General features: G+C 36.3%; 7 protein-coding genes, 2 long non-coding RNA genes, 5 other non-coding genes and 3 pseudogenes across 69 annotated transcripts in view; 4 read left to right on the forward strand and 13 right to left on the reverse strand.

The window, feature by feature from the left end:
• Nucleotides 1–2,456: 2,456 nt before the first annotated feature.
• On the reverse strand, nucleotides 2,457–8,121 carry LOC104760752 (uncharacterized). Of its 4 annotated transcripts, none has more exons than XR_015589342.1 (14): nucleotides 7,685–8,121; nucleotides 7,378–7,489; nucleotides 6,929–7,041; nucleotides 5,820–5,942; nucleotides 5,518–5,720; nucleotides 5,288–5,363; nucleotides 4,938–5,024; nucleotides 4,764–4,844; nucleotides 4,576–4,608; nucleotides 4,365–4,487; nucleotides 4,240–4,281; nucleotides 3,716–3,794; nucleotides 3,549–3,619; nucleotides 2,457–2,786 (listed from the first exon to the last, which is right to left on the reverse strand). XR_015589342.1 is itself a non-coding variant. In XM_087500033.1 (14 exons), exons 1-13 carry the CDS (start codon nucleotides 7,856–7,858, stop codon nucleotides 3,589–3,591), a joined length of 1,194 nt encoding a protein of 397 aa, XP_087356159.1. In that variant the 5' UTR covers nucleotides 7,859–8,009; the 3' UTR covers nucleotides 2,457–2,786; nucleotides 3,549–3,588. The 4 variants fall into 4 exon arrangements, 3 of the variants coding, with proteins under 3 accessions (XP_087356159.1, XP_010482012.1, XP_087356160.1); XM_087500033.1 differs by having other exon boundaries at nucleotides 4,365–4,404; nucleotides 7,685–8,009; XM_087500034.1 differs by having other exon boundaries at nucleotides 2,529–2,786; nucleotides 4,354–4,404; nucleotides 7,685–7,986.
• A 6,805-nt stretch (nucleotides 8,122–14,926) lies between these two features.
• Nucleotides 14,927–15,774, reverse strand: LOC104760754 (E3 ubiquitin-protein ligase ATL23). The gene has a single exon (XM_010483714.3). It carries the CDS (start codon nucleotides 15,631–15,633, stop codon nucleotides 15,139–15,141), a length of 495 nt encoding a protein of 164 aa, XP_010482016.1. The 5' UTR covers nucleotides 15,634–15,774; the 3' UTR covers nucleotides 14,927–15,138.
• A 14,489-nt stretch (nucleotides 15,775–30,263) lies between these two features.
• Nucleotides 30,264–30,335, reverse strand: TRNAD-GUC (transfer RNA aspartic acid (anticodon GUC)). Its single transcript has one exon. It is a non-coding gene; the product is annotated as a tRNA-Asp (tRNA).
• A 6,324-nt stretch (nucleotides 30,336–36,659) lies between these two features.
• On the reverse strand, nucleotides 36,660–36,766 carry LOC147921623 (small nucleolar RNA R71). Its single transcript, XR_015589847.1, has one exon. It is a non-coding gene; the product is annotated as a small nucleolar RNA R71 (small nucleolar RNA).
• Nucleotides 36,767–45,067: 8,301 nt separating this feature from the next.
• On the reverse strand, nucleotides 45,068–45,172 carry LOC147921624 (small nucleolar RNA R71). The gene has a single exon (XR_015589904.1). It is a non-coding gene; the product is annotated as a small nucleolar RNA R71 (small nucleolar RNA).
• Nucleotides 45,173–59,023: 13,851 nt separating this feature from the next.
• Nucleotides 59,024–59,955, reverse strand: LOC147921625 (uncharacterized). Its single transcript, XM_087497759.1, has 2 exons — nucleotides 59,862–59,955; nucleotides 59,024–59,544 (listed from the first exon to the last, which is right to left on the reverse strand). Exons 1-2 carry the CDS (start codon nucleotides 59,953–59,955, stop codon nucleotides 59,024–59,026), a joined length of 615 nt encoding a protein of 204 aa, XP_087353885.1.
• A 13,044-nt stretch (nucleotides 59,956–72,999) lies between these two features.
• Nucleotides 73,000–73,106, reverse strand: LOC147921626 (small nucleolar RNA R71). Its single transcript, XR_015589879.1, has one exon. It is a non-coding gene; the product is annotated as a small nucleolar RNA R71 (small nucleolar RNA).
• Nucleotides 73,107–81,054: 7,948 nt separating this feature from the next.
• Nucleotides 81,055–81,161, reverse strand: LOC147921627 (small nucleolar RNA R71). Its single transcript, XR_015589831.1, has one exon. It is a non-coding gene; the product is annotated as a small nucleolar RNA R71 (small nucleolar RNA).
• Nucleotides 81,162–85,573: 4,412 nt separating this feature from the next.
• On the reverse strand, nucleotides 85,574–86,441 carry LOC104763208 (uncharacterized). Its single transcript, XM_010486615.1, has 2 exons — nucleotides 85,677–86,441; nucleotides 85,574–85,591 (listed from the first exon to the last, which is right to left on the reverse strand). Exons 1-2 carry the CDS (start codon nucleotides 86,439–86,441, stop codon nucleotides 85,574–85,576), a joined length of 783 nt encoding a protein of 260 aa, XP_010484917.1.
• A 5,059-nt stretch (nucleotides 86,442–91,500) lies between these two features.
• LOC104760755 (uncharacterized) lies at nucleotides 91,501–93,561 on the reverse strand. Of its 2 annotated transcripts, none has more exons than XM_010483716.2 (6): nucleotides 93,073–93,561; nucleotides 92,754–92,888; nucleotides 92,600–92,678; nucleotides 92,428–92,522; nucleotides 92,130–92,297; nucleotides 91,501–92,048 (listed from the first exon to the last, which is right to left on the reverse strand). In XM_010483716.2, exons 1-6 carry the CDS (start codon nucleotides 93,380–93,382, stop codon nucleotides 91,888–91,890), a joined length of 948 nt encoding a protein of 315 aa, XP_010482018.1. In that variant the 5' UTR covers nucleotides 93,383–93,561; the 3' UTR covers nucleotides 91,501–91,887. The 2 variants fall into 2 exon arrangements, with proteins under 2 accessions (XP_010482018.1, XP_010482017.1); XM_010483715.2 differs by having other exon boundaries at nucleotides 91,501–92,051; nucleotides 93,073–93,540.
• A 3,346-nt stretch (nucleotides 93,562–96,907) lies between these two features.
• Nucleotides 96,908–99,247, reverse strand: LOC104760756 (uncharacterized). Of its 50 annotated transcripts, none has more exons than XR_015589135.1 (9): nucleotides 99,116–99,247; nucleotides 98,762–98,880; nucleotides 98,562–98,613; nucleotides 98,367–98,404; nucleotides 97,999–98,096; nucleotides 97,788–97,909; nucleotides 97,597–97,673; nucleotides 97,351–97,404; nucleotides 96,908–97,228 (listed from the first exon to the last, which is right to left on the reverse strand). It is a non-coding gene; the product is annotated as an uncharacterized LOC104760756 (long non-coding RNA). The 50 variants fall into 50 exon arrangements; XR_015589138.1 differs by having other exon boundaries at nucleotides 96,908–97,221; nucleotides 99,116–99,244; XR_015589139.1 differs by having other exon boundaries at nucleotides 96,908–97,221; nucleotides 97,351–97,428; nucleotides 99,116–99,244.
• A 1,688-nt stretch (nucleotides 99,248–100,935) lies between these two features.
• LOC104760758 (uncharacterized) lies at nucleotides 100,936–101,549 on the reverse strand (annotated as a pseudogene).
• Nucleotides 101,550–119,384: 17,835 nt separating this feature from the next.
• LOC104760760 (PH, RCC1 and FYVE domains-containing protein 1) lies at nucleotides 119,385–124,449 on the forward strand. The gene is made up of 9 exons (XM_010483719.3): nucleotides 119,385–119,961; nucleotides 120,167–120,253; nucleotides 120,459–120,548; nucleotides 120,669–120,755; nucleotides 120,839–120,955; nucleotides 121,086–123,176; nucleotides 123,278–123,424; nucleotides 123,600–124,024; nucleotides 124,105–124,449. Exons 1-9 carry the CDS (start codon nucleotides 119,914–119,916, stop codon nucleotides 124,244–124,246), a joined length of 3,234 nt encoding a protein of 1,077 aa, XP_010482021.2. The 5' UTR covers nucleotides 119,385–119,913; the 3' UTR covers nucleotides 124,247–124,449.
• Nucleotides 124,450–124,496: 47 nt separating this feature from the next.
• On the forward strand, nucleotides 124,497–126,064 carry LOC104760759 (protein MITOFERRINLIKE 1, chloroplastic pseudogene; annotated as a pseudogene). Its single transcript, XR_015588903.1, has one exon. The product of XR_015588903.1 is annotated as a protein MITOFERRINLIKE 1, chloroplastic pseudogene (transcript).
• Nucleotides 126,065–126,976: 912 nt separating this feature from the next.
• LOC104760763 (L-type lectin-domain containing receptor kinase S.6 pseudogene) lies at nucleotides 126,977–129,375 on the forward strand (annotated as a pseudogene). Its single transcript, XR_015589505.1, has one exon. The product of XR_015589505.1 is annotated as an L-type lectin-domain containing receptor kinase S.6 pseudogene (transcript).
• Nucleotides 129,376–130,911, reverse strand: LOC104760762 (uncharacterized). Its single transcript, XR_763008.3, has 3 exons — nucleotides 130,611–130,911; nucleotides 130,024–130,081; nucleotides 129,376–129,734 (listed from the first exon to the last, which is right to left on the reverse strand). It is a non-coding gene; the product is annotated as an uncharacterized LOC104760762 (long non-coding RNA).
• Nucleotides 130,912–143,571: 12,660 nt separating this feature from the next.
• LOC147921628 (uncharacterized) overlaps nucleotides 143,572–144,179 on the forward strand; it is a 2,853-nt gene continuing 2,245 nt past the window's right edge. Inside the window, exon 1 of the mRNA XM_087497760.1 lies at nucleotides 143,572–144,100. Within this exon, the coding sequence (XP_087353886.1) occupies nucleotides 143,572–144,100 (529 nt within the window). The remainder of the gene's footprint in view (nucleotides 144,101–144,179) is intronic.

The raw sequence follows: 144,179 nt of genomic DNA on the forward strand, positions 1-144,179 counted from the left end.
CCTCAAACATGAATCTAACAATGTTTACAGAGAACATTAACGAACATAGATTAAGAGCCAAATAGATGAGAAAAGACAGTGAAGAAATGAAATAAAAGGCATAAGACGCCGTTTATCTGGGAGTTAGGGGAGAGACTTGGAGTCATTCGCTATGAATCGAAGGGTCGGTGTCATGGGAGCAGTGGAAGAGAGTGAAGCCGCCTTGAGAGAAGGTTCATGGACTTCCGAGCAAACTCTTCCATTCCCAGATCTGTGATTTCGCGAGCATCGCTTCCACTCTCCAGCTCTCACAAACTGAAACAAATGAACTAAACACTCATCCGGCAGATCTCCAGTGAAACCTCGATCTCTAATCGCAACAAAAATTCCCAAAGCCATCGATTCTCCTCCCGCAACCATCACCGGAGACCATAACCTCAAAATCAATCTCTCGTTCGTTCGATTTCGCCGTAGATGACGGCGCTTGGCCCATCACCAGTGAAGGGATGAAGATGAGTTACATCTTCAAACCAAGACCTAAAAGGAAGTTGCAGAGGAGAGGATATATTTTTTTAATTATTTTTTTATTCTTTATTTGTGATAAAATGACTTAAGCGCAAAATGAAAAGATTTGGCTAAGTGTTGGCGCTATCTTGTTATTTTTGGGTTCCGACTTTTGGGTTTCTAAGTGAAATCATGTAAAACAAAGTAATTTTCGATTCCCGCTTATATAATTTTATTCTTAGCGTTTGTAAGATGCTATCATATTATTTAATTTCTAATAATTTATCTATTATAACAGTTATGAAAACTGCGCTATGCTTTTCTGCTATCAATACTCATATTTCTTGTAGTGTAGTGTGGGTACGTCCTAGTAACTCCTAATATTGTTACCAAATTATTGCACTAAATATTGTTTTTTCGAATATGTCTAAGGTTCTTCGTTATCGCTATGTCTTTAAATCCAGCGAAAACATTAGAAAAAAGAATATGTTTCACTTTTGATCGTAGATTTATATATTTACAGCTCTACAAAGAAAGAAAAAATTGTGATAGAGAGGAGAGGAGATGAAGTAATAAACGTATGAGGTAGAATTTTACCTTCGTATAAAGAATGGATATGGATGTGAAAAAGCTATGGAAAATCTATACTATGAAAGATGGCCAACTCTCTCCATCTCCTTAGTAGTGGAAAATATCATGAGCTTCTCGCCTCCTTTTCTACTTTTTAAAAGTCGAAAAGCTTAAACATTCGATTGAGACCCATCACCTAATCTCTGAAGATGATATAACTGCTCCAATGTTAATTGAATGGCTATGATTTTATCGCTCTCTTTTGTCCAACCCAATTCTCCCAAACTTCAATGTTCCTTGGCACCAATAACATCCAAATTATCTTTATTCATCCATTGAACCGAAGGCTTTATATCTAATTTCTCAATTTTTGGAGGAGAACGCGTGATGGATAAACAATGAAAATGGCCTTAACTCTGGCATTTAAAAAGTATATATTAAGTGCTAATTTCATTAGTTACATATGTTTTCTAGGGTAGTCTCATATCCATTTTCCGGTTGTGACTTTTGAGTCGATCACCGTCGTTCTATTTTTTTTTTAGTTCCCTCTTTTGGTGGTTTTGGACTATATTGGTTTTTGATTGGGCGTAACTTCATTTATCCTAAAGATTTTGTGATTGCTTCTAAAAGTAAAAGTGGCGGATTAGATGTGAGCTTTACGGAAAGTGGGGATATCTCGTGGATTTCTAGGTCTCTGACGAACCCTAGGTTGAAGTCAAATGGCCTAATATTAATTTCAGGTATTGTTACTTTTGGTGTTTTCGTTTTTAGGGTTTTAACTATTTTTCTAAGGTTTATAATTCTGACTTCTTACTGTACTTTTTCCTTGGCACCATGTGAACTAAGAGTTTGATGTTCAAGGTTTTGTCTGTCTTGTTATTTTAAGATTATTTTTAGTTAAGAGATTAGCTATGTGTTAGATTCTTATTTCAGTTTCCATGGTTTGTGTTAGATAGTTGGTCATGCAGAAGTTGTTCTCTGTCTTTCTTTTATTCCTGAAGACAAGCAATTAGCAAGTAGTTTAAGGAATACCACTGTTAAGGCTTTTGGATCTCAAAACTGAAACTCCATTCTTTACTTGCAATGTTAGAAAGTCCCATTGCCGTTATTATGCATTTTACTTCTCATACTATATGCTTGGGAAAGTTCTCAGAGTGCTTTCTCGATAAGCATCTGGCAATTTGGGGACTAAAAAAGTGTTTGAAAGAGGGCAGAATTAAAACAAATACCCACATCCGTTTGACCAAAATGAGTATCCCAAATAGCATGAGCAATGGGTCTTACATGTAAAGGGTCTTGTACTCATGTCTCAAATCGTCTGGGAGCGTATGCATGATTTTATATTTAATATATTAAATAAAAAACTATCAAATAATTAGATTATGTTAATAGATTATGATGTATAAAAGAAAATAAATGATACAAATATCAGAGTTATTTTTTTGCTTTAATCTAAACTTAAAAAAAACATCTAATTAATTAACAAGAACTGTCATTAACAAAAACATCTAATTAATTAACAAAAAAAACATCTAATTATTTAACGAGCCTAATAAACATGCCAATACAATATTGCTGGCTATCATAAGCATCAACGACTAATGTATTTAAAACCTATATATTTTGTTTCACTATGTAAGTCATATGGTTTTGAACTTACTGAACTATGGAGATCCAATCTCTGACATTGGAGTTGTTGCTCTGATCATGAGGCTTTGGATGAAGGCTATAGTCTACAAAACAAAATAACTAAGCAACATTACCATTCTTAGTAATCGAACAAACTAATGTAATATGATATTGAAAGATTAATTATTTTAAAAAATCGGTTTTACACCCAACGTAATTTTAACTATCATATTTGATTCAAGAAAACAGTAATTTACTTGGGAGACAATATTTTGTTATTTAATATATATATAATTATATATATATATATTGAAAAAAAATCCAACGACTTAGCTATTTTCATATATACATATTTTAAAGATTCTATTAAAAAAAATTTTGCTAGGGTTAATATAAATTAAACTCATATAATTAAATTTACCTAAGGTTAGTGTCCTTATTTACATATTACCCCCTAATAAATATATACTAACATGAATGGAAATATCATTAGATTTTGTATTTGACATTTGTATTTTATCATCACTTACAAGTTGAAATGAAGCATCATTTAGGAGTTTTGGTTTAAGAGAGGTAATGGAGATTTCAACTATGTTAACGTTTAGTGTAACTCTGAGTATTAAAATGAGCTAATTGTTTTGTTTGAGATTTATCAAAAATCTTAAAAGTGTGTATATTTATTGAAAAATAACTAGTTGATTGGTGATTTTTCATGGGATAAGATATAGTTTCCAATTAGTATAACCTCAAACAGCATATTTTGTGAAACATAAAATGCATTACTTGGTTACATGTTTTTGTATATTGACATATATGCTATATTTAGTGAATTTTAGTAGAGAATGCAAAACAGTGAAGTATTTTACCATGGTGAATCCAGCACACATTATACTGAAACCTGGGAAATTAAATGGAGCTCTTTCGGACAGAAACCAGTCTAAAAAAAAAAGGAAAAAATGTACATGTGTTAGTAGCAAGTGTTGCAATTTTATGTCATTAGTTTTGGCATATAGCATGACGAAAAGAAAAAAACCTGTTAGAGGTGAAAAGGCCAGGGGGAAAATGACATTTGCAAGGGAACAAATACTTGAAATGATCCCTTGGGCTTTCCCCTGAAAAAGTTACCAAAAGTTGGTGTTTGAATAGACTAATGTCAACACCAATCTCACATAAATGAAATAATAATTTTCAGTTTCATACAAATAGCAATTCTATAGGTTTGAGTACTACAATATATATTTATTAATAGTTCCATAAATCAATATTTTATTTGGTTCCAAATAATTTGTTGGCTCAATTTATATCTCAAAAAATTGATAATTCTATAAATTAATAAAATATCAAAGTCGCGATATTATTAATTTTTTTTGTCTCACGATATTTTTAATTTACTGAGATTTTTACAATATAATGCAATGTCCTACTCTCTTTTTCTATAACATCCTACTTTTTTTTCTTTTTTTTTCTTTGAAAGTATTTATCCATATTGTTATTGCTATCCAATTTATAGAGCAAGTACTTTTGGTTTTGACTATTGTATAACAAAATTTAAGTTACCTGTTCGTACGATGCTACTTGTTTCGAGACAATGCTCCGCATCTGTATAGTTAAATTACCAAATTACAATAATTATAACTAAATTCTAAACTCGATGAAAATCATAAATAATACATGAAACTTACATACAGAGGAAAGTGCAAATATGGCTGCAATATATGAAATCTGCATGTGACTTTTAATTTTTTTTAGCCAATAAGGATCTCACAAATCTACATATCTAAACTAAAGATGCAATTTTCATGAATCTGCAAAATGATATAGCAAAGATAATGAACCATCGAAAAATAAAAAATAAATTGTGAAGTATTTTCGTATAAAAGTTAGAATTAGTACCCATGAAGACCATGCCACACAGAGGAGGAACATCTGCGTAGTTGAAGATTAAAAACTTTAAAACATACGAGAAAGAGAAGATTACAGAGGATCTTGTTTTTTATATTTTTTTTTTAATTAGGCAACTAATCATATATTTAATATTAGCTTGAACAAATCGCCGAAAAGAATAAGGACAAACTGCTTACATGGGCAGAAGCAAAGAAAAGACCAATTGAAAGCAATCTCTCCTCTTTCAAAGCTGGAACTAAATTGGGCATGAAGATCAACTGTGAAATAACTTTGTTAGTAAGTTAAAAATGTGAATTAGATCAAGATCACATAATTCTCAGCAGAAAGTGAACATATTAGTTGTTATCCACCTGTGAAATAGACCCGGCTGCGCCACATATGATCATCAAGTCTGCAAACTGGTCTTTGTTAAAGTGAAACTTGGCCTTTAAATAGTACTGCGTGAAACAATTGACAAAAAATGTTTATTTTTCTAGAAATGTATAATTTCAAGGAATGCACAAAGTTATATAATTTCTTTTTTATTATTCACACTCTCTTTAGTTATATCACGCCATACAATAGTATCTTCAAATTAAGTCCCTTACTAGCATTTCAAATGATAAAATTAAAAGTATGTTTCACAGTTCGGTACTGATACATTTATGGCGTAGATCATACAATGGTTATTTACTCTTCGCATCACATAGTAAAAGCGTACCATAGACGAAGCATGTAGACCTGCCTCACCAAGACTACTGAAGAAGGATACCACCGCAACTTGAAAAAGTGGAACGCTGGAAAATGAAAAGCAAGTGTTAAGAAATCAATTTAAACCTGTTTTAATATAACTAATAAGATTAAGAAATGAGTTGACTTTTTGACTAATCATGAATCTTCTACCCTCTCAAATTAAGGAAAAAAAGAAAAAGTAAGAAATAAGTAACATACCTGCTTCTCATTAGAGATGTCATTTCACGTACCGAACGAAATGATCTGAATATTCTATTTCTATGTCCAGGACAGTCTTCAAGTAAAGGAGAACTCAACTTTTCGCTTGAAACAATGGGAGCCCCTAGACTGTTGTCTCGGATAGAATCCGGTAGGAAAAGCCTCATGTACACTGTTGATAAAATTGCCATTGTTGCTGCGACCTAATTTAACGAGCAGAAAAATCAAGGATTTAAATGAAATTATTCACTAATAGATAACTATACATATAAATGTATACATCTCTAACTAGCCAAAATTACTTGAAATGTAGTGGAAATAGCTAAAAATCGAGCGCAAAGAGTGGCGCAGACAAATGCACAAGATGCAATCCCGATAAGTATTCCAAATGCGGAGGCTCGTTGCCCTTCTGTTACGTTATCAGCCTGAAAATTTGTCCAAAAACTTATAAAATTTGTTGTAGTTTACTACAAATTTCACTTACTCAATACAAATATTTTGATAAATATTTTAAACATTATTCACTAATGAGTTAAAAATATTTCCTCACATGTCTTGTGAATATCAAATAATTTTAAACTAAATCTTTTTAACATTATTTTGATAATTTTTTTTTGAGAGGCTTATAAAGATTGTTGGATTTAACTAAAGATTTCACTTATTCACAAGAACGACCATACATATTTCATCATATGTCACTGTATGAGATAGTTTCAAATTTGAATCCTACCTTTCCTCTACTTTTCATCCTTTTATGGTTGACAATTTATTTTTCTTCCTTGTAGCTTTTTGCTTCTTTTTTTTTCTTTTTTTTTGCTCCTTAACAAATATTTTTTGTGTTCACCAAATATATACTCTCTCGGTTTGAAAATATATGATGTTTTAAGTAAAAACACTCATATTAAAAAATGACTACTTTAAAAAAATTCAACAAATAAGTATTAAACTAATCTTAAAGTTACATAGAAACATGAAAACATTATATATTATGAAACATTATGGGATTATATCTAATCTATAACCATAAGAAACATTATTAACGACCACAAAAAAAACAAGAAGGCAATTCTCATAAATATCATTAAAATGGAACTTTAAAAAAAAATACTACTTCAAAAAAAATACTACTAAAATAGAACTAATTTTTTTATATTAATAATTAATACCTAAATCTTAAACATTAAACACTACCTCTAAAAACTATATCCTAAATCTAAATTTGTTAACCTAAATCAGAAAGAAAAATTATATCCAGTAAAAAGTAATAACTTTTTTGTGTTTGTGGTATTTTTGGGAAAAAAACTTAATTGTGGTATTTTTGAACAAAAATAAATAAATTGTAGTATTTTGATAATTAAAAAAAAAAAAAAAAAAAAAAAAAAAAAAAAAAAAAAAAGAGGAAGGAGCATACCACGTAAGCAAGGGCAAGACAAAGAACACTTCCTTCGCAAATTATCGAAGTAAAAGTCTTCGGTACATAGTAGACGTAGAAGATGGTCGTCCCTCTACTATATGCTAATGTCGCTGTAATTACCAATCATTAATATCTTTTCAATAACATAATTTTTGTTACATTTGAAATGGAATGTTATGATATTTGAATTAAATTAAATAATTTACTTTGTAAGAAAATGAATTTGAACTATAACTATTTGAATAATATGTAAACTATTTTCAACACGTTTAGTTGCAATACCCCTTCAATTTTTTTTTTTTTAAACAAACAAATAATTTTTTTTTTTTTAAACAAACAAACAAACAAACAATACCCCTTCAATTTTGCTTTCAAGCAAGGAATAATAGACTAGATTTAAAGCTTAGGTAAGGGTCAAAGTAGGGACCATGAATGAGTAAACATACCAAGAGGCAAAATGTTGAGTGTCATTGGAAGAGTAAGTAAAGATTTTCTCCCATGCTTGTCCGACAAGCTTCCCACCAATGGCATCATCATCAACGATCCCATACCCGTGATCTAATAAACCGAATAAATATTATATATATATGATTTTGCCACAAATTCAGAAAATAAAGAAACGACAAATTTACATGAAAAATGCACTTATTTTGAGTTTTCTAAGACATAATTAATGCAAAAATGTTTGTATTTAATAAAACCGAAGGATTAAGAATAACGATACAAAGTTTTATTTGTAGATAATATACGTACAATTTGTTGAAAGCCGGATAGGTAAATGACGAGAGAACAGTCATCCTTTCCTGGACAAAGCGCCGCCATGCTGACGTCTGTAATCACCGGAGCCACGATGAACACTGAGAAGCAGTACAAGAATATCGTCATGAAGAGGTGTCCTAGTCCTTGAAATGTAGTCGTTTCATCCATTGTTAAGAGAGGTGCTGTAAGTAAGCAAGTGAAGAAAAAGTGTGAGAAGATTTTTGAAAAAATGCATGAGAATGATTAATCTAAAAGAATGAGTAAAGAAGTGTTGCTTCTTATGGCTTTCATATTCGCTTTCGACAATTACTTATTGTATGCTCTTACAGTCTTACTTCTCGTTGGAGTATAAGCAAAGGCAACGAATCACATCTTACTTAAAACAATATTAAAAAAAAAAACAATTATGGACTCAAGACTCAATTCAGTGTGAACGTTGTGTCCTCTCAACAGCTAGGACTTAAGGGCTTGACTGGTTTAACCGTAGCGTTTCCGGTTGTGGTTGCGGGAGATTGCGGAAACGCGGGTGGTTGCGGTTTCAAGCGTTATTAATCGTTTTGAATAATTGGTTTAGCATTTTAAAATGAGTGTGTTTGCGTGAGTTCACGACTGGTTGACCAGCGGGTGCAATACCGGTTAAAACATAATAAATGTAATATATAATTAGGTAAATATTTAAAAATACCAAAATTTTTATTAAATTTGATTTATGATTAAAATTCATTAAAAATACTAAAATAATTATTTAAAAAACAAATAAATTTCATATTGAAATACTTATTACTTTATGCATTTGGATTTTTACCAAAACTTTAATCAAATAATTTGATAAATGACAAAACATATGTTTTAGATCATAGATCTTCTTTCTTAAATATCACACACTCAATAAGTTCCGTGGGGCAGTATTTGCATCGGTAGTAATGATTAAACGAGAGTTGAGAAGAGTCACTCGTGATTTGTTTTTATATTTTTCACAAATAATCTTATTTTCTTAAATTTCTGATGAAATGTTACATTTATTTAGATTTTTTTGAACTTACGTGCGATGTGCCATTAAATTTACATCAAGTTTTCTGGGTTATTGTTAATTGAAATTTTATTTTCTTTCAATTGTTTATTTTTTAATATTCTCAATCGTATTCGTACTTCATTTTCTCCTATTTTTAATGAATAAAATAGTTAGTTAAAAGATATATAAAACAAATATTACAATATCATTGATTTGTTTCAAGTTTTTCTAAAAAAAAAAAAATCCAAACATAATCGTCCGCAACCGCAAACGCTTGCGGAAAACAGCTTTTGGAATTCAGTGGTTTGAAGCGGTTGGAAGCGATTGGAAGCGATTAGGAGTGGTTTGTGTGACTGATACCAATCGCTAGCAACCACTACTTCGCGCAAACGCTGCGTTTGCGGGAGGTAGCGGGAGAACCAATCAATACCTTAATTAATTTCATTCGAAAAATATGTTTCTGTATTTTTGTATGTTTTTTGTTGTAAGTAATATAGTTGAAAGTTAAAATTGTTGTTTGGTTGTTGTACATAGTAATGGGCTAAAGCCCAATCACATAACTAATCTCTCGAGAATAACTGAATAAGAGAAGTCATCTCTTGCTTTTTATATCACATGCACATATACATAACATTATGTCATTATCTATATATATTTTTTTAAAGTGTATTTTGGGTTATACACTTGCCAAAGCCTTCGCGCTGTTAACACTTTGGTGTCAACCGACACCCACATGTCAGTCTGTATCAACCCTGTAACCACGTTCTCCTCAAAACTGAAAGTATGATCTCTGCTTTTCACCACCTCCAATGCAGCTAAGGCTCTCCCAGAGGCCACCTAAAGCTGTAGGAACAACAAACCACAAACCACGCATAATAAGCAAGAAAACAATCTACAACTCATAGAGTCACACAAATCAGATATCTCAGTTTAGATAAATCATAGTTACGCACTCCCTTTTGCAAAATAGAGAGATTGACACCAGAAACGTCCAGAAATGACACCACAGTAAGTTCCCCTCATGTTCTTAGCCTTAGATCTCTAGCCACAAGCATAGATCTCTCAAGAAAAAACACAGACTCCACAAGAAAAACTCACAGAAAATTCTCTGAAACTTTTCTCACTTTTGCCCAAAGTAAAAGCGACTAAATTCGACCAAAGGCGTCAAAATAAACCTTTTATACTCGATCCCTAGGATTTCTAAATCCAAAAACGGAAAGAAAAAAAAGCTTTTGTTCAACTTAAGCCAGTTTGCTCTGGGAAATGTTAGTGCGACACCAGCTTAGTATAGAACGACACCCACTCCAGAATCCCAAAAATAGAACACGGTGTTATTTAATTTAGTTTGTTGCCATTTCAACTGTTATATTGTTCCAAATTTTAAAATACTGGCGAAACCATTATTATTTCAAATTTTCAAACATTAATAATCAAACTCAAATTTCAATTAGTATGAGTTTGACTATATATACAAATATAAATTTGTTTATAAACATAACTACGCACGTATGTGGAGGTCCGAACCTAGTTAGAAATTAAGTGAAAAGAAATAATTGTTAAAATCAATCACTATTATGAAAAAATTGTTACAAAATTATGTAACTATTTAACACAAAGTATTATGCTAGTCATACGTACCAATTTGTAACTACAGCTTCATCACTCTCTAATGGCACAAATTGTGACTCATATAGCCGTTATAAAATTGTAACTAATTTATGATTAAATATTAGTCACTGAATCATCACATTTGTTACAATCAATAATATCGTCACATTTTCCATGTTAATTGTGACATAATTTGGTTCTGACTTAAACTGTCACAAAATTGTGACAAAATAACTATGAATTTGTGACAAAAATAGTTATGTCGCTATAGCGTATCTAAAGTGTCACAAATTTGTGACATAAAATTTTCATCACAAACGTTCTCAGTAAGACCATTTTTTGTAGTGTTACATATGGTGTTGATAAGACAATAAAATGAGAATTGAAATCCAAGTTATAGCACCATGATATTTTAAACTTTTTCATGTCAATCAAAACTTGTCTCGTCTTATAGCCCGTTTCGTGATATTTTAAATATTTTTTTTAAGGTTTGAATATATGAAATGGTGTTATTGGTAATTTGTGAATTAAATAGAGTTTTAATAACTTTAAATATTATGTAAAATATGTTATTATTAATCAAAATTTTATTAAAATCTATTAAACTTTGATGTTATTAGTTTGTAATTTGTAAAAAGTCATTTAAAATCTTAATAAGTATGGGATTACTGGATCATAATTTTATAAAGTGAATAAAATTTTTGTGTTATTCAAGTAATACAAAAAAATCTAGGACTGTTAATAATTCAGTGTTATTAGTTTATGATTTTATAAACTTTTCTTCAAAGACATGAAAAATATCAATAAAATAGAAATATAGTTTGGGAGACTTTATAAGATTATATAAAACTAATCAACAAGATTATAAAAAACTCTCTAGCAATAATTAAAAAAATTTCACATATTCATTTTCTATGAGTTTATTGAAGTCGTCAAAATGTTTTATAAATTATAATCTAATAACACCCCCTAATAATAATATTTATAAGTAAAGTTTAAAATTTGTTATATCAGGAATCATTAAATGGTTCAGTTAAACTTGAATTCAACCTAATACAAACTTTTAAAATTGGATGCTTGTTAAGTTAAAGTTTCTGCTCATTCAAAATTGGATTCATTTTTGTCTGATTAGAAAAAACGTGTATTATAAGAAATGTTACTTTCATGTGTTATTCATATATATCTTTTTAGTTTAACTTCTTTTTTTTCTTCAAATTATAATGGATTTTTTTTGAAATATCTGAGTAAAATAATTTAATAAGTTAATATTATTTTATGAAATGTATTTCAAAAATGTTAACATAGATATTTTATGTGTTATATTCATTTTTCGTTGAAGTTGGATCCCAAAAATATTACTTTCATTTATGCACTGTTGGTACTTAAACACTATGTCCCCCCACGTATGATGATTGATGAAGTGATTGTGCTGAAGTGTAAGCTCGATGTTAAGCAACGGTTGCGGCTACTCCGTTTTGTAAATAAGTTGTCTTCTATAACCAGCAAAAGTGCAAACTAATAGAAGAAAGGTGATTCTCTCGGTTAATCCCATGCACTTAGTTCAAACAAAACAATTCTCTTTCTTCGTGAAAGCATAAAACCCCTCTCATCCTTGTAGTCTTTGAACTAATGTAGTCTTACCCTCTCCACTCTCAAATCCTGTCAAATATAGAACATTTAAACCTCAAAGCTACACTGGGTTTCAAAGACTCATCTCTTGCATTTATACGTTTGAAAGTCTCAAAACTAACAAGGATAAGAGTGGATTGCATTTATGTCGTTGTCAACTTTTTTTAGTGTGTTTTCTTATACTTTGTAAATTTATGTTTATATAGATAGTTGGATTCCCTAGATAGTTATAGTGTTTCAAGATTAGAACAAAAGAGATAAGGGGTCGTAAAGGATATTGGAGATAATTTTTGGAGCACTACATAAAGCCTTTATGATAAAGAAATGTATGAAGGAGGGCCTAACTAATTCACTGAAATTAAGTTTTCTCTTCCTTTTTTTTGATAAAGGCACTCAAATGAAGTCTAATTTAAGAGACAGATGTATCCCACTTGCTAGCTGGCGATTGCTCTTCCCCCAATCACACATTCTCCTTTAGTTTACATTATCAATGTAATATTTTTGTATTCATATGGGTTTAAAATTTATCTGATTTTATTTCAAGATAAAACAACATCTTTGGCACCTGATTTGTCAAGCCATAAAAAAGTGGCTTTTCCCTACTTCATTACCAATTGAGATATTTTCCACTTCCTTCACGCCAACAAACTCCCAAACCCACAGATATTGCCCAAAGACTGACACTATAGAACCTACCTACATTAATTACGGTATCAACTGCCGCAGATATTTTTCATTTATTTATATTTGAACAGTTTCAACCAAGGGAAATAACTAATACAATGGGTCTGATTGGTAATGTATAGAAAATTGTATTAAAAAAGTGTTAAACTAGATCTATAAGCTTTCAGAAATAGTGTAAAATTGTAAGAAAAAATGTACAAAAAGTTGAGAGTAAAGTTTTTAGTAAAATTTTTGTGATTGGTAAATATTAAAATTGTATATTTGTAAAGTTGTTACCTATTAAACCCACCAAAATTTTAGTTGGTGCAATGCCCATTAAACACTTATAGAAAAGAGAAAAAAGGTTGGAACTCTATGTTTGTTGAAATGTAGATTACAATATAACCTCTATAAATTAAAACTCTTTAAATTAATACTCGCTAAAAATTAATAAATTTTTTTGGTCCCGAATTGGGCCGGTGTAAAAAATGACACAATTCGATAAAATAATAAGATAATACCTTTTTTGAAATCCTATGTAAAAATATGGTCCCCATAAATATTATAAATTAATAATGATATAAACTAAATATATATATAAGAAAATTTAGTGAATATGACTCTATTGTTGTTTGTTTATTTTTTGAATTTGCATTCTTGTTTGAGCTTGTCTATAATCTTTCTGGTTGCATCAAAAACTTTTTGTGATATTTTCTCAAATTGCATTAAAAAAATTGTGGAGCGTCTTAGACGCGATAGTTACTTCGCTACATATAATTGGTTCTAAAGATACCACAATATCTTCTTGGACTTCATCATGAAGGATTGTAACAACGATTTATTCTAAACTCTGAACTTCTACACAATTATCATTTTCACCTGGATAATCTAGTAAACTATTGACATCCATTATATTATGATAGCCAAAATTTTAAATTAAGAAAACTTTATAAAAATGTAAATTATAACAAAGTATCTTATTTTTAATAAAAACTGTTCAAAATATGAAAATTGAAAAATCTCTTCATAAATTAACATTTTATTATTTTATCGATAAATTAATAATTATTTATTTATCGATAAATTAAAACCTCTATAAATTGATAAAATTTTGTGGTCCCGACCTTATTAATTTATAGAGGTTTTACTGTACTTGTTTCTCCAAATGTTACATAGGTTCCATTTTTATATTATATATAAATTGTATGTTTTAATTTATGTTTAGAGAAAATATGTGAAGTTTTATTATATTTGTTTAAAGAAATACTATGTAATATATTTCCTAGAAAAACTTCTAATTAGTACACTAAATTAACAAGGAACACAGCTGAAAAAATAAAAAGAACTCATCAAACTATGCAACCTAGATATATATTTTTTTTAATTAGGGTTTTGAAATGCTAGTTTATAGTTTCAGAAATAAAGTATGATTTACATGTTCTGACCAAATAAATTAGTAGTAAAAGTTACGTACATGTAAAAAAATCATTAAAACTAGACTTTCTCATAAATAAGATATTTTGTTGAATCAAATAAATGCGTTTTCAATCATTGGTATTGTAAAAAGATGGTGTTGACATTTTTTTTTTTTACAAGAATAAAAGGTTAAATGCATCCCATTACTTCTATTAGTAATTTTGATTTCGTCTACAACCGCGTGAATAAAACCAGCTGGACAGCTGATTTTCTTACCATATCAATCGACCTTCTAAATTGAGGCAGAGAATATATTTTGTTTTTGGTTTTGTTCAATGGTTTTTTGTAGTTCAAAATTTCAATTACATTTTTAAAAATAGCATTTCAATACTTAATTTGAAACCCTCAGGGCGTAAAAAAAAAGTAATTAACATAAAGTAGCAATTTAATACCCATATGAAATTCTCAGAGCTTTTTTTAAAAAAAGAGAGAGAAGCTACTTGTGAGTTTCCACCTTCCATATCGTATGTATTGATTTACTTTTTGTGTCTTTTGTGATAAAATTTACGTTTTGTGATTAAGAAAAAGTTAACATCTTAAATTCGAATTATTCTCCACATGTTCTAACAAATCTTATACTCTCTGTTGCCAGGTCAAAATATTTTGACCTCCATTATTAAATAAAATGTACACAAAGTATGTCTTTATATACTTATAATATTATTGATATCATAGAACTCTTGTGCCGAAGGAAAAAAAGAAAAGTAATCATTACATCAATATTAAAATTGTACTAATACCCATATATTTTTTGTTTTGTTGCGCCGAGTTTAAGTCTATCATTGCAAGTATTAGTAAAAGTGTAGAAAAAACAAATGAATATATTTAGGAAAGATGATTTCAAATTCGACAAAATTTTGTTGTAATTATAATAAAACTCGAACGTCTTGTAATTTACTCTAAATTATTTCATGTACATATTAAAACAAATAAAAAACAACTAATACCTGGAAACTTCTCTATGTAACGCTTACACAAAAGGCAATAATAAAAAACAAAGAAGGGAAATAAACGAAATGTGTAATAAAGAAGGAAAGAATATTTATGAAGATTCTGTGTTTCAACATGAACTTTGATCTTCACTGATTTGAGGAAGGTTCGGAGCCAGCTCGGCACGGCAAACAGGACAAACCGTGTGGTTAGATAGCCATGTATCAGCACATAACTGGTGAAAGCCATGGTTGCAACCAGGAACCAAACGAGCCGATTGACCACTTTCGATATTTTCAAGGCAAACGGCACACTCCGTCGACCTAGCCATTACGGCAATCTCTTTCCCGGTGACTTTTGGGATTTTTTCGAGCTCTAACACGGTAAGGCCTTTACCGGTGACTGGCTTAACGGGTTCCGCGAATCGAAGACGTTCAATACGACGACGTGTAGAACACCACAAGAGGAGTAGATAGATTATGAAGATGATGCACATACCGACGCAGGGGAGGAGGAGGACCATGAAAACTGTAGATACCATCGATCCGCCACCGTCAGAATCTGCGGCCGCAGGGGTTGGTGGCGGAGAAGGTACTAAAACTTGTGTCATGAGTGTGTAGCGCATCTCACACAGTCGCTTGCTTTTGCTTTTTTGTTTTTTTTGGTTGTGAAAAAAGCAAAAGAAGAAAAGGGAGAAAGAAAAAAAAAAGTTATATATATTCCACTGCTCGTTTTAGGTGTTGTTGCTTAGAAGTGAAAATATTGTGAAAAAGAGTAACGGCTATTTATACGGAGAGGAGAGGACACGGTAGAGCCAAAATATCAGAGTCTAGGTTAAGCTAACATTATTATTATGATTTTTTTTTAAGAGCCAAAATCACCTTTTTATTATTATTACGTTATTTTTGTTTGTTATATACTCTTTTGCCCCATTGAATTATTATAGAACGTCAGTTTTAAATGGCAGTGAAAACGATTTGATATATATGGCTTCCACTGACATATATATATATCCAAATTAAATCGGTTAGATTTTTATTATTCAATTTAAGTTACAACGAAAAAGATTTATAATTATTATTTCATTTCCAAATACTAATAGCTAATTAGTGAAATACTTAGCTTTGAAATTGGATGAGACTTAAAAAAAAAAGTTTGAGCAAACCTTAGGAAAGAAAATAGAACAAAACAGAGCAAATTTCCAAGAGGTTTAACATGAGATAAAATAAACCGGTTAGTACTCTTTTGTGTTGTCAATCAAAAGATGAATTCTGTGATCGAGCACGAGATAGCATATAGGATAAGGTTTTGTACGCTTATGTACGTGATGACATACTTCAGTCAACAAACATTGTATATGCTATGAAATGTTTGGTTTTGTACTCTTATCAGTAGTAATGCAGTTTGTTTGGTTTTAAAGTTAAAGTGACTGTAACTTTCGACTTGTTATGAGACTGAGTTGGTCTTTTTTTTTTTTGTTTGGCAAATAAAATATGTTATATCATAAAGAGTTTTACATTATACCTGAACAACTCATATACAACTAATAACACAAATAGAAAAAACTGAACACAATTTCGATGAAAAAGTGGAAGTAACCCAGTTTTCCAATAGAAAGCCTTATAGACTGATTTTCACATATTTTACCTTGTCTTACCTTAGTTTATTTACACATTTTGCATGTTTTACTAGCTTGTTAGGTCATCATTGAGTAGTTTTAGGGCTGTTTATGCATTAGGGTAGATTTGCATTGCATTGCATTGTTTCTTGCATAAACAGGTGATTCAGGATCCAATGGAGCATGGATAAGTGTTGAGGGAGAGTGAAGCCATCAAGAGAAGCAGACAAAGGAGCTAGAGCAGAAGAGAATCAAGGTCCGAGAATTCACTCGACCACCACACTCGACCAAACACTCGACCGTGTGCTGAGAGGGACTCGACCGACTGAAAGGAACAGAAGAAGACCTGACTTGACCATGCACTCGACCAAGCACCTGGTCAAGTCAACCGAGCCGCCTCTCTATTTTGTCCTGTAGCCATTTTAGGGCATCGCTACTTTTCTATACATACCCTTTGTACTCTATGGCCGCTGACAAGCCACTTTACAGAGGAAGAGTATCACAAAAACCTAGTTTTTACCCTTTTTGGGATTTTAGCTTTTAAGTTTACATCATCAACACTTATAAGCTTTTTCCTTAGATTTTTGTACCTTGTTGCTTCTGTAACTTTTTGGGTACTGAGAATCTAAGTTTATTTCCTTGAACAAAGTTGTATATCTTTATCTTATCTTTCTAATCATGCAAGTTTCATTGATTTCTGGGTTTATGATTTTGTTCATCATGTGTTGTTAATCTGAGTAGTGTGTTAGGATCTTAGGGATGAATTAGGCTGGATGAGAGTTATGTTAGTTTAGACTGACCAAGCTTGATTGTTTAAATATCTCTTCTCGATTAGGCATGCTCTATGCTGTTCTTATATCTGAGAGGGTAAGAACAAATCCAAGGTTGTTTAGCATCATACCAATGTTTAAGTATCTGGATAATACTAATGCTAGAGATTACTGCTCCTATCCCAAGAGATTGGTTGTGTAGGAAGGTTTTTGACATGTGATGATCTGGATCTTTATGCCTGCTTTTATATGCAATAGTTAGTGAGAACTAGATCTAGGAGTATCTAAGCTTGATTGTTATTGTCATGAGAATGGATTAACAAGTATTGAAAGATCATTGTCTAGAGATAGCTCACTGTTGATTGAGGTTTGGTGGTCAGTTTAGATTAGTATAGCTCAAGTCCAGCCCATGAATCTATCCCTAGGACCTTATGTGTTTATTGATTTCTCTAGTTGATTATTGTTACCCGCTTTCTGTTTGATTTACTTTCAACCAGCTCTGTTTGATTGTTAAGTTCTACTTTTGTTCTTCGTAGCTTCCCACTCGACCTAGTACTCGATCGAGCATACGATCGAGTGCCTCCTCGAGTCCGTTTCCCAGTTCTTGCTTTATGACCTGCATCCTTCTAGTTACATTCCTCTTTCATTGCATATCTTAGTGTCAGTTATTACCTTGCATTTAAACCGTCATCTTAGTAGTTTTACATTCTGCATTTACATTTTTGTCATCAAACAGTTACACCAGAATCATTTCATATTTGGCTTAACTTAGATAAGTGTCTACATATTGACTGCTTGCATCATACTCATTATGGATTGACATATCTTATACTGCAACTGCATAAGAGAAATTGAAACCTCTTCCATTTAACCTTATTATATATCTTTGGTTTTAGCTTGTGTCTGTTGTCTGATTGCATTATTCATACATTCATAAGTATTTCAAAACTACACAAAAAGATATGTATAACAGACTAACAAATAAATTTGTTACGTCCCTAATACTCGTAATTGGCTATCATCTTATAGATGAAACTCCAAAATGCTTTACATCATAGTTGGCTTTTTTTTGTTATTTACTTGAACGTCATAGTGTATTCGTAATAGCTTTGTATAATATCGTTTCAATGTTTTTCTAGCTGTCACGTGTGTGTTCATTACTTATACAAAATATTTCATATAGTTATTTAAAACAAATATGTTGTCACTATATTTACATTGTACACCTAATAAATCTGTTATCAAACACCAGATTTTTGGAAGTAAAAATAAATTCTGTCATAACGTAAATAAATTTGTCATAACATATGGTCTTCACGTAGGTCACTTTAGCAATTTTTTAAAAACGTTAATAATTCTGTTATCAAACGACATATTTTTGTTTAAATTAAAAAATCTGTCATAACCTAAAACAAATCTGTTAGCACTAGACATCAAACTAGTAATTATTTTTTGTAAAAAAATATGTCACTTTACGACAGATTTTTTATGAAGAATATTAACTCGAAACAATTGTAAAATATAAATCTGCTAGAAATTATATCAAATCTATCATATATTATGAAAGTCTGTCATGAATAATATATCTGCCAATAATTATAAATATGTCGTAATTATCGTTAAAAATTATGTCGTTCAAAATAAGTTTATCACAAAAAAAATATGTCATGCAAAAATAAATTTGTCATACACAAACAAATCTGTCACAACTAGTTTGACGTACTTTTGAAAATATATTTTTTTTTTTTTAATTGATGGAAAAGTAAATTTGACTTTTTTTCTAACAAAGCAAAAAGAAATATTTTAGATAATAAAATAATTCATCTAACTCTTGCATTTTATAAATTAATTTAGTAATTAAACTATTAATTAACGTCATTCTAGTTTTTCTCCTTTAGTTATTAATGAAAAGATATATGCTATCAGTCGTATGGCCATTTGTCTTTAACTAATGGACACAAACTGATTATATTATGTTTGCGGTTGTATGGCCATATGGATTTTGGGCCGGTAAAATAGAATTTCAAAGCTAAGGACGTTGATTTGCTTTTCTATGACTGGTGAAATGGAATGTCAAAATTTCACTTTACTTTGTTTTCCTCTTTTTCTGCTTGCCAAAAGTACTTTATCTCGAGAGCTAGTATAAAATATTTGTACTAACAAACTAATCATGTTCTAGGGAGTAGAGGTGCGGGAGAAGTCCAATCGATTAAAAAAAAAGTTAAAGAAGATAGCACACTTGACGAAGAGGTTATTTTTTCTAACAAAGAAATTTCAGTTAAATAAAGGGAGATTGCTAAAACTGATGCAAAGATATAGGCTAATGGATCGACAAAAAAAAAAGATATAGGCTAATGACTAAAATAATTTACAGTTTTTACAAAAAAAATTAACTGTTTCTTATACCAATAAAGCAGAGTGAACATGAAGACAAAGAATAATTACAAAAATTTCATTACATAATAACAGTTTAGTTAAATTTATTTTCCATTTTATTGATTAACGCTCTTTACAATTAGTGTCGGTTAGTACATCTGCTGCAGATGAGCAGTTGAGCACACAGTCGTAAGGCCCAAAACAATTGTTTACATGTTTAGATTTTTATTACCGATACTCCCCAATGTTTGAGGCAAGTTTGCCTACAACAGACTGATTTTTTAATCACTCTTAACTTTAATACCAACACGCGAAATTATCGTTTGTAAAGTTTGGAGAAAAAGAGATAAAGGGAGTTGAGGAGAGGAGGAAGATATGCAAATTTGTCAATAGAATTTGTTTTTGAATTGATTTTAGATATCTAACTATTTGTTTATTAAAGAATTTGATTATTATTAATATTGTATTTTCGCTTACTTTCATGATGTTATTTGTAAGCTCTTTTAGTAAAGATTTAAAACATTATAAGTATTTTCAAAAGCATTTTCGACTATTTATAGTTTCAAAATTCTTTACATAAATTTAGGAAGAAAATACACAATTAACAAAAATTTAGTTTTAAAACATTTTGTTGCATCACAAGTTTGACATCCATTGAAGAGCTTCTCGAACACCAATCGGACTTTCTTGCTTTCGTTGGAAAGCTAGAAAAACCATCTTTCACCTCAAAATATCATCAGATCAAGATTCAAAGCCAAACAAAATTTATGTCCGTTTAGAGGGGAATTTTTCCAGTCTCACCTGTAGTGAAGCAAGCTGCACTCAAACACTTCGACCGCGCCCATAAGCCTTCTTTTCTTGGCCAAGCTGTTCTCCAGCACGCCTTCATGTCCCGGTGCCGCAACCAGCCTTTCCTCTGCCGTCACTTACTCAAAACAATGTCCCTTCATCGTTTTCGACCTAAAAAGCCCTAAAACCTAGTTTTGAAGATCCGAGACCTTACAAAATACATAAGACTAACCCCCTAATCAAGAGAGACGTCTCTTAAAGCTTCTACAACAGTTTTTCACACTAAAGCCATCAGTTTGAAGGAGAGAGTTGTTCACTGTGAAGATCTTCACTTGTTCTTCATTGTTATTCCTATCTTTATCGTTTTTGGAGAGACGATTTCTTCCGTAACTTTGAGAGAAGTTTCTCTAAATGCCTTTTGCTATTTTGAATCTTTTTTTTTTTTGCATTATCTTATGATTTTATTCATAGTTTTGTTCCCATATGTGAGTAGTTTTATTTCTTCGGTTAAAAGAGGTTATTGACGAAACGAGCGTTTGGGTATCGTTCGGGTAAGGTACTTTAGGGTTTTGGTTTTTCGAATTTAGAAGTATAAGATCCATTAGAGCATTTCTAGATTTTGATAAGGTTTGGATAAACACCGGTTGGTTATATCCAAAACCCAAATAATATTTTCATTTCAAATTGGGTTTTGTTAGATCGATTTTGTTTTGATAAAAGTATTTTAGCCATTGTGAGATGGGAGAAAGTGCTCTTCTTTTTAGAGTGATTTTGAGACGGAAGAGCTTATCGCCGTCTTAGTTCCAAACTGTTCAACTCTATTATTTTTATTACAATGCGAGAAGTAGTAGAAAGTTCTTATTGCCCAAAAAAATTTCGATCCCCTTACAATCTTTTTATTTTTTTTACTTATACTACTACGAGTTTATTAATGCGAAATCAATTTACTCCGTCAATCATGCATGTTATATATGGCTGACAGGCCGACAAAATCTTTGACTACTTCTCCGAGCTCCAATGTGATTTAAGCATTATTTTCTAGTTCTACGTGGTTCCTACTCGCTTCCCTTACTTGGATCTTCTTGTTCTAATGGACCGGGCCATCTTTTCATTCTTGCCTGAACTGTTTACCTTGGGAACACTCCTCAAAACGAGGTGATTTACCGCAGAAGCAACAGTTACCCCCCAAGTCTCTCGAAAATGACAAGTTCGTTGGACTTTTGTTCTGCCTCTGCTTACATCGGGAAACTAAATATACTCCGAATCTTTTCAAATCCCATGATTTAATCGTGAGATTTGCCTTCCCGAACAAGTCAAGGGTCCCACCCGTCCGTCTAATCAACTATAAAAGGGGAAGGGGGGGGGGAACCTCAACCTTTTGTTTCTCTAGGTCATCATTGCTCTCCCCCACCTCTTCTCGGCTTATAAAGGTAGGATTTCCTCGGCCTTTTCTTCAGAACTCTGCTTTTTAATTTCTTTGCTATTGTCCGCTTCTTCTGTTATCGCCCGAGAAATAACCGGTTTTCTTAGTCGATTACTACCATTTCTATTAAAGAACCATGTCGCCTTCGAAGTCTACCCCTAGTAAAACTGCTAAACCGCTCATCCTTGGGGTTTTTGATCCTCACCCTCCGTCTACTCTCTTTGAGAAGGACGCGGCCGAGATCAGGGGATCCTGTGGGATTCCCCCCGAGATCGAAATCTGGTTCCCGGAGGCTCACAAGTCCCCGGAAAATCCTCCTCCGGGTTACTGCTATGACTTTGAGAAGTTTTTCTTAGCGTGTGGGTTATCCTTCCCACTCCCAGAACTCATCATGCGGATGATGTTTGAGCTCGGGTTCACACTTCCATAGATGTGTCAGAACTTTGTACGGACCACTCTTTGTCTTCAGACTTTGGCGAAGGAACAAGGTTACCTCATGTCTCTTGCGGACTTCCTTCACAGTTACACCGTGAAGGCTGAGCAAACTAAAGGCACACTTTCCGTCTGCCCTCTCTCAGGACTCAAGTTCTTTGACGACCTTCCCGAGAAGGTGAAAAGTGGTGCAATTATTTTCTTTTTTCCTGTTTACGAGCTCACCTTTAGAAATCTCAAGGGTTTATTCGTTCCGAAGTGGGCTTCAAAAATTGGTAGAGTAGAGCACCTCATTTAATATACGAGTTTGTCTTCTTTTTGTTTCAACCAATCTTTTCTTTCTGTTTCAGCTCACTTCGAGCGAGGTCAGCTCTCCCCTACCTCCGCGGAGTACTTCACGCGATATTGCAACGGTTAAATTGTATGGGACTCCTTTTCGTGTGAATGCATTAGGGAGTTTGGGGTGAGGCTCAGAAATCGTTCATACATTCGCTCTTCTCCCCCACGAGTTATGAAACTTCCTCCATGGGTTATAGGGAGGAAAGGGCTTTCAAGAAGGAGCTCGAGGTCGCTGAGAGGGAGGTGAAAATGTTGATGTTTGTTGTGCTTGCCGAGGGTAAAGCTCGCATTCCCCCAAAAGAAAAAATGTCGACTCTCCAGCTCCCGAGGTGAGCAAAATTCTTGCTCCCACCACTGAATCATCCTAATCTCCCTTAATTGTCATCACAGATTCAACTGACAAATCCAAGGAAAAAGAGGCTTCTGCCTCATCTGCTAGTAGTAAGCGAACTGAAAGTAGCTCGAGGCACCAAAAGAAATTTAAGAAAAGGAAGGAATCCAAGACTTCCTCCTCCTTTCGTGAGAAGGTCCGCGCTCGAACTAGTTCCTCAGGGGATGAGCGAGGTAAATCCAGTTCGACAGAAGGGGTACCTCCATCTGAGAACAAGTCTGGTGACTCTCTTACTAAGGAGTTGGGAGGCCTTCACTGATAAGTCCAAGATCAACAGTGTGAACTTCTCTCGGCCTTCACTGATAAGTCCAAGATCAACCGTGTGAACTTCTTCCGGTTCGCAGACAAAGTTGGTGAGGTCAGTATCAAAGTGATCCACGTTGCTGGTTTTTGTTTTGTTTTGTTTTTTTTAAACTTACTAAACTTTCATTTTTGCAGGATGATGATCGAATTTAACAACTCTGTGGCATCATACGAGGAACAACTGATCTGTGGCAGAGTATGCTCGGTTAGAATCAGTGAATGCCAAATATGTGGAAAAGACGATTCAAGTTCAGATGAAAAAAGCTGAGGCCAAACTGATCAACCTCTTTCCAATGAGGATCAAAGGGAAAAACTGAAGAGAGTGGGAGATCTCTACTACGAGGCGGTTGAAAACAAGAAGGCTGCACAGAACAAGCTGCGAGAAATTATGCTCTACAACCAGCTTCTGGAAGCCAGGAACAGCTGTGAGGTCGAGAGGGTCAGAAGAGAGGTGCGACAATCACTAAGGCGGATTCTCCGTGAAGACGCACTTCAAAGAACGAGAACGACTCGCTCCAGCAAAAAGCTGAGCTGCTGAGATTAAGGCTAACTCGATGCTGGTTGAGGAGATCTCAAGGGGGGAGATCGAGGACATTGAGGCTGAGATCGGGATCCTACGAACAGATGAAGAGAAAGGTGAGAATGAGGTCGCGAAGGTAAACCTTTGTGACTTTGATCTTTCAACATTTTCTAATCTCTAGGCGGACACTCCTCCAAAGCTGCTATGCAATAAGCCTCCACTGAGTATCACAATTGATAAATCTGGGACTAACCTTGAGCAAATGTCAAACCAAGAACTGGACATCTTCCAAGCTAACAACACCTCGGAGGTAGGAGCACCTGAAACGACTCAGCTTGATCCCTTTCTTCTGAAACCTCCGTAAATTACTGAAGGAGCAGTTGAGCCTGACCTCGTTCCGGACCAAACTATTTCGCAAGTTTAACCAGGGGTTGTTCTGTCCTAAAAGGACCCTCTTATTGTTTTCCATAGTTCATTCTAAGACTCGGTACGAGATTTTTGGTCGTGGTGACTGCCCCGAACTAAACGCTTTATTCTTATTTTCTTTTGTTTTTGCTTGAATCCACTGGGTTACCCTTTTGATTACTCTTCTCTATTCCACACTTCGAACTGCATGATTCATTCTCTCGGGAAATATACCTTTCAAATCGAACCTTTAAACTGAGACGTTAGTTTGAATATAACTTCGAAGTTAAACTAAAGAAATTACGAAATGGGACCTTATTCAAATGAATCCACGAATTTAGATTCACGAAGTCTTGTTTCGGTTTAATGATTCACGACGTGAGAAAAGGTTTCGAATTTTAAGGATAAATTTTGAAGCTAGTTTCACGAAGTCGAGATTCGGCTTAATGATTTACGAAGTGAAACTTTTTGGTTTAATAATTTATGAAGTGGGACTTTGGTTTAATAAGTTTACGAAGTAAGACTTCGGTTTATATAATTTACGAAGTGAAACTTTGGTTTAATAATTTACGAAGTGGGACTTTGGTTTAATAAGTTTACAAAGTAAGACTTTGGTTTAACGGGTTTACGAAATCGGGTTCCAGATTTAAAGAATAAATTAGACTCGCAAAGTAACACGTTGGTTATGAAGTTCGTAAAACCTTTTTGAGTTTTAAATATAAATAGCTGGACCCGAAGTGGGTTGCCTACCTACCATTTTCAGGATCAAGCCAGCTATAGTTTGGTACAACGTTAATCAAAGAAGCTAACTAATTGTAGAAACGCTTAAGGTGTAGAGAGTTCCATGATCTTTGGACTGGACTTCCGTCAGAGTCTTATAAACGATAAACCCGCTTTGTACTTTACAGATGATTTTGTACCTTCCCAATTGATCCCGAGCTTTCCCGTGTTTTCCTCCACGGTGTTCTCGTGAAATTTCAGAAAGACCAGGTCCCCCCCAACTAACAGCCTTCCCCGAACTTTGGAATTGTAGTAGAGAGCCACGACATTTTGGTAGTTTTGCATCAAAGCTTGAGCCTGATTGCGGCGCTCATTTATGAGGTCCAATGTGTACCGTAAAAACTCATCATTCTCCATAGCCCGGGCCGAGTTTAAAGTTGTAAGAACTCCTAGAACTTCTATATCAGCTGGGAACTTCTATAATAAGGCGTATCTTCCATTCTGCACATAAGCTCTCGAACTGCCAAGAGATAAACAGTGTACCGTTGTCCGTAACGATTTAATACGAAATGTCGTACCGGTAAATTATGTTTTTCAACACAAACTGCTTTAATTGTATGTGGATTATAGCTGCGTAAGCCGCTGCATGCACCTATTTGGAGAAGTAATGAATAAGTACCAATACATACTGAACCCCCCTGGTCCACTGTGCAAGGGTCCAATAATATCCATTGACCATCTCATAAAAGGGTATGGTGCTGATACCGAGGACAACAACACGATCTGCTGATGAATCAACAGGGCATGCTTCTGGCACTTCTCACAAGTTTATGCATGTTTCTCACAATCAGCGAGCATGGTGGACCAAAAATATCCTTGCTTTTTTTTATCTTGAAGGCCAGAGTGCGACCTCAGGAGTGATTACCATTAGCGCCGTTATGGACAGTTCGCATTAACGTGATGGATTCCTTGCCAGCCACGCACGTTAAATATGGGCCAGTTATGCTCCATTGCAGAAGTGCTCGTTATATATGCAATATTGCGCACTAACAGTATTAATTTTCTTGGCTAGCCACTTGTAGGCCGGAAGATCGCCTTTACCCAAGTAAGCCCAGATCGGGCTCCCCCAATCTCCTACTCCCCCCCCTCCAGTGTCAGTGGGCGTATGTCTTGGAACCATAGACAGATCCTCTCGGGAAGGAGTTGGTGCTTTGGGAAACTTGGGTGGCTGGTCAGGCGCTGTCTCAGAGTTCAGGATTTCCATATTGTTATCTTTCCCACCTTTACGGATATTTTCGATTTACATAGTTAGCGCATGGGTACCAAAGTCTCCATAGGTAAAAGGTTTCAAAACGTATGTTGGGATATTCAATGATTTCGACCGGGGTTATGCGTGTCATAGTGGGGTCCGAAGTGGATGCTAATGATGCTAATGCATCTACGGCAGAATTTTCACCTCGCAGAATTTTCGTGAGCTCAAAGTTATCAAAATTTTGCTGCCAGTTCGCTAGTCATTAATAATTATGCCTCCATACGGCAATCCTTAGTCTCATACTCCCCTGAAAACTGGTTCGCTATTAACTACGAATCACAAAAAGCGCGGAGTTTTTTTATGCCAATTCCTGCAGCGAGGTGGAGGCTCGCCAACAGTGATTCGTACTCAGCTTCGTTATTAGATGCGTCAAACCCGAGGCAAAATCATTGCTCGATTACTTCGTCCATGGGATAACAGAGGCAGACTCCAACTCCTGTCCCTAGCTTAGAAGATGCTCCATCCACATGCATGGTCCAAGGAATTTCAGCATCGTTGTCATCTGACCCATCGAGCGGTACTTCAATGAGGATATCTGATAATACTTGTGTCTTGGCACATGTTTGAGTTCTGAACTCAATATCATACTCGCTTAACTTAATAGGTCATTTTGATAATATGCCCAACTGGCTCGGACTGTGGAGGATAGTGCGAAGCGGTTGTGTTGTCAGTACTACAATTGAGGGGATTGAAAGTATGGACGCAACTTCCTCGCAGATGTGACTACGACTAATGCCAAATTTTCCATCATTGGATACCTAGACTCAGCTCGCATGAAGGATTTTCTTATGTAGATAATAGGCCACTGTTCGCCCATTTCCTCGCAAATTAAGACCCTGCTTATTGCGCTTCCCAAAACAGTCACAACAGGAAGAGAGGTTCTCCGAGGTCGGGCTTTGCCAACACTGGTCGGTGGGAGAAATACTCTTTTTGAGTACCAAAAGCGTCGTCACACTTCTTATCACCCGTGAAGTGCTTTCCTCCCTTCTTGAGTAGCTACTAAAAAGGGAGACACTTGTCTATCGATCGGGAGATGAAGCGATAAAGTGCCGCAATGCTTTCGTTCATGTTCACACGTGAAGTGCTTTCCAGCGAATCAAATTTGCCAAAGGTGTGCGTTTATGAGCCCATGCTAAAGTTTCAATCAATTCCTGCCAATAACCAAGCCAATAAATTAAGAACATAAATATTGTAGCCCAAACAAGATGCCCAAATAAGAACATCCATGCCCAGACTGATAAACTATTCATACCAAACGGGTTATATCCATTGATAAGTTGTGAAGAATTTAACCATATATAATCTTTTAACCATCCCATCAAATAAGTGGAAGATTCATTAAACTGTGAAACATTACCCTGCCATAATGTGATGTGTTTCCAATGCCAATAAAAAGTAACCCATCCAATAGTATTTAACATCCACAAAACTGCCAAATAAAATGCGTCCCAAGCAGATATATCAAAAGTACCACCTCGTCCTGGACCGTTGCAAGGAAAACTATACCCGAAATCCTTTTTATCTAGCATTAACTTGGAACCACGTGCATCTAAAGCACATTTTACTAAGATCAATGTAGTTGTATGTAAAACGCTACACCTCTCTTAGAGTCTTGGGCAAACTCATGGATTGGAATGCGTTAATTTGTCTCGGGTTCGCTTCGATCCCTCGCTCTGTAATGATGTATCCTAGGAATTCCCCTGACGGGACTGTGAAAGTACACTTTGTAAGGTTGAGCTTCATCCCTAACTAATTAAGGATTCCAAAGCAATCCTTTAAATCTGCAAGGTGCGAACTCGACTCTATAGATTTTACAAACATTTCATCGATATAAACTTCTATGGTATTCCCAAACTGTTTCTCGAACATTTTATTTACCAAGCGTTGGTATGTTGCTCCTGCATTTTTTAGCCCGAACGACATTACTTTATATCAATAAGTTCCACGGTCCGTAATGAATGTTGTTTTCTCCTGATCATCCGGATTCATGAGGATTTGGTTATAACCAGAAAAGGCATCCATGAAGGACATCAAATCGTGCATGAAGTCGATTCGACTAATCTATCTATGTGTGGGAGTGGGAAGCTATCTTTTGGGCATGCTTTGTTTAGATCTGTAAAGTCAACGCATACTTGATGTTCACATATTTTATCTTGTTTTACCTTAGTTTATTTACACATTTTGCATGATTCACTAGCTTGTTAGGTCATCATTGAGTAGTTTTAGGGCTTTTTATGCATTAGAGTAGATTTGCATTGCATTGCATTGTTTCTTGCATAAACAGGTGATTTAGGACCCAATGGAGCATGAATAAGTGCTGAGGGAGAGTGGAGCCATCAAGAGAAGCAGACAAAGGAGCTAGAGCAGAAGAGAATCAAGGTCTGAAAGTCCACTCGACTACCACACTCAACCATGTGCTGAGAGGGACTCGACCGACTGAAAGGAGCAGAAGAAGACCTAACTCAACCATGCACTCGACCGAGCACATGGTCGAGTTGACTGAGCTGCCTCTCTATTTTGTCTTGTAGCCATTTTAGGGCTTCCCTACTTTTCTATATAAACCCCTTGTACTCTATGGCCGCTGCGAAGCCACTTTACAGAGGAAAAATATCACAAAAACCTAGTTTTTACTCTTTTGGGATTTTAGCTTTTGTGTTTACATCATCAGCCACTTTTAAGCTTTTTCCTAGATTTTTGTACCTTGTTGCTTCTGTAACTTTTTGGGTATTGAGAATCTAAGTTTATTTCCTTGAACAAAGTTGTAGATCTTCATCTTATCTTTCTAATCATGCAAGTTTCATTGATTTCTGGGTTAATGATTTTGTTCATCATGTGTTGTTCATCTGAGTAGTGTGTTAGGATCTTAGGGATGGATTATGCTAGATGAGAGTTATGGTAGTTTAGACTGACCAAGCTTGATTGTTTAAATATCTCTTATGGATTAGGCATTATCTATGCTGTTCTTATATCTGAGAGGGTAATAACAGATCCAAGGTTGCTTAGCATCATACCAATGTTTAAGTATCTGGATAATAATAATGCTAGAGATTACTGTGCCTATCCCAAGAGATTGGTTGTATAGGGTGGTTTTTGACATGTGATGATCTGGATCTTTAGGCCTGCTTTTATATGCAATAGTTAGTGAGAAGTAGATCTAGGAGTATCTAAGCCTTATTGTTATTGTCATGAGAATGGATTAACAAGTATTAGAGGATCATTGTCTGGAGATAGCTCACTGTTGATTGAGGTTTGTTGATCAGTTTAGATTAGTATAGTCAAGTCCAACCAATGAACCCAGCCCTAGGACCTTCTGTGTTTATTGATTTCTCTATTTGATTACTGTCATCCGCTTTCTGTTTGATTTACTTTCAACCTGCTCTGTTTGATTATTAAGTTTGGGTTATGTTCTTCGTAGCTTCCCACTCGACACTGTACTCGATCGAGCATACGATCGAGTGCTTGCTCGAGTCCGCTTCCAAGTTCTTGCTTTATGTTCTGCATCTTTCTAGTTTCATTCCTGTTTCATTGCACATCTTAGTTTCAGTTATTATCTTGCATTTAGTCTGTTATCTTAGTAGTTTTACATTCTGCATTTAAATTTCTGTCATCAACTATTACATCAAAACCATTTTCATATTTGGCTTAACTTAGATAAGTGTTTTTCACATCCTGACTGCTTGCATCATACTCATTATGGATTGACATCTCTTATACTGCAACTGCATAAGAGTAACTGAAACCTCTTGCATTCCACCTGATCATATATCTTTGGTCTTAGCTTGTGTATGTTGTCTGATTGCATCATTCATACATTCATAAGTATTCAAAACCAAAGAAAAAGACATGTTTCAATTTGGCGCCATTGCCGGGGATCGAACCCGGGTCACCCGCGTGACAGGCGGAAATACTTACCACTATACTACAACGACAACAAGTGTGAACATCAACAAGTGTTTATGTGACCTTGGAGCCTCTGTGAGTGTTATGCCCTTCTCTATAGCACAAAAGCTGGGTTATGAAGAGTTCAAGCCAAGCAACCTCTACATTAGTCTTGCTGATGGCTCTAGAAGAGATGTGATTGGTAAACTGGAAAGCTTTCCAGTGAAGATAGCTAAAGCAAGGATACCAACTGACTTCATCATCCTTGATATGGAACAAGAGCTTGATGATCCTATTATCCTTGGAAGGCCATTCTAGGCCACAACTGGAGCAATGATAGATGTTAGAAAAGGTATAATCAGCCTGGAAATTGCTAATGGGTTGACTATGAGGTTTGACATCATGAATGCAACAAACCAACCCACCATTGGAGGCCAACCTTTTGCCATAGAGGATACAGATGATACTGAACCAGTAAAGGAAGACAAGGATTCTAAGATCAAGGTTCCAAACAATGAAGAAGCTGTTCAAGGACTAAAGACTTCAGTTCAAGAGTTGACTAGCTTGGTGCAGGATCTTCAAGTTCAGTTCAACAAGAGGTCTTTGAAGAAAGCAAGGCCAAGGTTCAAGCTTAAGTAGAAACAAGGTTCAAGTTTAAAGGGTGAAGTGATCAAGAATACGCTTCACAGTGATCAAGTTACAACAGGGAGGATCTCATCACCTCCTTGGTCTTCAAACCAAGCCTAAAAGGCATTAAAAGTCAAGCTTAGTGACTTTAAATAAGCTCACTAGGGAGGAAGTCCCTAAGGTATCATTGTACATAAGTTTGATTTTCCTTGTAGTTTTGATATTTTTCTTTCATGATTGTGTTGGACAGGCCTTTATTAGAGAGTATAGATAGGTTTGAGAAGGATTGGACTTAAGGAAATGGATTTTTGAGGATACTCTACCAGCCCACAAGAGGTACTCGATCGAGTGACTACAAGCCCACAAGAGGTACTCGATCGAGTGACTACAAGCCCAAGTACACTCGGTTCAAATTCTATTTGCTCGATCGATTGGAGGGAGAGATAACTTCAAAATTCAAATTTTGGCAAGGCACTCGACCAAGTGGGGTCGAGTGGTGGGGTCGAGCATGCGCCAAAGTGAGTCAAAGATTCCAATTTTAAAATCAAATGGTAAAAACGCTCCATCTTGTTCCCTTGTACCCTCCACTCCTTTATAAGAGCATGCATTCAAGCATAAGCACCACACAATCTCTCATTTGCATAAACATTTCAGATTCTTGATAGAAACCTCTTTTAAAAGCTCAAAGTTCAGTTCTTTCAATCCTTTTGGTTTACTAACTTATTAATTTGGGTTTTGAGTTTGTTCTTCCAAGTTTCTTTTGAAATGACTTCACAAGAGAGAGCTGCTGCTCGCCGAGAAGCTGCTAAGCTTGTAGCTGCCAGTTTCCCTGAGCTCCAAAAGGTGCCATATAATCCAAGAGAAACTGGGGAAGGCACTCGACCTAGAACTTGACCGGTGCACTCGAGAACCCACTCGACCGAGCACCTCCGATGTACTCGATCGAGTACCTGCCCAGACCTCCTTATGGCTTCCCAGCTCCAACAGGTTATCCACCCTATCCCTATGGTCAAGTTTACCCACCCTTTCCACCTCAGTACTTCATGGACCCAGTCCTTTTGCAACAATACTATGAGCAACAAGGTCAGCCATTCTTCCCACAATAGGCCACTTGACCAGCCAACTCGAATCAGCACTCGACCAAGCACTCGATCGAGTCACAATCGATGGCCATAGTCGAGTACCCTGCTTCACCATCTCCAAGTCAAAGTCAAGACCCCAACTACACCTATGACAGCATGAGTGATGCTGTAGAGAACTTCTTCCACAATCCATAAGGTACCACAATCACCATTTCATTGTAAATACCATTTCATTTGTTGTTTTGTTTTATTTTGAGTCTTGAATCCTCTTTCAAATTTTTCTTACATAAGGGACTGTGTAATTAAGTTTGGGGGAGAGTGTGAGATGACATTTGACATTGTTTTCTATTTTCTTAGTTCAAATTTTTAGAATTATCATGTTAATACTTGCATTTTATCTAAAGCATAGTTCATGTAGTTTGCATTGCATATTAGGATCTTATTTAGCATGTTTCATATAGGATTGTTTCATAATTTGCATTAGGGATCTATGATGAGTTTAGCCTTGTTAACTTGTTTGAATTCACTAAACTAGGATTAATGCCCAAGTTAATAGTACTTTGATGTTAGTTGAGTAGTTAGAAACATAAGATTGAACCATGTCTAGAATTCCTCTATTGCATTCTATTTGAATATTCATAAAACTAAAACAACAGCTCTCTTGATAGAAGAAAACTTTGCACGTTGTATAACGGGAAGATTGGATTCCGATCCAAAGGCCAACACCTTTCAGATCAAACCAGAAGGCTAAACATGCAGCTATGGGTGTCCCCGAGAGATAGAAAGCTCCTAATTTCACGTAAGCCCCTATATGATGCCATCCACATCCCTTTGCAATACCTGCAAACCATCACACTTTTATACATGCAGGACTAAAACACACAACAAGAATAGACATGAAGACTTTGATCTTTTTTGCAGCATGTTGAGGAGAAGAAACTAAAATCCGACAATAACTTGTGCTTGAGTAAAGAAAAAAGGAGAAGTCTCGGACCTGACAGAACCCCTTGTAGAGCGTCCATTATGAGAGAAATAGAGACCAATGGAGCCATATTCCCAGCACCTAACTCATTTGAGATTCATGTACTACACAAAATACCATCCGCTTATGAACATGAAACTATATGATACATAATTGCCATGAAGACCAAGTATGTACTGCATATTGGTGACTAAAGCTCTAACCTTGCTGCAGCCACGATCGCTAGTGGTATTGAATACATTGTCGAACCAGGGATAAGCCAGGCAGTTTATCTCCCGGCTTCATGTGTAATAGCAGGGTCTTGTCCAGGAACACAAGAAGCTTTTCCATGTTGAGCGAAACGAGAGAAAGAGGGATACACACCAAAGCAAGACAAAACATGGATGTGTAAGTCTGAACACCTAGTTTCCGATATAGCTTAGCTCCAAAAGCTTGACCGTTCAAAGTATCATAGGCACATGACAATCCTATCTAACAAAAACACAAGCAAAAAAAAGTAATTAACAAATCATTCCAAAATTAAACAGAGAGGCAAATTAAGTGTAATCAATTAAGAAGGAAGAGAGAAAACATACAAGGAAGCTGAAGCCAGTGACGTTGCAGAAGGAAGAAGCGAGAGAGGCGCTAGCGAGGTGATAACTCTCTAATTTAAATGTTTTAAGCATCCCTTTTTGTCAATATTTTGCATTGTTTTTACCCTAACCTTAGCCTTTTTAGGTCATTTCTTGTAGGAATCCACATTTAGGCCATTTAGGGTGTTGCATTCTTGCATTTGCATATTTTGGATGAAAACATGTGCTTAAGAGCCTAAAATGGGGAGAAACAAGGTCAAATCCAAGCATGTACCCGAAGGAGCTATTGAGCAGGAAGAACAGTCCGAACACCAACCCGATGGAAGAGGATCCAATAGCAGGAAGAACAATCCGAGGACCTATCCGAAGGACAACCCGAGCTCATCCTCGAGCACTTCATCAAGCAAACCCTCGGGCAGGACTGGGAAGCTAGGGTTAATGGGTTTCCATATATAAACCCCCCTCTTCTTCCTCTCGCCCAAGCATGCCGCAGACACTCAAACAAGAGAGCGAGAGCTTATGAGAGAGATCTTGAGCGTTTTCTTGATTTTACTCTCTTCTACTCTACTATATTTTAAATACAATGCAATTTTCATTTGTCTATGTTTTTGTGCTTCTTTCCATGAGATCTGAGTAGTGTAGTAAAGTTTCTAGGGATGGGATATACGATTTTTTCTTCTTGATCGGTTAATGCTATCAACAGACCGAGAGGTTTGAGATTAGATCTAGGGTGTTTTACCATCAAGAGGTGTAGATGAAATGCTTGAATCAATCAATGCTAGAGATTTACTCACTAAGCGTAAGAGATTAGATGAGTAAGGGGTTTATTGACAATAATGAATCGGTTTGTATTGCCTGCTTGGTCATGTGTCTCAAACAAGAGTTGGGAAGGGAAGTGATTAAGGTTGATTGTTTCTATCACGAGAGTGTTTTAACAAGATTTTAGAGATTCATTGCTTGAGGCATGTAGGACATCCATACTGGTTAGGAACACTTAGGAGTCGAGTACCCCATCCTTAGGAGCTTTCGTATTTAGATTGTTTACATTTTCATTCACAACTCGATCCCTTACCCGAACAGGTACACGATCACCTGCTTCGAGTACACCTTCGAGCTGTTCATACTCATCTTTCTTACTCAATCACCCCACCTGATCCTATACTCGAATGCTTGCATCAAGTACTTAGGTCGTGTGGTTCTTGTTTATTTTCTTTTAATCATTTTAGGATTGTTAGACCAAACCCATTGATTGCTTGGCTTGACTTGCATAGTTCTGAACATATCTCATCTGCTAGCATAACAACCATTTGGATTGATAACCCTTTGTACTACAACTGCATAGGGAATTGATACCATGGGTGAAAATCCTACTATCAGAGGGCAAGGTTGCCTAAGTTACCAACCATCATCATAGAAACCATCTATAACATGAACTGAACGATAACACAAGCTTCCTCTTAAAGCCCAACATCTACAGGACTAACTAAGTCTGCACACAAATAAGACCAAAAAACCAATCACACCTATGCTTATAAACTATCATCCAAGAGAACAAGATTGTATCTAGAAACTCTTCTCTAAGTAGAACATATAAAAACTTCAACTTTCAACCCCAATAAACCCTAAAATCACTGATCCTAATAGTCCAATTTACAATAAACGGATGCATCTCTTCTATAACCCGTAAATTTCACCATGTATACATAAAGTTACAACCTTTGCAACCCTGAATCTCTAACGACTTCAAATTGTGAATTTGCAAATGCCCAGATTTAGTGGAATTCACAAATCAAATGAGCTATTCAAGATAAATCTTCCATAGTTATTCATATCCAATAAAACCAACCTAAAACTCGTTTAACCAAATCTTTCTAAATCATTATAGTGAACAACTAATTCACTATAGCTACCAATATATCCATATCACTAATTCAATTAAAACCAGCAGAAACTGCACAAAAAAACCTATCCGGAATCCTAGAAAAACAAACAGAGATAGAAGAAGAAAGAGAAGAGAAGTACCCAAAACAGAACTTCGATGTTTTGATTTTGTAGTCTTTCTTGTACCACATATCGCAAATTGTAACCAAGTTTAAACGATACAACAATATTTATGAAATATCAAATAACCCAATCGAGAATCCCAAACACAAATGATACAACCCAATCGAGAATCCTAAACACAAACTGAATCGAAGACTTACGTGGAATCGATTTAGAAGATGACGAGGCAAGATCTCTTTCACCACTGTATTCATCAACCGATATCGATGAATACAGTTGCAGGAAGAAGAAGACGACGAGGCAAGAGCTATTCCGTCGAATCAATTTTGTGTTTCTCTCGTTTTGATTTTGTCGAGAGAGAGAGAAGAAAACGAAGAAAAGATGACATGTATCAGGTCTCCGTGGATCTAAAACGATCACCGCAGAGAGCTGTGTCTCACAAAAATTACAACTTGGAACTGACTTGTTTCCTTTCGTGTTTGTTTGTTTTACATTTCAGGTACAACCCGAGTACCCACCCGACCCGTCCCTCGATCACCTGAATTGAGTTGACCCTCGTGTACTCACTCGGTCAACTGTTTGTGCATGCAAACACGGTCCAAAGGTAGCAAAAAATTGAGTCATTTCATCGATAACATTGACAGACCTCGGCTGGTACGTCAACAACAAGTCCATCAACCGCAACCACCAACAATTGAGGAGGAAATGAATAATTAGAATGGTCCACCGGCTCCTCAATAGAGGACCAACATAGGAGCAGGAGATGCTCCATCTACTCACACTCAAAGACATGGAATTGTACCACCAGCAGTCCAGAACAACAACTTTGAGATCAAGAGTAGTCTCATCCAGATGATACAAAGCAATAAGTTTCATGGATTGCCAATGGAGGACCCATTGGACCATCTAGATGAGTTTGATAGGCTCTGTAGCCTAACTAAGATTAATGGAGTTAGTGAAGATGGATTCAAACTCCAGCTTTTTCCATTCTCTTTGGGAGACAAGGCACACATCTGGGAGAAATCACTCCCCAAGGAGTCCATCACCACCTGGGAAGCGTGCAAGAAGGCGTTTCTAGCTAAATTCTTCTCCAACTCCAGAACCGCAAGGCTGAGAAATGACATTTCCAGCTTTGTTCAGAAGAACAATGAAACGTTCAGTGAAGCTTGGGAACGTTTCAAGGGATACACAAGCAGATGCCCTCATCATGGATTCAGCAATGCTTCATTGCTAAGTACACTATACCGAGGTGTGTTCCCTAAGATACGGATGTTGCTGGACACCGCAAGCAATGGAAACTTCCTCAATAAGGATGTCAATGAAGGTTGGGATCTAGTGGAGAACTTAGCTCAATCTGATGGCCATTACAATGAGGAATATGATGGCTCTGTGCAATCTAGTAGCGAGGATGATGCCAAGTACAAGAGGGACATGAAAGCCCTCAATGACAAGCTGGATAAACTCCTTAATCAGCAGCAGCAGCAGATCCATGTCATCTCAGAGGAAGAGCAATTTCTGCAACAAGATGGGGAGAATGCTCAACTTGAGGATGTGAACTACATCAACAACCAAGGAGGTTACAACAAGGGGTACAACAACTACAAACCAAACCCAAATCTATCCTACCATAACCCCAACGTTGCTAACCCTCCAGACCAAGTTTACCCATCCACAGTACAAGGGAACCAAGGTCAGCAAAAGCCTTTTGTTCAATACAATCAAGGCTATGCTCCTAAGCAGCAGTAATCAGGCAACTACCACCAACCAATTGGACCACCTAGATTCCACCCACAACAAGGCCCGCAGAACCAATCCCAAGACGCTGATCTACGCAGACTCATTCAGCAAATGATACAGAGTCAAGCATCTGCTGCAATTGACAATGCCAAACGATTCGCGGAGAAGAGCAACAAGATCGATTCTGGGTAAATGACCTGACAGCTAAGTATGATTCTCTCAATACTATGCTGCAATAGCTAGAAGGCCACCACACCAATCAACCACCTCCAAAGATCAACCAGCTTCCAGGTAAAGCTGTTCAGAACCCAAAGGACTATGCAACCGCCTAAGCCATCTTTCTTGTTGATGACTACCTCACTGAGGACAGTGATGTTCAAGATGGTGAGGCTACAGATCATTATGGCATGAATGAGTACCAGTACTACATATCCGAGTACGAATCCGAGCCTTTACCCGATGGGACTGATCGAGTTGATGATCGAGCACTAGTTCGAGAATCACAAAACGAAGAACCACCCAAGGCTGTACCCGATGACACTCCCGAGCTCTTGCCACCACACGAACTTCGAGAGAAGATCATCAAAGAGACAACTTAGCTGGAGATTGAGGTTAAAGAAGCTGTCAAGGAGAATGGTAATGCAATTCTGAGGAGTGGGGTATGTTTTGATCCTGAACTATGAATTGAGGAAAAATTGGAGGATCCTGGTTCTTCCACTCTCCCATGTTCAATAGGCCTTAGGATTTTCAACAATTGCTTGTGCGATCTGGGAGCTTCAGTCAGCATCATGCCGCTATCAGTTGCTAACAAGATGGGGTTCAACAGTTTTAAACCCAGTAGTCTGTATTTGGTTCTAACTGATAAAACAATCAGACATCTGATTGGTATCCTGGAAAACTTGCCTCTCAGGGTTGGAAGAGTGGAAGTTCCTACTGATTTTATTATCCTTGATATGGATAAGGAACCAAACGATCCACTGATCCTAAGGAGACCATTCTTAGCAACAGTAGGAGCAGTGATTGATGTGAAACAAGGAAAGATCAGAATTGAGCATGGGGAGCATTTCAAGATGGAGTTTGGCGTCAAGAAAGGAATTAAAAGGCCAACTACTGATAGTCAAGTCTTTTCCACCAAGACAAAGCAAAGAAGAATCAAGCATCTTAAAGAAGTCTACACTACATTTGCTGTGGAACCAGGACAAGACCAGGAAGATTGGTTGAACCAGTCTATCCTAGTGGAAAGGATTCCAAAACCTCTCCCTCCTAAAACCCATACTTAAGGAGCATAAATATTCAAGCTTAGTGACTTAAAACAAGCTCACTTGGGAGAAAGTCCCAAAAGTATCTTTTATTTTGTTTTAATTCTTATTTATTCATTTTATCTTATTTTCTATTTTTGCATATTTACATTTATAAAGAAAAAAAAAGAAGAGAATAAAAGGAAAAAGGAAATTTTGGGGAACCCGAGGCTCTACCCGAATCCGTACTAGACGCGCCTGATCGTGTTCCCACTCGGGTGGCGTGTGGAGTCCGAATTCCATAGCCCAAGCCCACTCTCGGCGAAGCCCAAGTTGAAAACCTTAGAGGCAGCCACTTCTATTTAAAGAGTACTCTCTTTTCTCCAAGACAAAACCGATAAGTGTTAAAAACTTTTAAACTTCTTTCTTCTTACTTCTTCTCTCTCTCAAACTCGAGTGTTCTAAGATTTTCGGGAACTAACCCTATTGATCTCGAGTTTAGCTTTTCTTTCTCTTTAAGGATCCTGCCAATGGCACCTAAGATGAAGACTTACCAAAAGAAGGGAAGCAGATCAACCTCCGCCGCTGCTAGAACCGGAGGAGATGCCGCCAAAGTTTGCGATTCACAAGGAAGGGATAACGTTCCACATTCTCAACAGTTGGTTGGATGTTTCACATCCCCAACCCGATGCTCAACCCTATCAACCACCCGAGCAGATACTCGAGCATCCGATCGGGTAGATACCCGAGTTCTCTCTCTCGACCCAGTAGCTGTTGCAATCTGCTGATCTCCTTGACGTAGAGACCTGTCTACGTCCGAGCAAACTGTTACTGACCCAATGGAGGTCGATCCAGATGCAGAAGGAGGAGAATCGGAGGAGATCCAATCATCTAGGTTGAGAAGCAGATCTGCAGTTGCGAGGGGGAAGAGACCAGCTTCTGAAAAGGCTGAGAAGGTGGTTGAGAGAGCAGCAGAAGAGGAAGATCAAGACACGGAGGAAGAGAGCCGTGACCGAGAGGAGGAGCAGAGAGAATGCACACGCCTAGCTTCACGGAGACTGAAGCAGAAAGAGGTGGAGACTCCAGCCAAGCTCTTCAAGGTCCTCCGCATGATGAACTTTGTTGGTACCCGCTATCCCCACCAAGAAACAATGAAGCAATTGGGAATCGATAGAGATGTCGAGTTCTTGTTCGACATGTTCCACCTGGGCCAGATGATGCGAACCAACCTCGAGGCTTATGAGGAGGAGATGGTACACTTCCTATCGACACTGCGGTTACACTTCTTTGAGGACCACCCGACCCTACTACTCGATGGGGGATTGGGTTCATCACCTTCTCCGTGCGCAACAAGGAATACTGACTCACCTACAAGGAGATGGAGAAGCTGTATGGTTTCAAGACTGGGAGTGGAGAGAACATGGAGGTGAGAAAGGAGGAGATGAAGTCCCTATGGTTGACAATAGGAGACAAGCTTCCCTACAAGTCTACAAGCTCCAAATCTGCTCAAATAAGGATCCCTGTTTTGAGGTACTTTCACAAGTCTCTAGCTTGTACCTTATTCGCTAGGAAGGAGACTGGGAATGTGAACGATCATGAGCTCCAGCTGCTAGATATTGCCTTGTGTGGAGTCTTAGACAATGCTAGGGATGGTACACCACTAGGAGGAGATGTTGTAGATACTAGCATGGTCTTTGTGCTGCTCGATCAGTTCCTCTACCTTAAGTCTTGGGCAATGAAATCTGAGAGCCGAGATGGAGCTAGAGAGATCTCCATAGGAGGATTGGTCACACCAATTTTGTTAGCTTGCGATGTGCCCCTAAAGGGAGTGGTTCATGAGCGGAGATGGCTAGACATCGACTACCTCACATTGGCGAGGTTCCTGGCTTATGAAAAGCCAAATAACATGCTGCTCTTCAAGTTTGTCCATCCAACTGCCGGAGCCACCCAAATGATCTTGCCCAACGTCGTGTGCACCAAAATATGGCTAGGGGATAAAATAGATTTCACACCACCTTTGGAGGAGCTGCACAACCCGGAAGAGGAGTCCGAGGCAGGAGAGAGAGAGACGACTGGGCAAGGACAGGGAGACAACTTGGATGAGTATGATTTTGAGGAGTATGTGTGCTCTCAAAAGCAACTTGTTGGGGTGAGGGAAGCTCACAAGAGGATCGGCTGGCTAAAAAAGATGAACAAGTTCCTAGCCAAGAAGGTAAAAGACCTCACTGGCTCAGTGAAGGTAATGGGAGGATAGATCAAGGAGATGCAAGACAAGGCAAGTTGTGCCTCATCTCCCACTTCGGCATATGCACCCACATGGATGGGGAGAAGCAGACCGCTAGGAGGGATCCGAGGACTAGCACCTCCAGAACCTCACAGAGCATCATCTTATGAGCCGTAACCCGAGGAGGATGTCACCAGATCCGAAAGATCGCGGAGAAGCCACTCAGATGCTTATCCGACGCCTGAAACGATGGGGTACATGATGCCTTACCCGATGAACCCATCGAGCACCCATTCGAGTGAGTACTCAGGGCCTTACCCTCCGCCTTACCAGATGCCGTACACGATGTCGTACGCGATGCACCCTGCCAGTGGCTATACGGGTGATCATTCTGAACCTCTCCCACCATATCTGTCGTACTACTCGATGCCCTACCTGATGCGCTACGCGACGCGTTACCCGATCAACCCCTCGGATGTTGGTCCGAGTAGGTCGTCCGTGCGCATAACCGAGCTCTCTGATGAGCGAATACCGGCACCTGTTGAAGCCGGTGACGACCCTGGCTACCTGTTGGCGAGTATGGAGGCTGCTACAGCCTCCTTCTTCACCAACCCATGAGGTACCACATTCATCCAACCTTTGTAAATAACATTGCATTTAGTTTTATTTCATTTTGTGTGATTCGTGGATTCTTTTTCAGACTTTTATTTACACAGAGACTGTGTAATTTAAATTTGGGGGAGGGTCCTAGGATGTATATAACATTGTGTTTTATTTTCTTATTTCAAAATTTTGCATGCTAGTTTTGTCATTTGAGTCTGCATCTATTTGCATAAAAACCCTAAAAATTTGAAAAATTTGAAAAAAAAAAAGAGTGTTCCTGTAGTTGCATTTTCATATTAGGATTGTTGCATATGCATTTAGGGGACAATGATTAAAACCACCTTGTTTAATGCCAAACCTTAGGATTGAAGCTATAACCCTTAATCACAGTTCATTGTTGTTAGATCAATCTTTGGAAAAAAATGAAAAATCTTTGTTTAAAACCTTGTGTCTTTTGAAAGCTTCCTCCACTTGATTGAACATTGAATCATCTCTATATTATTGGACTTAAACTGACTTTAACTTGTCTTGCTTATGGGATCTGAATACTTGCTCATGGTAACTCTAAACTCGGGTTAACGTTCCATTTTTGTTAATATCTTCGTTTAACCCGATTTGGTTTTTCCCTACCCTTGAACCCAAACCATTCTTTCAAACCTTGTTGTGAATCGTTGAGTGAGGCCTTTTCATTATGCTATAGGTTGTGAAACCTTGAGAGTATTGAGAACGACAAAGAACTGGCTCTTGATTTAGCTAAGTTAGAATTTGAACTAGCTATTAGGATCGGTTTTGAAAGATAGATGGTTATCATGATTATTTGGGGTTGGGTTGAGTAATAAAAGAGAAATTAAAGAAGAAAGTCCCTAAGGTTCGATTCAATTAGCTCTAAGTCTCTAAGTAAAAAAAAACAAGAGAAAAAGATCTTGCTATAGTCTCCTAGAAAATAAAAAAATAAAATAAAAATAATATAGGATTATTATTAGGAGTTTAGCAAAGAAAGAAAAAGAGAAGAAGAAAGAGAGCTAGATGTCTAAAGTTTAGACCTTAGGGATTATAAAAAAAAAAAAAAAAAGGTTATAATCAAGGATGTGGGTAGTTTTATTCTAAGGGGTTTGATTAAAAAGAAAAAAAAAGGGGTTAATGAGAAAAGGGGTAGATTATCAAGAATTAAGATTTGGAGGCCCTAATTGTTCTTAATCTTAGATAGTTTCCACAACTGTCTAGCATTCTTTTTTTTGAGAGTAAGCCACCCAAAGAAATTGTTTAAAACCACCCTACAAAAAGCCTTACCCTTGAAACCGATTGATCTTGATTCACCTTCCTTTTGCAAGTATTCGCCAAACACTTTAATGAATGTGAAAGAGATGTTCTTTGGAATCGCAAGTCTTTACTTTTAGTTGGAGGATGAACTAGATCGATGCATGGTGATAAGCATAGGAAAATATTTGTAGGTATGTTGATTGATCTTAGCATCATTAAACTATCTTTAAGGACTATAGCTTGAATCCTTCGCTTAGCTCAAAAGGTCATGAGTCCCATTTTAGAACCGCACCACCCTACTTCCTTGCTAGAGGACTAGCAAGATTTAAGTTTGGGTGTCTGATAACTCTCTAATTTACATGTTTTAAGCATCTTTTTTGTCCATATTTTGCATTGTTTTTACCCTAACCTTAGCATTTTTAGGTCATTTAATGTAGGAATCGACATTTAGGCCATTTAGGGTGTTGCATTCTTGCATTTGCATATTTTGGATGAAAACATGTTCTTAAGAGCCTAAAATGGGGAGAAACAAGGTCAAATCCGAGCATGTACCCGAAGGAGCTATTGAGCAGGAAAAACAGTCCGAACACCAACCCGATCGAAAAGGATCCAATAGCAGGAAGAACAATCCGAGGACCTATCCGAAGAACAACCCGAACTTATCCTCGAGCACCTCATCGAGCAAACCCTCCGGCAGGACTGGGAAGCTAGGGTTAATGGGTTTCCATATATATACCCCCTCTTCTTCCTCTCGCCCAAGCACGCCAAAACACTCAAACCAGAGAGCGAGAGCTTCTAAGAAAGATCTTGAGCGACTCAAATACTTTTTTGACTTTGTTAGGATTCATTTTTATTTCTTTTTGCGTTTTCTTGATTCTACTCTCTTCTACTCTACTCTATTTTTAATACAATGCAATTCTCATTTGTCTATGTTTTTGTGCTTCTTTCCATGAGATCTGAGTAGTGTAGTAAAGTTTCTAGGGATGGGATAGAAGATTTTGTGTTCTTGATCGGTTAGGGTATCTTAGCTTTGATATTTGTTTTTATAAATTCCCTTCTAGATTGGTGTTGTTAATGTTGTCAACAGACCGAGAGGTTTGAGATTAGATCTAGGGTGTTTTACCATCGAGAGGTGTAGATGAAATGCTTGAATCAATCAGTGCTAGAGATTTACACACTTAGCCTAAGAGATTAGATGAGTAAGGGGTTTATTGACAATAATGAATCGGTTTGTATTGCCTGCTAGGTCATTTTCTCTAACGAGAGTTGGGTAGGGAAGTGATTAAGGTTGATTGTTTCTATCACGAGAGTGTTTTAATAATATTTTAGAGATTCATTGTCTAGGGAATATTTGCTTGAGGCATGTAGGACATCCATACTTGTTAGGAACACTTAGGAGTCGAGTACTCCATCCTTAGGAGCTTTCGTATTTAGATTGTTTACATTTTCAGTCACAACTCGATCCCTTACCCAAATAGGTACATGATCACCTGCTTCGAGCTGTTCATACTCATCTTCCATACTCGATCACCCCACCCAATCCTATACTCGAATGCTTGCATCGAGTATTTAGGTCGTGTGGTTCTTGTTTATTTTCTTTTAATCATTTTAGGATTGTTAGATCAACCCCATTGATTGCTTAGCTTGACTTGCATAGTTCTGAACATATCTCATCTGCTAGCATAACAACCATTTGGATTGATAACCCTTTGTACTACAACTGCATAGGGAATTGATACATTGGATGAAAATCCTACTATCAGAGGGCGAGGTTGCCTAAGTGACCAACCATCATCATAGAAACCATTTGTAACATGAACTGAACGATAACACAAGCTTCCTCTTGAAGCCCAACATTTGCAGGACTAACTAAGTCTGCGCACAAATAAGACCAAAACACCAATCACACCTATGCTTATAAACTATTATCCAACAGAACAAGATTGTATCTAGAAACTCTTGTCTAAGCAGAACATATAAAAACTTCAACTTTCACCCCCAATGAACTCTAAAATCACTTATCCTAATAGTCCAATTTACAATAGACTGATGCATCTCTTCTCTAACCCGTAAATTTCACCATGTATACATAAAAGTTACAGCCTTTGCAAGTCTGAATCTCTAACGACTTCAAATTGTGAATTTTCCTCCTACTGTCCACAACACAACCTTCACAATCAAGAGTAGTCTTATCTCAAGGGTTCAAAGCAACAGATTTCATGGACTGCCCACTGAAGACCCCCTTGCCCATCTTGATGAGTTTGATAAGATCTGTAGCCTCACCAATATAAATGGAGTTAGTGAGGATGCCTTGAAGCTGAGACTGTTCCCTTTTTCTCTAGGAGATAAAGCCCATCAGTGGGAGAAGACTCTACTTCCTGGAAAAATCACCTCTTGGGTTGATCGTAAGAAGGTCTTCCTTGCAAAATACTTCACTAGTTTAAGGACTGCACATTTGAGGAATGAAATTTCAGGATTTCAGTGAAGCATGGTGAATCTTTCAGTGAAGCATGGGAGCGCTTCAGAGGCTATCAGAGACAATGCCCACATCATGGATTCAGCAATGAATATTTGTTTGTATAGAGGTGTTCTTCCCAAGATCAAGATGCTCCTGGACACAACCTCCAATGGAAGCTTCATGAATAGAGATGTAGCTGGAGGTTTGGAATTAGTAGAGATGTAGATGGAGATTATAGTGAAGAATATGATAGCAGCTTAAGGGGAGGTGTTGATTCTGAGGAAGAGCATAGAAAAGATCTACAAGCCTTAAATGAGAAGCTTGAGAAGCTAGATAAGCTCTTTCTAACCCAGCAGAAGCAGGTACATGTTGTTTGTGAAGATGAGCAGTTTATGGTCTCATTCTATCCTCCACAACAACCCCAAAAAGCTTCTGCTATTGATCATGAGATGGAGGGTATGCTTCAACAACCCCTACAAGGCCAAGCTGATGGAGATATGGAAACTAGTAAGAAGCTCACAGAGATGAATAACAAGATGGACTGCACATACAATGACCTTAATATCAAGATTGAAGCTTTAGCTTGCAGACTGCTTCTCCTAGAGAGCAAGAGTGAATCTTCTTCTTTTAGACAACTGATTGGGACCTCAATTGACAATATCAAGGATTTTGCCACTGCCCAATCTATCTCTCTCAAAGAACTACCTTTAAAGCTCACTGAGGACAGTGAAAATTAAGTTGGGGAGGATTTTCTTCAACCAGAGGTGCAGAATGAGAAGAGAACTGAGCTTGAGACACCACTCGACCATTCACTCGACCATGCACATGGTCGAGTGCCTGATCGAGTCATTGCTCAAGAATCTAGCAAGCCGGTTCGGTTCATTCCTCCTCCCTATCAGCCACCTTTGCCATTTCCAGGACGGTATAAAGAGCAAATGCTGAAAATGTACAAGGCTTCTATTGATAAGCAAGCACTGATGGTCTTGAGTCATGAACCTTTGTTAAAAGATGTTGAAATGAAGGATAAGTCACAAGTTAAAGAGCTTGAGCAGAAGAAGCCAACTATTGATGGGCAGACCTTCAGGATGGAAGAGAAAGGTCATGAAACAGAGTCTGAAATCTTTGAGGGTGTGAATGGGGTAGAAACAGAGATTTTAGGTCACTCGACCTACCACTCGACCGAGCACCTTAAGTCACTTGACCGAGTGGTACCAAATCACCCAGAATGTCCAGACTTCATCCCCAAGCTTCATCAACAACAAGAGCCAAGAAATCCTTCCTCTGGTGGTATATCTGAGCTTCAAACTATCAACATTCTACATGATTCAGTGATGGAGTTAACAACTAAGGATGAGGAAATAAGTGGGCAAATCAAGCAGCTCCATGGTAAAGTCATAAGTCCCTCTCCAAAGAAAGCAAGGCAAGGTCTGAGCATTATTAGCAGACACATCTCTTTTAGCATTAACCCAGGAATAAGAGGAGCAATGAAATCTTTAAGAACTGAGGGGACTTCATCACCTCTCTATGACCCTTCCAAACCATAAGAAGTATGCAAAGTCAAGCTTAGAGACTTTAAACAAGCTCACTTGGGAGGAAGTCCCAAAGGTATCCTTGTACATATTGGTTTAAGTTTCTTGTTATTTTGATCATGTCTTCTTTAGTGTTATGGTTGGTCAGGTAATAGGAAGGGAGTTTAAGCACTTGGTGATATTCCAACAAATGAATCCCACCCTCAGCCCATCCCAAGTAATACTCCAACTCTATCTTTGTATATACACTTGCATTTTTTGTTTTTGTGTTGTTTCTTGATTCTTGAATCCTTTTCCAAATTTTTCTTACACAAGGGACTGTGTAATTTAAGTTTGGGGGAGGGTTTGAGATGACATTTGACATTGTTTTCTATTTTCTTATTTCAAATTTTTGGCATAAACATATTAGTATTTGCATTGCATCTATGGCATAGAAAAACCAAAAAAAAAATTGAAATTTTTTCACAAAAATCTTTAAAAAACAGAGTACTCATGTAGTTTGCATTGCATATTAGGATCTTGTTAGCATGTTTAATGTATTGCATTTGGGATCAATGATTAGTTCAGCCTTGTTAACTTGTTTGAATTCACTAAACTAGGATCAATGCCCAAGTTAATAGTACTTTGATGCTAGTTGAGTGGCTAGAAGCATAAGATTGAACCAAGTCTAGAATTCCTATATTGCATTCTGTCTAAACTGAAGCATGTTCTGATTTGAACTCATTTCCTATATATAAGAACCTAATATTGACTTTTAAATATCAGTTTGTGCAATATTTTAAACTCATGGATACTTTATACATATTTGGATCATCTTTCCCATTTTTACCACTCTTGTTGATCCAAGTAGCTGATTTCACCATTGAATCAGTTATCCCCACCCATAACCAACCTTTCTTTCAAGCCTTTTTTATTCTTGAGTGTGTGAGGCCTATTTTGGGATTGAGCTTGGTAGAAAGTGTTAGGTTTGAACTGAAAAGAATAAAACCTTGTATAGTTCTAGTTTGCATTTTTCAAACTAGATAGGACTAGGTGGTTTAAATTCTGGGTTTGGGACTTGGTGAGTTCAAAAAGAAAAGAAAAGAGTGAAAAGAGAAAGAAAAAGGGTAAAGTCCTTAGGAGGAAAGTGTTATAAAGTAAATTCAAGCTCTAAGTGAAAGAATGGGGTGTAGTAAAAGTTCTAAATAAGGTTCTGGTCAAAGAAAAGAAAGAAAGAAAAGATGAGTCTAGTAAAAAAGCTTTATGACTTGGGAAACAAGTAAGAAAGAGAACCTTAGCATTTAAGAAATAAACCCCCATTCCACTAGAGAAATCAGTAAGAAACCTCTCCTAAGACTTAAAAACAGAAAAGAGAAAAGGGCAAAAGAGAAAAGATGAAGCTTAAGGGTAGAATTAGGATATTATGGGACTAGAATGTTAGGAGCAAACACTTTGGGTACCTTTGGGTAGACAAGGTTCTATTATTGTATGAGTCTAAGTGATCTTACCTTTAACCTTCTTCTAAAGCTCAATCCATTTTTTGTGAGAGAACCCTTGTATTTGATAAGCCCCACTCAAAAGAGAGACCATTTTTGTCTCTAACCCTTATTACCAAGCCAAATGAGTTTAAATATTGCATAATCTGATTCATGTTCTTGCTTAATGAATGTTAAAGGAAATCACTGATTTGAATGCATGTGGAAGTCTAAGGCTTGAATCAGTTAAGGTTGTGAAAGGCTCGTCTAAAATCATTAAGTATAACTCATTCACCTTTTATCATAGTATTAGTAATTTGGACATTGATTCTAGCTAGTCTATTAACAGGTTTTAGGTTCTCATATCCCACTTTCAAACCTCTCTTCCTACTTATGTCTTGTTTGTTTGCTTGAGGGCAAGCAAAGACTAAGTTTGGGAGAGTTGATGAACATATATTTTACCATGTTTAAGCATAGTGTATACTTCTCTTTTGCATTGTTTAGTAGTAATTCCTTAGGTTTTATAGTCATTTCTATCCAAATATGCACTTAGAATGTTTAGAAGCATGCATTGCATACATTTGTGCATTTGGAGTATTATTAGGTGTTATGAAGCTCTAAAAGGCTATAAGGAAAGACTTGGTATTACTACTGGAGATAAACAAGATGATGGGAAGTATCAGGAATGGAAAACAAGGCACTCGACCAGACACACGGTCGAGCACACGGTCGGATTCATAACGAGCTCCTCAAGGATTGATTCGAATGAAGACCTTCCGTTTCAATTCAGCTTCCGCACCCTTCATCAAAGTTGTAGACAATCGAGTTATATTTCCAATTCCGGTGGTCTAAGGTCAATCCGAGGTGTATTGAAAGATTTATCCCTGTTTTAATGTACAGATATCGTCCGAGAGCGAAGACTATAGCTACTTGACGGACCAACCACTCGACCAATGCGCTCGAACCACCAATCGACCGTGTGCAACTCGTGGACTCGACCGTGTAATACTCAGGGATTCAGTCGTTTGTCACCAAGGGAATGGACCACTCGACCAAGCCACTCGACCACTTGTGGTCGAGTACAACGAGCCGCCTCTCTATTTTGTCACCTAGCCAAAACAGGGCTTCCTTCCCTCAAGATATATACCCCTTGTACCCTGTGGCCACAAAGAAGGCAGAAAATATCTTTTTAGGAGTGAGAGAGAGTCAGAAAATCTAGTTTTTCCCCTTTGGAGATTTATTTACTTTATTGCATTATTATCTAGTTTTGTTCTTGTTTTTTCCTGAATTTTCTTAGTTTGTAATCTTTATAACTTTCTGTGTGTTGAGAATATGGGTTTGATACTTTGTATTGATAATAATGAAGCTACCTTGTTAGAAGTAGAGGCTTAGGATTGAACCCACAACCTTCATTTATAGTTCATTGGTGCTTGTTTAATCTTTGGGAAAAAATGAAGAGTCTAAGCTTAAAGCATTGTGTCACTTGAAAGCATTTTCTTCTAGTGTAAAGCTTGCATGATCATTGCAGCATCTCTACATTATTTGGACTTTAATTTGATCTTTGAATTATCTTGCTTATGGACTATGAATGCCAGCTTATGGAACTTTCATATGGGTTAACAATCTCTATTTGCCACTCTATTTAATTTAACCCAATTTCTTGCCATACCTTTGAACCCCAACCTTTTCTTTCAAGCCTTGTGTTGATTTATTGAGTGAGGTCTCTTTGTTGATAATGCTATAGGTTGTGAAATCTTGAGAGTATTGAGAATGACAAAGAACTGGCTCTTGTTTTAGCTAGGTTTGGAATCTTTAGAACTAGCTAATAGGACTGGTTTTGAAAGAGATAGGTAGTTAAAATTTTGATTTGGGTAAAGGTTTGGAATCAAGAGAGATTAAGGGGCAAAAAGAAAGAATTACTTGGTCAAAAGAAAAGAAAAGATTTATCTCTATAGTTAAGTTTGGTTAAAAGCTCTAAGTCTCTTAAGAAGAAAAAGAGAAAGAAAAGTCTAGCTGATGTCTCCTAGAAAAGTTTTATAAAACAAGAATGCTAAAGCATAGTGTTGTAAGAATGGGAGTTCATCAAAAGAAGTTTCAAAGAAGTAAAAAAAAAGGAGCTTAGGTTTAAAGTGAAGCCTTATTCAAAAGTTTAGGACCATAAGTAAAGAAGAAAAGGGGTTTAAGTTGAGTCAAGTTGAGTTTTTGGGTTTAAAAGAAGGAAAAGCAGGATGAGGAAAAGGGTAGAAAAGCTTCTAGGTGGGTAGAATATCAAAAGCTAAGCTTTGTATGCCCAAATTTTTCTTAGTCATAGATACGTTTCACAACTGTCTAGTATTCCTTTTTTGTTTGAAATAAACCACCCAAAACATTTTTGCCAACCACCACTTTATAAAAAGCCTTTCCGTTAAACCAATTGAGCTTGATTTATTTTCTATTTGCAAGATCACACCAAACACTTTAATGATTGTGAAATAAACCACCCAAAAACATTTTTGCCAACCACCACTTTATAAAAAGCCTTTCCGTTAAACCAATTGAGCTTGGTTTATTTTCTATTTGCAAGATCACACCAAACACTTTAATGATTGTGATAAGCATAGAAAAATATTTGTAAGGACTTTGATTGATCTTAGCACCATTGAATTGCATCTAAGGACTGTGGTTTGAATCCTTTGTTAGTGCTTTTTGGCTCTGAATCCCTTTTCCAAACCTCTCTCTCTCACTTTTTGTTTGGTTCTTGCTTTAGGACTAGCAAGAGATAAGTTTGGGGGAGTTGATATCTTGTGTTTTTATGTAATTTTAGAGCTTAATTCTTCATTGTTTTGTGCATATTCATGAGCATTTAGGTTGTTTAGGTTGCATTTTGCATCAAGTTTGTTATCTCAGATGTTTGAGTAGAGATATACAAGGAAAATGTTCTTTGGAGCCAAATAATTCAATAATTAGCAATACAATGGAAGACACACATTTGGATGCACACAAGATGATTGATGATTCGGAACCAGTCTGCAGTCCCTCAAAGATCAACTCGTATGAAGACCTTTCCTTGGGATTTAGCTCAAGAATTCTTCATCTAAGTTATTGGAAATTGTGTAAGCTTTGCAATGGAGGTGATTTCAGGCCAATCGGATGTGCATGTAAAGAGGTATACTTGTTTAAGTGGACATATATACAGCCAGAGTGAAGACAGGAGCCACACGCGGCCACGACCAACGGCCAAACCATGGCCTAGTGAAGCAAGCGGTCATGACCATCAGCCAAGCCATGACCGATGGAGCTCCTAGACGTCAAGATCAGGGACTATAGACGGGCAAGTCCAGCGGCCAAACCATGTCCGAGTGAAGCAAGCGGTCTAGCCCAAGCGGCCAAACGATGGCCAATGGAGTTCAGTCGAATGGAGATCAGGGAGAGTAAGTGGCCACACCAAGCGGCCAAGCCATGGCCGATGGAGCCAAGGGGCGAAGCCATGGCCGATGGAGCCAAGCGGCCACACCAAGCGGCCAAGCCATGGCTGCTGGAGCCAACACCACACTTGTTTTAGTTTTGATCCGGGTTTGACCTAGTTTGTTTTGGGTTGATCCGGGTTCTCTTTTATTTTCCTATAAATACTCTAACCCTATTAAGGGGAGACTTATCTTTTGTGTATCTCTTGTTTAGCAGCCACTTAAGGTTCTTAAGCTCATCTACTCTTGGTTTGTTCAATGATTGAGTACTTCTAAGTTTTTAATAGCAATTTCTCTTTCAAATCTCTTAAGCTATAATCTCTTATCATGATTTAAAAAAGATCAAACTATTTCCTTTGTGTGATCATGATGATGAGTGAGTAGATCTTGTAGAACTTTGGGCTAGGTAGATTAGGGAGATAAATGATTGATCTTTGATGTCTAGGGCTTTATTTTTGTGTTTCCTATCTTGTTTGGTGGTTATAATGCTAGATCAGCCTTGATCATGTTCATTCTAGACTTTAGGAATTTCATGCCCAAAAAGTGTTTGATGAAATTCTTGAACCAAACTATTCAAGAGCTTGGCATTCCTAGCCAATGGAAATTGATGATTAGGGTGCTTAGTGGTATTGAGACTTGTTCTTAATGCATGCTTGCCTTGTGATTGCCTTTGGAAAAAGTTGATTATCACTTGATTAGCATAGGAATCTCTATCATAGAAATGGATTGATTTGCATTAGTGTTCTTAGCCATAGGATTGTTCTTGATTGTTGCTTTGACATCTAGGATTGATTAGCTATTTTCAAGTTAGTTACCTTGCTCAGGGTTCACTTGTTTAATTTTGATTTAAAGTTTGTTGCTGGTTGTGTTCTGTTTCTTTGAGTTTGCATTGTTTTGATTTGGCTTGTTTTTTTATTTTTGAATCAGTTAGTTAGTTAAGATTGTAACAAAGAACCAATTCCTGTTTAAGAATAGATTAAGCATCTTTGTGTAATCTTAGTGAGTTGATTAATGCAGATTGTGGATTGATAATTTAAGTAAAAGTACTACATCAATACATATTATAAAACTAAAATACAACATTGCTTATATTTTTAAAATAAAAAATAGTATATCTAATTCATCAAAGATTTGTTTGCGCTGCACATTGACGCAGAGACAATCTATTAAAATCTAAGCAATCAAAAATATTATATCTTATTTAATATAATATATAGCTAAAAAAATTAAAAAGTTAAATCGAGATTTCTAAACATTATCGCTTCAATACAGGTTTTGTTTTATTTTTAGGATTTTACCAAATTTATATGAATCACAGATTTGAACATTGTATCATGTAGTCAAAACGGATTTAAATCAGAGTATGAAACTAAGTAAATGAAATGTAGAAGATTATAAAATGTAAAGCACGGGAACTATCTATACATTTCCATGTGCTAACTATCTAGAATGAAATATTCTTCAGTCAAGATATACTTATTATAGTTGCTTTTTTTTTAAAAAATTCTTTTATTTTTCAACACATTGCTTATATAATATATTAAGAATTGTCTAACATTTAAATAATGAAGAGGCTTACATCATGATATCAACTGAATTTTTCCTTTTTTATTCAAAAATAATAATTCAGAATACATTTATTCATAATCAACTCAGAAAATCTCAATTTATAATAAACATATTTTAATCAACTAAAATTAAAAAAACTACTTTCGTCAATAGCATCAATAAAACAAATATTCATAACATTAATATTAGATTATAACATATGATATTTGAATAACTAGAAACCCAATCTTTCTTACATATAATTTTAACCATAATTTTTCAAAAACATCTACACAAATGTTTTTAATAGAGAATCGTAAATAATAATTATGGTCCATCATAATATTACTTTTCCTTAAATAATTATTTTGATCATTCGAAATAAAAAATAAAAATAATTATCCACAGAAAACTATTAAACTTCCACTATCTAAACAATGTTAGTTACAAAATCTGAGAGGATTTGATATATATAATTTAATATAATAATATGATCTACAAATCGACTAAACTTTCTATCTTAGGAGATAAGGGTGTCAATTGGGCCTAAGGCCCGCGGGCATGGCCCGTTAAGTATCATAGCGGATCGGGCATCGGCCCTTAATTTCATGCCCAAAAGTTGGCGGGTCTTGCGGACTCGACCCGTTTGGTTTGCGGGTCAAACGTATTTTGTCCGCTCACGACCGCGATCATGTGGGTGGTCCGAAATTGCCAACATCGCAGAGTTCTCGGCTAGCCTCTGTATGATAACCCTTCCCACGGACCCCACTAGCCCACCGCTAGCCGTCCCAACGGACCCCAAGCTGGCCCTGTAGGGCATCGATCCTAACCCCTCACTGTGGACATCCAAATCCACCAGTAGGTTATTGGTGCGCCAGACGTTCCTCAAACACTGGTCCCCACCCTTTAACAACCTTCCCACAGGACAAGTTGTCACCAATTGACTTGCACATTTTTATATCACAACCCGTCCCGTGGAACCCACTAGCCCACCGCTAGCAGCCCCAACGGACCCCAAGCTGGCCCTGTAGGGCATCGATCCTAACCCCTCACTGTTGACATCCAAATCCACCAGTAGGTTATTGGTGCACCAGGCGTTCCTCAAACACTGGTCCCCACCCTTTAACAACCTTCCCACAGGACAAACTTTCACCAATTGACCTGCACATTTTTATATGACAACCCGTCCCGTGGACCCCACTAGCCCGCCGCTAGCCGCCCCAACGGACCCCAAGCTGGCCCTGCACGACAACGATCCTAACCCCTTATTGTGGATATCCAAATCCACCAGTAGGTTATTGGTGCGCCAAACGTTCCTCGAACCCTGGTCCCCACCCTTTAACAACCTTCCCACAAGACAAGCTGTCACCAATTGATCTGCAGGTTAAAGGGTGGGGACCAGTGTTAGAGGAACGCCTGGTGCACAAATAACCTACTGGTGGATTTGGATATCCACAGTGAAGGGTTAGGACCGATGCCCTGTAGGGCCAGCTTGAGGTCCGTTGGGGCAGCTAGCTGTGGACTAGTGAGGTCCGCGGGACAGGTTGTCATACTTTGAGAGAGGAGTAAATTCACGGAGAATAGAGGAGATCCATGTCAGTTCACAAGCGGTGGTGACGAGAGCTCCGTCTCTGCTTCTGTTAAACTTAAATGGTAGCAATGTATCCTCACTTTAAAATTTGAGCTTTGAAACTTTGGGGTAACTTATGTGTTTGGTCTCCTCTAACGCTTCTTCAAGCAAACTGGTTTATGATTTTTTTATGGTATCCTTTGGGGTAACATATATATATATATGAACCTATGTGCTCTTGAACAGTTGAACTTGTTGTGTTTGTGGAGCTGGAACTGGAAGAGATGTTTTTTGCTTCTAAATCTGGAATTTGGTTTTAGAGTTTTGATTAGAAAGGGTAACCATTATGCAGAAGGTTGTCTCTTGTAGTCTAGTTTTGGTTTTTCCGTTCATATTGTTTGTTTCTTGTCTAATGAATTATTTTATGCTTTGGCAAGATCATTCTGGTAATTTTATATGATCTTTTTGTATTTAAAAAATGCAGAAATGTTAATGGGCTTTGAAGAAATAGATGGAGATGATGATTTCCAGGAGAGTTTGCTTGCCCTTTCTGTGTAGAATCGTTTGATAACATTGGTTTGTGTTGTCACATAGATGATGAACATACTTTAGAGTCAAAGAACGTTGTATTGCTCTCGATGTATTCTACCATGCAATTCTTTTACATCGATAATGTTTTAAACAATCAAATTTGTTGTTTTGCAGGTATGTCCTGTTTGCTCTCTAAAAGTGGAAGTTGATATCGTAGCACACATAACACTTCACCATGGGAGTTTATTTAGGATATCCTTTTTATTTAATTTATACACATATAACTTAAACAGATTCTCTTAGTTCTTACCACATTGCTCTATTGAATTCCTTAATGAGAGTTTTACTTGCAGCAAAAGAGGAAGTCACGAAAAAGTGGTACCAATTCAACACTTTCAATTCTTCGGAAAGATCTAAGAGAAGGAGATATACAGAGGTTGTTAAGATTTACTTCTCTTATTGGTTCTGTTCCTCCACCAAGTGGAACTCCTGATCCTCTAGTGTCGCCATTTATATCAACTACACGAACGCAGAGTTCTCATGTGACACGCCAAACCAAAAAAGTATCCGAGGAGAAACATATCGAGCGGTATAGTTTCTACATCAGCTTCTTTATTAGTTTCTTTTAGTGTTTTGAGAAGGTTTAGTCTCTGATTAGCATTTGGACTTGTTCAGCAAGAGACAAGTGTGCATCTCACATGTCTCATCAATAAAACCGAGAAGAGAGGAGGCATAAGTCAGAGTTTGCTCTTCCGAGAATCTCGTATATATATATATGAACCTCTGTGTTGTGCTTGCCCTTATAGTCTAACTATGTAGGCATGATAAAGATTTGAATTACCTCCTTGCTGGTGCCAATGTTATCTTCCTTGTCCATTATAGAGAAGGTATACAAAGCCTGTGACACAACTAGAAGTGGAAATATTGGGGAATTGATAAAAAGTGTTTTCCATCATGTTAGACAATGCTACTAACAATGACATAACACAAGTTATTATGAAATATCAGCTTATGGTGCGGAATGATTTGCTGTGTGGAGGAGACTATTTTCATGTGCGATGCGCAACACATATTCTCAACATCATTGTTCAGATTGGCCTGAAAGATATAGAGGATACATTGGAAAAGATCAGAGAGAGTATCAAATATGTTCAAGCTTCTGGAAAAAGTGAGGTATTGTTTGGAAAATATGTTGAAGCGGTTGGTCTACAGTTGAAAGCGGGCTTGATTATGGATGTGAAAACTAGATGGAATTCAACATACAAGATGCATGATAGGGCTCTCAAGTATCAAGCTGCCTTTGTTAATCTCAAAGTGATTTTTTGGAGCCTTTTGATGAAATCACTAATCTGATCTGAGGCTCAACATATCCAACTTCAAACTTGTATTTCATGCAAGTTTGAAAGATCAAGAATTGGTTTATATTGAATTCACAGAATCAAGATGAAGTCATCAGAAGTATGATTGTTCCAATGAGAGAAAGGTTTGATAAGTATTGAGAAGAGGTTAGTTATGTCTTTGCAATGACTATAGTGTTTGATCCAAGGTTGAAGCTAACACTGATCAATTATTGTTTTGAAAAGAACGACAAGGGTTCTGCTCAGATAAAGAGACACGTGTGAATAAGTCCATTTTTACATCATCTTCTACAGAGACACGTGAAACTAATCATCAAACTGATGAGAATGAAGGAAAAAAAGTAGTTTTGGCAATTATGATGTAAGTATTCAAATTCTCACTCTCTTATTCAAACGTTTGTATGTATTTGCAACTTTTTAACCTTCACCATTATGATTCACCTTTCTAATTATGGTTTTACGTAGGCTATGAAAACAATTATATTGCAAATTTAATTACGTAGGCTATGAAAACAATAACGTAGACTTTTTTGTGTGGTTCAGGTACAGTTTTGGTTTGTTTTAATTATGTCTTAAGTTGTTTGAGAAATGTGCATTTTTTTAGTGTTCATGTTTTGTTAATTTCTTTTGTTTAAATACTGAAATTAGTTTTATACATTTGCAGGATTTTATTAACTTCCGCAAACAAACTGTTGTTACTAATAGAAAGTCTTCTTTGGAAATGTATCTAGATGATCCGCCTATAGACATGATAGAGTATAAGAGTTTGGATATTTTAAAATATTAGAAAGATAACTCTCAACTGTTTGGAGAACTGGCGTCAATGGCTTGCGACCTCCTTAGTATACCAATCACAACAGTAGCATCTGAATCTTCTTTTAGTATTGGAACTCGAGTTTTGAACAAGTACAGAAACCGTCTTCTCCCAAAAAATGTTCAAACACTAATATGCTGCCGCAATTGGTTAAAAGGTTTTGAAGCATATGAAAATGGTAAGTTAACAATTTTCACAATTTGGTATTGTGTAACTTTTAAGTGATTTATATTTATCTTGACATTCTTCTATTACTTTGCCATATGTAGAGGAGGATGAAGAATTTGATGAAGATGAGACAATACCTTCTTTCCAATCAATTGTTGATGATGAAGCTTGATTTGGTTGAAAAGACATCCTGACCTTGAAATTTATGTTTTCAGCTTTCCATTTCAATATAATACTTTAGTTTAATGTTTCATTTTAATACTTTGGTTTATTGTTTCAGTTTACTATTTATTTGATTTAAATTCAGGTGAAACATCTTCATTTGTTGTTTATGGTTTTACTTGTTTTGCTATGTTGATGTTAATCCGCAGAGGGAGTCTCAATGTTCTGGGACATCACATTATTCAAACGCATAGTTGTTATATAGTTGCATTTTTGTTGTTCACGGCACAGGCACGGTCGTACGAAGCTTGGTGGAGGAGAAGAAGAAGATGCCCGCGGGCATGCCTGTTATTCCGCAAACCTAAGCGGAGCGGGCATGGGCACTGATATGTCGTCTATGGCAGACCTGTCCGCGACGGATCACTGAAAAGATGGGACCATCACGGTCAGTATATAGGACCATCACAGTCAGTATATATATATATATATATATATATTAACAAATTAACTTATTTGATACTTATAAATATTCAAATTTTATGATTTTGCACTCAGATCAGTGAGTTTTAGTAACAAAAATATTTTGTTATACTCAATTCTACCTTCCACTCATATAATTTTCTTGCACTTTAATTCATTTTTTACGTTGACTCAATACCGCTACAAATTGTAAATCGGATCACGAGTAAATAAGAGTTTTTTTTATTCTAGCAATTCTAAAAATTTAAGAAATGATACCCAAAACCTAATAATGGTTAGTCGTTAAGTTTATTGTACTGACTATATTCGAAACCGGAGTACGAAACTTAAATTTATAAATTATTAAATACGTATAATATATCAAATAAAGATAATAATATTATTTTCTAACTAATAAATCAAAATTTTCGTAAGTGCGGGTTATCATCTAGTTTGCAAATGACATGGCATCCATATCATTATGGATTCTTTTACTTTTCACCACCAATAACAAATTTAAAATCTTCCAAACATTCATGGACTTATAGTATTTAAGGGCATCCACAATGAGGGGATATATTTTTGGGTTCTAAAATTTTTTAATTAATATAATTTGTATTTTTGGTTGAATAATAACTTTGGGTATTCTAATTAAAATGTGCCCCTCCAATGGTGGGTTATAATATTGAGTCTCTTAATTTGATTTTTTTTTTGAAAATAAATAAATTAAAGTACAATATGAAATTATTGCACATTAAGATTGATGTTTATAAAACTATTGCATTTCATAAAATATTAAACATAGAAAACATTAAAACATCATAAAATAGAAGTACAAATCATAAAAAGTGAAAATGATTAATTGTATCCTCCAAATTTTGCCCAAATATTCTCAACAAAATCATCTTCAACTGTTTATGTTTTTTCTCGATCACAAACACTCAAACAAATGTTCATCATAGTGGAGACACATGAAGGCGTGGTTGTTGCTAAGCTGAAATCCACTTCTGAAGTTCGGTTGGACTCCATGTTTGTGAATTCGGATTGATCAAACTGAGTGTACGCACCCCATTCTTCTTCTACTATCATATTCTGCAGTATGATACACGCCCTCATAATATTTCCAATTTTTATCTTATTGCAAAGAAGAGCTGGATTTCTAACTATGGCAAATCGAGCCTGGAAAACTCCAAAAGCACGCTCGACATCTTTACGTACAGTTTCTTGATGTGAAGCAGATAAAGACTCATTTGGAGTTTGCAGAAGTGAAATAGATTGGATAAAAGTAGACCATTTTGGATAAATACCATCCATTAGATAGTAAGCCAACTTGTATTGGTGTCCGTTGACACTGTATTTAACTTTCAGAGCTTGGCCGTTTAAAGTATCATCAAAAATGGGAGAGCGCTCAAGAATATTTATATCGTTTAATGTACCTGGAGGTCCGAAAAATGCATGCCAGATTTAGAAATCATGTGATGCTACAACCTCTAAAACGATTGTTGGCTTGCCAGAACCACGTGTATATTGACCGTTCCATGCGGTTGAACAATTCTTCCACTCCCAATGCATACAATCGATTCTTTCTATCATCCCTGAAAATACGCCTATCTATCCAATATTGAGTAGTCGTTGAAGATCTTCTGGTGTGGTCTTCGTAAGTACTCATCTCCAAAACAATTTATGATTGCTTCAACAAATGTCCCAAGCATGAGAACGCTGTGGTTTCAGCAAGTCAGAGGTATTCGTCAACCGCATAAGCTGCTGAACCATATGCCATCATACGAATTGCTGCTGTACACTTTTGTAGTGCTGAAAGCTTCAACCGTCCTGTAGCATCTCTTCATTGTTGAAAGAATGGAATTACATTTCCTAGTCGCTCAACGATACACATGAACAATGGCTTGTTCATTCTAACTCGACGTCGGAAAATTTTGGGAGTGTATTTTGCATCTTCACTGAAATAATCGTTCCACAAGTGGGCATGGCCGACTTCACGATTTCTTTCAGTGTAAGTCCGCTTCATATTTGGTTTGGGTGGTTGTTGATGTTAAACAGGTGGAGTGAGAAGAGATTGCCAAACTTGATCAGAAACTTGGTTACAAACTTGATTAAAGCGTTCATCAATGGTGTCATCTAAATTATTGTGAGAAGAAGATGCTATTTTAGAAGAAAAGGGAAAGAAAATATAGAGAATGTTTGATAAGTTTGTGAATTTGTTGTGACAATTTTGTGAACCAAAATGGCATTTACGTTTCATAAGACTTGTACTTGTTATAATTTATGGTGTCGTTACAAATTTTGTGGTATGGTGAGTTAAAAAACAAAACATGTACTTATTAAAATATGTGATGTGTGTCACAAAAAAACAAAAGAAGTGTACTTCTAAAAAAAATGTGGTAGCAACTATGCTCTTGTTCCATTACTGCAAAAATATAAACAATACTTCATATAAAATATGTGGGATTCGACAAAAGCTGTTTGGTCACAGGAGAATATTGTGTGTGGTGAAGCTCATAGGTGACTCTTGTGTGTGGAGACTCCCGTGAATGGAGAGCATTGTTGTCCTTTATACTGAAACTGAAAACACAAGAGAGAAGCCGATTACATAACATATTCAAGTTAATATAACAAACTAAAACCGATTACATAAGTAAAACCAAATAACATAAAGAAAACGATTACATAAGACACAACAAAGTAATCATCAAAGAAACCTAATACATGTTAACCATCTACGTCACAACAAACCGATTACATAATACCGATTCAAACTGATGACAACATGTCATCAATAAGTTTGTTCTCTTGAAGCTTTTTCCGATTCACTAAGTGAATCTTTGTTTGCAATTAGATTTTCAAGCATCACATGCTTGCTATGCTTCTCTTTCATAGCAAACTCCAACTCTTTCAAAGCAAAATCCTTTTGCTTCATCTCATACATCCTCTCAACCTCTTGCATCTGAAACGCCAACAAAGCTTTAGCATCTCCCTCTACATCCGTTTGAGTGTTGATGTTCTTTTTAGTCTTTCCTCTCTACAACTTTGCAGCCTTAACACCAGTAGGACGAGGCAGTTCATCTTCGACATCAATCACCGGTTGGGAGCTTGAAGGGTGTGCGGAACAATCCTCACACACCCATGTCCTTTTCACTCCAGTCCCTTTAGGATATGTGGACGCACACCACTTCTGATCGTATCTAAGCCTCGTCAAGCATGCTCCAAGGTGAATTTAACGTTTTGGTCATTGTGTGCTAGCTTCATAACGCCATCTTCATTCTGCCCACTAGATTTCTCCCTTGTTGCAACTTCATAGCATTCAACGAACTTGCACACAATGTCGTTGATCTTACTCCAGCGCTGCTTATAATGCTTGACTCTCTCTTTGGTCGACCAACAACATTCGGACATTTTCCAACGTTATCCGCAATCCTTCCCTAAAATGCTCCACGTCTTTGCTCGTTTGAAGTTATAGGATCCCTGCTCGTGTTTAGCCAAGCGCTGACAAGTATCACATCATCTGCTGGTAACCATGTATGCCTTGATCTACGGTTACCAATAGGGGATGCAGCTGCATGTGGGACGTCGGAACATTGACTCTCATATGGAGAGTCAATGTGGTTAGGTGTATAGTGTTGAATTTGTAGGAGATCGAAGAAGCCAGCAGAGAAACGATATGGATTCATAGATTCCTCTGAATCCATAGCGTATTTCTATGTGTGTGTGTTAGAAGGATAAGGAAGGGTTAATGTTGTGTGTTTTGGTTCTATCCGATTAATGTTTTGTGTTTTGTGTTTTACTATCAAGTGTTACCCTTTTAATTACATTGTTTACCCTAGTGGGTTTAAGTTTTCAAATTTAAGTTTGTACCTAAACTACAACAGCCACACATTTATCACTGAAGAGTAACAACCAACAAACCCTAAACCATCACACAATAAGTATGATGTCGACTTCACTAGAACATAAGCAAAGCAAGAACCCTAAAAGTTCTTACAACCAACCCTCAACCCTAATTTGCGAACAAAATCCAAACGAACCTAATTCCTTAACTAATCGCGAATTCATACTACTAAAAAGAGAAACTTAGCCTCTGATTCCAACTGCATCAACCTTAACCGAATGAATCGACTACAAACTCAAATATCAAACCAATTAATCTAGGAGTCGATTCAATATCCTCTGATTGGCCTCTCCAGATTCAATCTCCTCCGCTTCGGATCTAATCCGACCCCAATCTTCCATGATTCTATAGCGTTTGATTCCTTCTCCTTCATTTAAAAATTCTGGACTTCGATCGAGATCGAAAGAGAGAGAGAAAGGAAGAAAATATTTGATCTCGTCAAAAACAATTTTCTACTTCTATTTCTTGCTTGGCCAACGAATATGTGACACGTATGGGCTCTTATTCCATAAACGAGTACACTAATTTAGAGACTCTCTTATATTTTTTTTGATTTTACTGTTTTTTTTTTCTTCTCCACTAGAACCTCTCTTAAAACCCCCCATTGGAGATAACCTAATACAATTCTAACATTTTTTTTTCGCAACCATGCATACTAACATTGATTACAAAAATGATATGTAATATGAGACACTGCAGCATTTGGATCTTGAACCACTAGATGGTTTTTACAAAGATAGTTTGCATGTGGCCGTCGGTTTCAATAATAGTAAACGATATTACGTCGTAAGATTAGCAGTTTTACATTTGTTTTTGCTCAGGGCAGCCCAATAATGATGTGTTTGTTTTTTTACAGGTGAAAAAATCAGAGCTACAAAAATATGACTGGTTACTTTATATTATAATCATTTATCATCTAACCTCTAGCTGCGTCAATGATACATATGGACTATATATATCCTCAAAACGTATGTTAATTGTTGCTATTCTTTTAAACATTCATTACGTATATAAATAAATAGTGTTGAATGTTTTTGTTTTTAAATGGGATGTAGACTTTGTACCAAACCCAATGGCCAACTTAATTATGTACCCATCCCTAGCAGTTTTCCACTTTCTAATTTTGTGTCAATGTACACATGGTACACATATGAGTATAAGATCCCATTCTTTGTGAAAAAAGAAAATGACAGTGTTATTATTATCAGAGCAGACTGTCTAATGAAGCGAATAATGTGACGTTGTCCTGGGTTCCTAAACTACTTATGGTTACAAAAAAATGTGTATTTTGTTTTAAAACAGGGATATAATGTAGATGTTTTATCTCACACACATTGTATTAATATTCTTCAGAATTTAGTGAACACACTGATTGACCACACTTGTCTACAAGCTAATTTTTTGAAAAGTTTCGATTAATTATTAATAATTAAATGTTCTATACTAGTAATATTAATTTGTTCTCTATAAATTTGTTGTGGTTTTGCTCCAAGTTACTCATAAAACCTTATAAAAATATTTATTTTTGGAGTTTTATCTAAAATATCTTGGTGAGGAATTATAAAGACTGGATAATTGCCCTTTTCATAATACATGAAGACTTGTCATCTTAAATGTGTTTTAAAACGTTGAATTTTTGGTGAAAACAACTAAATTAACAAAATAAAAAATAAGCTAAAAATAAGCAAAACATAAGTAAACTATAAGCAAAAAAAAAAAGAAAAAGGTTTTAAGTTTAAAACATGAAAAACATAAATGATTACTTATTACCAACTGCACATAAAAATGTACATAACAGTACAAACCACAATCATTCAATTGATTAAGAAGGGACAGTTGTGTTAGTGTAGAATTGGAGATCATCTAGCAAAATTGAACTGTCCACCTTTGTTGTATTTCTACCGTACATGGAGCCATTCTGCGAGCAACACGTGCGACATATCCTTGAAAGGTTGCACCTTCAAGTAACGATCTAGCGGCCATTGATGACGTGTGAATACCATTCCCTTCACTATCCCTGGATATTCAAATGTATCAGACTGGTCGATTGGACCCACAGAAGTTAACCTACTGAGAAGCCCCTTAGGGCATGGGCGTAAGTGTACATCATCGCAGCGGATTTTGAAATTGATTGAAGGTAAACTTCGTACCACTGAGTCTTTTCTTTGAATTTCGTTGGCATCTCTTGCGCCATATGAATGATGAAAGTCGTTCGTTCTGCATAACTAAGAGGAGATAACACAGTAAGAAACACAACCGCAGAGAGAAGCATGGAGAGATTTTTTTTGGTTGTTGTTTCAAAAATGTATTATTGTTTCTTAAAAACTTGTGTCTTGACGTTAACATCCATTATAAAGATGCATGTGAATTTGGGTTTTGTATTTCCAAAAAGTTTGTGGGTTTTGCTGATATTACACTATAGGCTTGATTGGCAAAGTTTATAATAGAGCATTAACATTACGCAGCATGAGCAGTAAGCTGCATAAGCTTTATGCTATTCATGCTGCAAGCTGCATAAGCTTTATGCTATTGTATATTAATATCATAATATCTGATTGGTATAACAATAAGCCTTTTAGACATAAAATTACAAAATTAAACGTTATTATACAATAGTAATTAGATTAGTAAGGATAAAATTATATTTTAACACTTTAAAAGCCTTAAGCTTATGAAAAGCTCCATTAAAGAGCATTGAGCTGTAGAGCATATAGGAGAATTTAAAATCTCTATATGCTCTCTTATATGCTCAATTAATAAAACATGATTCGATGTTAGAAGGCATTTTATGTAAACAAAATTAAATATAAAAGTATATGTATAATATGGTTTGAGACACAAGTATCTTGACCCCAGATTTCTAATACCGTTATTTGTAGCCGTACATGAAAAAGTATTTGCATGGAGCTTCGTAAGTCCACTATAAGACATATTATTATTTTTAGTCTAAATGTTAAGATTTCAAAACATCTTAAGTAAAGTATCTTAATACATATTATATTCGTAATTTTGAAAAAAATGAAATTAAGAACTTCTTAAGAAACTTTAATATTTCATAGGTCCATTGAAGGTTGTTAAATTTGAGGTTCTTAAAATTTGAGGTTCTTAAAAATATTTGGCTTCATCACAGGCTTTTTACCTTTGGCTTTTGTTGCCTTAATACCAATAGGACCGGTGGCTTAATGATGTTACGTGATGGCGCCATTGTAATGCTCTCGTTTTGACTCTGAAATCCAAACTAAAGAAGAGAACACAACTGGAATCAATCTCATACGACTATGAGAAAGATAGACAGGGAGAGACATACAATACAATGAACTCAATTATTTCTCAGTTATGATGAATTCAAGAAACATAAGTAAGAATCAGATATTTTCAAACAAACCATAATTTTTAGAAACTCTCTCATCGCCACAATAGCAGTACACATACACATTAAGCGTTTAGGAGAAACGATTTATGTCAATATAAATTCAAGAGGCCAGTTATATTAAAATCCATAAAATTAATGATTCATGTCGATCTACTAATTTAATCAAAGAGATTATTACCTAGAGAAACGATTAAACCAAACAATTCAAGAATTGACCACTTCAATCTCCGATTTGGTGAAGCAAAAACCCTCTCCAATTGATGAACATTCACCGTCGATAGCGTCGTAGTCAATCGAGATGATGATATCGCCGGTGAAAGACGCTTTCCCCACTGTTATACCTGTCAATTATACAATCTTCTCTCAAGCTTTTCCATTCTGATCTATCGATATTGAAGAGACCAGAGAGGAGAGACAGAGAAACGATTAAGGAGAGAGAGAGGAGAGCAAAATAAAATCGGGAAAGAAGAAAAAGAAAAAAAATATCTTTTTTTTTTACTCCAACCAATCACAAACCAACACACCCATGGTTCTTAATGTTCTTAAAACATCTAAGCTAACAATCGATTCTTAGCAAAATCAGATTATTTCCATTATAATTAATCTGCTTTTTTGCTAAGCAACTTGTAAGATATTCACTAAGATGCTTTGATGGAGATACTCTTATAACTTTTATTAATTATAGGACAGATTGAAACGCATAACATATCAAATTGGATATTTCGAATTATATTTTTTACAAGAACGAAATTAATTCATACAAAATCAAATTCTCAATCAAATTAGGAACGCCAGACAACTTGTAAGTATATATTATCTAATTAAGTTGATTGAATTAATCTATATTATTAATTGGGAAATACTCCAGCAGAAAAAAAAATTACAAATATTCCATATATTGCCCCTACACCCAAATAAAGGAAGAAGAGAAAAAAAATGTAAGGGCAAAGATGTAATACAATAGGTACAAAAGACGGGGATCTGATCTATTTGGGATTATGTCATTCAGATCGTAGATATATTAGACGTGTATCCAAACATCCTCTTCTAATAAATTGTAATCTTTTTCCGTATCATATTAATCAGCTAAATGAAATCAAATTATTAAATGCATATATTTTCTTCTGTTAATCATAAATATTCTCATTTCTAACAATCACAACAACCCTTTTCAATTCATTGCCTTTCGTTCTTCGTAATTAAATAGGCTATAAACTATACACGACAACAGTTGGATCGTATCCATAATCTTCTTACTATGCAGTTTTATATCAAACCCACAATTGAATCAAAAATATAATATCTTACATTGATCGCATCGAATATTCTACCTTTCACCCAAACCTAAGTTCAACTGCTATAAAAACCATAGAATACACTGTAAATCATAAAATCATCAACCATTCATACAAACAGAATAGAAATTCACCTTTTTAATCGCAATCATGGCGGCCACCGATGGTTTTACACATGTTTCCGAGCTCAAAGCCTTCAAAACAACCTGGAAGATAAGAGTCAAGATCTGAAACAATCCAACCCATTTTTTTAATAATAATAATATAATGAAATACCTCATAATATTTAATTATAACCCAAACAATAGATCAACAACAAATCAACATGCGAATCATAACCAATATAAACTAGCAACCTAGCATACTTCTAACATGGTTCCAACAACAAAATAACATAAAACCAACACAACAATCGAGACCCTAGATCATCTTTCTCCTCATCGCCATGATTTTCACGCTACATATGCATTACCTGCACCACAAACACAATGAGATGCGTGAATATTACCAGTAATACCCATTGAGGCGATCCTCCCATCTACGAGCTATACACACAAGCAAATCAAGAGTACAACCACAAATAAAACATAAAAAACCAATCATTGAACATGTCACCCAATAACACATTCACCACACCTACATCATTACACAAAAGAAGTCATACAACCCAATCGCTCAGATAAGCTCATGGTCACGGACTCACCTTATCAAAAGAAGTCATACAACCCAATCGCTCAGATAAGCTCCTTCTCTTTCTCCTTTACACCAAATAACCAAGAGTTATCTTTCTTTATCTCCCTCTCTCTGATAACAATGTCGACAAAAGCACAAAAGGAGAGAAGGTATTGAAATTGAGGATTTTTGGTTTAATTAAATTAAACTAGGATTTAATTAAACCGAAATTAATTAAAATCTACTCCTCTGGTTTAATCAACACAACCTAAAATATAATCTCGGAACACGGATGTTACAAGATCGTCCATAGATGGAAGCAATATACAACATACACTAGTGAGACAATAGAGATGATATTGTCTGATTCTGCAGTAAGTTTCTCTCCTTTCCTTAAAACTTATAACAATATTTACTTCAATCAAGAAAAAAGATTATAAGTTTTAATAACTATGTTTTATATTCCATGATAGGATTCTCTCATTCATGCCACGATTAAGAAGCATCAGTTGAACAAATTCCAAAGGCTTATTGTTTTTAATGAATGGAGAATAATTGAGAATTTTCAACTGTCTTGATCCTAAGTGTTTGAAAGATAAAAATGATCCTATTTTCTTTCAACAAAGAGCAATCTTATGTCCGACCAATGACGATATTGCCATAATCAATGACTTGATCAGCTTGAAGGTTAGTAATATTTATGTTTTCTAATACATGTTACGTTTTGAAAATATCTAATATATATTAAAAAATAATAAATGTTAAAATTGATTTGTAGGTGTAACAACCCGTCCCATGGATCCCACTAGCTTCACTGCTAGCCGCCCCAACGGACCCAAAGCTGGCCCTGCAGGGCATCGATCCCAACCCATCACTGTGGATATCCCAATCCACCAGTAGGTTATTGGTGCGCCAGGCGTTCCTCGAACCCTGGTCCCCAACCTTTAACAACCTTCCCACAGGACAAGCTGCCACCAATTGATCTGCAGGGTTCGAGGAACACCTGGCACACCAATAACCTACTGGTGGATTTGGATGAATAATTCTATTTCACGGTGAGGGGTTAGGATCGATGCCCTGCAGGGCCAGCTTCGGGCCTATGGGGGCAAGCTAGCGGTGGGATAGTGGGGTCAACAGGACGGGTTGTCACAATAGGTGAAGAAATGACATACTTAAGTTCAGATTCTATTGATCCAGCTGACAAACATTTTGAAAATAATCCAGTGCTAACACCTGATTGCTTAAATAGCCTAAAGGTATATGGAGTCCCAAATCATAAAATTATATTGAAGGTAGGTTGTCCAATAATGTCGTTAAGGAATATAGATCCCAGAGGAGGTTTAATGAATGGAACAAGGTTGCAGATCACACAATTGGCTGAGTTTGTTTTGGAAGCTATTGTGATTACAAGAGATTGAGTCGGCGACAAAGTCCTCATTCCAAGGATATTGCTCACTCCTTCAGATACTAAAATACCTTTAAAATACGGCAAAGACAGTTACCTTTAGTTGTTGCTTTTGCAATGACTATTAACAAAAATCAGGGATAGTCTTTGGATTATGTTGGATTATATTTGCCGAGGACATGTTTTTCACATGGTCAGCTTTATGTTGCAGTCTCAAGAGTGACTAATAAAAAAGGATCGAAGGATTTGAAGTAGATAAAGAAGGAAAACCTCAGAAGGAAACAAATAACATTGTATTTAAGGAAGTTTTTCAGAATTTGAAGTGACCGGTTTCATGTAGGACACATTTGTGAAGGTAACTATTATTGATTAACTCTTTTGTGTATTTTTTAAATCTACACTATTTTCTAAGCTCTGTTTCCGAAAACATAATTTGATTGTGTTATAAAAACAGGATGTTTTCAAATGATGTGAAGACTGTCGAGGATGGTGAAGTGGTGGAACTAAATGAGTGAAAGAGTTTCATGGATTGGTATGGTTCTAAGCAAACGTTTTGTTTTTAAAAATTAGGTTGTTGTTGTAATAATTTAGTATGGTTTTTTTATGTTTGAACTAAACCTACTGTCTCATCAGTAGGTTTATTCTCAAACTTTTTTCCATACTATTGATAAATTTTATTTAATATAATTTATAAATACAAACTTTGGTAAACTTTTATAAATTGTTAATATAAACTATTTAATTTATATAACTATTAAACATTTCTAGGAGAAAGTAAATTTTTTTTGTTGAATTAAAACTTGATAGTACTTACCAGGATAGTGTATAAAATTCCTCATTACTACACGTCCCATTTTGTAAGTTAGTTGAAACTTTGGCCAAAACCAGAATTACCCTGACAAGTAAACAAATTTCACATTAGTTTTGTTAAATGAAAATGAACACTATAGCTGGTGTTCAACCAAAATACAATTCTACAATTTTAAACACTAAACAAAACAAACAAATTAACAATCAAATATACCTTAAACTTGTTAAAATCTAGTATCTTACAATGAGACATAGGTATCTTTAAATCTACGCATCTGCTTTCTTATCATCTACGCATCTGCTTGTGTCGTTGATCTACGAACGTTAAACAATCCATTAGGCTTTCCCTCCCCGATCCGTTTAGATCGTATGCTTGAGATCTTCTCCATAAACTCATACCGTGAGGATCATCCACACCAGATAAACACAATGTTGTTTCCTGAATATAGAAGCAGATCAAATCATATGTATCCAACTACGTATTCTCTATAGAACAGAACAAATACAATTTGCACTTATTACAAAAAAACAGAAACTCACTTGGTAATTCTTTCTTCCTTATGAGACTGAAACGAATAGTTGATAGCGGCTTGTAGATTGCAATCTCCTAAGACGGAATTTCACCCCTACTATGGTGTAAGTAGCTTTAGTGGGTGTCTATAATACATGATACAACTATCGACTCTGTATTGACACCTTACAAAGACCCAAGCAAACCTACTATGAGATTTCCAGAAATTCATTTTAGAGAAGAAGAAGATTGAATCAAATTCAATCTTTGTTTCTCTTGTTTGTTGTTCTCTCTTATCGTTTCTCTCTCTTATGTTCTGTTCTCGACAAGTTGTTGTCTTTATATATTAAACCAAGGGATGCTTTAACCAAGAGATGCTTAACCAGTGGATGCATCTCTTCTACCAACCGGTGCTTACATAAAATTTAAAATATATGTTAACCATATTATGTTTATGTAAATAAATACCAACAATACCCCACATTTTCTTAGTCAAACTCAACAGTATCCCACATTTGAATAGAAAATAAGTTTCAACAATTTCTAAGAAAATAGAATCAATATGCTTTGGTAAAGGTGTCTTATGAGCTAAAACCTTTCTTAGCAACAACTTATCGGACTTACTTTGTGGGTAATGAACTCTAGTCTTGAATTAATCACATTTTATAGTAAACCGAGACAATAAGTGAAACACATATATCATCATCTCATTTCTAGTCTATACCGTTGATAACTCTCTAATTTACATGTTTTTAACATCCTTTTTTGTTCATATTTTGCATTGTTCATACCCTTAACTTAGCATTTTTAGGTCATTAACTGTAGGAATTCACTTTTAGGTCATTTAGGGTGTTGCATTTTTGCATTTGCATATTTTGGATGAAAACAGGTTCTTAAGAGCCTCAAATGGTAAAAAACAAGGACAAACCCGAGCATGTACCCGAAGGAGCCATCGAGCTGGAAGAAAAAGTCCAAACCCCAACACGATCGAGGAGGATCCAAGAGCATGAAGAACAACCCGAGGATCTACCCAAGGACGAACTCGACCACATCCTCGTGTACCACATCGTGTAGACCCTCGGGCAGGACTGGGAAGCTAGGTCAAAGGGGTATCCATATATAAATCCCTCCTCATCTTCCTCGCAAAGCAGCACACCGCAGACCCTCAAACCAAAGAGCGAGAGCTTCTGTGAGAGAAATGAGCGACTCAAACACTTTTCCCTTTTGTTTTGGATTTTATTTCATAACTTTTAATCATTTTCTTTAGATTTCTTTCTTGTACTCTTATCCCTCTACTTTATCGTTTAATATAATGCAATTTTCCTTCATATTTGTTGTTTTGTTTCTTGCTATGATTTCCGAGTAGTGAAGTAAAGTTTCTAGGGATGGGATAGATGATTTTGTGTTCTTGATCGGTTAGGATGTCTTAGTTGATTGAATATGTTTAATACATTTCCTTCTAGATTGGTGTTCTTAATGCTGTCAACAAACCGAAAGGGTGAGATTAGATCTAAGGTGTTTTACCACCAAGAGGTGTAGATGAGATGCTTGAATCAACCAATGCTAGAGGTTTACTCACTTAGCCTAAGAGATTAGATGAGTATGGGGTTTACTGACAATAATGAATCGAATCTTAATGCCTGCTTGGTCATGTTTCTCCAACGAGAGTTGGGTAGGGGAGTGATCAAGGTTGATTGTTTCTATCACGAGAGTGTTTTAACAAGATTTTAGAGATTCATTGTCTAGGAAATATTTGCTTGAGGCATGTAAGACATCTGTACTGGTTAGGAACACTTAGGATTCGATTACCCCATCCTTAGAAGCTTTCGTATTTTAATTGCTTGCATTTTCATTCATCACTCGATCCCTTACCCGATCAGGTACACGATACCCTGCATCGAGTAACCCCTCGAGTTGTTCATATTTCATTTGCTTAATCGATCACCCCCACCCGATCCTGTACTCGAATGCTTGCATCGAGTGCTTAGGTCGTGTGGTTCTTTGTTTATACTCTTCTTTTATTATTTTAGGATTGTTAGATAAAACCCATAATTGCTTGGCTTGACTTGCATTGTTCTGATTGCATCCTTCCTGCTAGCATAAATAACCATTTGGATTGAAAACCCTTTGTACTACAACTGCATAGGGAATTGATACCCTGGGTGAAAAACCTACTATCAATTTGGCGCAGTTGCCATTTGGTTGATTTTATTTTGCTACGTTTAGGATTTCAGCACTTGCTAGATCAAGTTCTTTTGTTTATATTGGTTCGGAGTCCGACTTGTTTGCTTTCGTTCTTGTTTGTTTTCAATCTCAAGTACAACCCGAGCACCCACTCGACCCGTCACTCGATCGCCTGGATTGAGTAGACCCTCGTGTACACACACATTTACTTTCTTGTGCATACAAACACGATCCAAAGGTAGCCAGAACCTGAGTCCTTTCATTGATAACATCGACAGACCAAGGCTACTCAGACAACAACAAGTTCAACCGCAACCAGCAATCATTGAGGAGACAATGAACAATCAAAACGGTACACCAGCTCCTCAAGCAAGGACCAACATAGGAGCAGGAGATGCTCCATCTACTCACACTCAAAGGAATGGCATTGTGCCACCTGCTGTCCAGAACAACAATTTTGAGATCAAGAGTAGTCTAGTCCAGATGATACAGAGTAATAAGTTTCATGGATAGCAGTGGAGGACCCATTGGATCATCTGGATGAATTTGATAGGCTCTATAGCCTCACAAAGATAAATGGAGTTAGTGAGGATGGATTCAAACTAAGGCTTTTCCCATTCTCTTTGGGAGACAAAGCACACATCTGGGAGAAATCACTGCCCAAGGAATCCATCACCACTTGGGAAGCGTGCAAGAAGGCATTCCTGGCTAAATTCTTCTCCAACTCCAGAACCGCAAGGCTGCGAAATGACATTTCCAGCTTTGTTCAGAAGAACAATGAAACGTTCAGTGAAGCTTGGGAACGTTTCAAGGGATGCACTACCAGATGTCCTCATCACGGTTTCAGGAATGCTTCATCGTTGAGTACACTTTACAGAGGAGTGGTCCCCAAGATACGGATGTTGTTGGACACCGCAAGCAATGGTAACTTCCTCAACAAGGATGTTGATGAAGGTTGGGACCTAGTGGAGAACTTGGTTCAATCTGATGGCAATTACAATGAGGAATATGATTGCTCTGTGCGATCTACGGGAGAGAAAGATGCCAAGTACAAGAGGGACATGAAAGCCCTCAATGACAAGCTCGACAAGCTCCTCAACCAACAGCAGCATGTTCATGCAATATCAGAGGAAGATGTTCATGCAATATCAGATAGAGGATGTTCACTACATCAACAATCGGGGAGGTTACAACAAAGGGTACAACAACTACAAGCCCAATCCTAATCTGTCTTATTGGAACCCAAATGTTGCTAATCCTCAGGACCAAACTTACCCATCTGCGGTTCAAGGGAACCAGGTACAACAGAAGCCTTTCGTCTAGTACAATAAAGGCTATGTACTTAAGCAGCAGTACTCTGGCAACTACAACCAACCACCTGGATTCCAACAACCTCAAGGTCCGCAAAACCAATCACAAGAAGCTGAGTTACGCGGCCTACTTCAGCAAATGATTCAGAATCAGGCTTCAGCATCTATGGACATCGCAAAACGGTTCGCAAAGATGAGCAACAAGATCGACTCAGGATACAATGATTTGAACGCAAAGTATGAATCGCTCAATACTAAGGTTAGATACCTAGAAGGCCACCACAACAACCAACAGGCTCCAAAAATCAACCAACTCCCAGGAAAAGCAGTTCAAAACCCTAAGGATTACACCACTGCCCAAGCCATCTTCCTTGATGATGACTATGAGGATTACCTCACTGAGGACAGTGATGTTTAAGATGGGGAGGATAGGGATCACTCAATGATAAATGAGGCCAAGTACTACATATCTGAGTATGAACCCGAGCCTTCACCCGAGGAGACTGATCGAGTTGATGATCGAGCACTGGTTGGGGGATCACAAATCGAAGAACCACCCGAAGCAGAACCCGATGACCTACCCAATGAGGGTGATCGGATGATTCATCGAGTAGATGTTGAAACGAGAGGTCAGCCTCAACCACCTGTAGCAGCAGAAGGGGAACTAGAGGAAAGGTTTAATGCTGTACTTGAAATCCAACTGGAGGCGCTTGCAGAGCGTATGGCCAAGCGTAGAACTCCACCTCCTAAGCTTCTGCCACCACACAAACTTCGAGAGGAATCCGCCAAGGAGGCAGCTCGGTTGGAGAATGAGGTTAAGGAGGCTGTCAAGGGGATTGGGTTTGAAATTCTCAGGAGTGGAGTGTGCTTAGATCCTGAGCTGCGAATCGATGAAAAATTAGAGGATCCTGGCTCCTTTACTTGGCCATGCTCGATAGGACTCCGAATTTTCAAGAATTGCTTTTGCGACCTTGGAGCTTCAGTTAGCATTATGCCACTGTCAGTTGCCAATAAGATGGGATACACCAGTTGTAAACCAAGTAGTCTGTATTTGGTTCTGGCTGATAGAACAGTCAGACATCCTATTGGGATCCTAGAAGACTTGCCACTCAGGATTGGAAGGGTGGAAGTTCTTACTGATTTCATGATCCTTGATATGGATAAAGAACCAGAAGATCCACTAATTCTAGGAAGGTCATTCTTGGCAAAAGTAGGCGCTGTGATTGAGGTGAAGCAAGAAAAGATCAGAATTGAGCATGGTGAGCATTTCAAGATGGAGTTTGATGTGAAAAAGGGGATTAAGAGGCCAACCATTGATGGTCAAGTTTTTTCTACTAAGACAAAGCAGACAAAAGTCAAACATCTTGAGGAAGTCAACACCGCATTTGCCATGGAACCTGGACAAACCCTGGAGAATCAGTTGAACCAGCCTGCTACAGTGGAGAGGATTCCATAACCTCTCCCTGAAAGAACCCATGCTTAAGGAGCATGAAGAGTCAAGCTTAGTGACTTTAAACAAGCTCACTTGGGAGGAAATCCCAAAGGTATCTTCTAATTCTAGTTTATTTGTTTTATTTATTTTTCTCTTTTTGAGAATTTAAAAAAAAATAAAAAAATAAAAAAAAATAGAAAAGTTAGAAAGGGAAATTGAGGAACTCGAGGGTCAACCCGACACTGTACTCGACGCGCCTGATCGTGTCCCTGCTCGGGTGGCGAGTGGAGTCTGAATTCCACAAGAAAGCCCACTCTCGGTGAAGCCCAACCACCAACCCTAGCTTATTTAAGGGTTTCGAAACGCTTCTCCCTCATTATCACCGATAAGTCTTCTCTCAACCCTAAAGCTTTAAGTTTCCATAGTTTCTACTCTCTCTCGATCTCAAGTCTCATTCGATTTCTTTGGGAACTAACCCTATTAACCTCGAGGCTTAGCTTTTCCTTCTCCAGGATTCAAACATGGAGTCAAACGCGAAAACCTACCAAAGGAAGGGGAGAAGATCAACCTCCGCCGCTGCTACAACCGGAGTTGATACCGCTGAACCTCGAGAGTCCCAAGGGAGAGGAAACATTCCGCATTCCCAACTGCAGGCTGGACGTTTTGCTTCCCTAACGTGATGCTCAACCCGATCCGTCACCCGATCCGGTGCTCGAGCAACCGATCGAGTAGACCACCAAGTTCGCTCACCGAGTCCAATGGCGAGTGCTGTTCGCCGATCTCCTCGGTGTAGGGACCTATCTACGTCCGAAAGAACCCTTACCGACCCCATGGAGGTCGATTCTGATGCTGGTGGAGAAGAGCAAGGGGAGATCCAAACCTCTCGATCAAGGAGCAGAGCTGCGGTTGCAAGAGGGAAGAGACCGGCTTCAGAGAAGGCTGAGAAGGTAGCTAAGAGAGCAGCTGAGGAAGAGGATCAACAAGAAGAGGAGGAGAACCGAGATAGAGAAGAGGAGCAGAGAGAGAGAACACGCCAAGCCTCGCGGAGGCTGAAGCAAAAGGAGGTGGAGACTCCGGCAAGACTCTTCAAAGTCTTCTGGAAGATGAGCTTCGTTCGTACCTGATACCCTCATCGTGAGACCATGAAGCAGTTGGGGATCGCTAGAGATGTTGAGTTCTTGTTTGACATGTGCCACCTGGGCCAAATGATGCGATCCCACCTTGAAGCCTATAAGGAGGAGACGGTCCACTTTCTCTCCACTTTGAAGCTGCACTACTTTGAGGACCACCCGACCCTGCTACCCGATGGGGGGATCGGGTTCATCACCTTCTCCGTGAGAAAGAAGGAGTATCGGCTCACTTTCAAGGAGATGGAGAAGTTTTATGGTTTCAACGCTGGTAATGGAGAAGGAATGGAGGTTAGCAAGGAGGAAATGAGGTCCCTATGGCTGACAATAGGATACAAGATCCCCTACAAGTCCACAAGCTCTGAATCCGCTCAAATAAGGAGCCCTGGCTTGAGGTATTTTCACAAGTCCCTCGCATGCACTCTTTTTGCTAGAAAGGAGACTGGGAATGTGAATGACCACGAGCTCCAGCTGCTGGATGTTACATTGTGTGAAGTTTTGGACAATGCTAGGGATGGTACACTGCTAGTTGGAGATGTTGCGGATACTAGCATGGTGTTTGTGCTGCTCGATCAGTTCCTCTAACTCAAGTCATGGGCCGTTAAGAGAAGAGAAGGAGGCGGAGAGATCTCCATTGGAGGATTGGTCACACCGATCTTGGTGGCATGCGATGTGCCCTTGAAAGGAGTGGTACACAATCCGAGATGGCTGGACGTAGACTACTTTGTGTTGGCGAGATTTTTGGCCTATGAGAGGCCTAACGACATGACGCTCTCCAAGTTCGTCCACCCAACCACCGGAGCCGCCCAAATGATCCTACCTAATGTAATATGCACCAAGGTTCGACTAGGAGACAATATCGACTTTGCACCGCCTTTGGAGGAGTTGTACAACCGGGAGGAGGAGTCCGAAGCTGAGAAGAGAGAGGAAACCGGTCAAGGACAGGGAGATACCTCGGAAGATTTCGATTTTGAGGAGTATGTGTGCTCTCAAGAGAATCGGATGGCTGAAGAGGATGAACAAGTATTTGGTGAGAAAGGTGAAGGATCTCACCGGTTCGGTGAAGACTATGGGAGGTCAGATCAAGAGCTGCAAGACAAGACAAGCTGTGCCTCAGCTCCTAACTCGGCATACGCACCAACTTGGATGGGGAAGAGCGGACCGCTAGGGCAAACTCGAGGACTGCCACCTCCAGAGCCCTACCGAGCATCATCATACGAACCCCAAGCAGAGGGAGATGTCACCCGACCAGAAGCATTGCGGGAAAGCCATTCAGACGCCTATCCGACGCCTAACCCGATGGGATACACGATGCACTACCCGATGCACCCATCGAGCACACAATCTGGTGATCACTCAGGATTTTTCCCTCCGCCTTACCAGATGCCATACATGATGCCTTATATGATGCACCCTGCGAGTGGCTATACGGGTGATCATTTTGGATCTCTTCCGCCATACCCATCATACTACCCGATGAGCTACGCGGTACCCCCCTCGATCAATCCCTCGGATGCTGGTCCGAGTAAGTCGTCCATGCATATCACCGAGCTCTTTGATGAGCAAACACCGGCACCTGCTGAAGCAGGAGACGACCCTGGCTACACGTTGGCGAGTATGGAGGCTGCTGCAACCTCCTTCTTCACCAACCCATGAGGTACCCAATTCATCTGATCTTTGTAAATAACATTGCATTTAGTTTCTTTCATTTTGTGTGATTTTTGGATTCTCTTTCCAACTTTTATTTACACAGAGACTGTGTAATTTAAGTTTGGGGGAGAGTCCTAGAATATTTTTAACATTATATTTTATTTTCTTAATTTTCTTATTTCAAATTTTTGCATGCTAGTTTTATTTATTTGAGTTTGCATCTATGTGCATCGAAAAACCCAAAACAAAATAATAATAAAAAAAAGGTGATCATGTAGTTGCATTTACATATTAGGATTGAGTCTAGTTTGCTTCATATAGGATTGTTGCATATGCATCTTAGGGGACAATGATTAAAATTACCTTGTTTAAAATCAAACCTTAGGATTGAAGCTATAGCCCTTAATCACAGTTCATTGTTGCTAGATCAATCTTTGGAAAAAAATGAAAAATCTTTACTTAGAATCTTGTGTCTTTTGAATGCTTCCTCCACTTGTTTGAACTTTGGAACATGTCTATATTATTGGATTTAATTTGAACTTTAATTGTCTTGCTTATGGAACTTGAATACTTGCTCATGGTAACTCTAAATTCGGGTTAGCACTCCATTTTACCAATATTTTTCGTTTAACTCGATTTATTTTTCCTACCCATGAACCCAAACCTTTATTTCAAACCTTGTTGTGAATTGTTGAGTGAGGCCTTTTTCATTGTGTTATATGTTGTGAAACCTTGAGAGTATTGAGAACGACAAAGAACTGCCTCTTGATTTAGCTAAGTTAGAATTTGAACTAGCTAATAGATTCGGTTTTGAAAGATAGGTGGTTAGTATGTTTATTTGGGGTTGGGTTGAGGAATATATATATATATATATAAAAGAGAAGTCCCTAAGGTTAGAATCAATTAGCTCTAAGTCTCTAAGTAAAAAACAATATAATAAGAGAAAAAATGTTTGCTATAATCTCCTAGAAAGAAAGAAAAAAAAAACATATATACATATTAGGAGTTTAGCAAAGGAAGAAAAGAAAAAAAAAAGGGAGAGAGAGAAGAGAGCTAGAAGTTTAAAGTTTAAACCTTAGAGAGTAAAAAAAAAAAAAGTTAAAATCAAGGATGTGGGTAGTATAATTCTAGGGGTTTGATATAAAAAAAAAAGAGAAAGAAAGTGAATGAGAAAAGAGTAGATTATCATGAGTTAAGCTTTGTATGCCCAAATTGTTCTCAATCTTAGATAGTTTTCACAATTGTCTAGCATTCCTTCTTTTGAGAGAAAACCACCCAAAGATTGTTTGAAACCACCTTACTAAAAAGCCTTACCCTTGAAACCGATTGAGCTTGATTCACCTTCCATTTGCAAGAATTCGCCAAACACTTAATTGAATGTGAAAGAGATGTTCTTTACTCTAATTTACATGTTTTTAGCATCATTTTTTGTCCATATTTTGCATTGTTCATACCCTTAACTTAGCATTTTTAGGTCATTAACTGTAGGAATTTACTTTTAGGCCATTTAGGGTGTTGCTCTATGATGTTCTTATATCTGAGAGGGTAAGAACAGATCCAAGGTTGCTTAGCATCATACCAATGTTTAAGCTTCTGGATAATACTAATGCTAGAGATTACTGCTCCTATCCCAAGAGATTGGTTGTGTAGGAAGGTTTTTGACATGTGATGATCTGGATCTTTATGCCTGCTTTTATATTCAATAGCTAGTGAGAACTAGATCTAGGAGTATCTAAGCTTGATTGTTATTGTCATGAAAATGGATTAACAAGTATTGGAAGATCATTTTCTAGAGATAGCTCACTGTTGATTGAGATTTGTTGGTCAGTTTAAATTAGTATAGCTCAAGTCCAGCCCATGAATCAATCCCTAGGACCTTCTGTGTTTATTGATTTCTCTAGTTGATTACTGTTACCTGCTTTCTGTTTGATTTACTTTCAACCAGCTCTGTTTGATTGTTAAGTTCTGTTTCTGTTCTTTGTAACTTCCCACTCGACCTAGTACTCGATCAAGCATACGATCGAGTGCCTGCTCGAGTCTGTTTCCCAGTTCTTGCTTTATGACCTGCATGCTTCTAGTTTCATTCATGTTTCATCGCATATCTTAGTGTCAGTTATTACCTTGCATTTTAACCGTCATCTTAGTAGTTTTACATTCTGCATTTACATTTTTGTCATCAAACAGTGACACCATAACCATTTCATATTTGGCTTAACTTAGATAAGTGTATACATCTTGACTGCTTGCATCATACTGATTATGGATTGACATCTCTTATACTGCAACTGCATAAGAGAAATTGAAACCTCTTGCATTCCACCTTATTATATATCTTTGGTTTTAGCTTGTGTTTGTTGTCTGATTGCATCATTCTTACATTCATAAGTATTTCAAAACCACACAAAAAGATATGTTTCAATTTGGCGTTGTTGCCAATTGAGTAGTTGTTTGTGACAGTCAGGATTTACAAAAGTTTAAGATTAAGTTATATTGTTACACTTGATCATTATTGATTTGAATCTTCATCTGCTTGGTTGTTTTGAGTTTCAGGTACCAACTCGACCCTGCACTCGACCGTCTGCACGTTCGAGTGATCGATCGAGTCACCAAGACAGATTCAATCAGTCCTCCAGTTTCAGTTAGTTCGATCCTCAACTCGAGCCGGTGCTCGACCAAGTTTCAGTTCGAGTGGTTGATCGAGTCACCAACAAAGCTTCACTCGAGCCAGTGCTCGACCGTCTGTCAGTTCGAGTAGTCACCAACATGCAAACCAGATTGAAAGGAAACAAGAACCTTGAAAGATACATTGAGCACATCAACCGTTTACTAAGAGATTTGAGGCAACAGAGAACCAGAATCCTTCAGGAACAAGAACACCAGCTGTTCATGGATCCACCCATGCAGAGACCAAGACAGATTGGAGCAGGTGATGCTCCAAACACTCACACACAAAGGGCAGGAATAGTTCCACCTGCAGTAGCAAATACTAATTTTGAGATAAAAAGTGGGCTGATTACTTTGATTCAGTCAAACAAGTTCCATGGTCTGCCTATGGAGGATCCCTTAGACCATCTTGATGATTTTGATAGGCTTTGTGGCCTGACCAAGATTAATGGAGTAAATGAAGACAATTTCAAGCTCAGACTCTTCCCATTTGCACTTGGAAATAAAGCTCACTTGTGGGAGAAGACTTTACCAACAGGAGCAATCACAACCTGGGATGGCTGCAAAAAGGCTTTCCTGGCCAAGTTCTTCTCTAATACAAGGACTGCTAGACTAAGGAATGAGATATCTGGTTTTGCACAGAAGAATAATGAGACTTTCTGTGAAGCATGGGAAAGATTCAAAGGCTACCAAACCCAATGTCCTCATCATGGGTTTAGTAATGAGTCCCTACTTAGCACACTGTACAGAGGAGTTCTACCAAAGATCAGAATGTTGCTGGACACTGCATCAAATGGGAACTTTCTCAACAAACATGTGGATGAAGGATGGGAACTGGTAGAAAACTTAGCTTAATCAGATGGGAAATACAATGAAGACTATGATAGGACTGTCAGATTTGTTGAACGTGCCCAGGATGAGAAGTACAAGAAAGATTTGAAAACTGTGCATGACAAATTAGACAAGATTCTGCTTAGTCAACAGACTACCATTCACTTTCTTGCTGATTAAGACACAACAGTCCAAGGTGGGGAGAATGAAATGGTTGAGTTGTGTTATGTTCAGAATCAAGGTGGTTTCAAGCCTTACAACCAGTTCAAGAACAACAATCTGTCTTACAGAAGTACTAATGTGGCAAACCCACAAGACCAGGTTAATCCAGCTCAACAGCCACAGCAACATAACAATTATGTACCCAAGCAGCAAAACCAAGGTTTCCAGGCTCCAATGTGTCCCCCACCAGGGTTTCAGACTAATCAAAGCCAGGAAACAGATTTTAAGAGCTATGATGCAGCAAATGCTACTTGGAAAAGCAAATGGGCAGCTTGTGACAGCAAAGAAGTTAGATGAGTTAAACCAGAGGCTAGATTCTTCTTACAATGATTTGAATATCAAGTTTGATAGTTTGAATTCTAAACTCAAGTTCATGGAGAGAAACATAGCTTCCACATCAGCTCCTAAGCCAAACCAACTCCCTGGTAAGGTTGTTCAAAACCCAAAGGAGCTCACAGCTAAAGCAATCCATTTCTATGAGGAAGCTGTCACTGAGGAGAGTGAAGTCCAATCTGGGGAGGATTTGTCACAGGACAAAGCTCAGAGTTAGGGTTTTACACAGCAAACAGAAAACGGAGTACCACTCGACCGTGTGCTCGAACACTCAGACGATCGAGTGTGTGATTGAGTGGCTAATCGAGCTGATCCCGTAGAAGTTGCTAAACCTGTTAGATACATCCCTCCTGCTTACAATCCTCCTCTACCATTCCCAAGGCGTTTCAAGGAACAAAGACATAAGGAACTCAGGGAAATAATTGAAAAAAAGAAATTGATGGCTTTGAAATGAGAGGTTATCATTCAGTACAAGGAAGAAGAGAGAGAATTTGGAACAGTATGCTTCATACCCTCTCTTCCAAAACATGCTATTGAGATATCACAGCAGAAGGCTCAAAATCAGAATAAGAAGGATCTTGAGGAGATTGAGGGAGCCATCATTCCAACCAAACTTGAAGACCTAGGTCCATTTGATCTACCTTTCTCATTCAGCTATTTGAATTTCAACAAATGCTTGTGTGACCTAGGAGCATCTATCAGTGTAATGCCCTACTCCATTGCACAGAAGCTTGGGTATACTGACTTCCAGCCTAGTAATATCTACTTGTGTCTAGCTGATGGATCACATAAGGATGTGGTTGGTAAGATGGAAAATTACCCAGTCAAGATAGGCAAGGCCAGAATTCCCACTGACTTCCTCATTATAGACATGGATAAAGAGTTGGAAGACCCTATCATCCTGGGAAGACCATTCCTAACCAATGTTGGAGCTGTAATTGATGTCAAGGAAGGGCTGATAACCTTGAACATAGCTGAGAAAACCCTAACCCTAAAACCCTAAGAGTTGACTAGCTTGGTGAAGGAACTTCAGGTTCAGATCAACAAGAGGTCTTTGAAGAAAGCAAGGCCAAAGTTCAAGCTTAAGCAGAAACAGGGTTCAAGTATAAAGGGTGAAGTGATTAAGAATCAGCTTCACAGTGATCAAGTTATACCAGGGAGGATCTCATCACCTCCTTGTTCTCCAAACCAAGCCTGAAAAGGCATCAAAAGTCAAGCTCAGTGACTTTAAACAAGCTCACTAGGGAGTTAGTCCCTAAGGTATCATTGTACATAAGTTTTATTTTCCTTGTAGTTTTGATATTTTTCTTTTGAATTTGTGTTGGACAGGCCTTTATTAGAGAGAATAGATGGGTTTAGGAAGGATTGAACTTGTAGAAAGGAGTTTTTGGAGCCACTCGACCAGCCCACGAGGGGTACTCGATCAAGTGACTATAGGCCCAAGCCCACTCGGTTAAATTTCTCTTTTGCTCGATCGAGTGGAGGGAGAAACAATTTCAAAAATTTGAATTTTGGTCAAGCACTCGACCACGTGGGGTCGAGTGGTGGGGTCGAGTGACATCAAAAGTGAGTCAAAGATTCCCAATTCAAATTTGAATGGTATGGACGCTCCACTCTTGTCTTCTTGTCCTCTCTAGCCTCTTTATAAGAAGCAAACTCGATTTTAGTCTCTCACACTCTCTCATTTGCTAAAAAAACACTAAAAATCTAACTAGAAATCTCTCTCAAGTTTTATCTTCTTGCTCAAGCTTAGTTCTTTTGGTTTTTGGGTTACTAACCTATTAACTTTGAGCTTTGAGTCTATCTCTTTCAGTTCTCTTTGCAAATGTCTTTAAGGTCTAGAGAGACATCACAACAAGCTGCCATTCGTGAAGCTGAAGGAAAGAAGGCTGTTGATCGATTCATGGATCGCCGTGATGCATCTTTGGAAACACAGAGAGAAACTGGTGAACGCACTCGACCGCGTACTCGAGGGGGCAAACGACCGAGTGCTAGCTCAAGTAGGGGGTCGAGTGGCTTTTCGAAGAAGAAAAACCAACCTGTTGAGGAAGATCCAGAGCGGACAGGGAGTGATGAGGAGATGGAGATTACTCTTGAGGAGCACATAAGAAGACATAGGGCAAAAGGGAAAAGGCTAGCTCAAGAACACCAAGAAGAAGGGAATGTAAGTGAAGAAGAAGAAGAGATGGAAGAAGAAACTGGTTCTCAAACCCCAAGCCAACTCTATGAAGCCTTCATGAAGATGAGTTTCCAAGGTTCAAGATATCCCCATAAAGAAACCATGGAGAAGCTGGGTATGGCTGAAGATACTTAGTTTCTGTTTGAGAAATGCAACCTAAGCAAATTCATGGGATTGTGCTTGGAGGGGTATAGGGAAGAGAGTTGTGAATTTCTATCCACCATCAAGCTTCATCTCTTCACAAGTATGGACCAAGACATGGGAGCTGGTTACATTGACTTCACCATCAAGGGCAAGAAGTATGAGCTGTCACTCAAGCAGCTAGCCACACTCTATGGGTTTGAAGTTGGAAGTGAAGAGAACATGGTCATACCCAAGGAGGAACTTTTTTCTGTTTGGGAAACAATTGGAGACAACAAGCTTTATTCTTCTTCCAAGACCAAGAGTTCAAAGATAAGGAGCCCAGTCCTAAGGTACTTCCACAAAGCTTTAGCAAACACATTCTTTGCTAGGAAGGAAACTGGAAACTTGAATGAGGGAGAGCTTAAGATGATTGATGTAGCACTCTATGGAATCATCACACAAGCAAGAGATGGGATTGTTATCCTTGGGAGCAGTGTGGATACAGATTTGGCTATGGTCCTCATTGACCAATTTATCTATTATAGAAGCTGGGTTAGCAAGCTGCACAAGAGAAACTCAACTGGAGTTCTAACCATTGGAGGCATCATCAATCCAATCCTTGTAGCTGCTCTTATATCTGAGAGGGTAAGAACAGATCCAAGGTTGCTTAGCATCATACCAATGTTTAAGCTTCTGGATAATACTAATGCTAGAGATTATTGCTCCTATCCCAAGAGATTGGTTGTGTAGGAAGGTTTTTGACATGTGATGATCTGGATCTTTATGCCTGCTTTTATATGCAATAGCTAGTGAGAACTAGATTTAGGAGTATTTAAGCTTGATTGTTATTGTCAAGAGAATGGATTAACAAGTATTGGAAGATCATTGTCTAGAGATAGCTCACTGTTGATTGAGGTTTGTTGGTCAGTTTAGATTAGTATAGCTCAAATCCAGCCCATGAATCCATCCCTAGGACTTTCTGTGTTTATTGATTTCTCTAGTTGATTACTGTTACCCACCTTTTGTTTGATTTACTTTCAACCAGCTCTGTCTGATTGTTAAGTTTTGTTTCTGTTCTTCGTAGCTTCCCACTCGACCTAGTACTCGATCGAGCATACGATCGAGTGCCTGCTCGAGTCCGTTTCACAGATCTTTCTTTATGACCTGCATCCTTCTAGTTTCATTCCTGTTTCATTGCATATCTCAGTGTCAGTTATTACCTTGCATTTAAACCGTCATCTTAGTATTTTTACATTTTGCATTTACATTTTTGTCATCAAACAGTTACAGCAGAACCATATCATATTTGGCTTAACTTAGATAAGTGTCTACATCTTGACTTCTTGCATCATACTCATTATGGATTGACATCTCTTATACTGCAACTGCATAAGAGAAATTGAAACCTCTTGCATTCCACCTTATTATATATCTTTGGTTTTAGCTTGTATCTGTTATCTGATTGCATCATTCTTACATTCATAAGTATTTCAAAACAAAACAAAAAGATATGTTTCACTCTATGACCAGGCTTTTCACACACCCAATAAGCACCTTGTAGTTTCTTTTTGAAGTTAGAACCTTTTGGTGGAATGAACGTTCTCTTAACGTTCTTCTTCTTCTTAAAGCCCTTGAATTTGGAAATGTTTCCCTCTACTACATTGGCCTTTGCTTCCATCAACGAGAACTCAAATTTCTCGTTCTTGCGATTTTCTTCTTGGACTCGAAGTTTCAGAATTAACTGCTCAAGACTCATATCTTCATGAATATGCTTCAGGTGGGTCTTGAAATATTTCCAACTTGGAGGCAATTTTTCAATAATGGATGCAACCAGGAAAGTTTCATTCAACCCCATACCCTCATCCTTCAATTCATGAGCAGTTACTTGAATCTCTTCAACTTGTTTCACCACTCGGAGGGTGTCACTCATCTTAAAATTCAGAAACTTTCCAACAATAAATTTCTTGGCACTTCCAACTTCAGACTTGTACTTCTTCTCCAATGATTCGCACAACTCTTTTGGGCTTTGGAAAATGTGATAAACATCATAGAGAGAATCATCCAAGGCATTAAGAATATAATTCTTGCACAAAAACTCATTTTGTGTCCATGCCTCTGATGCCTTGATGATTTCATCTGAAATGTCATCTTCAACGGGAAGTTCCGGTGCTTCCGAAGTCACATCTTGTGCCAGATTCAGTGTTGTTAGATAAAACAACATCTTTTGCTGCCATCTTTTGAAATCCACTCCTCGGAACACAAAAGGTTTTTCAATGTAATTCTTCACAACAGCAGCATATGGATCCATCTATCAATTCCAAAACAACAAAGAGAAAATTCTGTCTTAGATTGTTGTGTCCAGAATATAGAAGCAGTTCAAATCATACGTATCCAACTACGTCTTCTCTATAGAACAGAACAAATACAATTTGCACTTATTACAAAAAATAGAAACTCACTTGATGATTCTTTCTTCCTTACGAGACTGAAACGAATAGTTGATAGAGGCTTGCAGATTGCAATCTCCTAAGACAGAATTTCACCATTACTATAGTGTAAGTAGCTTTAGTGGGTGTCTATCTTTCAGGATACAACTATCGATTTCTGTATTGACACCTTACAAAGACCCAAGCAAACCTACTCGGAGATTTCCAGAAATTGATTTTAGAAAAGAAGAAGATTGAATAAAATTCAATCTCTGTTTCTCTTGCTTGTTGTTCTCTCGTATCGTTTCTCTCTATCTTATGTTCTGTTCTCGACAAGTTGTCGTCTTTATATATTAAACCAAGGGCTGCTTAAACCAAGAGATGCTTAACCAGTGGATGCATCTCTTCTATCAACCGGTGCTTAAATAAACTTTAAAATATATGTTAACCATATTATGTTTATGTGAATAAATACCAACACACAAAGCTCTAGTTGCATCACTAATACCATACTCAGCTTTCTTCAACGATAAGTAACATTGTGCTCTATTGCTAAACAGAACAACTCGATCTCGTATCATATCCAATGGACACAAATCTATCCCCACTTTCTAAATCTCCATCGCTTCTTTGACAAAATCCATCAGAAACTTCTTCTTCCCTTGTTTCTTCAATGATTTTACCATCTTTCTTCTTTCTTCAAAAGCTCAGATTCACTCATAAGCTTCACTTTCTTCTTCCTCTCTACTTTAATCGGGGGATTGATTCAGATAAATATATTACAAATATTTTTCAACAATATTTTAGAACAATAAAAATTCTTATAAAACGATTTTCTTTTTTTATATAGGTCAATATTTTTGAAATTATTTAATGAATTATTTTAACAGATTTCATTTATTGTTTCAGAAATCTTATTAAACAATAATCAACTATTTATAACAATTATAAAACTTAATTTTATTTATAAAACTAAGATTAAATATATAAATCCCTAAATAGTTTAATAATGACATACATATTATAAAACTAAGATACATCATTGCTTATATTTTTCAAATATAAAATATTATAACTAATTTATTAAATATTTGTTTGCACTGCATTCCGATGCAGACACATTTTATTAAAATCTAAGAAATCATAAATATAATATTTTATTTAATATAATATATATAACCTAAAAAATAAATCAAAAAGTTAAATCAAGATTTCTATACATGACCGCTTCAATACAGGTTTTGTTTTATTTTTAGGATTTTACCAAATTTATATGACTCACAGATTTGAACATTGTATCATGTAGCCAAAACGGGTTGAAATCAGTGTATGAAACAAAGTAAATGAAATGTAAAAGAATATAAAATGTATAGCACAAAAACTATCTATACATTTTCATGTGCTAACTATCTAGAATGAAATATTCTTCAGTCAAAATATACTCATTATAGTTGCTTCTTTAATTTTTTTCTTTTATTTTTCAACATATTACTTATATAATATATTAAGAATTTTTTAACATTTAAATAATGAAGAGGCTCAAATAATGATATCAACTTATTTTTTCCTATTTTTGATTACAAATTATCAAAATTATAACAAGATATCAAAAGTATAGTGTTTCCAATTTACATAAGTTAATGCTTTTTCTTTTGAACTTAATCCGTATCAATAGAATTTATACAAAGAAAAATAATTCAGAACACATTTTTCATAAATCAACTCAGAAAATCTCAATTTTATAAGAAAGATATATTCATCAATTAAAATAAAAAACCTACTTTCGTCAATAGTATCAATAAAACAATTATTCATGACATTAATATTAGATTATAACATATGATATTTGAATAACTAGAAATCCAATCTTTCTTAACCATAATTTTAACCTTAATTTTTCAAAAACATGTACACAAATGTTTTTACTAGAAAATGATAAATAATAATTATGATCAATCATAATATTAATTTTCCTTAAATAATTATTTTGATCATTCAAATAAAAATAAAAATAAGTATCCATAAAAACTATTAAACTTCAACTATCTAAACAGTGTGGGTTACAATTTTTTTTTAGCAAATTTTTTACAATTGCTGATCTTATTTTCTAAAAGATTTCGCTCATTCCCAAATTAATTCAAAATTTGAGAAGATTTGATATAGATAATTTAATATAATGAGATGATTAACAAATCGACTAAATTTTCTATCGTAGGAGAGGTAATATATTGTCCTGTTACACTAATCAAAACATATAAATATATATATGTATATATATATATATATATTTACGGGTTAACTTTTTTGATAGTTATAAATATTCAAATTTATGATTTTGCACTGAGATCGATGAGTTTTAGTAACAAAAATATTTTGAAGGATTTGTATGGAAATTTTTTTTATTATTAATACTACATTCTACCTCCCATTCTCCCACTCATATAATTTTCTTGCATTTTAATTCATTTTTACGTTAACTCAATACCGCTATAAATTATAAATCAGATCACGAGTAAATAAGGGTTTCTTGATTTTACCAATTCTAAAACATTTAAGCAATTATACCCAAAACCTAATAATGGTAAGTCGTTAAATTTATTGTACTGACTATAGTCGAAACCAGAGTATGAAACTAAGTAAATTAAATTTATAAATTATAAAATACGTAGAATAAATCAAATAAAGATAATACTATTATTTTGTAACTAATAAATCAAAATTTTCGAAAATATTTTCCCGCACAGTGCGGGTTATCATCTAATTGATATTAAAAAAAAAGATATATCACCACCCTAAATTATCACGACATATATCACAAATACAATGACCATCACTTGACTCGTTAAATAACAAAATGAAGCATTCTTTTTAATTAGAAACATGGCATTAGCAATATGTGACATTATAAAACGTCACAATTAAGAAAAATAAATATGCACTTTTAGTCCAAGATCATGAGTGAATTTTAGTTATTTGGTCAGTTTCACCAGTTCTACTTAATTATTGCAAAACATGTGTTTTTTCCGTAAATTTTTAAACAGACACAAAACTTATTAAATGGGGTTTTCCTGATGTGGCGTCCTAAGTCATCATACAGTTAACCGAGTAATAATAGCGTTTGTCAATTTGATGGTTTTTACCGGTTTAAAATGTTTTGTGTTAAAAAAAAAAAAAAATATTAGTAGAGTTTATATAGTAGTTATAGGTACAATTTAAAGGTATCTATAATTAAACGGAAACAATTATGTTTATGGAAGAATTAGCGGTTTTTCCTAATTTTCCCTTAAACTATTTGGATGTATGGGTTTTTAATTTCTACTTACCCGTATGAACATGTGATCACATATATTAAAGTTTATATAAATATAGTATATTTAGTTACCAGAATAATAAATAAATAAATGTTTTGAAGTACATTTGTTTATGTTTTTACTTTAAGAGTTCTTACATTTGCTTGTATTTTAGATTTGAGTTTTCAGCTTTGTTTTTAATATCTTATGTTTTTCTTCATTAGGCGTAGATTCCAGAAAATTCTCGTTTTCTACTGGCTACAACTCTGAGGGATATTTATATTGTTTGCCTTATTTTTCTGGGGAAAATTTCCTTTAAAAGATCTCATTTTATTTTTATTTAGACGTTTAATACCCAATACTTTTTGGTTAGAATAATAGTACCGATATATTAAATTGGTATCAAATAAAACCTTATCTTTTAAAGATTGGTTGAATCGAACACACGACTTAACAGACGTTAGCTTGTGTAACGGAATCGCTAAACTGGGTTTTAATTTCAGTCTCCTACAAACAAACCTGTTACCACTAGACTAATGATTGTGTAAACAGATTATATATATCCGCTTTAAACGTGTGACTGAAACTGAAATCCGTTTAGCGATTCCATCATGCAGGTTAACGTCTGTTAAGTCGTTTATTTGATTCAACCAATCTTTAAAACATAAAGTTTTACTTGATACTAATTTAATATATCTGGTATTTTTATTTCAACCAAAAAGTATTAGATATTAAAAGTCCAAATAAAAATAAACGAGGTTTTTATAGGAATTTTTCCATTTTGTATTTCATTTTGGTACTAAAACTAGTACATTAATAAATTTATGACAAAGAAAAACATAACATGTTATATTATGTTCATTTTTCAGGCTTTTTTGTTAGCAATTTAAATAATACTCTATGTTTTTTGCCATTTATTTTATTCAATTAAAAATAAGTGATTTGCAAAAAAAATAAAATGAAAGAATAATTACCCACGATATCAGATGTAAGTATGTAACACTTCACAAGGAAAGTTACATTTTAATGCTGTCCGGAGATTGTTATTGTTTTTTTTTTTTTTTTTTTTTTAAAGGATTTTAGAGATTGTTATGGTTTCTAGTTCCACTACCCACTATTGAGTCTCCAAATGTTATGACACCAGAAATAGGAACATTCGGGGTAGTTTTATTTTACCCACTTCATATGATGATCAATCCAGATATGCATATATAATAAAATTTCGTTAGATAGAGAGTGATCAATCCATATAATTTAATCCAAACCAAATAAAAAATACTCAAATCTAAAACTAAATCTAAATGTTAACCTAACAAAAACAAAATTGTTTTAGACCAAAATTTCTTTAAAGACTACAATATATTTGACAAAAACTTATATCCAAACCTAAACTGTACCAATCCATATATTTAATTTGGATACAGTTACTCAAAAATCAAAAATCCAAAATACCAGAAAAAATCGAATCAAAATGAACCGAAATGAAGGTTAAACATCCCTTGCAGCATGAACTTAATTTAGGGAAGAAAAAAAAATGAAACTAGTTTTCCGATTTGTTTTCTTACATAATTGTGTCTAACTGGTATGTAAGAATCAATTGTACCAATAACTCAAAATAAATTTTACAAATCAAATGTACCATTGAAACCCATTTTGTAAGAAAAGAATTGGAAAACTAAATTCATTCCAACGCTACAAAATTGTACGACCATATGGATAATTTACCAATATAACACATGAGTTTATTGTCCTTGTATAAACATGAAAATTCAATCGACATAAAAATAAAAGGAAACAAAGCAATCAATGAAATATGAAAGAAATCAAAGAACCCACTTTTACCAATAGCAACAGTGACCAAACAAAACATGTCACAGTTTATTCAAAATCCCCCATTATAATAAGAAGAGATGATTATTTCCTTTCGTTTCTTTTTTTTTTCCTTCTCTAGTCCTACAGTTTCAAATATTGTTACGCTGCGAAATCAGCCGTACGTTATGCAATTCATATTTTCACTAGAGATAAGAGCAACGATCCTTTATTCTTTGATCCTAGAAGGCTCTCCGACCGTGTTCTCCATTCGAGAATACCATTCGCCAATGCGTGTGTTGTCCACCATATCCTTACCCGATCGAAGGTATCTTATTGGCCTCAGAACACCAAATACAGCGAGATCAGCCAAGTTCGGTTTTGACCCACCTGCTAATCATAAACTACAATCATGGACCACTCAAGAAAGTGGAGACTAAATTTAGTATTTATATCGGAAGTTGTACATACCGAGGTATGGACGCTCTTTCAAGGCATCGACCCATGTCTCAGCAGCATCATAAAGAGCAGCACGTTCATCAGTAATGTTATATTTCTTCTTCAGTTTCTTTGACACAAAGTACATCGCCGTTGCTCCTGCATACTTTGCCACTAATCTTTCAGTGAAACTGAAATTTCCTGCACAGGGCACAACATTACAACTTAGACAAGAAGTAAATTCCTCCAAAAGCTTTCTGCAGTTGCAAATGACGAATAAATGTTCCCAAAACAAAGAAGAAACAAACTAGTCTGTAGTCTGTAACCATACCATGTGTGGTGATGTAATCAAAGGATTCCAGGGCCTCCGAAGTATTCCTGTATATGTTTGGTGACAAAAGATGCACAAGGTGATTGTCCACCCACCTATAACACAGAGATACATAATCAGCCTCAGGTCAGTAATGACACAAAACAGTAACTAAAGTACAAAATGACCATACTTGCGCCACTTAGTCTCTTCATCGTCTTCAGACTTGGAAATTTCAGGGTGCATCTTCTGGAATAAGCCATCGATTATCGCTGCACCAAACAACCGAAGATTACTCAACTAAACTAATTCGGAAAGGAGAACTCGAGACAGAACATGGAACAAACCTGAAGAATCAACCATTTGTTCACCATCTACCGTAAGAATAGGCACCTTCTTATAATCAGACCATTTGATTTCTTTCTTACTGATGGGATTCACTTCAACAATCTTGTATGGAATCTTGTTAAAATCCAAGAACGCTACAGAAGATTGAACAATCGTCAAACCAAGCAAAGTAATGACATATAAGTTAACCATCTCTATCTTACTAAATCAAAAACAACCACTGGCCATCTCTATGTTCTCAAAACAACCATGGTTAAAACTCTATCTTTAACCATGAAATTTCAATGTTCAAAAATCTGATCAGATCCAGAAATATACCTTTAACCTTGTTACAGAAAGGGCAAGCCTCGTACTGATACAGAACAACTTCTTTAGGATTAAACTTGTGAGCCATTTCCTTAGCGTGAACTTCCTGACCAAGAGACGATGCGGCGGCGGCAGAGAAGAACACAATCCCAGCGAATCCGCCGGCAAAAGAAGGAGTTGAAATCTCTGGAAGACCGCCGAATCTTCGGGTGATAGGTTCGGAGGACGAGATCGTTGTAATCGCCATGGATTGAGCGAGCCGTGGATGGATTGCGACGGAGGATGAGATTGTTCGCGCAGCAAGTCCGGTGACTCTCCTCATAGCTTATTGTGGATCTGTGTGATTGAGATCTGGATCTCGAGAGATTTTTGAAGGCGTTTTCTTTTGTTTATTCAACGAAAGGGTTCTTAGGGTTTAAGCTGTGTCCACGATTACTACTTCCACTTCCAGAGCCTTTTAAATTATTCGTAGGGCTCTTTACGGAAAAAAAACACATATATATTTTTATTTGACTTTGGAAAAACTCTTATACATGTATAAAAATATATTTTTACTATGGTAATTAGTAGCCCTAGTAATTAGATAGGGAAGTCTCCTGCAAAATACTAATTTTTTTTTGAATGAATGTAAAATTGAAAAGAAAAAAAACCTGTTTTACAAGAAGAAATGCTTCGTAGAGAGCTGAAATATTTTTGTTTAAATTCTATGAAAAATAAGCTAAAACTACTAAATTTTTATTATAGAAAGTTCCAGAAAAAAAAAATATAATTCGGTTTAGAGTTCGTAATTACAGAAAATAATCTAAATCTCTCTAGGTAAATTACCCAAAATGTATAATTAAATATCTAAATCTTTCTTAAAATCCAAAACTCTAAAATCTATTTACCCAAATCACTAGTTTTCCAAAGCAATCTATATCAAGCATCTATTTTGTTCATTAAATTGTCAAACTTATTTTTTTTATATAACATAAAATTGTCAAAATTTAAAAGATTAATAACAGTTTAGTTAAAATCAGCTAGGATTATGTTGTTGATTTAAATTTGTGTGCATGACTTAGTTTTATCTCAGTTGGAAGACTTTTTGCCCAACTAAACATGGTCATGCAATTTATTACTATGAAGTGTTGATTATTTTATATCAATGCTTATAAAGAAGCAATAATCAATTATACTCAAAATGTCTTATACACTAGGTAGTAACCCGTGCCGTAGAATGGGACAAAATATTTTCATATAAATTTTAAATTCGTAAATCGACTAAGAATTATATTAATTCAGGTGTTGTAATATAGATGCATTATTCTCATGTAATTTTTGAAAAAATAAATGTAGACGTATTTACTTTGGAACATGAAACACGTCCCGGTCCATCCCCTCACATCCCAACTCATCATCTCTCGTCTTGTCTCATCCCTTCTCGTCCTGTCTCGTCCCGTATCCATCATAATTTTTCATCTTATGTTCATTCTCTTTTAAATTATTACTCGTTACACAATGTTTACTAAAAGAGATTGGATAAAAAATAAAGATGGGATACCAGAGTTCTTCGCTGAATATTTTTTTATTTAGTTAGATGAAATTATCAAAAAAAAATATAATTTTCAAAAATTATATAATTGTTTTCAAAAATACCAAAATTTTAAAATTGACAGTTCCAAAATGGTTAGTTACATGTCGCATAGTCAATCCGTATCAAAATTAGTGAAAACTTGATATTTGAATTTATCTACTTATATTTTTTTAATTTCTTACTTTTATCTAAGATTTATGTCCCTTTAAAAAAAATTGATATATTGGTTCTCATTATTCGAATTACCCGTTTCAGTTTACATATTATTCCTCGTCTTAATACCATAAATAGACTGGACTTTTCTCAAAATTTAATTATTTTTTCTTAAATTATATGTACATAATTAGTCAATTAAATTACTTCAAAACACTGATAAAACATATATTCAGTCAAATAATAAACTCTTTTAGGTTGTAAAATTTTAATTGTATAATATTAAAATTTTCCATAAAAATTAGTTGGCCACTCTTTTATAGTGTTTTGTCAATATTTTAGTGTATATGTAAAATACCGCAACCTGTATCGAAAATAAACATGATCATCATCTTCTTCACCTCGAAAACATAAATAATTTTGCAATCCATCCATAATCATCAAGCACAGCGCAGGTTTGTTGAAAATGTTAAAATAATTTTTTTATGGGGTGTTAAATCTTGTCCTATCCCATCTCATCCCTTTAGAAATTTTATGTTCCATAAACCATTCTCTTTTAAATAATTACCCATATAATAATTTTCTTAATAAATTTTGGCTAAGAAATTTAGACAAAATAAATGTATTCTCCATTTAAATGTTTAATTTATATAGTTAGTAGAAACTATAATTCTCAAAAACTCTCAAAATATTTTCAAAAACACCCCATATTCTCAAAATACTCATCTCAAAGTAGTTCTTTACATGTCATATAGTCAACCTTTTTTAAAAAAAATTGTTTAATTACATTGTTTTCCATTATATGAATTACCCATTTTTGTCTCACTTTCTTGACATTTCTCATTGTAATACCATAAATAGACTTGAATTTTAATCATAATTTAGTTTACATGTTCAGATATGAAATTATTTGCATAAACATTAATATAAATTCGATGATATTAAGAGTATTTTTAAAAAAATTATATATAATATTATGATTAAAAATTTTCAATCCGTCTTTTGATTCGATTTCAGTTGAAATTATATATTGGTTTTTGAATCTTTGATTAATAAATAAAGCTTGTAAACACAAACCGATATATAATTTCGTTATAATTGTAAAATCTCAACCCTAACCCACCTCATTTGTAAATCCAACCAATATATAATTTTGGTTTAATTGTAAAATCTAAACTCTAACCATCTCATTTGTAAACCCAAACCGACATATAATTTCGTTATAATTGACAATGTAAACCCTAACCATCTCATTTTAAAACCCAAACTGACGTGTAATTTCGTTATAATTGTAAAATTTAAACCCTAACCACCACATTTGCAATGGCATGCCGACATATAATTTGGTTTTAATTGTAAAATCTAAATCTTAATCACCTCATTTTTAAACATAAATTGACACATAATTTCGTTCTAATTGTAAAATCTAAACCTTAATTCTCATTTATAAACTCATACCGATATATATCCTCTTTTAGTTGTAAAATCTAAAACAAAAAAAAATATTTAACTTTTTTTAATTAAAATTATACATAATTTGTTTTGCTTTTTAATTCAATTTTGATTTATTTTTTAAATAAATTATTATTTAGAAGATTCTTATTGAAAAGAATGAGGTGAATAGAAAGATATACCCCTACAGATGAACCTAAATATTTATCTTTTGAAAATTCCCCAATCTTAATTAGTGAGAATATCATTAATTAGAATTAGTTTTAATAATAGTTGCTTATGAACAAAGATAACAGGTTGCCAAAAAAAAAAAGAACAAAGCTAACAGACCACTAAACATTATCCATGTACGACATATTATTATAAAAATGTAATTTGGTTTTCTAAAAATTTTCTTCCTTTTTCAATTAGCGTTAAAAAAAAGTAAACTTTCTGGTTATAAATTGTCCTCCCCAGTGGTAATAAACTAATAATAGTGCAAGGTTGCTTTGTTGTATCAGATTAGTACTAATTAATATGGTTTGTTTTTTAACCACATTAATTTGTTTAACTTTCTGTGGTGAAAGAGAAACACATAGCAGAGATGTTATCTACCACACTTACAATTCTCTAAAATTCCATTAGTGTGCTGCAATTAAACAAATCTCAACTTATCCAACAACTAAGATCTTAATAGAAACAAATGATGTACTGATTCAGATTAGAAACATATTCCATCAAAACCTTGATTCTTGATACTGTTAGTTAGAAAAAGAATACAAAGAAAAAAAATCTGATGAAAGAGAATATACAAAAAAATGATTACTCAAATGAAGCATACCACCGATCACACATCTTTTATTGCCACTCATGGCTCTTATGACGCTTGTCCTCTATGTATGCGTAGAGCACAAACTCGTATAGTTTTCCCGTGATGTTTGAATAATTTCTTTAGATGTTGTGTTAAATCTCTTCAAAATCTCTTTCATGTACAATGACTTGACCTGCATTCTTTTTACACAGCACAAGCTGAAATGAGTGAGAACAATAGATCAAAGTGAAGATTATAAAATATGAATCATTGAAAGGATCACAGAAAACACATATTAAATAACAAAAAACTGAAAACTCACTCTTGGTTTCTTGTCAATCTTATTATGAGTCTTCCACTCTAAACACTCGACCAACTGTAACACTTTCATTAGTTTACCCTTGAAAACCCAAAAAGGCTTATATAAGAAAACAAAGGTTCATTGAACCGTTTTTAAAATTCCTTAAGTTATAAGCTTAAACACAAACAGATTTTCAGGAGGATGTACTTCAAATGGATAATATTATACATAAGTCATGTTTATGAGAATGAAGCGGTGGTGTCTTACCTTTTATGAGTTCATGAACAGTGACTTGAAGAGCTTGTTCTTCATGTTTCTTATGTTTATTCTCTTCTTTATTTCACCTGCTTTCACACCCAAAGTAGCTTCAGCTTCCCACCAATTATATTATCATATACCATATATACACAACACATTTTGTCTCGATATTAACTTAAACTTATATGGTGATTGTATACCATATATACACAACACAGTTTTTCTCTGTCGCCTCTCTCTATTTTTTTTTTCTGTTCCAGTTAATGCTTACAACGCCATTTTCCATGTCCTATGAAAGTCCTCTATCCAATAATTGTGGGATCTTTAGCATGAAAAAACAGTGCTTCAGAACCATACCCAAGATCTCAGTCTTATATAAAATGGATAATACAAAAATAAAAGATCTCTTACCCTAGTGATTTGTTATTTTTCTTTGGTGTGTTAGCCAAACACTTCGTAGGGGAAGATTTATTCAGTTTCTCACAGAGGGAGATGAAGAAATCTGCGACCTGCAAATTTAAGAAAGCAAAAGGATCGTAAAGATAAACATAAACAATTTGATTCTGCAAAAAATCATTGATCATATTAGATCGAGTGAGAAGGGTCATAGAAATTTTCAGAATTGGATAACTAAAAGCTCAAAAACTCAGTTGCTAGTATCTATGTCAAAAATTTAATCAGAATTACTCATCCATAACACAAACAGAATTTAGAAATTGTTTTAAAATTCAATCAATAAACATGGGAAAAGTTCAGACAATTAGAAAAGAAAACAATACCCATATCAGCAGTAAAATCACCAGCCACAACATTCTCTCTGCAACTTGTAGATAAATCAAAATGTCACAACATATGACATATACATGTGCCCCAACTACAAAATACGGAATTCTAAAAATGCATTTAACACAAACTCCCTTGATCCGTGGAAGAAATTAGCTTTCACATGAAAGTTCCATAAGTCGATTATTTACCGTTGTTGCTTCACTCAATCAGTCCCCAACGTTGAACTGGCTCAATGGCTCCCTGAGAAATCCAAACACATTTAGTTTAGATCCAATTATTCACTTTAGAAAAAGAAAAAAAAGTGACAGAGCCGGACCTTTGCTTATGGTTCCTAATATCGGAGAGTGTTTACAGATTTATATGCAGAAGATACAGACTTATAACTCACCTGTTGTGCCAATCATGTCGTCCACCATTACACTCTCTTGCAGCAAAACATTTAGTCTTGATTTTCCCAAGCTCCAGATCAAAATATCAAGAAATCTCCTTTATCATCATCATAAAAAACTACATCCAATGAACAACCGACAATATCACAAATCATATTCATCCTAATCGTTTCAAAATCAAAACATACAATATTTTAAAATTGAGAGAGAATCAAGCTCAAAAGATCTAATTTTGCCCAAACAATGACTTGAAATCAAAATAGATCTTACATATCTATTAGTGGACGTACAATAGAATAAGAAGCAATTAGGGAGAAAAAAAAAAGAGAGAGAGTGTCGATATCTTTACGTACTGCTTTGCTGCCTTTGCTTTCTCCTTGGTGAAGCTCAATCCCAAAACATCATCGTCCACTCTTCTGCTAAAAGAGAGAGAGGCGACAGAGAAAAAGAAGTTTCGGGTTAGGGTTTTGTTTCTTATTTTTAATATTGACAGAGTAATGGACGGCTAAGATTAAAAAGATCTCAAAATATACGGTCGGGATTTAAGAAAAATAGGCAATGAACGACTGAGATTATAACATAAAACCGGGTTAGATTACCGGGTTTATATGACCCGCGTGTTTATCCGTTTTTGTGAGAGATAAATAACGTTTTTGTCCTTTCTAAAAAATATTAAAATGGTCATAACTCCAATGATATTTCATTGTAATTTCTTAAAAAACAAATGTTAAAATGTTTTACGATTAATAGTAAGGATATATGTAGATTTTATTAAGGATTAGGTTAATACCTGCGCTACGCCGCGGGATTGTTTTTAGATTTTATTTGTTGATCAATTTGTCAAGTGAATTATTACCTTGCAGGTTATTTTAGCATTGAGTTTGTTAAGTTCTTTCTTGAATCAATGAATCCTTGTAAGTTTTATGTTTTCCTAAAAGCTTATTTAGTGAGAGGGGAGTAATGGGAAATAATAGCAACTTCGATGCATTCTAGTTTTTTTCCGGTTTAGTTTTTGCATGTCTTGTCACAATTCTATAATTCGATGGCGCCGTTGGCTGATTTTTTTAGCGATTTGTGTTTCGCAGAGAAAGAGGCGATGATCTCTTGTTTGATTAGCCGGAATTAGAATAGAGAGAGAAATGGAAGAGGAAAAAGACTGAAATCAGAACTTTGTGAACAAGAAACCAACAATCCAACAAACCTCACAATTCAGTTCCTTTTTTTTTCACAAGAAGAAATTTAACTTTAACTTTAAACCATATAAACCCATTAAGTTTAAACCCCATTTAGTTTTGCCCATTTAAATATGTCTTAAACCATAAACCCATTTAGTTTTGCCCATATAAACTCATATAAACTGAATATTATTTTCTTAAAAATCATTTTGAACCTGAAGTAATTAAAGACAAAATACTTTCATAACACCACCGGTCTAATACATCAGTAGCAGAAAACATATATCTCAATAACAAAGCAAAAAAAAAACAATTTTATAGCCATGAATAATGTTTTGCTATGAGTGACTCTTGAGTCTTGACCCTATGAACTCGTGTTTGAATCAGATGATTGCTTCTTCAATAAGATGAGTTTGTGGCTAAATCAAACCTATGTCAAACATATAGTTTGTGGCTATGTGATAGCTTCTTCACCAAAGAATGACCAAACTAACGGAGCAATAAACGCCAAAACCTAACTAAAAATCTCATCATTGTTCACTAATAACACAAAAAAATAAAGGGAATGCACAAGCAGAATCCCTAACAAACCATAGCAAGCTGAACAAGTTCCAACTTAGGAAAAAAGCCTAAAGGTAACACATTTATCAGAGGATCGTTAATCAAGTCAATATATACAAACTAATTAACACAACCCATCAACCAATTTTTCAAAACTCGCCTTCTTCGAGGATCATAGAAGACGACGATGACGATAACTTTCAGCAAAAGAAAATAAATAATAATAAACATAAAAGGGTACCCATTAATTAATGGGTAAACTCATTTATCGAACATGTTAATTGGACTACCCAATTTAAATCCATTCAATATTTTTAAATAAATGGGACTAAATGAGCAGAATTTTGTATAACCAGCCCGTTTATTTGAATGGGTTTCGAAACCCATATTAACATCACTACGAGGAATATATTGTATTAAACATATCAAGGCATATATAGGCTAAAGAAAACCCTTTCAAAGTGAAATATTACAGAATAGGTTCAGGCAATGATCTTGCTGAGGCAATGATCAATCTAAAGATTACATTTAAAGACAATAAATGAATGATTAATGGACGGTCATATAACTTACAAAGTCGGATACCATAAGGAGTGAAAGTAAGATTGTTTAGAAACTAAAACAAGTACAAGTATTAGCATAAGCGAAACTCCCCAGGGAAATTTTCCTTCTCCAAAAAGGTACTTAGCCTTGTTTGCTCAAACGGAGTAAGATGAATTGAAGAGAAGTCGATGGACGAAGCTTAGAGATACCAGGATGAAGACAAAGAGAATTGGGAGGAAAAGCATGAAGAGCTTGAGATTAGCCGCGGTTTTCTCAACCTCGTACTTGTAACGTGGGTATGAAGAGATGAATAGGAGTAAAGATATGATGCCGAAGAGAGCTAGTAGTCTAAGAGGAGGTGCTGATGAAGTCAGTAGTGTTTCCTCTAACCATCCTCGCTTCCATGAACCTCCTCGTCTTTCTTTGACAAACCACCCCATCTCCATTTTTCCAGTTCAAACTTTTTTTCTCTCTCAATGCCTTCTTTTTGGTTGTATTGAGCATATATAAGCGTATTTTATGAAGTGAAAGAGACCTTAAATGTTTATTTTCTTGCTAAAAAAAAAGATGCGTTTTTATTATAAAGTAGTGAATTTCAATATATATATAGATATATATGTATAATTTTTTCAAGTAATGTGAAGTCCGATTAATTAGTCTGGCATAACCGCATATGTTCTCTGGAAAAGAGTTGTTCTCGAACAATCTTTATACCAACCTTTTTTATTCCATATTCCATGGTCATATTGATTTGTTCTCTCCTCCATTTGAGAATTTCTATCATTAAGTTAACTAATTTATTCACTAAAACAATCAATTTGCTAGGAACATTTGCAAGGGAAATAATCTCTCGCAAATTTGAAATGGAATTGCGAGGCATTTGCTTTAACTTTTACATCCATAGCAAATTTGTCGCAAATTTGCAAGGAAAATTGTCCTCGCAAATCCGTTGCATATTTGCGAGGAATGTACAAAATATTTGCAACGGAATTCACATTCCTCGCAGATTTATCGCAATTTTGCGACGGCTTTACAAAAATAAAACCCATAGCAAATTTTGCGAGGGATATGCAATGGAATTACGAGTGCCATCGCAACTCTATTGCAAACTGAGAAAAAAAATTGAAATTCTACATATATTTAAACTTTTTATATGAAATTCTACTAATATTTTTTTCTGAACAAACAAAATTCGACTGATATTTAAAATAACAAAAAATTATGATAATTATTGGAATAATTCTTTTTTAAGAAAATAAAATGAAGTAATAATAATATTTAGAAAGAATTATATGGGTTTTATTAACTTTAAGAAATGAAAATTTCTCATTGGCTAATCCATAAAAACAAGGATTGCACTTATGATATATCCACCGTTGATAAGGTTAGATCCAACGGACCAAATCTACTCTTTCTATTTATCTTCTTCTTCTTCTCCATTGTCTCATGATCTGGTTTCTTCAAAAAAACAAAAGTTCCTTCCCCAGATCTCATTAATTTGGACACAAAATACCCAAATCAATTAACTCATTTCGCTATTATCCCTTCTCCTTCCCCAATCTCGAAGTTTCATCTCCAACCTTCCGCTGTTCAACACCACCACATCTCGAAGGTTCCGTCATTGTTCACCACCACCATAGTTAGAAGGTCTCGCCGTCGTTCACCATCACAACATCTCAAAGGTTCGGCCATCGTTCACCACCGTCGCATCGCATATCCTCCCCTGTCGCATCTCATATTCTCCACCGCTGCGTCTTCTCTCTCCCACCTCGTTCCCTATCTCCCTTGCCTCTCCTTCGCTGTTTTGTTGCCAGATAAACTTTGCAATCAAAGCTTCTGCCGCTGTTCACCCTCTTCTCCGCCGCTAGTCAACTTCTCCTCCGGCCAAGCTACATCACCGATACAAATACACATATATGTCTATGTATATCTACACATGTATTTTATTTTTTTTGTTATTAAGTTTTTAATAAAAAATTATTATTTATTCGATAAAGAAAATTCATTATTATTTACTTTGTTAAATTAATTAAATTTTAAATTCATTATATTGTTTTCTTAATAATTTTTAATTATAAATTTTTTTATGTTTCCTGGCAAATCCAATTCAATAATTGCGAGAAATTTACTAGATAAATATTGCGAAAGATATATTATGAAAACTTTTCCTCATAATTTTTGCAAGAGATTTACGAGTTTTTTAATTTGCGAGAAGCGAATTGTGAATGATTGTTGTTCCTCGTAAATCTCTCGCTACAGGCTATTTGCGAGGAAATTGCTAGGAATCCTTCTCTCGCAAATAGCTTATTTTCTTGTAGTGATTTTCAGCTAAATGCGATGATATTTAGTTAGTAAAATAGACAAATTTAAGAGAGAAAAAAAAGTACCTAAGAAATAGTTGAAAAAAACAAGAATCGTTAAGAACGTTACCATTACATTTGAGATTCGAAAAAAGAAATTAAAAGGAAAGGAAACCACCGAATTGTTTCCACCTTTGAATCCTGCTTTTGAAAAGATAACAAATGGGCATAAAGGATCATAGTAGAAGACTAAAGCGCAAGAATATATATTAGTGTGTATATATATGTACATCCTGTAACTAATATCATCTGGAAAGTACATTTGAACGAAATTCCCAAGTATATAAAGTTATCACATTATTTGCTTTTATAATAAAGAAAAATAAGAAGTTTATTGATGTTAAAGCATTTTAATCTTCATTTGTCTATCCAAATAAGTGTTACAAATCTATATCTCACTAAAACATCCACTTTACATATTCATTTTTTAGTTTTACTTCTACTATCTCCAAATAAAATCTTAACTAAATCCAATTGTTGTTATAACAGAACTAAATTACAATGTTTTGGAGGCAGTTAATATTAATTTTGGGGGAAAAATATCAACTAAAAACCATGAGACGTTATCTCTCTATAACTACAGCTTCAATATCATTTTCATCCTCACCACTTCTCTAAGAAAACAACTCTTTTGTTTCCGAACATTCTAACATATACGCTACTGCTGAAACCATTGCAAAGATCTTATTAGTTTATATGTTATTAACTTTTTCTTTTATTATTCTTACTAGAACTCAGACCCCCGACGATGTCGCGGAGAAAGTATTTTAAGAAAAAAAATTAAATTTAATTTAAAATTTAAAATTATACATTATATAATTATTTGAACGTAATATAATAGTTTGAATACATAAATATTAAACATAAACTGCTACTAAAAACACAATCATCAAAATGAAAACTTATAACAAAAAAATAATATGTAGAAATATATGCAACTTTACAAAAAGAAACATCGTTTAAAATATTATAAATATAAGATACTTTATGAAGAATTATGGTAAAGACCTACAATTAAAAAAATCATTATGACAAAGTGATCTTAACAGAGAATATTGAACTAATGGTTGTAATGATTAAATGTAATTTTCTATTAAAAATTTATTATAATTAAAAAAATTAATAATGAGTGAAACTGTATCAAAGAAAATTATATTACACAACTTTAAAAAACCAAACTAAAATAAATTTTAAATATTAAAATAGTTTTTAACGAAAAGTTACGATAAATAGACGCAAATGTAAATTCTATATTAAGTTTTATTAAATTTCTATATTGCTATAATCACACCTATTAGAACGAAAAGTGATGATGAAAAAATATGAATAAAATATAGTGAAAAACACAACTCCACAATGAACAAAATACAACTGTTTGAGTTTAAAAAAAACAAATAAAAACATTTTTTTTTCAAAAAGTTACTATGAAAATTCGCAACTGTTGTTCTCATTTTTTCAGATTGTTATTATTATTCAAAAATAAATATTTGTTTTAGCAAAAAGTTAAGATAAATAGACACAACTGTAAATTCTATATTAAGTTGTATTAAATTTCTCTAATGCTATAATCATTTCTAAAATTTTAGTTAGATTATAGAATAACGTTGAATATTAGATATTAATATTCAATTATTTAGATTCAACATAAAATGGAAAATTTGTTTCAACAAACTTGTTAGTTCATGATGAAAAGACAAATATAAAGAGAGTTCAAAAGATATGACTATTTAAACAGACACACCTATTAGAATGAAAAGTTGTGATGAAAAAATAGAAATAAAATATAGAAAAAGACATAACTCTATAATGTACAGATATAACCGTTCAAATTAAAAAAAAAAACAAATAAAAACAAAAAAATTACGAAAAGGTACTACAAAAAATCGCAAATGTTGTGTTTGCACTTGATTATAACTAATAACTCATGTAAACTACTTTTAAATAGAAGACATATTTATTACCATATTGAAAAGTCAAATCCAAAAACTCACTATATAATCCATAACTCTTGGAAAAAAAACTTTAGGTATTTTCATTAAATTTTTATATTTGAAATTAACTAAAAGTTGTAAATTAGATTCATTATTCCAAAAATCTTTTGTTAAATCAAGAATTGGAGGAATTTCTTTACTTTTAAAAGAATGAATGTTAGAGAACAGTTTAGAAAGTTATAAAAATCGTTTTATATTATTTTCTGTCATGGCAAAAAAATAAAAACAGTTCTAAAAGACAAATATATATAGCTTTCAAAAGCTACGAATATTCGAATAAACACAACTCCACAATGAACAGTTGCAACTTTACAAAAAAACCGTTACAATGAACAATCACAATTTTTTGTAAAACACATAATTTATTTTTTCTACTGATTTTTTTGGAAAATTATCCTAAGGGTACGATTGAAAAACCACAAATTTTGGTCGCATTTTTTCGGATAGCTATCATATATAGATTTAATAAAAAAACAACATTTTCTATCTATCAGGAACTATTATGCATTTTACAAAGTGTGAATTACTTTTTGTTTTATCTTTAGATTCTAGGTGTGTGTGTTGATTCACTTCCAATTTATTGAGTTGCAAATTAGGATTGTTTGAGTGATCAAAATCTCTTATTGCAATATTGATTGAGCGAGTCAATCTTCTATTTATCTTCATTTGTTCGGATTCAGAAAATCAACTCGATCGTCAATCCCCATATCATCAACTCCATCAAATAATAGATATATTTGCAAAAGAGTGTGAAAGCTAACTTGCTAATTTCAATCTCTATCTCGTAGAGTTCATGCCGAGGCTTACATGAAAAGGACCTAGCTCATCAGTGTTAGAATTGCAGAATAGAAGAGAATTACTTGATAGAGAAGAAATGATAAACCAAAAGACTTAAATTAGAATCTCTCAAATGTATGTTACAAGGGTTGATATAGAAAGACAATAGGCATATAGCCGTTAGTACAAAATTAATTGAGATAGTAACATAAGTAGGTTTTCACATGGGAGCTCCTAGGATTAAAACGACCTCTGATCTTTATTTGACTTCGCTGGGCTCGTCCACCAATGACTTCGCTGGGCTCGTCCACCAAGAGTCACATGTAACTTCTATCTCTTCTAGATCCTTCTTCTTATCAGTATCGATTCCCTTAAGGCCTCTGTTCCTCATGCTGCAACTTGGACTACGACCCACTTATCATTATTGATCAGATACTTGTACAGACGCTTGTACGGACAGACTTGATCTCATGTCCTATCTCCCTTGATCAATACTCCCCCTCAAGTTTAGCCATATCCCTCGGCTAAACTTGGAGTGCCGTGATGCATTACCTCGTTAAAAACCTCAATATAGAAAACCTCATGAGACAAAACTATATTGAGGGAAAGAGAGTGTAATGACCACAGCTTAGGGAACTTTGAGATCAAGGATGTGTCAAGTCCACAAGTCCAAGTTTTTTTTGGATATGAGCACAAACCTGACTACTTGTGGCCTTGGTAAAGATGTTTGCAAGTTGATCTTTACTTGGTGTGAAATATGGAATAGTGACACCTTCTTCAATCTTTTCTCGAACTTTGTGACAGTCCAATTCGATGTGCTTGGTTTTTTTATGAAACACTGAGTTGGTTGCAATGTGGATGGCTGCTTGATTGTCATAGTGCATAGGAATAGGTGTGGTTGTTTTGATGCCTAGATCTTCAAGTAACGCCTTGAGCCATGTAAGCTCGGTTGTACGCATTCTCATAGGACCCAACTCTAGCAACCTAACAATGCCAGACAACAACCAATCGAGTCCCTAGAACATTCTCCTCTTCATTGCCTTGATTTCATGATCACACTTTGCCTTTACCTGCACCACAAACACAAATTGAGATGCATGAGTATTTGATAAACACTCAGTGAGGCAATCCTCTCATCTACTGGGCTATACACACAAGCAACAATGATTCCAAAGTTCCAAACAATCAACAAACAAAACATACAAATCAGGAAAACAAACATCATCTCGCTCGAAGGGAGGTGTCGACCGACACTGGCATTGGTGTCGACCGACACTACCCCACATTGTCGATCGATGTCGTTTTGCTGGTGTCGACCGACACCAAGTGGTGTCGATCGACACTCCCTCTGCAACCACGATCCACTCGAAGCCGAGAGTCGAATCTCGCTCCCCAACCTCTTCCAAATCATCCAATACTCAAAACCCAAGCGAAATACATCCATAGGAACCTGTAGCAACCAATCCCAGCAAGAAAAACACACCAAAAACAGCAACAACAAGCAAGAACAAGGAATCAAAGGTTTAGATCAGCCATGTTCATGCACTCACCTCTTTGCAGGAAGTTTCTGACCAACAATGATGAATCTCACACTCCCAACAAACCTCCCACACGTTCCTAGCCTTGAATCCTCACTCCCTCAGCAAGATCTCACCCAGAAAGCCTTGAAATCTCACCAAAACTCACAAAAACTCAAGAACAACTTTTCTCTTCTATTTCCTCTTTGATTCAGCGGCGAGAGAACAATAAAACACGACCTAGGTCGTTTTCCTCACTTAATAGTCCGGTTATGTGGTTTTCCTTAACCAAACCGTCCAAAAATCGCCAATTGAATCCATCTGGTCAAACCGGAAATTAAGTGGTGTCGACCGACACCACTCTTGGTGTCCATCGACACCCATCCCCAAAACGCAGAGTTTTGGTTTGCGAATGTTATAATTCTCCCCCACCAACATAGATTCATCCTCGAATCTCGAACAACCATCAGTCAAAGACTCTCATGCAACCATCTCCATGGCTCGCACTCTTCCGACCGATCTACGGAAAGTCACCTCTAGGCGATAGGCTCACGTTCCAGGCATTATTTGCTCTCGACTTTTAGACTTTCCTTCACTCACAGGTGTAAACCTTGAGTCTTTATTGGCTCCTCATCAGACCGAGGTCTGCATGCCATGATATTGGCTCCTCATCGGGCCTAAACCCGCATGCCATAATATATATAAGGAAGTCCAATACTCGTCTCTCGGGTTGCCACCCTTCAGTGCACCCCCAGATTGTCATCCAAAGTCGATATACCAACCATACTCCCAAGCCACAAAGTCTTAGAATATGGCGGTACTAGGAGAACCAAAGTCCCCCAAGAGTCATGAGCAAACAATTCTGAACACGTCTACGTCCTATCCCTAACCAGGTTTCCTTCCCGTAGCTCAGGTAAGACAACACAATGTCCTACCAACCACATATTCCCTCACTGGAATACCTGATGACCACACAAGGGTCATCTCACTGCCCCACGGGCCGCCACAAAGACCAAACAAATGTCCTAAATATGACTGCCACAAAGGCCAAACAAATGTCCTAAACAGGACCACCGCAAAGGCCAAACAAATGTCCTAAATAGGACCGCCACAAAAGGCAAACAAATGTCCTAAACAAGACCGCCACCAAGGCCACTCGTCCCGAAGGACCGTCACAAAGACCATATGTCCCGAAGGACCATCACAAAGGCCACACAATGGCTAAACAGCCCGCCACAAAGGCCACACAACGGATAAACAACCCGCCACAAAGGCCACACAACGGCTAAACAGCCTGCCACAAAAGCTACACACGTCTCGCAAGACCGCCGCACACGGCACAAGATAACCCCATGGTCCGCCACTAAGGCCATACTAGCCTCTCCAAGGCTCACGACGACTAAAAATGGACAAATTCGAACTCACATAAAACTTTCCATTTTTAGAACTGTCCACTTCTGGAAACTTTCCTCTTTTAGCAACTACTAATTAGGAAACCTTTCCCCTTTAAACAACAGGCTCGCGGAACTTTTTATCCCGAACACCACCTCATCTTGTTACTTAGTCGCAGTCAATGGCATGTTCCGACTCCACAACATGGTCATCTTGAGATACACTCTATCTCCAACCTGAAACTCAAGATCTCTCCTCCTCTTGTCGGCATAACTCCTATGCGGATCTGAGCTTCCTTCATGTTTAGCTTGAGAACTCGAATCTTCTCTGAGGTCTCCTGCACAAAATCTTCCCCGTACATGCTCCTATCCCCCACTTGAGTCCAACATAACGGTGTACAACACGACCTCACATACAAACCTCGTAAGGATCCATCCCAAAACTCGCCTGGTAACTATTGTTGTAAGCAAACTCTATCAAGCACAAGTGATCTGCCAAATGGCCACCCCAATCCAGCACACACATCCTCAGCAACTCCCCCAACGTCTGGATCGTCCTCTTTGGCTATCCATCTGTCTAGGAATGATAGTTGTACTCATATGCCCCTTAGTGCCCATCTCTGCCTGAAATGCCTACCAGAACACCAAAGTGAACTTGTAATCCCTCTCAGACACAATGCTCGCTGGCACCCCATGCAATCTGACTATCTACTTTACATACTTCTTAGCCAAGACCGCTGCTCCATCAGTCTTCTTAATGGCCAGAAAATGTGTCGACTTAGTCAACCGGTCCACAATGACCCAAATAGCATCAAACGTCCTGGACACTGGTAAACCTACCACGAAGTTCATAGTAATCATATCCCACTTCCACTCTGGAATGGGAAGACTCTTCAGCAATCCACCTGGTACTTGATGCTCAGCCTTCACTAGCTGACACACATCACACGTCGCGACCCAGTTAGCCACATCCTTCTTCATCCCGACCCAATGATAGTACCTCTTGAGGTCACGGTACATCTTAGTCGCTCCTGGATGAATGGAGAACATGCTCGCATGAGCCTCTCCTATCCTTAGGCACACAAATCCGCCCATGTACCAAAATAGTACTATTAGCTGAAACATGATACTCAGAGTCAACAACCTTAGAGGCATTCACCAGCCCCAAATCATTCTCCTGAGCCAAACGCACTCTGCTCCACAGATCCGCTCTATCAGTTGCAACCAAACCCAACAGCTCCTGAGAAACTGCACACAAACTCCACGCACTAATCTGTCCTACCAGAGAGTCCATATCCTGCTCCTAAGCCCAAGCTGCCCTCTTCTGACTCAGAGCATCCGCAACCAGGTTAGCCTTACCAGGGGGATAAGTTATATCCAGATCATAATCCGCCACCAGCTCCATCCACCGTCTCTGCCTCAAGTTCAGCTTGGGCTGAGTGAATATGTACTTCAGGCTCTCATGATCTGTAAACACCTGTATCTTTGCACCATAAAGACAAGATCTCCAAATCTTCAGGGAAAAAACTACAGCACCCATCTCAAAGTCATGAGTAGGATAATTTTCCTCATGCTTCCGCAACTGCCGCGAAGCGTAGGCAATCACCTTCCCATGCTGCATCAACACACACCCCAAACCAACTCTGGATGCATCTGTATAGACAACATAAGGTTCTCCCTGCTCAGGCAAAGCCAATACTTGAGTAGTAGTTAACATCTTCTTCAGTCTTGCAAAGCCCGCCTCGCACTCTTGTGACCACACAAAAGGAACATTCTTCCCTGTCAACTTAGTCATAGGACGTGCTCTGCTTGCAAAGCCCTGCACAAACTTCATGTAATAGCCTGCCAACCCAAGGAAAACCCTGATCTCCATGGCATTCTGCAGTCTAGGTCAATCTCTAATAGCTTGAATCTTCTCCGGATCTACTGAAACCCCATCTTTAGATACAATATGACCCAGAAAACCCATCTCACGCTGCCAGAAACTACACTTCCTCAGCTTAACAAACAGCTTCTGCTCATGCAGCTTCTCTAGAACTGCTCTCAAACACATTGCATGCTCCTCAAGACTTTTAGAATAAACCAGGATGTCGTCGATGAAGATGATGACAAACACATCTAGAAACTCCTGAAATAAGTTGTTCATCAACCTCACAAAAAAGCTGTTGGCGCATTTGTTAACCCAAACGACATCGCCACGAACTCATAAACCCATACCTCGTCCTTCTACTTGACGAACAACACTGACGCTCCCCACGGTGAAGTGATAAGACGTAAGAACCCCTTATTTTTCTTCCTCAACTCTACTAGACTACTAATCAAGTATGCTGACATCAACTCACCACCACCCGGATATCAACACCTCTTGTCCATCCAAGAACCTCTAGTAACTTGTCTCTTAAGAAAACTTCCACAAGATAGCTTATAACAAAATTAGCTTCCCGCTTAGCAATTCTCCACAACAAATCATCAATATGAGCGTAATAAAACAAACAAGTACCATACGTTCGCACATTCTGATTCACCGTGTCAAATGCTTTGCAAGCCGCCAACTCAAGCCTCTTGCCTTGTTTCCCTCAGCAAGCTTACCAAAACCTTGAATCTAGCAACCCTGTCCATCTCCAATGATCGTAAACATCGTCGCAACGATTAGATTATCCTGACATGAAGGCTTCTCGTGAACTCATGTATCTGGCAAATATGCCTTTCCCGGCTCAAACCTGCTGCAACTCCCCTTCCCGGGACTCCATCACCACCACCCTCACAATCCTAGCTCAACAGCTACACATTCATAACCGCTCTGGTCATAAAACCCTGACCCATTGGTCAACATATCCAACACCCAAGATTAAACCACCGTCAATCTCTCGAGGTCTACATTCAATCATTATGTTTATACTCACGTCCTAGGCATTGCTTGCTCCCAACTCCTCCACCCTTAGGTCCCAACCTTCGAGCCATACTAATCTCACTCTCAGACCAGCGTCTTCGAATTATACCGTCTCACTCTTGGACTACAATCCTCAAGATCTCGGTATCAAGGGAACTACTCATCCCCTTAGGGAAACATAATCCCCTCTGCCACTCTCGGAGCCCCCAGCCCCTCGAGCTATCGGTATTCAAGAGAATCACCATCCCCTCAAGAGCAACAATCCTTAACGACTATAAACATCTCCCAACCAGAAGTACATCCTGTGGTCCGAGTATAACATAGCAATGTTACACCTTCCCACTCAACTTCTCATATCAACCTGGATTACCCACCAAATAGAGAAATATCTGATCCAACTGAATATGAACACCTATCTGCCCCTCTAGGCTCGATACCTCTCGATAAGAATCTCGTACAGGTCATCTACAACTGCTCCATCCTCCTAACAAAAGATGGATAGTCCTCAACATTCGCAGCCCTCGGCTGCACCCCCCACATGCGGTACAACTGGAGCCTGCACTGGTACCCCCTCTCGGTAACCGCTCCCACAGCACGCCAACAGATCCGCCAAGCGATCATCTCGACCCTGGGCTCCACCTGCTGCAGCCCCACACTTGGGTTCCCAGCACCCCCGGCACGCTCACCGGCTAACCCCCTCTGGTCCCTCCTGATACGCTTGCGATCCTACGGCGTACCTCCTCGTGGAAATCTGTACCACACACTTGCTGGCATAGGAAACCCGTCCGAACACGACCATGACAATGCCCACGTCCACGACCAACAAATCAAACACCTTTAACCACTGCACTTCCAAGAACAGAGGCTAACAAGCAATCTTAACATAACACAAACCACAAAAACATAAACGCAGCGTGGAATCACATTGTAAGCTTGAAGAAGATGTTCTAGGACTCCATGCCACACAAAATTGAGTAACTCACGTAATCAATCAAAGCATGCAATCCCAACATCAACAACAGAAACCTAGTGAACCCAAACCTAGAACCGTAAGTGCTCTAATACCAAACTGAAATGACCTGACCCTTTTTTTTTAAATAATAAATAGTAATAATATAATAAAAATAATAAATAAATTACAACTAGTGGTCCCATATCCACTAGCCACCTAACCACAATCATAAACAACAGCGAAATAACAAATACCAATATCCAATAATACTCAATAATAGAATAACCAATATCCAAACATAACTATTCCAATGTCAAACCGACACTAACCCACAGTGTCGATCGATGTCGTTTTGCTGGTGTCGACCGACACCAAGTGGTGTCGATCGAGACTCCCTCTGCAACCATGATCCGCTCGAAGCCGAGAGTCGAATCTCGCTCCCCAACCTCTTCCAAATCATCCAATACTCAAAACCCAAGCCAAATATGTCCATAGGAACCTGTAGCAACCAATCCCAGCAAGAAAAACACACCAAAAACAGCAAAAACAAGCAAGAACAAGGAATCAAAGGCTTAGATCAGCCATGATCATGCACTCACCTTTTTGCAGGAAGTTTCTGACCAACAATGATGAATCTCACACTCCCAGCAAACCTCCCACATGTTCCTAGCCTTGAATCCTCACTCCCTCAGCAAGATCTCACCCAGAAAGCCTTGAATCTAACCAAAACTCACATAAACTCAAGAACAACTTTTCTCATCTTTTTCCTCTTTTATTCAGCGGCGAGAGAACAATAAAACACGACCTAGGTTGTTTTCCTCACTTAATAGTCCGGTTCTGTGGTTTTCCTTAACCAAACCGTCCAAAATTCACCAATTGAATCCATCTGGTCGAACCAGAAATTAAGTGGTGTCGACCAACACCACTCTTGGTGTCCATCGACACCTATCCCCAAAACGCAGAGTTTTGGTTCGCGGATGTTACAAAATATTTATACAAAACAAAACTCGTTTCCGGAAACTTTCGTTGAAAACATTTTTTTTTTAAACAAAATCGTTTTCGAAAACTTGATCCTCCGGGTCAGCACCGGAGTGGCCTTAACCTGGCTCTGATACCAAATGTAACACTCGTACCGTCGCAAAAGATGGAACAACATGTAATCCATTCGGTCTGGCCAATAACGTTTCTTTGTTTAAAATTCACCAACGAACAGACTTCAAACTGCAACTGTTGAACTTACTAACCTGGGAAATAGGGAAATAAGGGGGTGAGTAAACAAGTTTACTCAGTGAGGAGATCAAACTCTTCCCACTGGACATACAATAATCACGTTCCGAATATAATCAGCGATCATTACTTAGCTTAGATTTAGAATGTCTATTAATCAAACAAACAAGCAAACATCTTATTCTCCTCAATAACTTTCATCTTATTTTATGCACTTTGGTGGCAACTACCACATTCAAACATTTCTGTTTCTTTACATAAGAAGTTTTATTTTATTTATAGGTTTGGCCATTAACACTTTTTCTGGCTCCCAAACCCCCTTTTTTAGAAGACCACGACCAATAGCTCGATTCTTCCCTCCTCGTCAGCGGTTTATGAACTGCAATGAACCCGTCAGTCATTACAGTCCAATATCCTCAAGTATCTTTCCCTTTCTTATTCTCATTCTCATTCTTATTTATGTTCATAATTATATTTATAATATAATATATAAGTTAATTCATAACATCAGATTATGTAGCTAATGTGCCTAACATATATCATGTTACTAACAGCCTATTTTACTATGCACACAAATCCACACAAACACTTTCAATCAATAAATAATTCTTAAGTCTATACTCATCAACTATCGAAGAGTACATAAGGAAAAAGATTACTGTTATCCGCAAATACCACCCTCACCTTAGTTATTGGATTTAATCCTTGGTGTAGAAAAAGTAACAACAGAAACTCTTCAGCAACAATCCTCCATCTGCAACAGTTTAGATCACCATAATCAATTAAACCAAATAAAAAATCCAAAGTCTTTACTTAATTTTGATATTTTCCACTTAAATTAATTAGACCATAAACTAATAATTTAATATACCACAGTTCCACTTTTAGGCCACATGAATGTTTGGTTTCATAATCAAATCTCAAGTCAAACTAATATCACAAACACCACACTCCCATACGTGACCACCAAACCATAAGTCAACTCACGTCCACATGAATTAAGTTACGGTTCTTGTCTAACATAAGTTAAGATTCATTGGTTTAGACACGGTTCAATAATCAACAAAACACAACAACAACTACAACACGAGACAAGGTGCAGCCGATTACCTTTCTCGGCAATTACTCTCGACAGATCTGATCGGCGGCTTGACATCGACACGGCCATTCAAGCTTCAGAGGTTAGATCCTCATCGCTCAACAACGAAACGACAACAACAATCATAAGACAAGGTCAGTAACTTCTTGTGCAAGCTACATAAGAAAATAGGGTTTCCTTACCCTTAAAGATATCTCCGATGGACCATGAATGCTCTGGTGACAACGCCTGACATCTCCGGTGACCGACGGTGGCGGACTAACCAGCTTTGGTGACCGACGGCTGTGAAGGCTCACGGTCTTCTAAGCAACGCTACTTCTCCACAAGACTCACGATAACAACAAGGCCTCTCGATAACTTTCTTCTTAGTACCAACATCACCAACAAGAAGATCACGACTTCAGATCTCCAAGGATCAAGATCAAGATGCTAGTGTGTTTTTAGGGTTAGGTCTGCGTTTCTCCTTGACGGCAAAATGGAGAAGGAGATACATATACAACACACGACATTCCTTTTGTCGTTTTAATCATTTTGCTCCATTTGGGCCTTTTAATGGACTGATCTTAGCCTCACTACTAGTCGCCCCATCGGACCCCAAACTGGCTCTGCAGGGCATCGATCCTAATCCATCACTGTGGATATCCCAATAGATCAATTGGTGGCAACTTGTCCTTTGGGAAGGTTGTTAAAGGGTGGGGACCAGGGTTCGAGGAACGCCTGGCGCACCAATAACCTACTGTGGATTTGGATGAGTAGTTCCATTTGCCACATTGAGGGGTTAGGATCGATGCCCTGCAGGGCCAGTTTTGGGCTTATGGGGCAAGCTAGCAGTGAGGCTAATGGGGTCCGCGAGACGGGTTGTTACATACTCTTATCGTGTGAAGTTTTGCTACAGGCGCAAACGTTTCCTTGTAATCTTCTCCATAGGTTTGTGTAAAGCCACGCGCCACAAGTCGAGCTTTATAGCGTTCTATATCTCCATTGCTCAAGTATTTGATTGTGAATACCCATTTTGAGCTTACTGCTTTCTTTCAAGGTGGAAGGTCAGACTCGTCCCATGTATGATTACGTTTCATAGCTCCTACTTCATCATCAACAGCATTCAACCATTATTTGCTTTCCTTGGCTTCTTCATATGTCTTTGGTATATCGTGTTCATCTATCTTACCAAGAAACGCTTGATGATCAGCTGGTAGTATAGCTAGAGAACACACGACTTGAATCGGATGAGCAATGGCTTGATTGTTGTAATATAATCGCTTGTCTTTCCAGGTTGACAGATACTTGATCCGGGTACTTCTCCTTACTGGTGGTGGTGTCGGATCATGATGTGATGACGTCGGCTCCAGGAGTTCCAAAGTTGTTTCTTCAGTTTGAGCTCTGTTTTGGAATCTGTTTTGAGTCTAAGTTTGTTCAGTTTCTTGGGTTTGAACTCGAGCTTCAACTTGAGTTTGAACTTGAGCTATGTTTTCTTCATGTATCACATCGGTCTCCCCCTCTGACATCGGAACCAGAACCTCAGGCGGAGCTGTTGTAGTTATTGCGTCACCAGTTGAGTCAGGTGTAGTATCCTGGGACACAGTTTGATGTTGATGTGGTGAGATGCCAAGATGATCGAGTAAGAACCTGAGGCTTGCGGATCGATCAGTAGGATTTGCAAGGTCCTTTAGATCATCCCAATTTCTCTTCTCAAAGTATACTTGTTCTTCAATAAACTTGACATCCCGAGAAACGAATATGCGATTACTGGGAGGATCAAAGCACTTGTATCCTTGAAACTCTTAGGACTAAGGGTTAAGAATGTTTTACCAGATTCTTTGAAAGCCAAAGACTTGAAAAATGCTTCCAAGTCTGATTTCCTCACAAAGTCGCCAGATGCAGTCTCTTCTCCACTCTTCGATGAGGCAGCTTGTCCTTGTTCATCCTTTGAGTGGGTGAGATTTGCTCTCGGATCTCTGTTGTTGTTAAGGTTATTTAACTTGTTGAGGTTATTTGGCCTTAAGTGAGGATGAAGAAACCAACATTTGTCTTTAGTGTGACTCTTTCTCTTGCAATGTTCACACCCTTCTTTTGGTCTTCGATCCTCTGGCTTGAAAATGCCCTTGTTGGCCATGACTAACTCTCCTTTACCACTGAATAGGCCAAGTGAACCTTGCTCTTTCTGAATCTGCGCACATACGTCATCAAGACTAGGGAGCTTGTCAGATATTAGGATGTGTTTGATGAGGTCATTGAAAGTAGGGTTGAGTGTGAGCATCAAGGCAAAGACTTTTTCTTGTTCTCTTCGCTCGTTGAGCACAGCCGGATCCATGGTGTTCGGCCTAAGTATTTCAAACTCGGCCCACAGAGATCTGAACTTACCGAATTGTTTGTTAAACTCCATATCCTCTTTAGTCAGGTCATTGATAATCTTCTTAACTTCAAAGACACGAGTCAGGTTGGAGATGTTGCCGAAGACGTTCTTGAGAGTCTCCCATAGTTCACCAACCGTCTCACAGTATGAGTAAGCTTCGAGAATCGGAGCTTCTAGAGAGTTTTGGAGAATGGAGAGGACGATTTGGTCTTCTTTGAACGATTTGGCTTCTTCTTCGAGTTTAGCCTCCTCTTCATCTTCTTTGATGATTTCTTCTCATCGTTCTTGGTGGCTTTCTTTGGAGCTTTTCCGCCTTCAATATGGCTCCAGAGTCCGCGGCCACATAATGCGGTTTTGGTGGTTCTTGACCACATGAGATAGTTTCCTCCTTTGAGAACGGTAGATAGCACAAGAGGTTTCGAGTTTTCCATGGTTGTGCTATGGACCGTTGGATAAATCTTTTAACCAGAGAATCAACTGTAAACTAAAGACTAGAGAAGAACATGAGAGAATATACTTTGAGAATAAAGGGAGAAACACGAGAATAGAAGATTCAGATTGTCAAGAACAACAACCTGGCTCTGATACCATGTTAGAATTGCGGAATAGAAGAGAATTACTTGATAGAGAATAAATGATAAACCAAAAGACTTAAATTAGAATCTCTCAAATGTATGTTACAAGGGCTGATATAGAAAGCCAATAGGCATATAGCCGTTAGTACTGAATTAATGGAGATAGTGACATAAGGAGGTCTTCACATGGGAGCTCCTACGATGAAAACGACCTCCGATCTTGGTTTGACTTCGCTGGGTTCGTCCACCAAGAGTCACATGTAACTTCTATCTATTCTAGATCCTTCCTCTTATCAGTATCGATTCCCGTAAGGCCTCTGTTCCTCATGCTGCAACTTGGACTACGGCCCAGTTATCATTATTGATCAGATACTCGTACGGACAGGCTTGATTTCATGTCCTATCTCCCTTGATCAATAATCAGTGACCAGCAATGCACATCCCTAAGATATCAACTCCATTCAAGGCTACTAGCTTCAAGAAAAGAACTCTCAATTGAATTTGGGTGAGTGTAACGTGCATAATATCCTTATGCGTCTCCGTTCCAGTCTCACAAGCTCTTCTAAAAAAGTTTTTGGGTATAATAAAAACCCAACCTAACAAGTAACAACCAATCCAATATGTTGGCATGTGTATATTCTAAATAAACACACGTTCTTATATAAAATGAGAAAGTGAGGAGACTTTAATTAGCACGAATGAAAAAGAAACAGATCTACCACCTCTTAATTTTTTTTTTTAAGATAAAACAATAATGAGACTAAGTACTTCATATCCAGGCTCATCGTGAGTTCCATTTTTATAGTTCTTTAATCATTTCTTCTTCTTAATCACCACTTCGTGACATCCTCTACCCTCAGATGCGACAAGTAGAGCTTTCTACCGCTACGGCTGAAGTGGGAATATTTTGGAAATTTTCCATTTAATAAACTGATTGATTAGACGAAGTAGACATAGTTGAAAGAGATAATTAGATGCAATAGTTAAGAACATAATTAAAATAAATGGGACTTGGTTACAACTGTATAATGCTAAAAATGATAAATAAATAAAAATACTCTTAACCTTTTTGTCTATATTTACTACTTTGTATCACTTTTAGTTAATTATATATCCTTAAAAAATTTATACATATATTTTGATAATTAATAATATAAAATTAAAATATTAGGTGAAAAATAAATATAAACGAGGAACATTATTATTATATTACCCTATTTAATAACTGATGTGTAATTATTTTACTTTTCAACATTGACTATGTCCGTACTTGGAATTCCACGGCAAAAGACTAGTTTCGTTGGCGCTTGATGTAGTGCCTTTCATTCTCGCGCTCTTTCTCTCTGGTCTCTCTCTCTCTCCGGCGATCTTCATCTTCTTCTTCCATCCTCCGGCGAAATTTCTCAAGATTACCAAAGAAAAAACCGCAATTTCCAAGACCACCACAGCCGTTACCACCTAAAAACAGCGAACGCTTTCTCTTGATTTCCGAGCACACCTCACTTTCATCGGAAACTCCCCTAACTCAAGAAGCTAGGGTTTCGAAATTTCACATTTTTGTCCAAGAATTTTGATATAGAAGAGGGTTTTATTTTTTTAATTTTATTTTGGAGTTTAGCGCGGAATTTGATGGTTAGAACGGCGGAGACTTCACGTAGTCTTGTTTGCTTAGGATGACCGGTGCTGCTTCACCGTGTGATCGGAGAGGGTTTTGGTATTTTGGTAAACCCCTCTCATGGAATGGCAGATCTTGTGAGCTATGGTAATGTCGAGCGAGACATCGAACAGGTCCTCTCTTCTTCTTTCCTCTGTGTTTTTTTTTTATATATAATTTTGATGATTTCTCCTAGTCTCACTAGATGTGTCTGAAATTTGTTTGCAAATTATGTTTTTTTTTTCCGTCTTGTAAGTGTCCCTGTAATTTTGAAGTTTTAGTTACGAACTAGTTTTTGTCTCATCAAGATCTTCACAGAAGCCCTTCAATGTTTTGCAGGCTCTAATTGCTTTGAAGAAAGGTGCTCAACTGTTGAAATATGGTCGGAAAGGAAAGCCTAAGTTTTGTCCATTTAGACTCTCCAACGTGAGTGTCCTTTAGATTAAAAATGGATTACATTTCGGTTCTGAGCATAAATAAAATTGGTTTTGCTGTAAATTTGGTTCTGAGCCTTGCAATCTTTCCATGAGCTTCTTTGTGGTGCTATTAAGGCTGAGGATATTTTCGCATCTTTGTGTTTGGTCAAATATAAGCCTTTTATTCTTATCCACCTTGGACATGTTATTTGCAGGATGAGACATCTTTAATCTGGATTTCAAATGGTGGAGAAAAACGTCTCAAGTTAGCAACTGTATCTAAGATTGTTCCAGGACAACGAACTGTAATTTCTCTTGAATTTCTACTTTTTTTTTTTCTTTTTTGTTTCGATGCAGTATCAAACAAAGGCATCAAAAAATTTATGAGGAACATGTTATGACTTTGATCACGTTTATGCTATCAGGCTGTTTTCCAACGTTACCTTCGCCCTGAAAAGGATTATTTATCTTTTTCTCTCGTATACTCCAACAGGAAGCGGACTCTTGATTTGGTAATAAACCTCAGTTACTTTCTCTTCAGCATGTATTGTCTGCCTCTGTATATGTGAAGTTAAAAAGGTTACCTTATATTCAGATTTGCAAGGACAAAGTTGAGGCAGAGGTGTGGATTGCTGGCCTAAAAGCTTTGATATCTGGTCAAGCTGGCCGCTCTAAAATTGACGGCTGGAGTGATGGAGGCCTCTCTATTGCTGTAAGTAATGAGCATTCCTAACGCTGACAGCGTCAGTTTTATTGATGTTGCAAATGTATTTCTCTCTTCTCAAGATAAGTCTCATTTAGTTTTTCCTGAAGTTTGTTTTGTTTCATTTCATCATTTTCAGGACAGCAGAGACTTGACTTTAAGCAGTCCTACCAACAGTTCAGTTTGTGCTTCTCGAGATTTTAGCATTGTTGAGACGCCCTCCAATTCAAACACTTTTCCCAGGACTTCTAGAACTGAGAATTCTGTCAGTTCTGAAAGATCACATGTGGCATCAGAGAGCCCAAATATGTTAGTAAGAGGACCTGGATCAGACGTTTTCCGGGTTAGTGTCTCTAGTGTTCAAAGCAGCTCAAGTCATGGTTCTGCTCCAGATGATTGTGATGCTCTAGGTGATGTTTATATATGGGGTGAAGTGCTATGTGATAGTGTTGTCAGAGTCGGGGCTGATAGGAATGCTTCTTGTGTTGGTTCAAGGTCTGATGTTCTGATACCAAAGCCATTGGAATCCAATGTTTGTTTGGATGTCCATCACATAGCATGTGGTGTTAAGCATGCTGCTCTAGTCTCTAGGCAAGGTGAGGTTTTTACGTGGGGTGACGCATCGGGAGGACGTCTTGGCCATGGAATGGGAAAAGATGTTAGTGGTCCTCAGCTTATTGAGTCTCTAGCTGCTACTAGTGTTGATTTTGTTGTCTGCGGTGAGTTCCATACGTGCGCTGTCACAATGACAGGAGAGATTTACACATGGGGTGATGGAACACACTGTGTTGGACTTCTTGGCCATGGTACCGATGTAAGTCACTGGATACCAAAGAGAATTTCAGGTCCTCTTGAAGGTCTTCAAGTTGCGTCCGTATCTTGTGGACCGTGGCACACTGCTTTGATCACGTCAACTGGACAGCTTTTTACTTTTGGAGATGGAACATTTGGTGTTTTAGGGCATGGTGACAAAGAAACTGTATTTTACCCGAGAGAAGTTGAATCTTTATCTGGTTTGAGGACTATTGCCGTTGCATGTGGTGTATGGCATGCTGCTGCAATAGTAGAAGTCATTGTCACTCAGTCAAGTTCAAGCATTTCATCAGGAAAGCTGTTCACATGGGGTGATGGTGACAAGAGCCGTCTTGGTCATGGAGATAAAGAGTCTCGGCTTAAACCCACATGTGTATCAGCTCTAATTGACCATTCTTTTCACAGAGTTGCATGTGGACATAGTTTAACAGTTGGCTTGACCACATCGGGGAAAATTTACACGATGGGTACTACTGTTTATGGTCAACTAGGGAATCCCAATGCTGATGGGAAGCTTCCTTGCTTAGTAGAGGATAAACTAACTAAGGATAGTGTTGAAGAAATAGCATGCGGAGCTTATCATGTAGCAGTCTTAACGTCTCGAAATGAAGTATTTACATGGGGAAAGGGTGCGAATGGGAGATTAGGTCATGGAGATATTGAGGACCGTAAGGCACCCACTCTTGTTGATGCTTTGAAAGAGAGACACGTAAAACATGTTGCCTGTGGTTCAAACTTTACAGCAGCAATATGTCTTCATAAATGGGTTTCTGGTACTGAGCAATCTCAATGTTCAGCTTGTAGACAGGCGTTCGGATTCACACGAAAGAGACACAATTGTTACAACTGTGGACTTGTCCACTGCCATTCATGCAGTTCCAAGAAATCACTGAAAGCTGCTTTGGCACCTAATCCAGGCAAGCCCTATCGTGTCTGCGATTCATGTTACTCTAAACTAAGTAAAGTTTCAGAATCTAGTATTGATAGCAGGAAGAATGTTATGCCACGACTTTCCGGGGAGAACAAGGACAGATTGGATAAAGCCGAGATAAGATTGGCTAAATCAGGAATACCATCAAATATAGATTTGATTAAGCAGCTGGATAGCAGGGCAGCTAGACAAGGAAAAAAGGCGGACGCATTTTCTCTTGTTCGCACTTCTCAAACACCTCTATTACAGCTTAAAGATGCTTTAACCAATGTGGCTGACTTACGGCGCGGGCCACCAAAACCAGCAGTAACTCCGTCTGGAGCAAGCTCCAGATCTGTGTCACCTTTTTCAAGAAGATCTAGTCCTCCTCGTTCAGTCACTCCCATTCCTTTGACAGCTGGTCTTGGTTTTTCAACAAGTATAGCTGAGAGTCTGAAGAAATCAAATGAACTTCTGAATCAGGAAGTAGTCAAATTACGCGCCCAGGTAAAACTCGACCTCCAAACCTTGAAAGCATTATCTTTTTCTTCCACGTCTGTCTGTCTAAACTCGTTAACTTTTTAAAATGAATCTGGGATGCTGTTCAGGCCGAGAGTCTGAGGCACAGATGTGAGGCCCAAGAATTCGAAGTTCAGAAGTCTGTGAAGAAAGTGCAAGAAGCGATGAACCTGGTAGCAGAGGAATCCGCCAAATCAGAAGTTGCAAAAGAAGTTATAAAATCTCTGACAGCACAGGTTTTGGCTTGATTCTCTTATATATATTAAACCGTCTCTGTGTGATGTATTCATCTTTGAAATATAATCCCCACGAAGTTGTCTTGTCATTTCCAGCATCCCCCTTCCACGGAAATCCTGATTTCGTTTTTCCTTTTCTGTTTCTTCCCTAAACTTTCCTATTTGATCTTTCCAGGTCAAGGATATAACCGCGTTGCTACCATCGACTGCTTACGAAGCACGGACAGCTAATTTATTGAACAGGTTTGAGCAAAACGGATTTCAATTTGCAAGTGCGAATGGACAGCGTCCATCACGATCTGACTCAATTAACGACACCTCACTTGCATCAACTTTGGCAATGAATGGACTTCGGCGGAATTCCCCGTCACCAAGAAACACAGATGCAAGCATGAGCGAACTTGGAAGCGAGGGTATTCGAATCAGTAATGGTTTCTCAGAAGATGGTGACAATCGCCGAAACTCAAGAAGCTCAGTAGCATCAGCTTCAAATGCTTCTCAAGTTGAGGCAGAGTGGATCGAACAGTACGAACTTGGTGTTTATATAACACTATTAGCCCTAGGCGATGGAACAAGAGATCTCAAACGTGTGCGGTTTAGGTAACATTTTAGAATATCTTGATACTTTTTTTTTTTGGAGATTATAAACTAATACTAATGCGGTTGTTTTTTTTTTGTAGCCGGAGAAGGTTCAAGGAGCAACAGGCAGAGGTATGGTGGTCTGAGAATCGCGAAAGAGTGTACGAGAAGTACAACATTCGCGGTACCGATAGAGCAAGTGTGGCAACATCACCTCTATCCCAATCACAATTCCAGACATGAACCCAAAACAATTAAAAGCATAGGAAGCAGTTAGCCTTATTCTGAGTTTCACTTTCAGGCAATTTAATTACACTGTATATAGAGAATCTCTGGCGTTGTTTTGCAAAGAGTTTGTCGTGAATTTCCATTTACGTATTGTTTAAAAACTAATTGAGATAACATCATCTGATTAGCCAACTTCACGCCTTGTAGCGTTTTTTCTCCGTCTTCCACTTCATGCCGTTTTGCTTTTCGGTAACTACACTGGGCGCTGTTTCTCTTTCTTTTAGGTATCCTCATCTTTTATTATGTTTGGTTCTCATTTCCCCCAAATCAGCCATGGAAGCTAGACTCTCCGAAACTCTTGGCCTCCCATCTCCGAATCTTAATCACTGCCATCTTCCACGCGATTTCAATTCCCTCTTCACTCATTTCTCCGATCTCACCTCCGTCAAAAGCCCCATCGTCAGAGAGCCTAAACCCAAAACCAAATCACCGAGATTTAGAGCAAGTTTCGGAAGATCCGAGGCATTATTTGCATGTACATCAGTCTCGGATCCAATCCACGCAAATCCCGGATCAGAATTCCTGAAATGGATGAAACCAGCATCACGAAGCAGTCCAAAAATCCAAACACTCATGAAACAACTCTCTGTGTGGGAACGTGCCATCATCGGTGCAGGAGCCGGTGGACTGGCGGGAGCTTTTACATACGTTGCCCTTCTCCCACTTGACACAATCAAAACCAAGCTTCAAACCAAAGGCGCGTCTCAGGTGTATAGCAACACATTTGATGCAGTAGTTAAGACATTTCAAGCTAAAGGTGTTTTAGGTTTTTACAGTGGTGTCTCCGCCGTGATTGTTGGGTCTACGTTTTCCTCCGCCGTCTACTTCGGTACCTGTGAGTTTGGTAAGTCTCTACTCTCCAAATTCCCGGATTTTCCAACCGTGCTAATCCCACCTACTGCTGGTGCTATGGGAAACATAATCTCTTCGGCTATAATGGTCCCTAAAGAGCTCATTACACAGAGAATGCAAGCTGGAGCTAGTGGGCGATCGTATCAAGTATTGCTTAAGATTCTTGAGAAAGATGGAATCTTGGGGCTTTACGCCGGTTATTCGGCTACATTGTTGAGGAATTTGCCGGCTGGTGTTCTAAGTTATTCGTCGTTTGAATACCTCAAGGCTGCGGTTTTGGAGAAAACGCAGCAGAGCCATCTTGAGCCTTTGCAGAGTGTTTGTTGTGGCGCATTGGCTGGTGCGATTTCTGCTTCCATAACTACACCATTAGATGTTGTCAAGACTAGGCTGATGACGCAGATTCATGTCGATGCAGTGAACAAACTTGGCGATGCTATGTATACTGGTGTGGCTGGGACAGTGAGACAGATACTAAAAGAGGAAGGTTTGGTTGGTTTTACTCGCGGTATGGGCCCTCGAGTTGTTCACAGCGCTTGTTTCTCTGCTATCGGTTATTTTGCATTTGAGACTGCAAGGCTTACAATCTTAAATGAATATTTGAAGAGGAAAGAAGTTTCTGAAACTAACCTTGATGCTGATTCTTGAGTTTGGTTTTAAATATGGTCAGATGAACAAAGAGAGCTTTTCCAATGCTTCTCCAAGAAGCATTAATCTTTATCCTTGTTCTCCATACTTGAGTTGTTTCACTTTTGCTGCATTTTCATTCGAGCTTTATTTTCATTCTGATTCGATTTCTTTCAGATTCATCTTTATAGACTGCCATGCTTTCCTTCAATCTCATGTCATTTTTGTCCGTATAATCCTACGCTTGTAAATCTATCTTCCTTCTTTTCTCATACACTTCATTTTTGTTACAAAGCAGTTGGGAGTTATGTTGATTTATAATTCTCTGCTACATTAATGAGGAACTTACTGCCTGGCATATTAAGATACTAGTCGTATGGATAGTTGAAAGAAACAGTTTTGGAGAAAATGCAACAGAAGAACCATCTTGAGCCTTTGTTGTGGCGTGTTGGCTGTGCTATATGTGCTTCCATAAATACACCATAAGATGTGGTCAAGACTAGGGTGATGACAGATGTTCACATAACTTGGTGCTACTGGGGAGGAACTGTGAGTTAGATACTAAAAGAGGGTGGTTGGGTTGGTTTTACGCGAGGCATGGGAACTCGAGTTGTTCACAGCCCTTGTTTCTCATGGATTGGTTATTATGCATTTGAGATTGTGAGACTTAAATCTAATTGAATATGTGAAGAGGAAAGAAGATCGTAAAAACTAACTTATTGTGTTTTGGCTTTTGTTATGGTCAGATGAATAAAGATATACAGAGCTTTTCTCTTGTTCTCAAAATGAAGCATTAAGCTTTATCCCTGTGAGTTGTTTCGAAGGCAATATTTATCCAAAACCAAGCTTGGATTCTAAGAGGGTACTTTGCAAGATAGTGAGAGCTTTGTTCATTCTAAGATTTGTGTATTTGTTCTCTGTTTTGATTTTGACACAATTACATTGTTCACATATGTGTAAGACAATCTTTAAATCATTAATCATGCATCTTGTGTTGTTGTTTCACTGCTCTCAATTTTCCTTCAAAGGGTACTTATATTGTATTACATTGACTTTTTCACTAATATAAAATTTTATAAATGAATTTTGGGATGTATCACTATCTTGTGTTGTTGTTTCACTGCTCTCAAGTAGAAAACATAGGGAGCTGGGTGATTTTATTTATTTTTCATAGCTTGCATTTTTCACAAAGCGATTTACTTTTGTGTCTACAATAAGCATGCACTTATAAAATGATCTTCTCAACGTTTCATTACAAAAGCATTTGAACGAAAGATCGATTCCAAGAAAATACTATCACCAAAAAAAACCACATGACACGAGAAGCGAGATGAATCATCACTCTCTTCCTTTTCTCTTCTTCCTCCACCTAATCCTCTTCCTTTCCCAAGATTTCCCCACGTTTTCTCACCGTTTCTCGCCGCCACTACACAACTTAACTCTCTACGGCGACGCCTACTTCCGAGACCGTACAATCTCCCTCACCCGACAACAACCCTGCTTTCCCTCCGCCACAACATCTCCGTCAAACCCATCTCCCTCCGGCTACGGACGAGCTCTCTACGTTTACCCAATAAAGTTTCTCGAACCTTCAACAAACACAACCGCTTCTTTCTCTTGCCGCTTCTCCTTCTCCATCATCGCTTCACCTTCTTGCCCTTTTGGTGACGGTTTCGCTTTCTTGATCACATCCAAAGCTGACTCCTTGGTCTTCTCTAATGGCTTCTTTGGCCTACCAAACCCGGATGATTCTGATTCTTCCGTCATCGCCGTCGAGTTTGATACTCGGTTTGACCCGGGTAACGGCGATATTAACGATAACCACGTTGGGATTGATGTTAATTCGATCGTCTCTGTTGCTTCTGTTGATGCGTTATCAAAAGGGTTTGATCTCAAGAGTGGGAGAGAGATGATGGCGTGGATTGAGTATAGTGATGCTCTTAAACTCATTAGGGTTTGGGTTGGGTATTCACGTGTTAAGCCTACGAGTCCTGTTTTAGCAACACAGATTGATCTCTATGGTAAAGTAAAGGAGTATATGCACGTTGGTTTCTCTGCTTCAAATGCTGCTACGGGTCCTGGGTCAGCTTTGCACATCGTTGAGCGGTGGAAATTTACGACCTTTGGGTCTCATTCTGATGCGATTCAGGAAGAGGAGGAGGAGGAAGAGTGTTCGGTCTGCTCTGATGCGATCCATCGTAAAGGTTTCGATTACAGGGTTTCAGTTGTTGGATTAAAGATCCCATTTTGGAGTCTTTTACCTGGTTTGGCTGCAATTGTTATTCTCGTGGCGTTTATTGTTTTATCATTGATTTGTGGCAAGAAAAGGATTAGTGAAGGAGCTGATACGAATTCGGGGCTTAATCGGATGCCGGGAAGGTTGTCCTTGGCTGAGATCAAATCGGCGACATCAGGATTCAACGAGAACACAATCGTGGGTCAAGGAGCTTCAGCTACTGTGTACAAAGGCTCTATTCCTTCCATTGGATCTGTGGCTGTGAAGCGTTTTGATCGAGAACACTGGCCACAGTGCAACCGTAACCCTTTCACCACAGAGTTCACAACAATGACTGGTTACTTGCGGCACAAGAATCTGGTTCAGTTCCAGGGTTGGTGCAGTGAAGGAACAGAGACGGCCCTAGTGTTTGAGTACTTGCCCAACGGTAGTTTAAGTGAATTCCTACACAGGAAACCCCCATCGGATCCATCAGAAGAGTTTACAGTCCTCTCTTGGAAGCAGCGGGTAAATATCATTCTGGGTGTGGCTTCTGCACTTATTTATCTACACGAAGAATGTGAGAGACAGATCATCCACCGTGACGTCAAGACCTGTAACATAATGCTTGATACCGATTTTAACGCCAAACTTGGTGATTTCGGGTTAGCTGAGATTTATGAGCACAATGCGTTGCTAGCTAGACGAGCCCCTACACTCCCAGCAGGTACTATGGGTTACTTGGCACCTGAATACGTGTACACAGGTGTACCCTCTGAAAAATCCGACGTGTACAGCTTCGGAGTGGTGATTCTTGAAGTGTGTACTGGGCGTAGGCCGGTGGGGGATGACGGGACGGTGCTCGTAGAGCTGATGTGGAGCCTCTGGGAGACGGGGAAAGTCCTGGATGGTGCTGACATCATGCTGAGGGAAGAGTTTGATGCAGAGGAAATGGAAAGGGTGTTGATGGTTGGGATGGTTTGTGCGCATCCGGACTCTGAGAAGCGGCCAAGGGTGAAAGAGGCTGTGAGGATTATACGCGGGGAGGCGCCATCGCCAGTTCTTCCGGTGAGGAGGCCTTTGCTGAGAATTCGGTCAGCTATTGAAGCTGAAGAGATCATTGCCGATGGTTTGGGTGGGGATGATCTTTCCTGGATGACGCCTAAATCCAATTTTAGCTAATTGAATTTTTTGGGGCTTTCAGTATTTCAAAAACTTTTTGGGTTTGATTTGGAAAATTGGACTCTTTTTTATCGGTTAGTATTGGAAACTAAGAGCATCACGAATGGGAGAATACTATTTTGAGGTTTTAAATTTTTTTAAGATTATATTATGTACTTTTTAAAACTAAGAGCTTGTGAAAGAGTAATTAAAATTTTTGCTCCTCCAATGATAAAACTCATATTGGGATTTTAATTTTTGAGAAAATATCAATTTCAAAATAAAAATGTTGCAAGTACAACATCAGAAAGACCAGTGTGACCACAATGGAGAGGAGGACCGAGGTCATCAGCTTTTCTTCGAGCCAATTGTTGAATTTGGCATCTTTCCCCTCCTTGTTAACACCATTGTCATTGTAACTATTGAAAAGCTCGCTCATAACATTTGTAATCTTCACAAACACTTCTGTTGCCTTAACCATTGTGTTGTCAAATACTCCAATGATGGAAGCTCCAAGTTCATCCCGATTGAGTGAGGCAAACTGTAGACTTGATTACCAAAACTCCCGATGCACAAATACATGGAAATCTAAGCAAACAGGTTGAAACAAAACCTCTATTTCATCATCAAAAAATATGAATTCATATACAAAGGGAAAACACCATGCCAAGCAGAAGTGATAAGCCTTTAAACAATATAAAAATTGCAGATCACAAAATCAGAAAATCAAAAAGAGAAAGGGGAGAAAAACTAATCAAATCTCCAAGGATAAGGGAAGAAACCACCAAGGAGGTTACAAAGAAGACTGTAGATTAAAAGCCATCCTTCGCAAAAATAAAGCAAAAGAGAACTAGCCTCCTCTATATCCTCACCATACCTAGAAGGGGAGAACTTCACAGAAATGCCAACATCACTAGGAAGATCAACAACATTACCTGAAAACAAGCCAAATCATGTTGAAAAATTCCCGATGGCCCAATTCAAAATTCAGGAAGCCAAGACATAAGAACACACATTAGGCAAAAGGACAAGACATTTACAAAGTTCAATACACTAGAATAAACAAAATCGAACAACATAGGCACTAAACGTGATCCAACACACAAGAAAATTAAAACCTTGATGAAGTACCAGAGCTAAAGGTAAAAACTTTGATAGCAATTCGATTACACTTATCTTGAATGCAATCCTCACTAGCAAGAACAGTCTCAACAAAACATTAACTAGTTAGGCTAATCAAGCATCTTACAGAATTAGGCTAATCAATCATCTTCCAATCGTCATCTGCACAAATTTGTCTATCCAAACGAATTCTATCAACTAGAGGAAACAAAATCGAACAACATAGGCACTACATCGGCTCAAACTAAACTGAGAAGAGGTAACAAGATCAATGATAAAGCTCAATTCAAAGCCGAATAACAAAGTAAACATTGGTTAATCAAATCCTCTCAACAAACTAACCTATACTGACTCGGCGTGATCACCCAAGTTCTTATACTCCGAATTCGCTTTCGTTCTGCTTTGTAGCCATGTTTCTTCTACCGTGGATTTGAGAGAAGAAGAAGAAGAGAAATCTCCTCCGCTTCAGATCTCCTCTGATTCCATAGCGTTTGATTCCCTCTCCTTTCTTTGTCAATTCTGGACTTAGATCGAGAGAGAGAAAGAGAGAGAGAGATAGGAAAGAAAGAAAAATTTGATCCGTGGCATAAACTTTTTTTTCCTACTTCTATTTTGTTCGGCCAAAGGAATACGTGACACGTATGGGCTCTTATTCCATAAACGAGCATGCTAAATAAGAGGTTCTCGTATACTTTTTTTCTTTATGTGATTTTTTTCTTCTTCTCCTTTAAACCTTAGCCGTTGAAGATAACCTAAGAGCATCACCGTTTATGTGATTTTTTTCTTCTTCTCCATTAAAACGTTGTACAACGATTTCTTTCTTTTTCTCTTTCCTGTTTGATTTTGAGAATTTGTTAAAAATATACTTTCTGATATATTTTTTATCAAAAATACCTCATTTTGAATATTTTTAATTTATTCCTCCTTTAATTTTTAATAACCATTTTACCCTTAGATGAAAAATCTTTTAATCGATAAAAAAAAAAAAAAAATTTCCGCCAAAAAAATTTCCGACATACTTTCCCGTCAACAAATTTTCGAAAAAAATTTCCCGCGGAAAAAAAATTACAAGGTTTTTAAATGGTTTTATAAGGTAGAAACCTTATAAAATTTTATAAAAGCTTTATACACACCTTGTAAACGCTTTTACAAGATTTTTAAAAGAGTTTTAAAAGATTTCAAAATATTTTTAAAAGGTTTTTTAAACACCTTGTAAACGCTTTTACAAGATTTTTAAAAGGTTTTCAAAAGGTTTTTAAAAAGGTTTTTAAACGCTTTGTAAACACTTTTACAAGGTTTTTAATTTTTTATAAGGTTTTTAAACACTTTGTAAACACTTTTACAAGGTTTTTAAAAGCGTTTGTGTTTACAAGGTTTTTAAAAGCATTTGCAATATTTTTATAAAGTATAAATTTCAAAATTTTTGGCGGAGAAAAAAAAATTTGGCGGGAAAAATTTTCTATTTTGGCGAGAAATTTTTTCATTTTTGGCAGGAATTTTTTTTGATTTTGGTGATGGTACATTTTTGTTGTCATTCCAGGAAAGGGAAATTTGTTCAATTTGTACATAAAAATGGGTAGTTTAAAAAATGGTCAACTACCTATTTTTAAAAACCTTATAAATTTTTTTTAAAAGTGTTTACAAAGTGTTTACAAAGTGTTTTTAAAAGTACATGGGGGGTATTTTTAAAAAAATGACTTGGAAAAGAAGGTATTTTTGAGAATGCCCCATTTACAAATATATATATGTTAATATAACAATGTATGTTCTCCTAAAGGTTATATCTATAAAACAATTGTTATGTTATATTTTGAAACTATAATGAAATATATTTTTCTATAATATATCATAAAAATATAAAAAAATTTAAACTTTTTATTTTCTAGACAAGCATCATTTACATTTTGATAGTTTGATAGATAGGAAAATTCCCAAAAAAAACATCAACTATTTAATATTTGCCCGAAAAAAACATGAACTTTTTTTGTTGCCAAAAAAATACACAGAATATTTTTTAGTTGATGAAAAATACACGAACTATTATCTTTTGCCAATTTCTCCTCGTCTCTGTTACGGCTGTTAACGACATTGTGACGGTGTTACTATTTTTTAAAAAAATTCCAGAAAAAACCCAAACTATTTATTTTTGCTAGAAAAATACATGAACATTTTTTTTTCTTTACATGAAAGATACATAATTTTCTATTTCTTATTAATCCGTTAACAATTTAATTGTGTATTTTTGTTATTGAAAAATTAAGAAATGGAAACTTATGTACTTTTCAGCAAAGAAAAAAAAGTTCATGTATTTTTTCTGGATTTTATTTTTAAATAGTAACACCGTCACAATGCCATTAACGGCCGTAATGGAGACAAGGAGAAATTGGAAAAAGATAGTAGTTCGTGTATTTTTTTATCAACTAAAAAATATTCTGCGTATTTTCTGGCAACGAAAAAAATTCATGTTTTTTTCTGGAAAATATTAAATAGTTGGTGTTTTTTCGGGAATTTATTAAATTACGATAATTGATATAATGATTTATAAATTTAATTTATGTGTGTGATGTGTATAAGTGAATTGGTCTATATGATTTGTAATTTCTTGTCAATAATGTTTTCTAGATATTTCAAATTTAAGTCCAAAACCATAAAATTACAACATCCGAAAGTCTAATTTTATTTTGTTAAAATTATCACAATTCATAGTTTATAAAAAATGTAACCAATAAACAAACATTTCTATAAATTCTTAATATACACTATAAATTATATTTATTAATTTATTAATAAATTACTATCACTAGAAATTAATAATATGTCTTAGTTCAGCATTATTAATTTATAGAAGTTTTACAGTATTAAGCCAACTTTTTCTGACATTTTCTCTACTTTTCCACTTTCCCACTTTTTTAAAATTAAAAATATTTACAGCATCATTTTTTTGAATGATTAGGGAGGGAAGTTATAAGTAAATAAAGGGAAAACAAAAAATAAATAAAAAAAATTCTCTAAAAACATCAGTTTATCAGGAACAAAAAAATGTATTTCATAAGTCCAATAGAGCTATATATATATTTGATTTATATAACATCGTACAAATTTATACTCTTAACGAAATTTAAATTCAATTTTACTACACAGTTTATCAAATTTGTATAAACTTATACATTTCCCGCTCTCACAAGAAACTATTTACATTTTATTGGATATAAATGGGGAATATTTACATTTTATTGGATATAATACGATTGATCCCATGGTACACCACGAGATAATATATTATATACTAGATAAGGGCTCGCATGAAGTGCGGGTTTAAAATTTGTTGAAAAAACAAATCCTAAATATTATTTTTTTTTTAAAATATAGGAAAATACTATTTTCTGAATTAAATATATAAATAATTTTAGTTAGAAAAAATCATATTTGTATTTACCTTCATACACTTATTTATATTTATATATTTTTAATATATTATAACAATTATTACAATAATTTAAAGCTAAATTATATCCCACCAAAACGTTTGTCAAATACTCATCATTATGATTATTATTATTGTCAAAATTTTAAAACGTTACACAACTTATTCACAAAATATTTTATATGAAAAGAGTTCATCAAAGCAACATCTAATTAGTAAGCATGTACAATTTTACTTTATCTTTTATCGTTAAAATTATGATCTTACAAAATTATTTTATTATTAAAGTATGTTCTTTATCACCACTGATGTGTGTAGAATTTCACTCCAAATCTTTTATCTGAAAAAACTACACAACGACTGAAAGTGAACAGTTAATCAGTGTAGTATTTTAGGATCGATCCCACAGACAGTAATAGCAAACACAAATTGAATTATAAGAGAAAGAACTATCGCTAAGACTGAATAAGAGATTGGAGTTTTGGTTTTCCTAATAACTATTGCAAATAAATAAAAACGGGTTAAAACTATAAGACTAAGGCGTTGGGCGTTCTGGGAGTTATCTCAGGGTTTTCATGGTTCTAAGCAATATAAAGTGTAAGATCTAACAAGTAAATACTAATTTTCGGTCTAGATTCTCAACTACGAAACACTAATGAACTAACAAGCTATTCTCATAGAATGAAAGTCTAAAGTCTTCACACTCTGTTACTCAACTTTCGAAGGCAACGACGCATGTCAACCAGCTAGTTAAACAAGTTTGATACATTCACCAAACTTCGTAACTCAACTTACGCAGGTTACGAGCAAGGTTTTGGTATAACACTAGTTCGGAGATGTAGGATAACACATTTAGCGCTCCCGTTCTCTAGATCAGTACTTGGTGATCAATCCAAGCATAAACATTAAGATAAAGATGTCCCAAAAGAACTCTAATATAAAACCGAAAATAAGATCTAACAACCTAATTGAAGCGAACCTATGAATTCCCCTTGAATCACCCCATAGAACCCAACAAAGTAAACTACTCGCTCATGATGCAAAGAAACGACATTGATATTATAAAGTATAGCATCAAATGTGAATCAATAAACAAAAAGGGATTCAAAGGAAACTTCACTATTTGTCACAAAAGTAACTTGATCCCAAAAGCAATGATAGTATGAAAGAACTAGAAAGAGTAGAAAGAGATATTGATGGCAGATCTTCAAGCTTCAAGAGAGATGGCGAGCGAGAGAGAAAGAGCTTCTCTGGTCGTGGCTAGGGCGGCTCCAAGGGCTGTAGAAGATGCACACCTCAAAACCCTAGGTCTTAAGAGTATTTATAGGGTTTTGTTTTAGGGTTAGGGTTTTGTAAGGGTAGAAACGTTTTCTCCTCTTAAGTGCAGGACAAGGGGTGGCGAAGGAGGCTTCTGGACCATGTAGGAGGCTTGGACTGGGCCGTGGTGATGGTCGCTGGTCAGGCCTTCAATAGAAGCCCATCGGCTGGTTTGTTCTCTTCACATTGGTTTGTAACACCTCTCGGTAAATCAGGAATAACTTCCGGATGAATGAATGGATTAACTTGATTCCACTTCGAGTAGAAATATGATTCTTCCAGCTTTCCATAGACACCAAGCATGATATATTTTGAGTTCTGGAAGCTTTTTAAAAGTGGCTCGTACTGTAAAGCTCTGAAACTTTCCTGAAACGTATTTTCCTTGTCTTTTGGTCCTTTTTGCTATAAAACCTGTAAAACCTTCTTCAAACCTGAAATACTTGATAATAGATCTTTTATACCTGAATTCTCATCAAACTAGTCCTAAATGCATATGAAAACTATAGCTAATATGGGTAAAATAATGATGTTATCAACCACCTATACAATATATTATGATCAAATTAAACAAATTTTATATTTCCTTACTTTCATTTTGGCATAATTATAGTTCTATAAATTACTAAAATTGTTTTGTGACACAATTTTTTTAACCATGATTTTTTTTAACTCTAAAGATATTTTGTATAAACAACTGGTGAAAGTTATCTACTCTATTACAATGAATTTATGACCAACCTAATAAAAGTTGAGAAACTGAGAAAAAAGTTAATATAACATAATAAAAATAAAAATTTGAAAATTATAATCACGATAGTATATATAAGTCTTAGATAATTAAAATAAAAAAATAGACACTTTATCAACAATCCAAAACATGACATATGTCATAATCAAGTTAAGGATCAGCGACCTATTTACTCCTCAGAAGTGTATCGCATTATACCAAAACTACTTAAAACTATGATCTCGTCTCGAAAATTCTCGAATCGTAAATTCTACTTATTTCCACCTGAATCAAAAGTTCTCATATATTTCTCCATATACCTGGGTTTAAACGGTTTACGAACCAAATCCGATAGAAAACCACATAAATCCGGTTTGAAACCAATTTTAAAACGGTTTACCATTCCAACTTCCCAAATTTGAAAATCTCTTCTCAATTACTCGATCAAGCAGCTCTTGTTTTAGTACCAGAATCATTAACATTATTCAAAAGAGAAAACTCTAGATTTTGACCAGAAACATCAATCACCGACTAATCTTCCAAACTTATAATGCTACTAACTGTAAAATCACTTTTGGAACCTCCATCAGTGTCTCCATCATCGATTAAATTAGCGGGATTTATATACTTTGATTCTATTTCATTGCATCTGATAGCTTCCATTGAAGAACCCTCAAAAATCAAAGACCACACAATAGATCGGCAAAATTATATCGAAAAAATCAAAGATCAAAGCTTTTGATATAAACAAATAATTTTTTTTTTGGTCAACATTTGAGCCACAACAGGCCGGTTCATTATCCAAATCTCTACATTCATAGATAGCGGGACTCGATCCCTCGTGTTATGGTGCATTATACAATTGGAGTTACCAATGACCACTGCAGTAAGATTACTTCACAAACATAATTTCTATGTAGATATAATGTTATTTTTTTAATTAACTGTCCTATTAGGTTTCAAAAATAAGAATTCATTTGACATAACTTATGCTATTCTTTTTAAATTTGTTATTCACTAATTATTGATTATTAATAATAAGGCAAATGTCATCAAAACCCACTTTCTCCTAAAGTATTGTCACAAAAACCCACTTTCCACCCATGGTATACTTTCCCAAGTTTTTTGCTTATGTGTCCACTTTCCTTTTACATTTTTGCCCTTACTAACAACTTACCTCTATTTCTCTTCTTCTTTTCTCTCTTTTTCTCTTCTTTTTTGTTGTTAACACTTTAACAAAGTAAAATATATTTATTTGTTATCATAAAAAAAAATTTCTATTTATTTATATAAAATATGTTATGATTATATATTTTCTACATTTTAAGATACATATTACTATATTTTTTATGAATTTTTAGATTATACAGTATCCATCAGTCGTTGAACATTTGTTCAATTATAAGTGGATAATCAATTGCAGTACTGTTAATAGATAGTTACTTGTGTTTATTCATACAAAATATACATACATAAATTTGGTTAGATCTTTATCCATAGCATATTATCCATAACACAACATAGACCAAATAAGTACAAAACCCTTTAATTCTAAATTTTAAATCCTAGAACATAAACCCTTGAACCTAAAACCAAAACTATTCACTTTAAAAAAAAAAACAAAGTTTAGTGGATAGGTCTCCATGGATTTACAAAGCATATCTAGACATTAAGCTGAAGAATAGCAGTTGAATGGTGGCTATGGATGTGATCATGTGGATATTTTTTTGTGGATACCAATGTAGACAGACCAAATAATCATCATACAACATCCACACAATTAAATCCATAGACACCATGAGCTCCTTGCTTCATATTTTGTGTTGGTCCAGAAACATATAAACTCATAAGTGGTTAATAAACAAAATAAAAATTAACAACATTGATTTATTTAGAACATTGAATATCAATCATGTGGATTAGTAGTTATGGATACTTATCTTATAATATCTTGCTCATTCTTTACATGAGCAGAAATTTGTCCAAGATAAATTAGCCACATAGATTTCTTTTAGCTAAATGTTTTTGTACTATTTTTCAGCTAGAAGGATTTCTTTTAGGGTTTAGGGTTTAGGGTTTAGGGTTTAGGGTTTAGGGTTTAAGGTTTAGGGTTTAGGGTTTAGGGTTTAGGGTTTAGGGTTTAGGGTTCAGGGTTTAGGGTTTAGGGTTTATGGTTTAGGGTTTAGGGTTTAGGGTTTAGGGTTTAGGGTTTAGGGTTTTGGGTTTAGGGTTTAGGGTTTAGGGTTTAGGGTTTTGGGTTTATACCCTAAATATTAAATCTTAACACCACATAGACACTAAATCCATATAAGCCCAAAAACGTAAACCTTATACCCTAAATCTTAAATCCTAAACCCTAAACCATACACCTTGAACCCTAAATCCTAAACCATGAATTAAAAATATAGACACATCATCCACATACCTAAACCTAAACTTTTAACCTTAACCCCTAAATCCTACACCTTGAACCTTAGACAATACAACTTGAACTCAAAACATAGACATTGAATCTATATACCATCTAAAGTCTAAACCCTAAACTATGGTGATGTTTGAACATGCAACAAACTTGTCAATAAATTTTATCTGGATTGCTTGTCCACGTGGTCAGAGTTTGGTGGATAGGCTTAGAGATTAATAATGACCATGTTTGTTGTGTAGTATGCTTCTAGTGACACTTCTAAGTTCTAATATCTCTAATTCTAGCTTAAAAATAGTACAAAAACATTTGGCTAAACGACATCTAAGTGGGTAAACTATAGTGATGTTTGAACATGCAACAAACTTGTCAATAAATTTCATCTGGATTGCTTGTCCACGTGGTCAGAATTTGGTGGATGGGCTTTGAGATTAATAATGACCATGTTTAGTGTGTAGTATGCTTCTAGTGACACTTCTAAGTTCTAATATACCTACTTCTAGCTGAAAAATAGTATAAAAACATTTAGCTAAAAGAAATCTATGTGGCTAATTTATCTTGGACAAATTTCTGCTCATGTAAAGAATGAGCAAGATATTATAAGATAAGTATCCATAACTACTAATCCACATGATTGATATTCAATGTTCTAAATAAATCAATGTTGTTAATTTTTATTTTGTTTATTAACCACTTATAAGTGTATATGTTTCTGGACCAACACAAAATATGAAGCAAGAAGCTCATGGTGTCTATGGATTTAATTGTGTGGATGTTGTATGATGATTATTTGGTCTGTCTACATTGGTATCCACAAAAAAATATCCACATGATCACATCCATAGCCACCATTCAACTGCTATTCTTCAGCTTAATGTCTAGATATGCTTTGTAAATCCATGGAGACCTATCCACTAAACTTTGTTTTTTTTTTAAAGTGAATAGTTTTGGTTTTAGGTTCAAGGGTTTATGTTCTAGGATTTAAAATTTAGAATTAAAGGGTTTTGTACTTATTTGGTCTATGTTGTGTTATGGATAATATGCTATGGATAAAGATCTAACCAAATTTATGTATGTATATTTTGTATGAATAAACACAAGTAACTATCTATTAACAATACTGCAATTGATTATCCACTTATAATTGAACAAATGTTCAACGACTGATGGATACTGTATAATCTAAAAATTCATAAAAAATATAGCAATATGTATCTTAAAATGTAGAAAATATATAATCATAACATATTTTATATAAATAAATAGAAAATTTGTTTATGATAACAAATAAATATATTTTACTTTGTTAAAGTGTTAACAACAAAAAAGAAGAGAAAAAGAGAGAAAAGAAGGAGAGAAAGAGAGGTAAGTTGTTAGTAAGGGCAAAAATGTAAAAGGAAAGTAGACACATAAGCAAAAAACTTGGGAAAGTATACCATGAGTGGAAAGTGGGTTTTTGTGACAGAACTCACACCAAAGTGGGTTTTCATGACATTCACCCTTAATAATATACATGTTTAATGCTTAATGAATTATTTTTTTTGTTTATACATGTCAAAATCTAATTGAGGAAAAATGTAAACTATAATTAGCCTACAATAGAAAATAGATTAGTTTTGCTAATTTTTTTATTTCTTGATTTTTTAGAGATTCTTTTTTTTTAAATAAAAATTTGTGTAAAATTGACACTTGTCACGATCTTATAAGTTAGTAATTTTTAAAATTTACACGTGTCACGATCTGGTGAGTTACTAACTTTTGAAACCATATTTGATATAATAAGATTTTTATATATAATTGTAAAATAATTGATATTTTTAATAATATATTAAAGTGTTATATATATTTTATTTTATTTACAAGCATTTAAAATATCATTTATTAATAAAATAGTGTTAAATTTTAAAATTATAAATATGTATCTTTTATTAAGAATAAATGAATAATTTTATTATTAAATTTTAATATGTTTTCTCGGTTATAGTCTCTTTTCTCGTTTTAAGCCTGTTTTGGGACAAAATGGGTATAAGTGTTGTCTAAACACTCCAAATTCAATTCGAACTCTTACAATTAGTCAAATGCATTGTATTGTCACACATTTTGACCCTAGAAACACAAACAAAGCTGTTTACTAGCTTCGAATTTATGTTTTCTCCGTTTTAGCTTGTTTTATTATTTTAAGCCTGTTTTGGGACAAAATGGGTATAAGCGTTGTCTAAACACTCCAAATTCAACCCGAACTCTTATGCATTGGATTTTTACATATTTTGACCTTAGAAACTGTAACAAAACTGTTTACTGCTTCGAATCAATGTTTTCTCAGGTTGAGTATGTTTCCTCGGTTTAAGCTTCTTTTGGGATCGGGTTGTCTAAACACTCCAAATTCATCTCGAACTCTTACAAATAGTCAAATGCATTGTATTGTCACACATTCTCACACAGAAACAGTAACAAAGCTGTTTCATACTTTGAATCAATGTTTTCTCGGTTTTAGCATGTTTCAGGACAAAATGGGTTTAAGTGTTGTCTAAACCCTTCAAATTCATCCCGGACTCTTACAATTATTCAAATGCATTGGATTGTCAAACATTCTCACCCAGAAACAGTAACAAAGCTGTTTACTGCTTTGAATGAATGTTTTCTCAGTTTTAGCCTAATTCAGGACAAAATGGTTATAAGTGTTGTGTAAGCACTCAAAATTCATACCGAACTCTTACAATTATTAAAATTAATTGGATTGTCACACATTCTCATCCAGAAACAGTAACAAAACTGTTTAATACTTCGAATCAATGTTTTCTCGGTTTTAGCCTGTTTCGGGACAAAATGGGTTTAAGTGTTGTCTAAACACTTCAAATTCATCCCGAACTCTTACAATTATTCAAATGCATTGGATTGTCAGACATTCTAACCCAGAAACAGTAAGAAAGCTGTTTACTGCTTCGAAACAATGTTTTTTCAGTTTTAGCCAGTTTCGAGACAAAATGGGTTTAAGTGTTGGTTAAACACTCCAAATTCATCCTGAACTCTTAAAATTAGTCAAATGCATTGGATTGTCACACATTATGACCCTAGAAACAGTAACAAAGTTGTCTACTGCTTCGAATGAATGTTTTCTTGGTTTAAGCCTGTTTTGGGATAAAGCGGGTTTAAGTGTTGTCTAAACACTCCAAATTCATCCCGAACTCTTACAATTAGTCAAATGCATTGGAATGTCACACATTATGACCCTAGAAAGAGTAACAACGCTGTTTACTGCTTAGAATCAATGTTTTCTCGGTTTTAGCCTGTTTTGGGATAAAATGGGTTTAAGTGTTGCATAATCACTTCAAATTCGTCCCGAACTCTTACAATTAGTCAATTGCATTGGATTGTCACACATTCTAACCTTAGAAACTGTAAAAAAAGCTGTTTACTTCTTTAAATCAATGTTTTCTCAGGTTTTATCCTGTTTTGGGACATAATGGATAAAAGTGGTGTCTAAACACTCCAAATTCAACCCGAACTCTTATAATTAGTCAGATTCATTGAATTGTTACATATTTTGACCCTAGAACTAGTAACAAAGCTGTCTACTGCTTCGAATCAATGTTTTCTTGGTTTTAGCCTGTTTCGGGACAAAATGGGTATAAATGTTGTCTAAACACTACAAATTCAACCCGAACTCTTACAATTAGTCAAATGCATTGGATTGTCACACATTTTGACCCTAGAAACACAAACAAAGCTGTTTACTGCTTCAAATTTATTTTTTCTCGGTTTTAACCTGTTTTCTAGGTTTAAGCCTCTTTTGGTATAAAACAGTTTAAGTGATGTCTAAACACTCCAAATTCATATTGAACTCTTACAATTATTCAAATGATTTGGATTGTCACAAATTCTCACCCAGAAACAGTAACAAAACCGTTTAATACATTGAATCAATGTTTTCTCGGTTTTAGCTTGATTCGGGACAAAATGGGTATAAGTGTTGTCTAAACACTCATATTCATCCCGAACTCTTATAATTATCCAAATGAATTGGATTGTCACACATTCTCACCCAGAAACAGTAACAAAACTGTTTAATAATTCGAATCAATGTTTTCTTGGGTTTAACCTGTTTTGGGACAAAATGGGTATAATTGGTGTTTAAAGACTTCAAATTCAACCCGAACTCTTATAATTAGTCAAATACAATGTATTGTTTAGTATTTTGACCCTAGAACCAGTAACAAAGCTATCTACTGCTTCGAATTAATGTTTTATCGGTTTTAGCCTGTTTCGGGACAAAATGGGTACAAGTATTGTCTAAACAATCCAAATTCATCCCGAACTCTTAGAATTAGTCAAATGCATTGGATTGTCATACATTGTGACCCTAGAGACAGAGACAAAGCTGTCTACTGCTTCGAATCAATGTTTTCTCAGTTTTATCCAGTTTCGAGACTAAATGGGTATAAGTGTTGTCTAAACACTCCAAATTCATCCTGAATTCGTAAAATTAGTATATTGCATTGGACTGTCACACATTCTGACTCTAGTAATAGTAAAAAAGCTGTCTACTGCTTCGAATCAATGTTTTCTCGGTTTTAGCTTCTTTCAGGACAAAATAGGTATAAGTGTTGTCTAAACACTCCAAATTCATTTTGAACTCTTACAATTAGTCAAATGCATTATATTGTCACACAACCCTAGAAACACAAACAAAGCTGTTTACTGCTTCGAATTTATGTTTTCTCGGTTTTAGCCTATTTTATTGTTTTAAGCATGTTTTGGGGGACAAAATACACTACAAGAAAACTCGCCATAGCCGACTACATTTTATGACTATTATTTAGTCGCTAAATTTAGCGACTATTTAGTTACTCCGTTATGACTATTTTACGACTAAATAGAAACGATCGTAACGTGGTCGCTAAATTGAGACAACATATAGTAGTCGTCAAAGTAGTCGCCATTTAACGACTACTTTACGACTAATATATAGAATTATAAACGCAGTCGTAACCTTGTCGTTATATAGTCCCTCAGTTACGACTAATTTGGTAGACGCATACAAGTCACCAATTAGGCGACTATATTGCGACAATATCGGCGGGTCGTACAGGTTGTCGCTTAGTAGTCGTTATTTAGCGACTATTATGCGACACTTTTGGCGTTTCGTAACATAGTCGTATAATAGTCGTAATCTGCCGGTATTAAAAATCACGTTTATTTCGTTCGGAGGTTGGTGTACTTGTATTATGCGAATGATTTTTATTAGTCGCTTGGTAGTCGCCAAAATTGCCTATATATACCAGCTTCACCACTTCTTCTCTCCTCACTCACCATTTCTTCTCTTCTCACTTGATCAAAACAAACACATTTGTGCAAAGTTAAAAAAAAAATCTTCAAATATATATATATATATATTTTCTATTACTCTTGTATAATGTCAGGGAATTACAATTATAGTAATTCTCGAGAGTGGATGTATAAGAGGTTCGATGAAGTGACGGGCAATTTTTCGGCGGAGTTTACAATGGGGATGGAGCAATTCATGGCATTTGCAAATAGTCAATCTCTAGCACAGAATAATGGGGGTATGTTCCACTGTCCTTGTAGTCGTTGTAAGAACGATAAATTTATGTTGGGAAACAGAATTTGGAATCATCTTTTTAGCAATGGATTTATGCCTGATTATTATATTTGGTATAAACATAGGGAAGAAATCAATATGGATATAGGAACAAGTTATGTTGGTAGTGATCAAGAAGTGGATAATGTAGATGTGGGTAATGTATTAGAAAATCCATATGTGGATATGGTGAATGATGCATTTCGTTATAATGTGAGTTTAGATGATAACTATCATGAGGGTAGTTCTAAAAATGTAGAAGAACCAATACGTAATCATTCAAAGAAATTCTATGACTTGTTAGAAGGCGCAAAAAATCCATTATACGATGGTTTCCATGAAGGTCACTCACAATTATCGTTAGCTGTCGAGTCATGCAAAATAAGGCGGAGTATAATATGAATGAAAAGTTAGTGGATTCG

This window comes from Camelina sativa, chromosome 18 (assembly GCF_030686135.1).
Source record: "Camelina sativa cultivar CO46 ecotype springtype chromosome 18, ASM3068613v1".
NCBI classification, from domain to species: Eukaryota; Viridiplantae; Streptophyta; class Magnoliopsida; order Brassicales; family Brassicaceae; genus Camelina; species Camelina sativa.

Coding starts and splice junctions, on each gene's coding strand:
- LOC104760760 (XM_010483719.3), top strand. CDS start 119,914: ATGGCAGATCTTGTGAGCTATGGTAATGTCGAGCGAGACATCGAACAG. Junction 120,549..120,668: donor TTGTTCCAGGACAACGAACT/GTAATTTCTCTT, acceptor TTATGCTATCAG/GCTGTTTTCCAACGTTACCT. Junction 124,025..124,104: donor CTCAAACGTGTGCGGTTTAG/GTAACATTTTAG, acceptor TTTTTTTTGTAG/CCGGAGAAGGTTCAAGGAGC.
- LOC104760754 (XM_010483714.3), bottom strand. CDS start 15,633: ATGCGCTACACACTCATGACACAAGTTTTAGTACCTTCTCCGCCACCA.
- LOC104763208 (XM_010486615.1), bottom strand. CDS start 86,441: ATGGATCCATATGCTGCTGTTGTGAAGAATTACATTGAAAAACCTTTT.
- LOC104760755 (XM_010483715.2), bottom strand. CDS start 93,382: ATGAGGAGAGTCACCGGACTTGCTGCGCGAACAATCTCATCCTCCGTC. Junction 92,889..93,072: donor TTTCTGTAACAAGGTTAAAG/GTATATTTCTGG, acceptor AATCTTCTGTAG/CGTTCTTGGATTTTAACAAG. Junction 92,298..92,427: donor TGATTACATCACCACACATG/GTATGGTTACAG, acceptor TGCCCTGTGCAG/GAAATTTCAGTTTCACTGAA.
- LOC147921625 (XM_087497759.1), bottom strand. CDS start 59,955: ATGAAGAGATGCTACAGGACGGTTGAAGCTTTCAGCACTACAAAAGTG. Junction 59,545..59,861: donor ATGGTTCAGCAGCTTATGCG/GTTGACGAATAC, acceptor TCGGACCTCCAG/GTACATTAAACGATATAAAT.
- LOC104760752 (XM_087500034.1), bottom strand. CDS start 7,858: ATGGATGAAACGACTACATTTCAAGGACTAGGACACCTCTTCATGACG. Junction 7,490..7,684: donor TATCCGGCTTTCAACAAATT/GTACGTATATTA, acceptor TCGGTTTATTAG/ATCACGGGTATGGGATCGTT. Junction 4,609..4,763: donor TTTTCTTTGCTTCTGCCCAT/GTAAGCAGTTTG, acceptor TCAACTACGCAG/ATGTTCCTCCTCTGTGTGGC.